Source organism: Haemaphysalis longicornis, unplaced genomic scaffold (assembly GCF_048455015.1).
Source record: "Haemaphysalis longicornis isolate Haplotype H1 unplaced genomic scaffold, Haemaphysalis longicornis Haplotype H1 scaffold_8, whole genome shotgun sequence".
In the NCBI taxonomy this organism is placed as follows: domain Eukaryota; kingdom Metazoa; phylum Arthropoda; class Arachnida; order Ixodida; family Ixodidae; genus Haemaphysalis; species Haemaphysalis longicornis.
The window spans coordinates 123,228,915-123,373,093 of record NW_027526445.1 but is presented as its reverse complement, the minus strand read 5'-3'; the positions used below and the strand labels follow the sequence as shown (position 1 = coordinate 123,373,093).

General features: G+C 48.1%; 2 protein-coding genes and 1 long non-coding RNA gene across 4 annotated transcripts; 2 read left to right on the top strand and 1 right to left on the bottom strand.

Annotated features, from left to right (window-relative positions):
• The first annotated feature begins 36,386 nt into the window (after positions 1 to 36,386).
• LOC144149843 (uncharacterized) lies at positions 36,387 to 39,395 on the top strand. The gene is made up of 2 exons (XR_013318371.1): positions 36,387 to 36,852; positions 38,039 to 39,395. It is a non-coding gene; the product is annotated as an uncharacterized LOC144149843 (long non-coding RNA).
• A 1,454-nt stretch (positions 39,396 to 40,849) lies between these two features.
• LOC144149842 (putative methylmalonate-semialdehyde/malonate-semialdehyde dehydrogenase [acylating], mitochondrial) lies at positions 40,850 to 52,946 on the top strand. Its single transcript, XM_077681537.1, has 13 exons — positions 40,850 to 41,034; positions 41,250 to 41,297; positions 41,393 to 41,467; positions 41,818 to 41,979; positions 42,053 to 42,131; positions 42,196 to 42,350; positions 42,878 to 43,025; positions 43,855 to 43,919; positions 45,018 to 45,074; positions 46,343 to 46,714; positions 51,833 to 52,012; positions 52,612 to 52,710; positions 52,774 to 52,946. The coding sequence occupies exons 1-13, from the start codon at positions 40,999 to 41,001 to the stop codon at positions 52,873 to 52,875; spliced, it is 1,578 nt and encodes a 525-aa protein (XP_077537663.1). The 5' UTR covers positions 40,850 to 40,998; the 3' UTR covers positions 52,876 to 52,946.
• Positions 52,947 to 56,265: 3,319 nt separating this feature from the next.
• On the bottom strand, positions 56,266 to 133,646 carry LOC144149806 (protein PALS1-like). 2 transcript variants are annotated; one of them, XM_077681453.1, is made up of 16 exons: positions 133,472 to 133,646; positions 132,849 to 133,010; positions 81,172 to 81,477; positions 79,703 to 79,869; positions 74,994 to 75,188; positions 74,213 to 74,444; positions 70,584 to 70,780; positions 69,160 to 69,426; positions 68,346 to 68,421; positions 65,711 to 65,895; positions 65,045 to 65,232; positions 63,207 to 63,271; positions 63,052 to 63,129; positions 61,410 to 61,577; positions 58,580 to 58,782; positions 56,266 to 57,554 (listed from the first exon to the last, which is right to left on the bottom strand). In XM_077681453.1, the coding sequence occupies exons 1-16, from the start codon at positions 133,536 to 133,538 to the stop codon at positions 57,234 to 57,236; spliced, it is 2,877 nt and encodes a 958-aa protein (XP_077537579.1). In that variant the 5' UTR covers positions 133,539 to 133,646; the 3' UTR covers positions 56,266 to 57,233. The 2 variants fall into 2 exon arrangements, with proteins under 2 accessions (XP_077537579.1, XP_077537580.1); XM_077681454.1 differs by lacking the exons at positions 132,849 to 133,010; positions 133,472 to 133,646 and adding an exon at positions 93,457 to 93,930 and having other exon boundaries at positions 56,272 to 57,554.
• Positions 133,647 to 144,179: the final 10,533 nt, after the last annotated feature.

Here is a 144,179-nt window from a genome sequence, read left to right as displayed (position 1 = left end):
TGTGTTTGGTCCATTGGCGTTTGAAAAAAAAACTCAACCGACGCGCGGCGCCCGTCACGACCTTCACACTGCCGCGGAGGTGGATCCAAGAGAATTTCTAGCTAAGATGTCATCGCGGGCCACGGAACCACTCCACCTTCGAGAACAAGCTGCCCAGTGTTCGTGGTGAGATCTTCACGTGCTCCTCTTTTCGCTAAGTCACGGGTGTTTTCACCTGAAAGGGAAGAACGCAAGACAAAACCGCCCGCGCTGCTAAGTTGAATTCTCGAGCCTGGTTACCGTTGGCTCTAGCGCGTGTTAACGCGGTTTGCTTTGGAATAGATCTATAAGCCTGCGGACGAAACAGTGTGGGCTACCAGTGATGGATAACTTTCAGCGGCAAGTTCGTAAATCCGTGTGAGGTGCAACAACCATGTCTCTGACAAACGAAGACGGGTTGCCACATTTGCTGTTTCTCCAGTCTTGCACCACTGGTGCAAGCTGCGCCATGTAACCACTGAGCTGTTCAGGCCGACAGAAGTCCGTCCAGATGATGCAGAAAGTCCCCAGTGCATGTCAGCGTGCCTCTCGCGTCTGCCGACTGGCGTCCTCGGCGCGGGGTGCCGAGAACAACCTTCGCTTAGCGGCTTAGCCGAAAAATAAAGAGCGGTCATGAGCGCGTGCCTCACGGCGACTGTCTGGCGTAGTCCAGGCTTGCGCGTGGGCTTACGCCACATGAGCCGCTCCCGCCCTCAACGTCGCCGCCGCGTGGCGGAAACCGCGCCATGGTTTCGCTTCGCCGAAGACAATGACGACAAAACTGTCAAGCCATCCCATTACTATCCACTCGTTGTGATGGCCACTGGACCAGCTGATATAGAAAGGGAAGTTTACCTACTGGGGCCAGTACGTGCTGCAAGAGTATTTTCCCTACTCGATTGTGCCGTTGAAAGACGACGGCAGAAAAGATCACGACGATTGCTACTGAATAAAACACTGTACCTACTTTAAAGGGCTTTAATTTACAGTGCCTTCCAAAAGGGCGTTGCACTCCAGGGGTCCGCTAGATGCCTCTCTTCTGGGATTCGCTGTCACTGTGAGAAGCTAGGTTGCCTCCTTGCGCTGCCCTTTCCCCAGCATTCTTTCGCGAGTGGAAGCTTCGCAAACTTTTAAATGCAGAGCATTTCAGTAACTCACGACGTCACCCGCGTTGGCGTCCGTAGTCCGCACCGCACCCCTCCCTACTATATAAAAAAAAGAAATACTATCCGGCGCCAGGTTTCGATCCCTCGACCCTGCGGGCGGAACGCAAGGTACATTGTGCTCTAACCGCTGCGCCACAAAGCCAACACAGAATTGGAGGCTACGGACGCGCCTTATATCCTTGACCATCGCCTCCTCTAAAAAGATGCCTGGCAGCTCGCCCGGTCGCCCATTGAAGAGAGACGGCCGTTATGGTGCGCTCTTCTGCCACGCGGCGGCGCTGGCGTCTGACACTACCTTCGGCTGTCCTCCCATGCGTGTAGCATGAATCGGCGCTGTACAGCCGGCTAAGGTTCGCACTTTCAATAGTTTTTCTTGGGCTAGGTGAACATGAAAAGTTTGATTTGCCCATCAACCACTCGAGCAGCCACTAACATTAATGCTGCGTCTGCAGATTAGTGCGCACCGAGTTTCCGATTTACGGCGTTTGGATTCCGATTTACAGCGTTTGGCTCGAGCCCGCTGGCTGCCAGGCCACTCGATCTCCCATTATCGAGTGGCCGTGGCCAGGCAAACTACTTTCTGGAGGTTCTGGCATCTCACGGGGCCCACGTAGAGAAAATCAACGACGATCTGGCATTCCTCATGAAATTAAGGGACGTGTCGCTACGCGAGAAAAACGAACTGCGGGCTCTCGCTCAACCACAGCAGCCAACCCGGAGAATAAATTGGAAAATTCAAGGCCCCTTCTGAACGGACGTGGGATAACCAGAAAATATAGAGAGGGCGCGGGCAGTGGAAGAGGGGGAAGGCAAGCAACTCTTCGATTTTAGTCTCAGACTCACTACGGATAGCCCGAAGATTTCACACGGCATAAAAATATGTTTGAAAAACGAATGCTGGATTACTTGCACGGGTTGTCCGCGGTGAATCCGAGAGCGTAAATCTACCAGCCCCCGTGAGAAAGAGTGGAGCAGAGGAGGATGAATTGCATCTTTTCGGTGAGCAAAAATAAAACAGATGCACGCAACATATTTGATTTTGTTGTCAATACAAGAGGGTGACAAGTTCCTTTGCTCAGGGAATTTTTTGTCCAACATCTTTGAGGCCCACTATAAGGACGTACACAAGTTTAAGCCATTCCAGTCTCTCATCATCTACTGTCGTCAACTGGCGAGCGTGAACATATTGTTTAGGTGGATGTGCTTTCGGTCACTGCTGACATCCATGAGAGGAAACCACTATCACCTGTAGTGTGTGTCAGTGTCAGCGGGAATCTCTTAAAAGAAGACACCTGGCCCCTTTAACAGCAGATCTGTTTATGCCGACACAAATCCGTCCGGCGGAGACCGAAAACCGCGAGCGCACGTGTGCGCGTGCGTCGCGGCGTCCGCCTGGCGTGCCATCCGAAACGGCTTTACACTGCTAAGTTCCCGCTGCTCCCTCTCCTACGGTCGTAGCAGTCGCTACGGCCACAAACTGAACACAACGTAAATAAGACAAACTAAAACAAAGCGAAAGCAGAACTTTAAAAGACCGACAACACCGCGGCCTCTATGGCCGGGCGTGAGCTGGATAGTGTCAGACGCCAGCGCCTCTGGCGGCAGTTTCCTCCAAAAAGAGAGAGAAACAGGAGAGGGTTTGGCAGGGCGGCAGCGGCCGTTGTGACAGGCATCTTTTTAGAGGAGGCGATGCCTTGACTCATTCAAAGTACTGCTGACGAGCGCTCTTTCGTCAGCAGTTGCCACAAGTGCAACAGCATTAACGTAACGCAAACTACTTAACGTCGTGCGCCCCCGGAAATGCTCTGCATTTGATCGTGCCCCTCGCGAGGGGGATGTTTCAATGCGTCTTCCTACTGGCCAGTACACTCGTCGCCATCTGTCGGATGTTGTGCGAACCCTTTGCGGCTGATGGCGCGCGATTTGAAACGACATTTGCATATGATCAAACTGAAAGGCTCTCCAAGAAAAGCGGATACACTTAATCATTTCTCTATGCAGGTTTACACGCCTTTATGGTAAGGCTGTGGCTAGCATTGCTAAAGTTCCGTCCAGACGGAATGGAGCATTGCGGGTTATCCTTCCGTCCAGACGGAGCCGGTGTGAAATTTGTACAGTTCCGTCTAGACGAAAGCAACCGGCTGATTAGACGCCATGTTGCGTCTTCAGATTTGGTGTAGAGGTTTTTGTGTGGTTGCGCCAGTGTTTTAAATGGCTGCTACGATAACTAGCTGATGCACAAAATGTGCTCATGTCATTTTGTTCTCTTTACGTCTAATTTGAGGCGTTGTGCCTGATGAGTAGGAACCTTCTGTGCATAAGCTTGAAATTGTCTTGCAGCATTACGTGACCTGCAACCATATTTCTCGTTGTTTCTCTTTTTCGTGTGGCTCCAAAATATGCGCGTGTACCCAGTGAGAAGAACCGAACACGCTTTACAACGGACCAAAAGCTATAACGACACGTTGGTGTCGTATTTTCACAAAAGGTCGAAGTCAGGTGGTACAGGCTTGGCCCAAAATCGTTTTAACTGGAGAGCACCTTCGCGGCTCGCCTTGTCGTTGTAGCACTCCCCCACGGCGTACCGTCCCCATGGCCGCCTAAATAAACTTCGAGAAACAAGTGATTTATATAGTCATAACCGCTGAAAACTCGTGAACCGCTGACGCTTGTCATACGTCTCCATTGTTTAGCGCAAAGAAAACTGCAGGGATAATTGAGGCAAAATACCCGCAATTAACTAGCAACACCCGCGTTCATTTATTAGGAACGCTCATTGGGTAGGTTTTTACCATAGCCACCGGAAATAGCCGCAGTGAAAAGAAAAAATAATGTGTTCTAAACTGCGTGGTAAGGCGCCGGAAAGCGAAATAAAAAGCGAGCACACACACCAAAAAAAAATAATAAAAATCCCGATCGCGTTGTTTCAGGAAGGGGGCGCGAAACCACTGCGAAAACGACAAATTTGAAATGCGTTGGGCAAACCTCTGTTCATTTTATCAGGAGTGGATTGAGACAGGACAGCGAAGAGCCCAATGGGTGGCAGCAGTGAGCGGAGTAGCGACCGAGACCGACAACAAAACTTCGGAGTCTTCATGTGCTGTTTCGCAAGTGTATTTCGCGCGGCTCGTGGAATCGTCCCCAAAGCGCCCAGCAACCATTTCCACCGGGTCGGAGAGCTCCCGGGAAGCCAAGCAAGCGTCTTTCCTCGAAGCACGGGTCGAACGCTGAGAAAACACCGAGAATACTGCAAAACAGTAAAACAACGAAAAGGAATGCGCCCTTCTGGAGAGCCTGGCAGCCAAGGTCGGCACCCCTCTCCTGCGTCCTTCGCCGTGACCGGAACGTGGGCCCACTTTTGCAGACCCCGGAGAACCCCGGACCGACAGCCTGGAGACACGGAGCCTGTGCTGTGATTGGTTCGTGTGTCCCCAGTGAAAGGCCCCGGAGGGCCCAATGACAGGGGCCCTGGTAACACGGTGCCCGTGCTGTGATTGGTTCGTGCGGTTAGAGCCAGAGACCCCGTACAAGGACCTGAAACTCTATTTAAGACCGTGCAGGCCCTTTGTTTGACACTCGACCCTGTATCTTTACCATGTAACCCAACTGTATATAAACCTTCTTGCTTCTCCTTGTCGCCCTGGCCCCTCAATCCTGGTCCGATGCGGTGAGCCCCCGAGACCCCGGACCCCGGCTACGACAGCGGATAAAGGCGCCACAGCCCATTGTTGCGAATGCCTGCTGTGTACTTCGAAACAGCCACCACGGTTGAGTGCCAAACCTTTATTTGTCCATGCTCCGCTGCCACAGGGTTTCTGAATTAATCATAAGCACGCAGGCCTCTACGCGTATTATTCCGATAAATAAACTCTGGCACATTATTATTTGAACATATGCAGCCGTGTTGAAACTAAAAATTAGAAAAGGATAGACAAATTTAAAGTTGAAAAATATAAAACTCGTTTACACGTTTTTTAACTGTTTTTTGCAATTTTCTATGCACTCTTCACGTACCTTTTTTTAACAAAAATACTAAAAATTTAAAAAAATCTATTTCTTGTTCTTGTAAATAACTACAAGATAAAAATGTATTTTATTTCCCACTGAACAAGTGATAATATTTTTTTCTTCCACCGCAGTAGAAAAATACAAGAGGTACATCGAACTTTTATGAGCGTTAACCGGAAAAGTGAGCCAAACTTCACGTTAGAGTGCTGCTGAATTTTAACTTAAACTTGGGCCGCACCCTTTGCTATTATGGAAACCCGTTGTGGTCCACATCGAAGCTCATGTCGCTCGCTTCCCATCGAATGAAGCCCCTTTAGGCCCCTTTTGTACATATGCCTCTAAACCTATTTCACCGGCAACGGCGGCCTACCCTTCCCGATGTTTTGTCTGTTCGCGCGGCGTCCGTTCTCAGAACATTGTTACAGCGCTCCTCTCTGACCTCCTGGCTGTCGAGCCCATTTTCTGGGCAACTCTCCGTTCTCAGAACATTGTTAGAGCGCTCCTCTCTGACCTCCTGGCTGTCGAGCCCATTTTCTGGGCAACTCTGTATTTCACAACCAGTTTTTGTAACTAACGAGTTCAATAAAACAAAGAGGACTTAGGCTCTTTCTTCAAAACGCTGTTGAAAACGGGGGCACAAAATACGTGTTTCGCATCCTGAAAACGTAGCTATACCACAAAGTCTTCTGTTTGAAACCGAAACTACCACTTTCAAGGGGTTTTGACGATGATTTGTAGTTGTTCGCTACATTGTTACGTCCTCGACCTTTTTGAAGCAAAAAAAAAAAAAAGCCAATTACGAGAGCGCTGTTTTCCCTTCGTTATTTATTTATTTATTTATTTATTTATTTATTTACAAGTACCCTCAGGGCCGAAGCATTATAGAGGGGAGTGTGAAGTACAAAGAATAATAACAATAATAATAAAAACGGTGAGCAGTGAAAAATACATCTACATTTCAAGTAGGCTCAAAAACAATAACATTCAATATCGAAGGGGATTTACACAGTGCTAGAAAAAATACAACACGAGTAATTGGCAAAAAAAAACGTTATACAAGGCTAGGGGTTTCAGTGTCACTGGTGATAGCAGACCTAAATTTATTAACGTTATCTATAGCAGCTGTGGGGGCGGGAAGGCGGTTCCAGTCAGTCGAAGTTCGTGGAAGAAATGAAGCAGCGTAAAAACGAGAGTGACACGAGGGGACAGCAACTTTGTGCGCATGGTCAAGTCGTTCAGACACGTAAGCGGGGGCATGAATGAATTCTGTTTTCAAGAGCGGGTGATGGTAAATTTTGTGGAAGAGACACAGACGAAAAAATTTTCTACGGAGCGCTAAGGTTTGTAAATGAAGAGTTGATTTCATAGAAGTTATGCTGGCAGCTCTAGTGTAGTTGCAAAGAATGAAACGGGTAGAATTGTTTTGAACCATTTCCAGTTTATGAATCAAAAAAGCGGGTTCAGGATCCCAGATTGAGGCGGCATATTCAAGCTTTGACCTTATTAGCGTTTTGTACAGAAGAAGTTTTATAAAAGATGGGACTTGGGAAAAGTGACGTCTTATAAAGCCCAAAGTACGGTTAGCATTCGCGGTAATGTAATCGATGTGCATATCCCACTTCAAATTATTAGTGATATGGACTCCTAGATATTTATATGATGCTACTGGTTCTAATGGTATCCCTTTAACAAAATACATAGGAGTTACCGTTGATGTACGAGTTATTCTCATTGCCTTGCATTTAGAAATGTTCAGTTCCATTCGCCAGTTATCACACCATGTAGCTATATTATCTAGGTCTGCCTGCAGGGTAGTTACATCGGCGCCGTTTTTTATTTCACGAAATACAACACAATCATCAGCAAACAGATGAATAGGGGATGAGACACAATTAGGAAGGTCGTTAATATATATCAAAAATAATAAGGGGCCTAAAACTGAACCCTGTGGGACACCAGATGCTACTATTGCAGGGGAAGAGTTGAAATCATTGGCTGAAACAAATTGGTGCCGGTTAATAACAAAACATTCTATTCATTTGAGTAAACTACTGTCTAGGTTCGCAATATTCGCATTCTCCCCCCGCAACGCTGTGAACAGTTATGCTCAGAGTGTGGTACGGCAATTTACCACCGTTAAAGTGTACCGAAGGTTCTATTTGACAAGCTTCTTACACAGAAACATCCCAGGGATTGCAGGTGCAAATACGGAGCTAGCCCCATTTATTGGGCTTCCAAATGCCAAAAACCTTTCTTTGGTTGTCTAGTAAACTGAATCTACAAATAACGTGTCCGTGCGTAAGCGGCACCTCACTACCAGTTGATACACGCTGGTGCTTGCCGTAGACATTTTATTTATTTATTTATTTGAAGTGCTCACCAACAGTGCGAGGGTCTTCTCGGGTGATGACTGGGCACATGAATATAAGGCATTCAGAAGATAACATATGGAAAGGAAATAGATCAAAACTGGGCAAAGATATATATATACCTAAAGAAGCAGATTGATCAAAGAAGCGAAAACATTTTATGAATAACAAGAGCTTGGAGATCGTGTGAATAGGATGCCCTAATCAGCACAAACAAGCATAAGCAAGGTGTTGCTTTTGGCGCAGAAACACAAGAACAAAGGGAGAAGTGCATGTGCGGCCTCTCTAGAACATGTGCATTCAAAAGTAATTTTTTTAAGGAGCGTTTTAAAAGAACCCCGTCATTGCAAAAAAATGTCCGTGAAAGATAAAAACAGACTGTTGTAGGCATGTTGGAACCTGCTCAGTGTGCTGTCAACTTAACAGACTGTTATAGGCATGTTGGCACCTGTTAGCTGGCGCCAGACTCAGTATTTTGTCAACATGGAAGCAATCATACGGCTGCAGTGGTCTGCTTCGCACTCGCAGGTGAACAGAGCTTACAAGGCAAGGGCACTCGACCTTGGAATGTATGCAAATGAAAACAAAAACCAGGTCACGCCTGGAATGCCTAATACAGAGCTCATCAAGATTCAGGAGTTTGAGAAGCCCACCATGCAGATAATGGCTCACTGGTGAGTACCGATAAAATACGGTTCTAGTGAATCGCTTCTTAATTTTTTCTAGGTTGAAGAGACGACGAAGGGCTTCAAACAGCTCCAAATACCACTGGCAAAATCGAGTTTCGCTATAATTTGTGCGGCTTAGAGGGAGACAAAGCATGATCGGTCGGTGAATTCACTGGAGGCCCAGGAAATCACGCTAAGCCTTCAAAGACAGGAATTGGTCAGGTGGTTCACGTGTGCGTTTAAAAGTAGTTTTACGTCCATCATTAAACCTAAATCACCCACTACAGTAACGCGTTTTACTGGTACATAAAGTATATTCTAGGCACTATAATAAAGCAGAGATTACGGGAAAATGAGCGGGGTTGCCTTACGAGTATATGTTATCATGATAGCTTTGGAGAGATTGAGCTTAAAATAGTTGATGTCGCACCATGCAAGAAACTGCGTTGATCTCATTTTGCAGCAGGACGTGATCATGCGGGGAAGAAACCGCGCGGTAGGACTTCATTTCATCGGTATACTGTGTGGGGACCAGGGTTCTTACCGCGGCCTAGCTGGATCCTCGAGATTCGGCCACAAGGCTAGCTCCGCTGAACACCGCCACGGACCGCCAACTTGGCGTAGCGGCAGCGAACAGCAAGGAACACACACAAGACACGGAAATCGCCCACTCCAACGTTTATTGCACTGCAATAATGACGTCGGGGGCGTCGCTCTACCACCGCCAAGACCACCTTGGCCATGACGGGAGAGACAGGCGCGAGGGCGGACAAATGAAAGCCAAACTGAGGAGCAACAGGTACTTACGGCCGCTCCCGATGATGGCTGGTAGCCAAAGAGGCCTCGTCCTCCCTTCGTCGTCGGCCCTGGACCAACTCGCCCGGAGCTTCCGGACAAACCGCGGCCACGTGACGGAGTCGGCAGCGCCCCTGCCGTCATCCTCTCGCGGCGGGGAAACGCGCGGGCCGCAGGGAGAAAGAGGGACATCCCGTGTATTGAAGTGCGGCTCGGGCGCACGCTCTCTTATAAGCCTTCCTTTATGTTCCCGTGAAGCGTAATCCGTGTATTGGAGTGCAACTCAAGTCTACTCGCCCGTTTTGGACCTCAATAAAAGGACAAGACCATTTTCTCAGGAACTCTTCTTCCTCCAAGAAGAGGAGCTCTGCTTCCAGGTTTTCTGTTATTTTCGTGTGCATGCGGATCAGCAAGCTCCACTGGTTTCGTCGGGGGCGCGATTGTTTGACAGCGGTATACCTGTTTATCCACAGTACATAAAAACCAATCGTTATGATAAGTATTGCCAGCGGGTTTCTTGGGCACCGTCTGCCCTCCAGGAAATCCCGGATGCGGAGTTGTTTGTATGCCCTGCTCACAATGAACCAGAATGTTTTGGCCACTGTGCATTGGATCATTGCATGTTCATTCTCTCCCTCTGATTACAGTGCACACACTTGTCGGTTGTTGTTGTACCCCACCTCCTTAAGACAGTTCTCGTCTGCAAGACTGACCACCCGTACTTCCATGTTACGTCCTGGGCTTAGCCCGGTACGTTTGCGTTGATCAGCGTGCGCCAGGGAAAGTTCTTTTGTTTCTCGTCTAGGTTTTCAGGGTTTGTCTCATCTAGTTTCTGAGCCAGTTCTACGTTCTTCATATCTTCTATTTCCCTTTCTGAATTATGTGTAGTTAGTTTCCTATATGCTGCTATTACTTTGGTGTAAAAAGGAGGGGCCTGAGTTGCTTTAGGCCCATCCGGAGTGTGCTGGAGGAATAACCTAGCTTGCGCTCCCAAGAAATATACACTGAGCTGTCTTGCTGGATGCCCAGTCTGTAGATGAAGGACCCTAAGAACATTTTTCAATGCATAGGTCACGGCGTAGTTGGTTACCGAGGGGATGCTCCACCCTCCGAATTGTCTGGGTGGGCAAGCCCAGTTTCCCGGTTTTGACCAAGGCTGTTTTATCCGACCAAAATAGGCGCAGTACTTCAGATGTGATTTTCACCGCTATGTGTCGAGGAAGGGCAGCTGTCCCTGCTATGTAACATATTTTCCCTGTAAACACGTTTAGTGCGAGATACCTTTTAACAGCGTATGGAAAGTCATAAGCTAAAGCTAAAGCACTTTTAAACGAGGAATAATTATCCTAATACCAAAAAATGCCGGGGCATGGAACGAACCCACAAGTTGGCACCCCATCACACTACTGGGGTCAGACTACAAATTACTTGCATCAGTATTAACAAGGCACCCACAGCTTACATTGCCGGAAGTAATAACATCATGGCAAGCCTGCTCAGTTATAGACAGAAACTGTCAAACCTTGAACATGTTGAACAGAGACATACAGTCAAACCCGTTTATAGCGAACTGGAATATGCACCGCGATTTGTTCGATATATCCAATAGTTCGATATAGCCGAACCCACCTATAACGATGATGATGATGATGTTTAGAGTTTAATGGCGCAAGGCCGACTAAGGGCAAAGAGCGCCAAACAAAAGTGATTACATGAAAGTGACATGGAAGTAAAAGAACAATTTAGTAAACATAAACAAAGTAAAACACAACGTAATGAAGATGACTGGTGTAAAGGGCCAGGTTGTCAACATGCATGATAAGAAATGAGATGTAAAAATTTTACGTCGGTGAGAAACTCGAAAACGCGTTGGATTGAAAACAGGGCTTCGTCTCCTAAGAAGTGTGGCGGGTGTGGTGGAATATGTCGTGTGTGTAGTTGAGGGAAGTGTTTGCGTCGTGTAGTGTCGAGTGCCTTACATTGTATGAGGATGTGCATCACGGATAGGGCCTCTCCGCACCTACTGCACAGAGGTCTTGGAGACCCAGTGAGAAGGTGCGAGTGTGTTGCATGAGTATGCCCTATCCGTAATCTGGCCAAGGCGACTTCAATGTATCTATTGCGTGTGTCGGTGGTGTATGGTCCCAAGTGTGGTTTTATTACGTGTAGCTTGTTGTCTGTCTGTTCACTCCAGTGTGTTTGCCATGTTTTGCGAAGTTGTTGTCTGATGTGTGGTTTCACGTCGGTGTAGGGTAATGTGGTTATGTCTACTGTATTCGTGAGTGTAGCAGCAGCAGCCATTCGGTCCGCTGCTTCATTCCCGGCTATACCACTGTGGCCAGGGACCCAGCAAACGACTAGTTCAAATTTGTGGACAAACACCGACATAATATCCTTGATGATCAGATTGACAACGTGGTTTTTCGAAGGCACTGTTGACGACAGTGCCCGAACAACACTGATGGAATCTGTATAGATAATGGATTGTGGGATGTGGCTTTGAAGTATATGATTGACAACAAGAAGTACACCGTAAGCCTCTGCCGTAAAGATACTAGTATGACTATTCAGAGTTTTGGTGACAGTAAGGCCGGGCCCATGCGCCGCGCAGGACACAGAGGTGGAAGTCTTAGAGGCATCCGTATAAAATTCAGAGCACTCATACTTCTGCTGCAAAAACAAGAAATGCTGCAGAATTGCACATGTGGGAGCTCGGTTTTTATCTACATGTGTGAAGGATGTGTCGCATGATACAGGGCGGAGATGCCATGGTGCTATAAAATCTGTTTGAGAACTTTGTATGGTGTCTAAAAAGGAGACAGAAAGCTCTGACGCTTCCTCTCTAACTCTGTAAGAGAAGGGCGCAGAGAACGATGGTCGGTTTAGGAGTAGTGCAGTCTGAGACGTATCATAAAAAGCCGATTTAAAAGGATGGTGTGGCATAGATGAAATTTTAAAAGCAAAAAGAAGATCTGTGTATGCTCGCTGACGTTGTAGGTTCCACTTATTACACTCCACATAGAGGCTTTCGACCGGGCTAGTCCGGAAGGCGCCACATGCCAACCGGAGCCCCAGATGAAGCACTGGGTCCAGCATTTTGAGGGATGTCTTACTTGCTGACCCATAAACAACGCTTCCATAGTCTAATCGTGAACCTATCAGGCTGGTAAAAACACGTAAAAGAAGTTGTTTGTCAGCCCCATATGAAGAGTGGGAGAGAACCTTGAGTATATTCATGGCCTTTAAGCATTTATGTTTAAGTTGTTTTATGTGTGGAATGAACGAGAGCTTTTCGTCAAGGACTACACCTAAAAACTTGTGTTCATTTCTGACTGGAATTGAGGCACCATTAAGTTTGATGTCTGGATCCGGCCGAATGCCGCGCCTTTTCGAAAACAGAACACAAGTACACTTCACTGGATTAAATTTAAAACCGTTGCTATCTGCCCAGCCAGCTAGCTTGTTAACACCAAGCTGGACTTGGCGCTCGCAGATAGACAGGTTACAAGACTTAAAGGATAATTGCACGTCGTCTACATAGATTGAGCAGGAAATGGTTGGTGGCAGAGCCTTTCGAAGAGAGTTCATTTTTACAATAAACAACGTGCAACTCAAAACTCCACCTTGCGGAACACCGTTTTCCTGCACATGAACTCTAGAGAGTGCAGTTCCAACTCGCACGCGAAACGTTCTTTCAGAGAGGTAACTGGCAAGCGTGTTCCACATGTTACCCGACATACCAAAGGACTTCAAATCGCTGAGGATGCCGTACCGCCAAGCAGTGTCGTACGCCTTTTCAAGATCAAAGAATACTGTCATACAGTACTGCTTATGGAGGTAAGCATCTTTAATATATGACTCTAACGCAACGAGTTGATCGTTCGTAGATCGCCCCGCCCTAAAGCCCGCCTGGCAGCTCTCGAGAAGACCGTTGTACTCTAAGAAGTACACGAGTCTCCTGTTTATCATCTTCTCGAGGAGCTTGCACAGGCAGCTTGTGAGGGCGATGGGCCAGTAGCTAGCGGGAGAGGAAGGGTCCTTTCCTTCCTTCAGGAAAGCCACTACTATGGCCTCCCTCCAAGAGCGAGGAATGTGCCCCGAAAACCATATGTTGTTGTATAGATGTAGGACTGTTTCAAGAGTGTCTGGGTGTAGGTGTTGTATCATGGTGTATGTGATTTTGTCTGCACCTGGAGCTGAAGGCTTACATGTGCTCAGAGCAACCTTCAGCTCATGAATTGAAAAAGGAGAATTGTAAGAAGTGTGCGACTTGTTGTTATCACGCAGGGACTTCTTTTCTACAGATGTTTTGTGTTTCATGAAAGTGTTTGTGTAGTGTGCTGAACTGGACACGTGTTCGAAGTGTTGTGCAAGTGTGTTAGCCTGTTCTTCCAGTGTGTCCCCTGTTGTACTAACCAGGGGCAGGCTGTGTGTCTGTTGTCCTTTTAGTTTTCGTATTCGTGTCCAGACTCTGTGTGTGTCAGTGTATGAGTTGATGGAAGTGAGGAAGGTTCGCCAACTCTCCCTTTTCGCCTCACGACGCACACGCTTTCCAAGAGCCTTTGCCCGTTTAAAAGAAATGAGGTTATCTGACGTGGGGTACCGCCGAAGGACACCCCACGCCTTGTTCTGGGCCTCTCGCGCCCGCCTGCAGTCCTCGTTCCACCAGGGCCTCCTTGGGGTGCGGGACCCACTGGAGGCCTGGGGAATGGACTTTTCGGCGGCGTCGAGGATGTGCGCCGTGACGAGTTGGGCGGCTTCCTCCACGTGTAGGTGTTTTATGGATGTGTGGTGTAGTTGAGATGTTTGTGTGAATGTGCTCCAGTTTGCTTTTGATTCATTAAACCTTTTATGGGAAGATGGACTGCTCGGGCCTATACCTATATACGTTAATGAAGTGGGGAAATGGTCACTACCATATGGGTCCGTGCCCACACCCCACTCAAGACATGGAAAGAGAACTGCGGAACCAATAGCCAAGTCAAGATGAGAGTATGTATTGTGTCCTAAATTATGGTATGTAGGCTGTTTTTTGTTGAAAAGGCATGCTCCAGAGGATGTAAGAAACTTCTCTAACAGGCGACCTCGGGCATCCGTTCTGGAGGAGCCCCAAAGAGAGTTGTGCGCATTAAGGTCGCCTGTTAGTATGTATGGTTCGGGCAGCTGGTCAACCAGTGCTTCGAAATCAGAGCTCAGAAGTGCAAAATCAGGAGAGATGTAAATAGAGCATCCCGTTATCAACCTATTAAATATTATGGTACGGATCGCTACAGCCTCGAGGACAGTGTTTAAAGTGACAGGGTGGCATGCTAATGATTTCCGGGCGATAATGGCCACACCTCCTGAAGAGTGGGTGCAGCCAACCCTGTCCTTTCTGAATACCATGTACCTATTTAAGAAATTTGTTTGTTTAGAGTTGAGGTGGGTTTCCTGGAGACACATAATACTTGGCTGACTGGCATGCAGAATCTCATACACATCGTCAAGATTTTTAAGGAGGCCTCTGCAGTTCCATTGGATAATATTTTCTGTTCCCATTATTTAAATTTAAGAATGACTGGAATGTGTGTGTTCGTGTGTGTTCATGTGTCGTCTTTCGGGGCTGTTACTCTTGGATTGGGCTTTTTGGGCCTTTCTGTAGGCTTGGAAGTCGGTGGCCGCTCCTTGCGCTGCGTTGCAGGCAGGAACGGCCCGACGTCCATCTCGTCGTCGGATGTCCGAGGGGTGCCCGACGGACCGGGCCCCCCGGACTTGGCCCCCCTTCGGGAGCCCTTCGTTTGAGCCGCCACCGTCGGGGGCGCCAGAGGTGGCACAAGCGGTGCGGTGGCGGTGGGAGCCGGTGCGGGGCCCGTGGTGTCCATCACCTCGGTACCCTCCAACGCACTGGAGGACGGGGAGACAGAGGCGGGAGCGGCACCGGTCCCGACAGGAGTGGTTTGCTCCACAACCGCTGCTGCCTCAGCAAGCGGCGTGGTGCCGGGTTGGGCTGCGTGAGGCAACCCAGCGGGGGGCGGGGGCGGGACCAGGTCAGACTCGCTGAACTGGGTCCCTGTGGACACCAGACGCCGCTCCGCCCCCCGGCGAGCCGCGTCAGCGTACCTCCCCAGAGGGAAAGAGGCGAACCTCTTTCTCGCCTCCGGGAAGGTGATGTTCTCGGTTACCTTGATGTTGATGATCTTTTTTTTCGAGTGTGAACTTTTCGCACTTGCGGGAGTACGCTGCATGCGGTCCCCCGCAGTTTACACAAGTGAGGGTATCGGATTGGCAGTTGTCACTAGGATGATCGTGCGCCGCGCATTTCGCACACGTCGTTCGGCCACGGCAAGAGTTCGTACCATGCCCGAACCGCTGGCACTTAAAACAGCGCCGCGGGTTCGGGATGTACGGACGTATTGAGCACCGGATAAAACCTGCATATATATGTTGTGGGAGAACTGCGCGGTCAAAGGTCAAGATGATGTGCTTGGTGGGAATCTCCTTGTCGTCTCTACGGATAGTGATGCGTCTCACGGCAGTAACGCCCTGATCCTTCAAGCCGGCAAGGAGATCCGCATCGGTTTCGTTCAGGAGGTCTGTCTCGGATATCACACCCTGCGAGCTGTTGAGGCTCCGATGCGGTGTGACCCGGATGTCAAGATCAGCCAGTCTAGTCTGAGGTAGAAGCTTTGCAGACTGCTGCTTGTCATTTATTTCAATTAAGAGTTCACCAGACCTTTGTTTTTTGCATTTATACGATTTTCCTACTATGGCTTCAAGATACTTAGCGATCAAGAAGACTGACTGAGATGCAAGAGGGTGGGTTGGATTGAGCGATTCCATCACAAGAAATCGAGAAAAATTATCTGGTTCAGGAAATGTCAAAGATGGCAATGGGGGAAACGATACTTCGGTGCGGCCCCTTTTAGGGGCCCGATCACGGTTGGAGGGGGTTTTAGACAATACCATAAAGCATAGTATAAAAGCAGGGAGACGGGGGTACTTTCTCCTTTGACCTTAACCTGGTAGTCAAAGAGGTCCCGGAGCTCCCTGCCTGGTAGACAGGCAGGGAGCCCATCGGCCGGAGCTTGACCAAGGCTCCGACGGCCACCGTTTACGGCTTCTACCCTTCACCTTTAAACACGTCGCCACGGTTGGACACGGCTTATGTTGGGAGCTCGGGGTCCGCGGTGTCGCTGCTCACCGTCACCATGAATACTCAAGGTGCCCCGTGCGGGGCACCTATAACGAGCTTATTGTTACGAGTTCGCATTGCGCGGTAGCCCACCCTCCTCAACTCCACCATGCCCGCATGCAGAAACGAACACAGTAAAGTAACCATTAACCATACCCAAAATAATCCATTTATTGTTTCCGCCTTAACTGCCTACTTTGCAAAAAAAAAAGCGGTGATTTTTGTTTTCTCTTTCGTTTTGGCGGCTACAACTAGCATAGCATTCTCTACACGAAACGTTGTTTGGAGCAGTACGAGTCTGCGTTCTCCAAAATTGAAGAAGCATTGGCGGAGAACATCGACTGCCGAAAGCGCTTCACTATAAACATCGGATCCGGCTTTCACTCGCGACATCATCGGCAACGTTGGCGAGCTCTTCCCACAGTTTACCGATGCTGCTGTCTTGGTCCGGACTCGCTGACTGGGTGCGTTCCGTCGTAAGACCCACGCGTCGGAAATAGTTAAGGAAAGTGTCGGCCGTCACGTCGTTCCGTGCAACGCGCAATGTCCCAGTCGCGGCGGCTCTCGCTCCGTGGTCGCGGCCAATCCACATCTCAATCGCCGCTCCGAGACCATGCATTTCGGTGGCCATTCTAGGCGCGCCGAGGTCGATATATCGGATGTGAACTTCGTTATAAGGAATATGTTTCCCATGTATTTCCGTAACTGAAATATTTTTGTTCGATATATAGCATAAGTCGCTCTACCCGGGTTTGTTATAGCCGGGTTTGACTGTAATAGAGTACACCAAAACGAGACAGGCTAGAGGCTGGCTCATTTCTTTGGATCAAGCGCAGGCGTTTTACAGAGTAGAACCCAACTACATTTTCTCAACATTAACGGCCTTTGGATACCCACAACAGTTTATTAACATACTGGAAATTCTTTATGAAAACATGCAGAGTGATCTAGTAATAAACAAACAGGTAGCAACTGTCTGAGCGTAACAAGAGGTGTCCGGCAGGGGTGCCCACTTTCCCCACTACTCTTCGTTTTAGCAATGGAGCCATTCTTAAAAAATGTCGAAAATAACCCGCATATCCTAGGCTTACAGCTACCAGGGAGCCGGACAGTTAAAGTAACGGTGTATGCCGACGATGTTACATTGTATCTAAGGGACGAAGACAGTTTAGTGCATGCACTTAATTGCTTTGAGGAGCATTCTGAGTTAGCTGGCGTAAAACTTAATTGTACGAAACGTAAATCCTTAGGCATCAGTCCAGTAGGAAAACAACACATATATTGAACAAGTGTGCGAAGCTGGGCGAGTCGGTAAGGATTCATGATTAGAAACAGCGCAAGAGACATAACGAGGAAACTGACAAGGACGGGCGCTGACTGACGACTGAATTTTATTGAAAGAAACAGCGAAATATATACGAAAAGCAAGAGCACAAGCAGAACAAGAAAGGCAAACAAAGGTTACAATACGATTATTAAACAGAGGTGTCCCCCTCCACAGCCACGCCGCCCAAATAACTTATCTCTTTTGCATGCAGCAAGATTGACGGCTCGCTTACACACGAGTCCTTCATTTAATCCTGTCCTGTTTCATTTAAACGAGTCCTGTTTAAAAATCTTATTGTAACCTTTGTTTGCCTTTCTTGCTCTGCTTATGCTCTTGCTTTTCGTATATATTTCGTTGTTTCTTTCAATAAAATTCAGTCGTCAGTCAGCGCCCATCCTTGTCAGTTTCCTCGTCCTGTCTCTTGCGCTGTTTCTAATCATGAACACATATATGGCATCCCAGTTGTCACACATGTATAAATACTTGGAGTTACTTACACGTCAAACGGGGTATCACTTAAGACATGGAACCAAGCGCTTAAACAACTCGGGGAGGATGTAAATGAAGCTTTAGCTTACGACTTTCCATACCCTGTTAAAAGGTATATCGCACTAAACGTGTTTACAGGGAAAATATGGTACATAGCAGGGATAGCTACCCTTCCTCGACACATAGCGGTGAAAATCACATCTGAAGTACTGCGCCTATTTTGGTCGGATAAAACAGCCTTGGTCAAAACCGGGAAGCTGGGCTTGCCCAGACAATTCGGAGGGTGTAGCATCCCCCCGATAACCAACTACGCCATGACCTATGCATTGAAAAATGTTCTTATGGTCCTTCATCTACAGACTGGGTATCCAGCAAGACAGCTCAGTGTATATTTCTTGGGAGCGCAAGCTAGGTTATTCCTCCAGCACACTCCAGATGGGCCTAAGGCAACTCAGGCCCCTCCTTTTTACACCAAACTAATAGCAGCATATAGGAAACTAACTACACATAATTCACAAAGGGAAATAGAAGATATGAAGAACGTAGAACGGGCTCAGAAACTAGATGAGACAAATCCTAAAAACCTAGACGAGAAACATAAGAACTTTCCCTGGCGCACTTTGATCAACGCAAACGTACCGGGCGAAGCCCAGGACGTAACATGGAAGTACGGGTGGTCAGTCAGACGAGAACTGTCTTAAGGAGGTTGGGTACAACAACGGACTGGGAAAGGAATTTTTATTTTCTCTTGTAACAAAAGGAAGTACAGAACACTCGTGGTTACGCTTTTCCACGTTTACATACTCGGTCCGTCCGTTACATTGCAGGACGACATCTCTCCTTGCTATTAACAAAGCAGATACGAAATGAGTGAAAAACTAACATTGCATGAACACGAATGCAAATGACATACACTTCTTGGTACATACATTGTGCACTGAGTGGACAGCCTGTGTCCCGGGAGGGGGGGGAACTACTCCCCCACCCCAAGCACCAGCTCCCTTTACACAAGACGTTTCATTTACTCGGGTCTTCCTTGCTACATACGCAACTTCAAAACATTCAAATGCAAAAACAAATACAAAAGAAACCGACCATTGGTTTGTTGACTGTACCGCATACATTTATTTGGCCCACCTTCCCATTTGGGGCCACAAAACTTATTGGATACTCTGAACATGACCTTTGTTTACATAATGCACTTGGAACTGCCTTTGGCAGTAGCAACACAATCACGCGGTTTACATCCGCACCACATGGCTTACACCCGTAAAAACGCAAGTAAGCGGCTTACGTTTGCGAGCCCGCTCACTTTGTAGTAGAGTGAGGCACCAAGTGCACAGGTGCAGGAGGAGAGTCTCCCCCGCCCGAGGCGCCTGCGCCTTTTAAAAGCCTCCCCTTATGTTCCCGTAAACTTGACCCGTACGTTAGTGGGGTGCAACTCAAGTGCACTCACCTTTATGATCCTCCCGTTATTTCCCTGAAATGTAGCCCATGTATTGGAGTGCGGCTCAGGCACACCCGCTTTTATAAGCCTCCTTTTATGTTCCCGTGAAGCGTAACCCGTGTATTGGAGTGCAGCTCAAGTGCACTCGCCCGTTTTGAACCTCAATGAAAGGACAAGACCATTTTCTCAAGAATTCTTCTTCCCCTAAGAAGAAGAGCTCTGCTTCCAGGTTTTCGGTTAGTTTTGTGTGCATGTGGATCAGTAAGTTCCACTGGTTACGTCGGGGGCGTGATTGCTTAACAGCAATATGCCTGTTTATCCACAGTACATAAAGACCAATCGTTATGATAAGCACAGCTAGAGGGTTTCTTGGGCACCGTCTGCCCTCCAGGAAGTCCCGAATGCGGAGTTGTCTATATGCCCTACTCACTATAAGCCAAAAAGTTTTGGCGACTGTACATTGGACCATTGCGTGTTCATTTGTCTCCCTCTGATTACAGTGCACACACTTGTCTGTTGTTGTTGTACCCCATCTCCTTAAGACCGTTCTCGTCTGCAAGACTGACCACCCATACTTCCATGTTACGTCTTGGGCTTCGCCCGGTACATTTGCATTGATTAGCGTGCGCCAAGGAAAGTTCTTTTGTTTCTCTTCTAGGTTTTCAGGACTTGTCTCATCTAATTTCTGAGCCAGTTCTATGTTCCTCATATCTTCTACTTCTCTTTGTGAGTTATGTGTGGTTAGCTTCTTATATGCTGCTATTACTTTGGCGTAAAAGGGGGGTGGCTGAGTTGCCTTGGGCCCATCCGGAGTATGCTGGGGAAATAACCTAGCTTGCGCTCCCAAGAAGTATACACAGAGCTGCCTTGCTGGATGCCCCGTCTGCAGATCAAGGACCCTAAGAACACTTTTCAAAGCATAGGTCGCGGCATAATTGGTTACAGAGGGGATGTTCCACCCCCCGAATTGTCTGGGCAGGCCCAGTTTCCCGGTTTTGACCAGGGCTGTTTTATCCGACCAGAACAGGCGCAATACTTCAGATGTAATTTTAACCGCTATGTATCGAGGAAGGGCAGCTGTCCCGGCTATATACCATACTTTCCCTGTAAAAACATTTAATGCCAGATACCTTTTAACCGCGTATGGAAAGTCGTAAGCTAAGGCTTCGTTTACATCCTCCCTGAGTTGTTTAAGTGTCTGGTGCCATGTCTTAAGTGATACCCCGCTTGACGTGTAAGTAACTCCGAGGATTTCTACATGTGTGACTACTGGGATGCCATATATGTGTTGTTTTTCTAATGGACTTAGGCTTAAGGCTTTACTTTTTGTGCAATTTAGTCTTGCACCAGCTAACTCGGAATACTCCTCAAAACAATTAAGTGCATGCACTAAACTATCTTCGTCCCTTAGATACAAAGTAACATCATCGGCATATGCCGTTACTTTAACTGTCTGACTCCCTGGAAGCTGTAAGCCTAGGATATGCGGGTTATTTTCAACATTTTTTAGGAACGGTTCTATTGCTAGAACAAAAAAGTAATGGGGAAAGTGGGCACCCTTGTCGTACCCCTCTTGTTACGCTCAGACTAGTTGCTACCTGCTTGTTTACTACTAGATCACTCTGCATGTTTTCATAAAGGATTACTAATATATTAATAAACTGTTGTGGATATCCGAAGGCTGTTAAAGTTGCAAAGATGTAGTTGTGTTCTACTCTGTCAAACGCCTGTGCTTGATCTAAAGAGATGAGCCAGCCTCTAGCCTGTCTTGTTTTGGTGTACTCTATTATGTCTCCGTTTAACATGTTTCAATCTCATAGCTTTCGTTTGAGTTTCGCACACACCGGAATAAAGGTTGCATGGTTTATATTTATTGGTGAAACATATGTTGCCATGTGCAAACAAAAAATTAGAAAACGCTAGACATTTTTAAAGTTGAAAAAAATGAACCGTGTTTTTATGTTTGTTCACTTCTTTTACAACTTTTTACTTGAATTTCATTTGTTTCTCTTACTGGCACAAGTACTAAAAAATTACAAAATTTTTATTTCTGTCTTTGTAAAAGCTATAAGCTGATAATGAATTTTATTTCACACTGAGCAGGTGATATTTTTTCTGCCAGTGCAGAAGAAAAGTACAAGAGTTACACGAACTTTTATGAGCATTAACCTGAAAGCTACGCCAAACCATACGTTGAGGTGCTGCAGAATTTTAACTCAAGTCTGGGCCGCACCCTTCGCTATCATGGCAACCAGTTGCGGTGCGCTTCGGAGCTCACGTCGCTCTCTTCCCATAGCAAGAAGCCCCTTCAGGCCCCTTTTGTACATTTGCCTCTAAACCTGTTCCACCGGCGACGGTGGCCTACTTTTCCCGATGCATTGTCTATTCGCGCTGCCTCCATTCTCAGAACATTGTTACAGTGCTCCTCTTTGGCCTTCTGGCTGTCGATCAAATTTTCTGGGCAATTCTCTGTATCTAGCAACCAGTTTTCGTAACTAACGAGTTCGATTAAACATAGAGGACTTAGGCTTCTTCTTCAAAACAGTGTTGAAAACGGGGGCACAAAACACGTGTTTCGCATCTTGAAAACGTAGGTATACCGCATAGACTTGTCTATGAAACCGAAACTGCCTTTAAAGGCATTTTGACGATCTTTTGTAGCTGTTGGCTACATTGTTACGTCCTGGACCCTTTTGAAGTAAAAAAAAAGCCAATTACGAGAGCGCTGTTTTCTCTTCGTTATATTCGCACTCTCCCGCCGCAACGCCGTAAACAGTTATCCTGAGAGTGTGGTACGGCAATTTGCCACCGTTAAAGTGTACCTAACGGTCTATTTGACAAGCTTCTTATACAGAAACATCTCAGGGATTGCAGGTACAAATACGGAGCTAACCCAATTTATTGGGCTTCCAAATGCCAAAAACCTTTCTTTGGTTGTCTAGTAAACTGAATGTACAAATAATGTGCCTGTGCGCAAGCGGCGCCTCACTACCAGTTGATACACGCTGGAGCTTGCCGTAGCCAGATTATTTATTTATTTATTTATTTATTTATTTATTTATTTATTTATTTATTTATTTATTTATTTATTTATTTATTTATTTATTTATTTATTTATTTATTTATTTATTTATTTGAAGTACTCACCAACAGCGCGAGGGCCTTTTCGGGTGATGACTGGGTACATGAATATGAGGCATTCAGAAGATAACATATAGGAAGGGAAATAGATGAAACGTGGGTAAAAATAAATGTGTAGATATACATAAATAAGGAGAGTGATCAAAGAAGCGAACACATTTTTTGAATAACAAGAACAGCGAGGTCATGTGAAGAGGATGCCCTAATCAACACAAACAAGCATAAGAAAGGTAGTGCTTTTGGCGCAGAAACACAACAACAGAGGGAGAAGTGCATGTGTGACCTCTCTACAACATGTGCCTTCAAAATGTAATTTTTTTAGATGCGACTGCATCTGATTCACTCGCCTTGTCCCTCCATGCGGCATTGTTGTCCGACCACACCCCTCCCCCATTCTCCTCGCCGCGCGAGCTGCGCTTTCCGCCGCTCACCCCCTCTCCTCTCCGATAGCGAACACTCTCTCGCGAGGGGCATTGGATTGGATTCGATTGGATTGGCTTGGCTTGGCTTGGATTGGATTGGATTGGATTAAAGTGGATTGTGTTGGATTGTGTTGCGTCATAGCCGCGCCACGTTGCGTCAGTCGCGGCAGGGGGTTCACAGCACGTTTCACGCGATGGGAGAATCAACCTAACGGAAACAACAACGGAACCCCCTATGCGTCGCATCTACACAGGGGTTCCCGCGAGGGGAGGTGGGAGAAATTTTTTTAAGGAGCGTTTAAAAAGAATCCCGTCATTGCAAAAAATGTCAGTGGAATATAAAAACAGACTGTTATAGGCATGTTGGCACTTGTTAGCTGGGGCCAGGCTCAGTGTTCTGTCAACATGGAAGCAATCATGCTACCGCAGTGGTCTGCTTGGCACTCGCCAGTGAACAGAGCTTACAAGGAGAGGGCAGTCGACCTTGGAATCAATCCGAATGAAACAAAAACCAGGTCACCCCTGGAATGCCTAATACAAGGCTCATCAAGATTCACAATAGAGAAGCCCACACAGCAGATAATGGCTCACTGGTGTGTAACGATAAAATACGGTTCTAGTGAACCGCTTCTTAATTTTTTCTAGACGAAGCGATGACGAAGGGCTTAAACAGTTCCAAGTACCACTGGCAAAGTCGAGCTTCGCTAACATTTGTGCGCGATAAAGGGAAGCAAAGCATGATCGGTCGGTGAATTCACTGGAGGCCCGGGAAATCACGCTAAGCGTTAGGAGTTGGTCAGGTGGTTCACGTGTGAGTTGAAAAGTAGCTTTAGGTCCATCATTAAACCCAAATCACGCACTACAGTAACGCGTTTTACGGGTACCCCAAGCAGAGAGTATTGGAAAATGGTTGGGGCTGCCTTACTAGTGTATGTTACCATGCTAGTTTTGTAGAAATTGTGCTTAAAATAGGTACTGTCGCACTATGACGAAACTGCGTTGATGTCATTTTCGAGCAGGGCGTGATCATGCGGTGAACAAACCGCGCGGTAGAACTTCATATCATCGATATACTGAGAGAGGGGACAGAGCGTAATAACAGCGCGAATGTCGTTAAGAAAAATGTTAAAGAGAAGAGGACCCAGTGTCGAGCCTTGAGATACCCCTGATACCATCGCGAAAGGCCGGGAGATGACGCCTTTATAACAGACGAAATTGGACCTGTCTTTAAATAACTGCTGAACCAATGACAGAACTCACTAGACAGACCGTATTTGGACGATTTGCGAATCAGGAAGTCAGGAAGCGCCGAAGGCCTTGCTACAGTCGAAATAGACGCTATCTACATGTTGACGAGAGAACACTGGATGGCCGATACAGTTTAGAAGACATGCGAGATTTTATTCTACTGACTTTGCGGGCACGAAGCTGTGTTGGTTGGAATAGATTAATTGGCGCATGGCTGCCAAATGGTAACGACTCGTGACTTTCTCGAAGACTTTGGAAAATGAAGACAACAGGGAGATTGGCGTTTAGTTTCCGGGCTAGCGGCTTTTCCAGACCTATGCAAAGGGAGGATAGCGCCTAATTTCCAGTTTGCTGGAAAATGTTGCTGAACAAGTGACATGCGTATGATGTGACCGAACATAGGTGCAAAAACAGCACAACAGCCTTTCACTATTAGCAGGGAATGCTGTCGCAGCCAGCTCACTTTGCATGGGGACTTTGCGAATAGCGTACACGACATCATTGTCGGTAATATTCGGGATCGGCAATACTGGCCCATGAGACTGGAAGCACAGTTCGCTGCCACTGTCAGAAGACGTCGAGTACGCCGAAGAAATATGACGTGCGAAACGTTCGCATACGCCTTGCGGGTCAGACACAAACTAGTCACCATCCTGAATAGTTATGCTATCCTGTGCATGACGTGTGCCGAACTTAATGTACCGCCAGAACTCCCTATGGGACTGGGTAAGAGGTGATTCGGTGTAGTAGGTAAACGTCTTTTTGTCCCGGGCAAGAAGCATTTTCGCTAAGGAACGCCATTCCTTGAAGCTTGCGAGAGAAGACGGGTTAATGTGAGCAATAAACAAGCAGTGTAAATGGCGCTTTTGTGAAGTTTTGCGTGCGTGCTTGACACCTTCTTACCGTGAATCCCAAACGTGCGTTCGCTCTGCATGCCCTATGTGGCGCCATCATTCCAAGATTAGCTTGCGCTGGCTCGTATGTTCAAATCGGCCGCCATTCTCCCATGGGCGAAAATTCTATTTATTTATTTTCAGAATAAACAGGTAAGTACCGTCGTTGTTCCCGGTGTGAAACAAAATAGACCACAAAATTCCACCTTCGTGTGAAGTTTGAGCGTGAACAGAGCGGCGGTTGCTTCGGGAAAAAATTTTCAAGTGTTCCAATTATCGTCGCACCACCCTGTATGTCTTGACGCACTGTAGAGCCGTTTATACGAGCAAATGTTGATTTTATGTGTTGAGAGCGACAAACGTACGAAGCAGGGTATCTTATCCGGCTGCACAGCAAAAAAATATTCGTACTTCATTTATGGTAACCTTCCAGAATACGGCCTCTTCTTGCTAAGAGCGGCAGACAGACAGGTCGTCAAAACTGTAGGAGTTGGGCTGCATTTTACGGGAGTTCTTATTTCTGGGAAAATTCCCGTGTAGAACGTTTTTATTGGATGACCAGTAACGCGCACTGATATATCTAAGCACCGTAGGTGTGCATTGTACGCCCACGACACTGCTCTCCCGCGATAAGTGATCATCACCTGCTTAAAGGAGCCATGAAAACAAAATACAAGTTGGGTTTATTAAAAAACTGCTGAGTCCCGATAACAATAATACCAATATCATCGCAATCTTCGAACAAATAACGGAGATATTAAAGAAAACGTGTGAAGCAGTCGCGACCCCCTAGCCAATTTCCCGCAACTTTTCTGTGACGTCACGGAACCTTGTTTGTGCGATTGGCGGCCGCCTAACTGACCTGTCGCGACGACACATGACTGGACGTCTGTAATGGGGCCTCTAGTTCCATTTCACCGCATCACTTGAATGCTAACGTGCAGTTAACGCACTGAAAATTATGTTTTATTGTTGGCCCGTATGACGTCATTCTTGCTCATAACACGTCACTGTGGCGCAAAATTTGAAAGTTTTTAAATACTTCTTGCTTTTTTTTCGTTAAAAAACATCTTTTGGAGCTGTAATGGAGCTGAGTGAGATACTGAATCCTAGTTCATTCAAATTACATGAAGTTGTATTTTCTCTTCATGGCTCCTTTAAAGACAGTTCCAACGAGGTCTCATGCCCAGATGTAGCCAAGTACGCGTGTGAAATTCAAGGCCCACTATTTTTTCCATTGCCACCCGTACAAGCTTTCCCAAGCGAAGGAACAGTTTGAAATTACGTGCAAAGGTGTAAAACAGTGTCAGGCGGAGCTTGCCTTACTAGCAACTAAACAGTACCCTCTACGTTGCCGGTTCCATGATACACAAGCTGCCTTCACGCATTCGTTGTTCCGAAGCTGTTCCGCAATACAGACAGACATACAATGAACTTTATTGAAGGTCCTGAGGAGCACCGCCGCCTTTCAGGGCGGCAGCGCGGCGGGCCGCTCCCACGTGGGAACGGAGAGGCCGAGCCTCACCGCCGCGTCGTGGGCCCTCTGGAAGGCCCTTAGGGTGTAGTAGATCGGGGCTCTTCAAGTCGGAGCACCACTCTTCCTCGGTTATGCGTTGAGGGCCCCGAAGTGAGGGACACCGCCAGAGCATGTGATCTAAGTTGCTACGTTCGCCACAATCCGGGCAGTCCGGTTCAAAAGTGTCCGTGAAGGAGCTGAGAGTGGATAGGCAAGGATAAGACCTAGTCTGCAACATTCGGAGCGTGGCTGCCTGCGGCCTGGAGAGTTTCTCGTGCGGAAGAGGAAACGTTCGCCTGCCCAGATTATAGTGCTGAATGACCTCGTTGAACGTGAATAAAGTGTATATGAAGACCTCCAAACCATTCCCCGAGGAGCCGCCTCCGTCCGACCCGGCGTGGTGGGTGATCTCGCGCACGCGGGTGTGGGCGATCTCGTTGAGGTTTGTTACACAGGATAAGTGCGACCCTAGGTTAGCGGGAAACCAGGTGATGGTGTGTGAGGAAATGACCTTATTTCCTAGGATGCGAGCGACCTCGGCCGAAATGGAACATGATGCAAAGGACGGACGCGCGGGAATCAGTGTATATTCGATCCCGGCTGTCGTCAAGTAAAGCAAGAAGCACCGCAGCCTGCTCGGCTCTAGCCGGGGTGGTGTTCCTGAAAGACGCAGAATTGAGAACTGTGTCACTGTGATCCACCACGTCTGCCGAGAAGTTTGCCGACCGGCCGCACTGCGCGGCGTCCGCAAAGCACGCGAAGTGCGGGTCGTCGCGAACTTGTTTTAGTAAGGCCTCGCCTCTGGCCCTTCGCCTGCCCGCATTGTGCTGCGGGTGCACGTTGCGGGGAAACGGGATGATAGTTATAACGGCTCTCTGCTCCTTAGTAAGGCCAACCTTGCGCTCGTCCTCTAGGGGTGGATTACAGCCCAGAACCGCCAGAATCTCCCTGCCAGCGGGCGAAGACGACAACCTGGCAGTCTGAGCTGTGTGCTGCGCTTCGATGATTTCCTCTAAAGTGTTGCGAACCCCGAGCTGCATGAGCCTCTCTGTGCTGGCATTCATCGGGATACCCAGCACGCGCTTGATGCTTTTACAAATTTGTTCCGCAATAAGTTCGAAACATTTACCCTTTTTGTGTGGTGCTTATTGTTCTGTCTTGAATAATCTAACTGCTAAAGTCATGTCTTGTTAAAGCACGACCTTTGAAAACGTTGTTGGGTTCCTGTGAGGTCAGTGTATGCGTCTTCACTTTTATTTAAATAAAAACTTCAACGTCAACACGGTAGCAAGCAGCTGATCGTAACTGTGTGGTTTTACGAAAAAGCCAGAGCCATTGAATGATGTTACTGGAGCCCTTTGTGTAGGTAAGCATGTTAGTGTGCCGGATTTTGAGAGATCATTGCGCTCTAAACTCTGTGCTCTGAGTGGGCATAGGAGAACAGCTATGGAGAGGTCACTAAAATCTTTCATGGTTTTCACACAGTTGCTGGCTGTGACTTGCCCATGGGCCATTCCCGCTTTGCAATCACCTGCTGGGCCATTATCGGAACGGCGTGGTTCGTCTTTCCTGGGGTTATCAGCAGCAAGCCGTGACTGCTCGTCTCCCGGCATACCGCACGTGCGCCTGGGAGCTTCGCCGGAACTCCGACACTCGGCATCTGCCACGTCGTCAGAGCCACCATCATGGGCCCCCTACTTTAGTAGATGGCCTGGCAACTGGCCTTCCAGTGGGCATGGGACAGCAGCTATGAAGAGGTCACTAAAACCTTTCTTGCTTTTCACGCAGGTTAGTTCATTTTCGCTTCACACAAAGCGCTGTAGCAATAGAATCCTTTTTCTTGTCCCATGCTGTTAATGTTGATTGCTGACTGTGTCCATGTAACAAATTTGCTATTGTTGTCAGGTGATGTGGAACTTAATCCTGGACCTACTATACTACCACAACCTAAATCGATGTCGCTGAAGAAATAGCCATTGCCCTGGCCGCCACTTCCCGCCCTAAACAGTTACTATCCTCACCGATTCGCAGACAGCCTGCCGAAGCTACCAGATTCGCCGCTTTTCATTATCAGCCCTACTCATCTTCAAAAACTGCTCTACAACCCCTGATATCCGCCTCGTCTAGGCTTCTGGACAAGCCGCCATCCCCGACAATGAAGCGACTCATGCCGCGGCTCGCGATTTGATACACCGAGCCATTGCCGACGGTGGCCAATGCCTACCCCCTCAATATCAACCCCACCCACTGAGTGGCTACACAGGATTCTCTCCCATTACAGGCAAACTCGCCGCAGCCTCCCACTGCCACACTGGCGCCTCTCCAGAGAGGAATTAAGCTACAACTTGGCAGCGGCTCCAGACAAATACCTACCCACATCCCACCCGCTCCACCTCATCCCCCCCCCCCCCCCCCCCCCACCCAACAGCCTTCCCCGGCGCTTACTGTCCCCAGCCTGGCATCCTCTACCACACCATATGGGAGTGTCAACGTACTCCATACTTGCCCCCATTTCCCAACCCCACCTTCGAGCAGTGGAGGACATCGCTGGCCAGCCCAGACCAGGCTATCCAGCTCATGCAAACTGGTGACCCGAGTACGGATTGCCAGCCGTAGTCAATGCTTCCCGGACTAGGAATTCCTTCCACGGGGCGAGGCCCACACATGAGCATCAGCCCGATAAATAAAAATACCGTAATTCCTCTTTATAACGAACTCGCTTTACTCAAAATATCGCTTTATTCAAAAATCTTTAGGTCCCAATTAAACCCAAACACATGCATTTTAGGCCGCATTACTCGAAGCGCATGAAGAGCTTAACCCGCTTAGAACGACGACAACGACGACGACGACGACGACGATGACGACGATGATGATCATGATGATGATGATGATTATTATTATTATTATTAGTGGCTTTCCCTTTAAATCGGGGCGTCGGTTGTCAGCAACCGACTTGCCTGTTTTATTACGTTTACTTGCCCTACACCCAGCTAACCTATAGATTTGCTTCCTCCCTCCCTTCTCTCCCTCGCTAGGCTTCGCCTAGCAGCGGCGACGCAGAGGCGAGTCAGGCTGTCAACCTGGCGGGTCGACGCAAGGTGGTGTTTCCCCAGCGATTTTCTCGATCCGGTCATGCTCGATTCACCCGATCCGACTTTAGACAAACGTCCAAATGCGTGGTAGGGCCATTGAATTTTTCCCTAGGCATTGGTCATTGGCGTGGACGAGATGGTGCGCGAACAACGACACTTGTTCCACAAAATCAGCAGTGTCGTCGACAACAGGGCGCCAAAGAACTCTTGTGTCGCAAACTTAACGGCTGCACAGGTCGGGAAAAAAATACCCAGTGATCATGCAAAGAACTAGTGCAAAATTTGCCACTTTTCATGATTGCGCTGTGACCAACAATAAGCGGTTAATCGTTTTTTTTTTTTTTCATCTCAACAAACAGAACCTCAAACTCGAGCAACTGTGTTTGCGACGCTTTCCAGCGCGAAACTGTCGTAGCGTTCCGTGACACGCGCGCAGGCCCGTATAAAAGTGTCCACCGTTACTTTTATGTGCGGCTACCGTAGCGCCATGCAAGGCGTGGCCACACTGGAGCAGGGGTTGATCGCGCCCAGCAAGAACTTGAAACCGCCAAAGCTCACTGCCTCCTTTGCACCTGAATGAAGTTTTGCTTCACTGAATACATTGTGCTTTGATTCCCTAAGGCTATGGCGCAATTAAAGCTCAAATGCTTTAGCTTTTCTCGAGTTTTCGCTTATATCGAAACACTGCTTATAACAAAATTTTTGGCCGTCCCGCTGACTTCGTTATAACGAGGTATTGCTGTATTTATTCTATCTCTCTCTCTCTCTCTCTCTCTCTCTATCTCTCTCTCTCCACAACAACAGGCATGTCATGGGTGAGCGCGTGAAGGCGCCTGTCCTGTAATACCGTCCAAAACGTGGTCTTTCTCCTATTGTCCCAACGATGGCATGAATCTATAATTCTACCCCAATGCTAATATTTAATTTCGTGGCCGCTTCCTCCCTTCAATCCTACAGACTGATTTTAAAGGGGTAAGAGATGGGCGTTTTAGCTCGAAAAGGATACCCCGTTTCTTAGCCAATGCCCCACGTGCGCACACTTTTTTGGGAGGGAAAATACGCGCGCGGAGACGGGTTGCTCTCCGCACGTGTGCGCGGCTCTTTATACGCTGCTTTCACAGTGTTCTCTCTTATAGCCTCAACTTTTTTTGAGGCGGAAATAGCGAAATGTTAGGAGTATAGCCAACTTCGAGTTAAAACTTCGTTCTGCCTTATGACGAGCTGCCGACCAAACCACACAGGAAACTACAACTCTTAAAAGCGCCCATTTGACGGTGTTTAATATTATCTAAAAATTTTGTTTTAAACGGAGGAGGCACGTGTACTCGCTCAGTCGCCGAGGGGCAACGACCCGTAGGAGTGAGTACCTTCACAGCTCAGCGCGTGACCGTGGCCGCGCTTATTATTGGCTTCAGGCGGGACATCTGCGTTTAAGTTCTGCCTCGTTAAAGCAGCTGGCGGCGTTGTATGCTCTACATTGATATCGTTCACGAAACCGTCCAATCCTGCGCGTTTGCAGCGAACGGAGGCCCGCAGCCAGGGCTATCATAGCGTCCGCTTGGGAACCTATTTAGTGGTCCGTGTACTGAAGGCTTCGCGCCAGTACTCGTCCACGTCTGTCACCCGAAATTAGACGCATTCCAACAGCATGAGTGGAAGTAGGGCCGCTGGGCAACAACTCGCACACGCGCTCATGCATATGCCAGTGCAGGAACAGTTCCGTGTATGCGAGCGTATATAACGGATGTACCTCACAGGCATGCGAGATCGGAGGAATGCCCTGACTGGGGTAAAGAGAAATGGAATTAGGCTGGGGGAAAGGCGATGTAAAGCATTAAAAAAAGTGCTCGCTATTCAAAAAATCATGACTCATTCCACTCTGTGAAGGCGAATGCCAGCGCCGCTTTGTAGCACATCACATAAAGACGACACATAATTTCAGGGAAAGGTAAGAGAGAATTTTATTCACCTTGAGCGTAGACTGCGGTCATCCCTACGAAAGGTGCACACGCACACGCCTTTGTTTTGACTCTACGATATTTAAAATGGTACCCACTGAGCACTACTCTACTCAAAATGCGTGCCCAAGTGGTCAGACAAATACGCTTGAGGTCAAAGTCTCGTTTTGATCTGATAAGAATTTGCCTATTCCTAACTAACCTGCTCAAGATGCATATCCACGACGTATTGGGTAACTCGGGTTTTAATCATAACGAACTTTTATTTCACGGCCTTCTTTTACCGGAAACTTTTTTTTTAGGTTTAACGCGGCGACACTGCACAGGCGATGAGGCGCGCCGTATACAGTGGACGGCTCTGGATTAATTTTTGCCACCTGGGGATATCTTTAACGTGGAAAATAAATTGACCTTTTAAACTCCACTCAACGTACAATCAGTAATGTAGCTGTGGCCAATCCCCCTCGTGGGCACGAGTCAGAAACTTCGCGTGCATCATCATCATCATTATCATCATCATCATCAACAACAACAACAACAACAACAGCAACAAATAGAGACCGTTTATGTGTATCGGTGCTGTTTGTACTGCGATGGACTGTGAAGCGTCTACCGCGGCGCAGCGGCCGCTGTTGTGAGACGTGGTCGTCCACGGAAGTAGCCCCCCCCCCCCCACCCAGAAGATTGCATGGGAGCACAAAAAAGACCGCATGGCGAGCAAAGAGCCAAGCGCGCGCTGCGACTGAAACTACCAGCGGAGTAGACGATATGCCCCCGCAACGGTCGTGACGACGCGAAGATTACACGCCAGACGTATACACATATCGCTCAGACGACGGAGATTTTGTCGCAACAGATGACATAATCGCCACAGACCTACTACTGGACTTAGTGGATCGTGTAGCTTGAACAAAATGTGCCTTCGCATTACACGCAACAGTCGAAATTTTTGTTTTACTCTTACTTTTTAACTTGTTCTTGGTTGAAGTTTTTTAGTTTTTTCGGTCAATTTATGTTCTCTTTTTCCTTCTCTCGCGGTGCCTTCCTCCTCCGCGCTTGAATTAGATCCCGCGTATACGGCTCTGGGAATATGTCTCATTCTGGTACAGAAGTTTGCGAATTATTGGTTTTAACATGGCTAGGGTTCCATGTATTCTTGATGTGCTAGAACAAAACTCCCGAGGCTACGTGTCTTTGAAGCGTGAGGCATTGGAGGAGGAGGAAGAATAACTGCTATTTCATTAAAGCAAAAAAAGTCTGCGCCCTTAGTCCAATACACCAGCGTCTTGCGAGGGGACCCGAACCGTAATGATCAGAATAGGCTGGTCGCTCAGGTACGAGCTTGTCAGCATGTCGTTCCATTGCTAAAGGGATCGGTTGGGAATTTGGGAATTAGGGGGACGGACTCGGTGTTTCGAAAACGAACGTCCCGTGTGCACGCGGTTGCCACTAAAGTACAGCACGCCGTACGGAATGTGATTTGGACCTTAGGCTCACCCGTCTCATCAAATGGATATCCATCTTGAGTAGATTAGTTATTAATAGGCACAATTTTCAAGGTCATAGGAGTTAAAATTAAAGCGTGTGTGTGTGCGTATGTGTCTTTCTTGGGGATGACCACCGTCGACGCTCTAGAGAAATAAAGGTTGCGCATCCTTCCACCCAAACCCGGTACCCTCTGACGTGTGTCTCTGTCGTGAGCAGAAAAGCTTCGCCGGTCATCCCCTTTCACGAAATGAAATGTCTCTTGATTTTTTTTTTTTTTTTGCATTGACTGTATATTCAATGCTGCCACTGCTGTGGCATCTGCGGCCAATGAAATACATTTAGTATACCTTATTGGGTAACGCGCAACAAAAAGACTGTACCATCCCACCCTAAAGAAAGCTGAGAGTTCACATCAAAATTGCATCCAAAGTGCGTCAAAACCTTTGCTCAAAGTGCTGAAAGTGCGTTTAATCCAGCGTCAAACCATCAAAGACCCACATGGCAAACGAAGAACAACCCAATTCGACGATTTTTTGCGCACTAAGTGAACGCATCTACGAATGATCTAAATGTATATCGATACGTGGTTTATGAGAGGAAGGTATGCTATGGCACTCCCGTTTCACGAGCGATGCGTGTAAGTGTCTTATCTAGAACTTCAAGTACCCGCTTTGACACAATGGAAGCCCGGTTTCACTCACGCGCCGTGTGTCCAGAGATATCGTATCACAGCTTTTCGGTCGGGCGAACAATCTATGGGGAAATGCATAATTTTTTTGACAGGACACCATCAGCCCCACTAAGCAACCTTTCGCCTTCGTAATCTTAAACGTTGGGGTGCGTTTAATACGCGAGATTTGGTCTGAAGTGAAGCTTTGCCGCTGTCTAGATGATTGAGTATTGAGTGAACAGCTCAGTGGTGCAATCACCACAACGTTTGGGCAAAAAGTTACTACTATACTACTACTACTTGCCGCAATACGTGTCGCACCGTGAGGCCTGCGCCTTCACAACCTAACTTCCTTCCTTGCTCGGTTATTGTAGAAACCATGAACGGATGTGGAGTTTTACTGTGCCGCCCCGTACGGAGCGCTATCCTATCTCTGTCGCAATCGTGCTGTTATTGTTCCAAGGTCACACGCCGCAGTGAAGAAATGAGATCGTCGAGGACCGATCAGATAACAGGCGCCCTGCGGGGCAGGAACAAGACGAAGGGGCTTTTCACGGCCTCGCAGCTGCTCACAAGTAATCTACACTCAGCCATGGCTTCTGGCTCATTTTATCTGGCTTAAAATGGGGTATTTTATTGCGGGGAGGGGCCAGAAAATGTAAAAGTTTCATGGCCACTTGGGAATTCATAAAACGGGTGAATAAGCGATGCATTCCGGCACTGCTGCTTTCATCAAGGCTCTCGTATTGCTTCCCTCGGTCAAATTTCGGAGTAATGCGGTGCTAATTCGGCGCGCGTTTGTGTGTTCTGTTGTAGGTTGTACGCTCGAAAACGCGCTAACTATAATCCCAAGTAGATAAAACTCACCACGTTTATACGTTCTCTTTGTGAACTAACCGTTGACCAATTAGTTTCTGAAGTACGTGTACTACGCAGCGAGTCAAGGCAATTTTTCGAAAAAAGCACATGCATATAGTGTACTGATATTCCAGTACAAAGAGATGGGGAGCGAATGACAATACCCAAACGCTTCTACAACTCCTCTGTTACTAACCAATAAATAGCAATACGTGACGTAAAACACGGTCGGTGTACAGTGTTTATCTTACGGAAAATGTGTTAAAACGCAAATTACCGCTAATTTTCCTGGACCACATCAGAGTGTTCGCATTAATCTCATGAAAACAGTTGCGGCGGCTTCGCGAATACGATTTCACCACTAATCTCGTCTCTTGTATACTGTTAAACCACACAGTTTCCCATCTTCACGAAATGCTCTTTACCCTCTGCTCTGCTCTCCCGCATTGCTCAAATTTTCGAAATTCCTCGTGTGTATATACCTTCAGTGAGGTATTAGTTAACCTTCTGCCACGATGCCTTTCGGTTCATTGTGCACCTCGTGGAATGGTCCGGGATGATCATTTCCCTCTCTCTACCCGGAATACGCAACAGTCCGTTAACTCAAAGCTATGGTTTGATTTCCGGCGGGAACAGCTTCGCCACAATGCCAAAGCTGTCGGTCCCAAGTGTTTTTTTTTTTTTTTTTTAAAGAATAATGGCCTGTGTTCTGCTACGTAAACGCATTTTTTTTTGTCTGCCTATCTAGCGTGCAAGAAAGTGGCGTGTCTGTTATACAGGATGTAGATATACCAGTCACTCCGTGGGGGGTAGAAAAATTAATAAAGCTAATCTAAATAAGGCATGTCCGCAAGAAATGATGAGTATTATAGTGTTGATGACATTCTTTTTTTTTAAAAAAGAAGCGTCGTGCTTCCGTGCTTACTTCAATATTCGGTTCACCAGATGACTTTTTGAACTTATAGAGAAATCTAATGCTCAGCGTTAATAGGAGCCTCACCGGCTGAACCGCGTACGTTTGTGGTTAATGCATGCCGAGGGCACTTCAGATAGCAAAGAGTGGGAGAGAGAGAAAACGTTTAGTGAGCTGTGAAAGTACGAGTGGACACTTATTTAGAAACTAGCCCGTACAGGTGCATTGTTAACACTTATTCCAGGAAGCCCTGTGTCAACCGCGGCCTCGCAGCCAAGCGTTACTCGGAGTGCTCGGCCCTCCTGGCGACCGCTGGTCAACAGTATGTCCCGCTGCTCAGGGGAATGGAGATTTGGGAGGGGTGGTAATCCGGGGTTTTCCTTGCAGTCCACGAATAAGCTACACCCCGCCGTCTTTCTCTACCCCCTCCTTTTGTTCTTTTCTTTTCTTGAGCCCAACGACAATTTTTGAAGTTCCCGCCACTTCGTATTTAGTGAAGATTTACAGGCGCTGGGTAAAAACTAGATATCTCCTCATTAATTTCTGTGAAACGCATGCAGAAACAAATATCAAATATCAGTCGTTCTTATCACAGCTAATACTGATTTGTTGCTGCGCACCGCTAGAGGGGCGGACGACAAAAAATTGCCGCAAGCCGCGGCCGGCCGACACGGGCAAGCTGCAGCCAATGCGATCTCCAAGGCCGCGTAGCTCATAGAGTTTCATACTAATATACACTAGAGGGGACACTGGCGCTAGTGTCTATGCGAGCCGTTGATCGTCTGCTTCAACCCCCATGAGGGCGGCCATGCCAGATAGACGTGTGATTTTCGAACTTGGCTTAACTATGCCAACATCTTGACTTGACTCGAAATATCTTTTTTTAAATTAAAAAGCTACAAGTAATGTTTATTACAGTATAAATTATTAGTCGCATAAACAACTTGTACGATACGTTAAGTTTTAATTAAGGTTTAGAAGTACTGTTTTATAAGAGGGGAAGTGATTTGTGAACGGCATACGCGGCTGAGTTTAGCGGGGCCGGTGATTCGGCAGCGAAGCGTATTTTTTTTCGTTTTTTTTTTTGCTTGCGAGTCGGCGGTGGCAGGTATCTGCCGAAGGGCCGCTGTACAGCGTTAAATTTCGTTCTGGAAGACTACGAGTAGCGGAGCGACGTGTCATATAACCCCAAGTAAGTATACACGGTTGTTGTTCATTTCCACTCATAAGTAACTGTTGTCGCCTTACCCGACGTGCGGTCGGCATGCTGACAAAATCGTGAAAGGACGCTGATTAACAGCTGATCGTTTGCTTTGGTGCCTTAAACAAGCCATAACGGCCAACTCGACCACGGAACTCGACCATATCACCTTTGTTCGTCGCTAACACGCAGACGATGTTTTATTGACCGGATGGTTAATCGGGTTCTTTCTTTGTTGCACTATTCGTGTATTCTTGATGTCTTGACGCACTGTAGAGCTGTTTCTGTGAGCAAATGTTAATTTTATATGTTGAGAGCGACAAGCGTAGGAAACAGGGTATCTTATCAGGCCACACAGCGAAAAAATTCTCGTACTTCATTCGTGTTAACCTTCCAGAAGACGGCCTCGTCTTGCTAAGAGCGGCAGGCATGCAGGGTGTTCTGGAGCAGTGGGCTGCATTTTACGGGAGTTCCTAATTTTGTGAAAATTCCCGTGTAGAATGTTTCTATTAGATGACCAATAACGCGCACTGATATATCTAAGCACCGTGTGTGTACATTACACGCCCACAAGTACCAATCATCACCTGTCTAACCGAGGTCTCACGCCCAGATATAACCAGGTACGCGTGTTAAATTGAAGGCTCTGTATTTTTTCCAGTGCCTCTATACAAGCGTGCCGAAGCGCAGGAACAGTTGGAAATTACGTGCGAAGGTGTCAAACAGCGTAAATGTTGCTGATCAGACGGTGCTTGCCTAAATAGCAACTAAATAGGGCCTCTGGAGTGCCATTTCCATAATACACAAGCTGCCTTCATGCATTCGTTGTTCCGTAGCTGTTCCACAATAAGTTCAAAACATTTACTCATTTTGTGTGGTTGTTCAGTCTTGAATAATCCAACTGCTAAAGTCATGTCTTGTTAAAGCACGACCTCTGGAAACATTGTTGGCGTCTTGTGAGTTCATTGTATGTGCCTTCTCTTTGGTTTAAGTAATGACTTCAGTGTCAACACGGCAGCGCGCAGCTGATCGTAACTGTGTGTTTTTATATGTTGCTGGAACCATTTTTGTAAATAAGCATGCTAGTGTGCTGGATTTTAAGAGTACATACTTGTGCTCTAAATATCTGTAAAAAAGCCTTGCAAAACCTTCAATGATGCCATCCATTTCGATACAGGTCCCAGCTGTGTCAGCAGTGCAAGGAGCAGACCAGCAGGCAACACAAGAAGCTGCACCAGGCATGCAACCAGTTTCCAAGTCAGGATCATTGGATGGATCATCAGCAGCGCAAGACAAGGCAGGCATGCCGCCAAGCTGCCAAAAACACAAAAATTCTAGCAAGGGCCACCGTTGAAAAAGCAAAAGGGCTTGGGGAGAGGTTGATTGCAGCCTACGATATGTAAATAGTAAAAACAATCCTGTACATTCAGCTGCACAATAAAGAGAAAAACAAGTGGTGAGGAAAGTGCCTTGTAGTGCATGGAAGATGTTCTTTGAATCTTGCTTGTTAGGCACTCAAGATTCAAACTATTTTTCTCGGGTGCAAGAAAATTAGTTATTCGAAACCATCCATTGTATGCATAAATGTGACTTATAGCAGTGGCTTCATTTGCGATAGCCTTGGCACAGCATGAAACCAACTTCATTTAACTACTATGAGCAGCCGTTTGAAGACTTGTGTACGTGCTTATTGAACTGAAAGAATGAAGTGGAAGTATTCTGTGTGGTATTTTAGCCCACTGTGTTCCAAAGTGGTATTCACTTGAGGGACTCTGCTGAGGAGGACTGTGTGTGGTGCCAATGACTGTGAGAGAGCTGGCACGTCCTCACTGCCCATGTAAATCTCTATTGAAGCCAGGTTCTATTGTGCACCTTTCACAAACTTTTTGTGGCGCCGCCACCTCCTCCAGCAGCATATTCATGAAGGTGTGACGTAGGGGATCGGCTTTCACCACGTGAATGTCAGTTAAAACTTACATTATACGTTGTGGCTGCAGTGTTTTGTTTATGCACCATTGATGTCTGCCCAAACAACGGATTGAAAAATGTTAAGCTGCCCTTTCCCATCTTGCACTGTCAGTATGGCTCAAAAGGTTCTGATCAGTGGGGTCGAAGGCTGCCTCACCTACTTCTGGCTGTTATCAAGTTGCAGATTGTATCCACCCACTGCTGTTCACTGTGGCTGTATATTCTCATGCCGAGTGTACGCTGTTTTAAGACCTTTGTTTGTTTGTTGATCAGATATTGTTGCCCTGCTTCTACTGTGCTGGCAGATGCTGATCGAAACACTTCTGCTCTGCAGCTATAAGCTTTTCTAGGGTTGCTTTCATGCAATCTTTTTACCGTAACCTAACGTCGCATTTGTTCGCCACTTACAGTAACCATTTTGTTGATTCCTGCATAAAGCAGCCTGCGTACATCAGTATGCTGGTTGCGAAAATGGCAATGCTGGTAGGTAGCTACAAACTAAATCCTGGTACCAATATGTTCACAGTGGCTCTTGGATGGGACAATAAATACATTGATGCGACATGCTTATGCCTTCACTCATTTTCATTTTCACTGCATAGTTTGCATGTTTGCTGTCCACCAGCCTTCAAAATTTTAAAACAACTTCCTCAAGGTAAGCTTGCACTCTTGATTTTGTTGTATTAAGCAATGCTGGCTCTTGGATGGGACAATAAATACATTGATGCGACATGCTTATGCCTTCACTCATTTTCACTGCATAGTTTGCATGTTTGCTGTTTACCAGCCTTCAAAAGTTCAAAACAACTTCCTCAAGGTAAGCTTGCACTCTTGCTTTTGATGTATTAAGCAATGCTGTGCTTTTTTTATTAGTGTTACAGAGTATGACTGTGGTGAGGGCTTTTTTATAAATGAGTGAAACGGAATTCTGCACTTTGCTGTTGGCACAATAAATTCACACGGTACTCGCCTAGTGCAGTCGCCAACTTTTTCTCTGTGCTCAATATGCCTGTCTCCAGGCGCTGAGCCAGGGTTCCACTAACGCAAACAGTTGCTACAGCAACACCTGCCACTGGATGGGGAACACTATTACCAACGTAGACTCACAGCGACTTCATTGAATAGCAAGCATGCATGCCGGTGATCGCCTCATATGGCTTCACCAGTAGCTATGTAAGCCATGGCCCAAAAGTACTGTAGGCCCCAGGCAATCATTTGGCCACGTTCTGTTGCAATAGGTAAAGCCATTCTACCGTTGCAGAGGTACATTTTCTTCCCCTGTCTGATACTGCACTGCATATACAGAGTATTCATTTCATTACATTGTTTTTACCTTCAGCTTCAAACACCCCATATGCGTCCGTGGTTGCGGGCGGTCACAGCGATTGCGCGTGAGCCTTGGTTAAACCGGTGAATACACGCAGCTGATTAGCAACGGAAAGGGACTGTGTCGGCTGTGTTGTGCTTGCGGGAACAGCCTAGCAGACGACGGTTGCACTGGCGGAATCGTCCTATGCAAGCGGCCTACCCTCACTTGTTTCGCCGCTTTCTCCCACGATAAGGTGCCGACCCACCCGCTGGTGGACGCTCCCGCAACATTAAAAAAAAAAAATCACCGGCTGTGCACACATACTTACTGCTGATAAAAGATTTTTATTTGTCTTCGGCGCTACCGTGCTCGTGTTATAATCGCAAGCGTAGTCATGAACGTGGCTAGGATGGAACGCACTACCCGGCGCGGAGTGCTTCCCGTATCCATTCATTCCAGCCGTGCAGTATTTGCGCACTGCAGCCGCTGGAATCGAACGCCAACAGCAATTCTGCCCCGGAATGACCCACCGACGCTTTCGACGCCGAAACCGAAACTGACGGAGCGGAAAAGTACGAAGCCTAGTACATATAACAATCGTCAAGCCTCAAGTTAAGCCAAGTTCGAAAATCACGAGTCTACGTCACACAATCAGCTCCATGGGGGTTGAACGATTGCAGCGCCAGTGTCCCCTCTAGTTTCATTAGTATGAAACTCTATGGCGTAGCTGACAGCAGACAGTCGAGTTGGCCAAGTCGCAGCGCCTCGACTGTACCACTCCAAGGCCGAGTATTTAATTCACTCCCGCAAAGCACACTTGCGCCTGCAACTTCGGTTCGGTACCTACGTGCGGCAGTGAGATGGCAGCACGACTTTGTTTCGCCTACCGAGCAACGGTACGTAACGTGGTTTTGCTCGCACCTCAACTTTGCGATCGCCTGCTAGCGGCCGATTTTGAGCCAAATGCTTCCGGCGGTCGGCTCAGCTGCGATGAGACGTGTAACATGTGGTTGGCGGTACCCATGCCGGCTGGCGCGGTATCCGTTGCAGTGGCTGAAATCGCGCCACACTAAAATCACGCCACCGCTCAGGCACGTTTTTCGTTTTTCAGCTCCTGCGGAGTCTTCAGCCTGTCCGTGGATATGCGTCGTCGAGCGTGGTATGAAAAAACAGTATTTTTGGTAGCACGCAGCACGGAAGAAAACCGGCGACTCACTCTTTTTTCCCTCTATTCGTTGCTTTATTTCTTATTAGCCCACAACCAAGATGTTCATCAACGGCCAGTTCGTCGAGTCCAAGACGACCGAATGGGTGGACCTTATGAATCCGGTAAGCACCGCTGTGCATCACGTTTTTGCACTGGTTGCGGTCTGATCAACTGTGAACTGCGACTGCAGAGAGTCTGTACTAACTTTCCAATTCTTGAAGTTCTACGCGGCTTGGAGGCGGGCTGTGGTGTATGGCTCCGGATTATTTTTCGACCACCTTGGGATCGTTAACGTCATCGCCTCAGGCGTCGTGCGCCGAACTTTCGACACGCTAGCATTTTCGATTTTCGCCTCCGTCAGAAAAACAGCCGCCGCAGCTGGGGGGGGGGGGGGGGGGGGTCGAACCCGCGTCTTTGGTGTTAAGCAGCATATTTTAGCCTGCACTTAACTGATGCATCTGTTTCACTGCAGGCAACCAACGAAGTGGTAACCCGCGTGCCCAAATGCACCAACGCGGAAATGGAAGCGGCCGTCAGTGCTGCAAAAGAGGCGTTCACGTCGTGGTCTCAGACGTCAATCTTGACGAGGCAGCAGAGTATGTTCAAGCTGCAACACCTCATCAAGGAAAACATGGTAAAAAAAAAAAAAAGCAATTGCGGAATTGAAATTCAAGAATAGGCACCCACATCCATCATTTCCTTTGCAGAAACGAATCGCCGCCAACATCACTGAAGAACAGGGCAAGACGTTGGCCGACGCAGAGGGAGATGTGCTGCGTGGATTGCGTAAGCATGCAAGTTGCAGTGCACGTTTGAGTGGCTTCTCAAAACAGTGTTTGTTGCTTCGCAGAGGTTGTCGAACACGCCTGCGGAGTCACTTCACTGCAACTGGGCGAAACCCTGCCGTCCATCACCAAGGACATGGACACGCATTCCTACCGCATTCCACTCGGAGTTTGCGCCGGCATCACGCCGTTCAACTTTCCCGCCATGATCCCCTTGTGGGTAGGTATTGTACTTGTGGTCGAGGGTTCAGCGAAAGTTCGCCTGGTCAGCCATTGTATGAAGAAACAGTAGTGCGGCCACTGACCAAGTGAAAGAAGGACGTGCAAAGACTTTTCGGAGCCTGTGCGAGTTCCGAAACGTCTTCGGAAAAGTCTTTTGTACTTTTTTTTTTTGGTCAGTGACTGCATTACTGTTCCTCAGGTATTGTACTTGTGCTGTGTGGACAGTTTTCCATCTGTTGAACTCGAATTAGAGGCGGCACATTCCGAGGCCTGTCAAAACGTCTGAATTTTGCATGTGATCTCTTACCATTTCCAGGCGCTTTTGCACCAACAAGCAGCAAATGGCGCGACTAAAGTGTTACTACTATTATACAGAGTATGAAGTGTTGCATTTTATGGGACAAGTGGCCGCTGAAGGTTTAGTGACAGGTGGCTAAATGACCTCCGAGATTGCTTATGTAGCCGGGATGTTCGAAGAGTGGTGAAACCTTCGTTGTTTGATCTGTACTATTCACTTTTTTGCAGATGTTTCCCCTAGCCCTGGTCTGTGGCAACACTGTTGTAATCAAGCCGTCCGAGCGCGACCCTGGTGCCACCATGATTCTGATGGAGCTGCTCCAGCAGTGTGGAGTTCCAGATGGCGTGGTAAACGTCTTTCACGGAACGCAAGACGGTTAGTGCTGCAGACACTTCTTAAATCGGGAACGAGTTATGAACGGCAATAGCTTATGTACGGTATCACTCCACCTAAGCGACAGACCTGGATGTCAACAGGTGCATGCATTTTGAAAGGAGATTGCTGTGAATGCGTGATATCGTGTGCCTTTTCTCACGTAGTTTGTCATCGCTGCAGTAGTTTACAAGCATATTAAGTCCATAAAATCATGGAAACGGCTCATGCCATGTTCGAAATATTCCCAGTAACGCACTACTTGTGCCGTGCGTCGTGACATCCGGCTGCGGTGATGAGGCACAGCGGCAACTTCCGTTGCCGTTCTTAAGTTGTACTCGAGTGTAGTGAGATCGATGGCGTCCTGTCAGAAAACTAATGCCTCTCCCCATAGACCGCATGGTCGAATAAAAAGCTCCGATAAGATCTCTGCACTCATGGTGCGTGCGTGAAACTGGGCTTCCATTGCGTCAAAGCGGCTACTGGAAAATGGCGAATAAGCGATGGTTCTAGACGAGACAATAGGCGCATCAATCATGGAGGAAGAGTACAATAGTATACAACTATCTCATAAACCGCATACGGGTGTACATTTAGATCGGCGCATTTACATAGTGCTGGAAAGATTGTTGCCTAGGTTTGTTCTTTATTTGTAATTTGGGTCTTCGATGGTACGACACGATTGGACACACCTTCAGTGAAGGTTTTGATGCACTTTTGATGTGAGGAAGCTTTCGTGCTTCTCTCAACTTTCTTTAGAAAGGGGTGGTGAAGTTTTTATCCCATTTTTTTTTTTTTTCCTGTCGTTTACCGAATGATCGTCGTGTTGCAGCGGTGAGGTTCATCTGCGACCACCCCGACATCAGGGCAATCTCATTCGTGGGATCCGACACAGCTGTGAGTCTCCCCAAATGATTCCAGCTTGCATGCCCGGAGCAGTCTCTTATACCTGTGCCACACATACGTGAAAAATGACATTGAGTGCTTAATGGCTTTAATGCCATTAATTCGCCGCTACAAGCAAAAATGTAATGCCATTTGCTCTAACGTCATTTTTGGTTTGAGGGGTTTTTCATAATTCGCCTTAACAAACGCCTTAAGTCTGACTACTCTCGAACGCGATGAGCACCAAATGAAACCAACGAAACTCTCGGCTCCAGAGTCTTGACACAGAAACGTAGCTGAACTTTGAATTGAGACGATTTTTGTGCACTCCTGGCAGCAAAGTTCTGAAGAAGACAAAGTTCACTAACAGCGGCAAAAGGCAAAACATCGTGTTGTTACTCGTCGCTTTGAATTTTTTGGCTTTGGCTACCGCAGGCAGGCAACGGCAGCTGCTGAAGCCACTTTTAGAAACGGCTCACACGATTTTTTTTCTTTTCATTTTCTTTCACAAAAAAACATTTTAACCCCTGTGAGACATTTTTCTCTATGTTAAAAACTTCTAACATACGAGTGCATTTCTTTTTTTTTGGTCATTATCACCATCATGCCTAACACATTTAATGCGACTTAGTAAGACTTGATTGCTGGATAGTTGGTTCATGACGTACGAAGGAATAAGTTTGCGCAAAAGGCGAGGACGAAGAGATGAGAGAACAAGACGAGCGCATCGTGCGCTTGTCTTGTGCGCTCGTCTTGTCCTGTCTTCTCTTCCTCCTCGCCTTTTGCACAAACTTATTCCTTCATACATTCCATGCCTTTGCATTTTCGCGTGTAGCACAGCCTGCCCAAATAATGTCATTCGGTATCTTAAGGACATAAACACTTAATGTCATTTTTCGTGTACATGTGGCACAGGTGTTAGAGCTCTCCAACTTTACTGTCTCTGTGAGCTGTCAAAGGATCCCGTCAAACTGGAGTTTCTTCAGCAATGCCCAGGAAAAAGCACTCCATTATGGGTTCTGGGTGGCTTGGTGGTGGCACTAGGAGGAATGATTGGAGATGGTTCGCCATTATCCTTCAACTCACCGCACTGCTCGCACTTGCACGCAGGGCAAGTTCATCTACGAGCGAGGCTCCAAGAACGGCAAGAGGGTGCAGTGCAACATGGTGAGCTTCGTGGCGTGCTTATTTCTCATTTTTGGTATGATGCCGGTGCTACTGTGACAGCAAAACTAAGCTTCCCGATCGAAAGTGTGTGGCAGTAAGCTGGGCTGTTTCTTCGGGGGGGGGGGAGGGAGGGAGCAGGACTTGAACCCTTTAGGATTACACTGTTGAAGGGGGACCCATCTAAATAAGGCTCACGTGAAGCTCTGACGTTTCATATCGGGGTTCGCACAGGTCCTTGAAAACCGTGAAAACCCTTGATTTAGAAGTGTCAATTTCAAGGCCTGGAAAGTCTTGGAATTTTTAAATGGTCCTTGAAAACCCTTGATTTTTGTGGAGAGAACCAATGACCCTGTCTTTTCACAAGAGTTTAAAGTGTTTGTCGTGGAGTTTAGGTGTTAAAAATGTAAAGAAACAGTGTAACAATCAAGTTTCAGTGTATTGCATGAAATTACGAGTTTGGTGGATTGTCATTCTTACGAGGCAACATTAGGAGCAGCATTCCTCAATAGAACCCATGTCACGATACAATCCAGTGAAAGCCGGCTTCTCTTCTCTATCTTGCATGTTCCATTTAGTCTGCGGACGGCAGCTCATTGCATGTTTGCTGTGCCTCATACGCTCCATCTGCGTTTGCTTTTATGGGCAAATGGTAGACGTGTACATAGTTCATCCTGCCTTGCAGCAACACTTGCTGATTTAATTTCAGCTCCTACTCTTGCTGACAAAGCAGGAGATGCAGGCAACATTATGAAGTTTTGAAATCAAACAGCCTCAGCAAAACACCAAGAAAAAAAAAGACCTCTAAATGCCAACTGTGAAATAAAAAATAAAGCTGGGGGAGCATTCACAAACCCGTTAGCGCCTATCTAAATGTGCACTAATGCGCTTAGGAATTCGGCAATAACGAAATTTTGCATTGTGTTGAAAAAGTTATAAATAATCCCAGATAAAACATTAGATGGGGGGCCTTGAAAATGTGTTTTCTGGTCCTTGAAAGTCCTTAAATCCTTGAATTTTTGCTTTTAAAGCCTGTACGAACCCTGCATATCCACCTTGGAGTGCACCCGCATTACACTAGTGTAGGCTCGTGAACGACATTTTAGGTCAAACTACAATAAAGCTGACATTGTTCATGGTTATTAACATTTACGGTGATTATGTGGGCCACAACAGTGATGATGGGTGTTCAGAGACCCGGAAGCAAAAACATGTCAGCTTAGGCACACGGGGCAATCACCGGCAGGTGACAACCGCGCCATGCTTTTCAGGGTGCCAAGAACCACGGGGTGGTGATGCCAGACGCCAACAAGGAGTACACGCTGAACCAGCTGACTGGAGCGGCGTTCGGCGCAGCAGGCCAGCGGTGCATGGCGCTGTCGACGGCGGTCTTTGTCGGAGACGCCAAGAACTGGATCCCCGAGCTGGTGGAGCGAGCCAAGAAGCTCAACGTGAACGCCGGACACGTCCCCGGCGCGGACTTGGGCCCCGTCATTTCGCCGGAGGCCAAGAAGCGCATCTGTGACCTTGTCGAGAGCGGAGTGCAGGAGGGAGCCAAGCTCATCCTTGACGGCCGCAACATCAAGGTGCCCGGATTCGAGAAGGGCAATTTCGTGGGGCCCACCATCCTCACAGACGTGTCGGTAAGTGTCTTTGCAGTGAGGTTCACACCTCCAGCTTCGACAACTAAAGTCTTAGTTTGAATTGTGTTGCAACCGAGAGGGCCTATCAGTTTCACCTACAGCAACAAAAAACAATGTTAATACTGTGCCTAAGCGTGCTGCATCGTTATTTATTGCGAAGCACTTTCTACTAACCCTTATGTGACAGAAGGGGTGCAAAACTCATCAGGCCTTCAGCACAGTATTGGTTCCTATGTAGGTGGGGAAGGGGGGGGGGGGGTTGCATATTACACTACCATAGTATAGGGCTGCAGATTAATTTAGACCATGTGGGGCTCTTTAATGTGCAGCGGAACTGAGACACTCTGGCATTTTTGTTTTAGGGGCAAAGGGCTGTCAGCGTCTCATGTCATCATCGTCGTAACTGTCACCTCATGTAGTCACAGTATTAAAACGTTGGGGCACTCGTTTATGCCTTGCGATAGAGTGCTTCGTGCTTCAAAGACACGAGACTTTTACAGCAAGGTTGTATACCTGTACCCCCCAACGGTTTCATCTGTGTGGGCAAAAACGCCAAGGTGCCAGGAATGCACTTATCCACTGCATGCTTCACCCCTCCCCAGGTTTCACGTTAGTGGAGATGGCCCGAGGTTTTTTTTTCGCATTTACCAGAAAAACTGCCCCTATGACTGGGATCGAACTCGCATCCTTGGGCTCAGCAGCACAGTACCCGAACCATGGAGCCACCAAGAGTTCTTTCATTCATAACTTGACTGATTTTTAAGCCTTAGTCATTGCGCTGCTACAATTCCCTTTGCATTGTGCAACTTAAAAATTTCTTGCATCTGCATCCCTGTTTTTTATGGCTCATTAAAAAAAGTGTTACCTGACATGCTTGCCGCCTCTCTTAGAACCAGCATAACTCTCAGTGGAAGGTTTCACCTCAGCTTACAGCTTTTTCCCTACTTGAGGATGCAGTCATTGTGCCATAGGTATCCCCTCAAGCAAGCTGGAGAGGAATTTGTGACCTTCCCTTACCATGGCAGCGTCATTCCTAGAAGTCTGTGCATCTCCAGGTACAGTCAACAAACGAACTGGTTATGACAGCTCATTCGCAGACTACTGTTGGCACAAATATGGAGAGTACAGCTTTGTTCCAGTGGCTAGTACTTATTGGCGGTGAGATGTTTGAGTGGCGCCCCCTGGCTCTGACGTCGGCTTAGGGACTCGCGCCGCTGTCGTCTGCTACACTCCGCTTGTGAGGGGCAGCAGTGTCTGTGCTAGAAATCGCCCGCTTTGTTGCTGTAGTGCATTAAAAAGCGTATGTATAGTGGTTCAGTTATTTTGCCAGCTTCTGACGCATCTGAATAATTTGAAGCTGTATCCCCCACAAGTTTGCAACACACGAGGAGATAGAGAACAACTTTCTTCAGAGCATCGGTCAGAAGATCGCCTGTAACTCGTCCTTTCTAGCTTATTCGCGAGGATCAGCGCTCATAGCTCCTCGATAAGTATTCAAAATGCGAAGGCTTCCCTGCAGTATTTTTGAGATGCTCTTATGAAGACTCAACAGTGTAATTCTACGTACCAAGCAGCGCGGGCCCCTGCACGCGCATCGCACGTACAGCAGGAAATAAAATGGCTGTCTTCTATTTCTTTTGTTGTTGTTGTCTTGCATCAGATGAATGTTTCTTGTTCTTTTTTTGTGCCCGACGCATTAATTTTTCTGCACCATCCTAAACGTCTTATAAGAAGGCTTGGGGATGTTTGGGAGTCTCACAAAGATAGTGTGGATATTTTGTTCAAGTTGTATGGCATACATTCCCTTCTTCACAAATTGGCTTTCACTACAGCTGCGTGCAAAAATGTGCATATCCGCAGCGTGCTTTGTTTATTCACATGGAAATACAATGAGGAGGTTTGTGCTGCGCCACCGTGATCGCGCCCCAACCAACGTTGTCCACAGTACTCGAAGGCGGCTTTTGTGCCCCGAATTTATATCGTAATCATTGTTATCATAACGAACTAACTCTCAACCGGAACAATTATGACATGATTACTGTGTTGAAAGCATTATATACACGCTAAGTAACGCAATAAATAGTATACCTGCAAATAACACAAGAATCGAAACCGATGAATATTTCTAGGCAGGTCTTTATTGTTTTCCAACCATTCCAGGCGCAAAGAACAAATCCTATTCTACTCGGGATGGTGTTCTATGAATTAAATAAAATTTCTTTTACTCTCTTGTCCTGGACTGAGGACCCGGCCCACTAACCAGCTCGATTTCATTGTTAAAGTTTTCTCCTCCTCCCCGTCCCCCTCCTCCTCTTGAGTGCAGTTTTCCTATAACGCATATCCGAATATCGGGAGGATATGGCTGTGGAAAATGTACCGAAATATCCCTCCAGGTCTGAACAAACAGAGTGTTATTGTATCTTTAACGTAGACGTGACTCGTTTTGCTCAATAAACCTCCTACTGGTTAGAAGCCTCGTACAAAACGAGCACGCGCCTATACACACAGTGGGTTATTTGGAACTCAACCTATAGTTTTTGCAACCTATAGTGCATGTCTGCAAACTTTCATGCCATGACAAAGTAAAGTGATGTGATACAATGTGATGTGATTTCGAGCGTTCGGCAAGGTCGCGAAAACTGTTTTACCTTACATATGATTACCGGGAATCATAATGCCTTCTGCCAAAGCCGATAGCCCTGAAGGACTAGAATATGTTTTGATCTTTCATTTTCGCTGTTGTCGGTTATTATTATTGCGGCTGACTGTTCCCTTTTTGAAAAATTGCCTAATACAGAAGCTGACGCCTAGCTGCGACTCGTCGTGCTCCGCACAGGACCGGCTCCGCAAGGAAGGCGGCGACGCCGGCAATGTTTCTTCCGTAGCGGTATCTAAAACTATACTCTAACTCACACTTTAAGCCCACACGCCAATTCTGGTGCGGACAAGCATCGGACGTTGACCGAGCGCAAAGAAACAGTAGGGAGAGCAAGCATGAGAGGAGCAGACGACAAATGCGAGAATCCCTAAGCTGACTTCACGGAGGCGCGCTCCGCAGCGCCGCCCGTGTTCGCGCTCACCGCCAATAGGGGCCATGCAGACAAATACAAGCTTGTTTTATTCGAAAGATTTCGTGTTTTATAGTGCCCCCAGCACTTGACCGGCAGCAAATGGCATATTCACTGAGAAATTAATCCATTTAGGTTAAAGTTTCCGAACTCCCGCCCAATCGTGTGTTTCCGTGACGTCTGCCATTAAGTCACAAGGGCGGGTATTCAAATGAACTTCCAGTGCATCATTAGGCTTTTGCAGCCTTGCTTATCGTCAGTCCTCCCAGATGGCGCTGCCATACGAAGCCACGGATTGTTATCTGCCGTTGCTTTGTTTTTGACCGTAATTGCACCTGACTTGTTTTTGTTATGGTAGGAAGCAATTGTTTCATGAAACATGGAGTGTGCTTGACAAGCAGGGTCACGCAAGGCAACTTTGCTTACGCCAGTCGGCCAGTGTCGCGCGAGACAACTCCGAAGTGGCGGACCGCTGTGCAGCTAAAACGACCATAGTGCACCTAGTACCAATAGCAGTCGCATCGGTGCTTCTATGTTTACGTGTATTTTTGTAACTTTCGTTGTTTACCCCACCATTCTTACTGCTGTAAAATGAATATGCATTACATTTAAGCACAAACAGCTCGTTCGGCAAGCTTATAAGCCCTGCCTAAGTTGGGGTTGCCTTTGTCGGCCTCAGCCAATCGCACAGCTGGGCATATGACATCATAGGTTCTGTTGCGAGAAATGAGCTAGTGGGTCGCATGGCCTTTCCCTTTTTTCCTAACTGTATAGCTTATTTGAGCGAAGTGTGCATTAAAAGTGATATCAGTATGATGCTAACGAGGCAATGTTTCGAATGAACTAAACTTGTGTTTTGTCTGCATGGCCCCTTTAAGGCAACAGCAAGTTGGTTTCGAACGGAAGTCTGACCTTTCCTTAGCCAATTTAGCGTTAGTTCTGTGCCGAAAGATGCCTTAATTGCTGAGAAATCGATAGTCAAACACTGATCAAATGCGACGCAAACAGCAGCTGCTGTTTGCATCACGGTAAACAGGAAGTAAGTGTGGCAGTGGTGATGCATAATGGTTTACAAGCAACCGAATACAACGCTACCATGTACCGGGCGGTTTGGTCAGTTTCAGTTGTGCTCTCCTGAACTCCCATTTCCTTTGCAGGTCCGGATCCACTAAGCAAAGTGTTCCTTCATGAGATCCGGGATTAATATATTGTCGCTTTGTTGAAGAAAAACGTTGCCCTTTTGAGGCCCTATGAATGTTGGCGTCAAACCAACCGCTTGTACCTAGCTCGCACCCCTCCTTGAACAGCGGTACCACTGTCCCAAGTATGTGCGAGTAGCACCATCCATCGGCAACCAGGGAAGACGTTGCACATGCCAGACATTTTAACCACTTCCGGCGCAAGTTGCGCGGCATAGCCAGTGGCGGTAGCACCTGTCTTCACGTTTTCACTGTTTCTTACCTTATTTGAAAAAGCTACGCGTAAGAGTGGTATATTCATATTTTTGATTGATTTTAGGGTTTAATGCGCCGACGCAATGCAGGCGATGAGGTGCGCCGTAGTGGAGGGCTCCGGGTTAATTTTGTCTACCTGGGGATCTTTGTAACGTGCGCCGAAATCTTGTACACATGGGTGTTTTTGCTTTTCACCTCCATCAGAAAAGTTGCCGCTGCGGCCGGGTCAGTTTTTCTATATTCATGTTTATTTGGTAAGCTATTCTATCGATCTAGGGCAACTTGTATTTTGACTTCAATGTCCCTTTAATTAGCCAGTGTGTGAGGGAGGCGTAGCTGCGCATTCATCTGAATTATGACGTTTTAACTCATCCCTTGCTGTGGTTAGGTTCCGAGTAAATCATCGCATCAATCGACTTGTACTGCATTGCTAGGGTAGCATAAGAAACACAATGGCCTCAAGAAAAAAAAAAGACACCTTGCTGTCAAGGGATCATTTATCTCAGATAGCATGCATGGTGCCCAACAAGGGCCGCACTGTGCATGCGTCCATTTTGTCCACGATGAACAACTCGATGCCCGATGCTCGTCCACAGCCCCAGATGAGGTGCTACCGGGAGGAGATCTTCGGCCCTGTGCTGCTGACGCTCAACGTGGACACCATGGACGAGGCCATCTCGCTCATCAACTCCAACCCGTATGGCAACGGCACAGCCATCTTCACCACAAACGGGGCCACTGCCCGCCGGTACACCCAGGAGATCGACGTCGGCCAGGTACGTCGGAATCTCCACCAGAGCAAATACGCTCGTCGCATCTTTTGCATAGCTGTCGGTTCTCTTTTACCCCAAAATCAAGCATAGTTGAACCCCTATTTCGTGGATTGTCAGAAATTCAAATTCTGAAAATGGCTATTCCATTGAGTGAGCTAAGTGTGGTGGAAACTCGACTTTGCCAATATCCAGATTTTGAAAAATCCAATTCTGCAAAAGTTGCCTTTTGGGCTGAACGAATTTGTGAACTTGGATATTACCGGTGAAATTGACCATAAAATTTTACAAAGCTTCTTTTGAAGAAAATCATGATGATGATCATCAACAGCCTAACTAGGTCCACTGCAAAAGCCTCTCCTATCAACCTCCAGTGTCCTGTGCTGTTAGAGTGAATTCTTTACCTCCGAACTTCTTTATTCCGTCTTTTCACTGAGTTGTATATAGTATATAACCTGTTAAATTGTACGATTTAAGTGTTGCGATCCTAGACAACACCCGTTGCAAATTGGGTATATTGGAGTAAATGAAAGGCAAACATGCCGTCATTGAGGAGCTGTTTGCTCGACGGGTGAAGCGACACTTGGTTTTTTCTCTTTCCACAGGTCGGCGTCAATGTACCCATTCCCGTGCCGCTGCCCATGTTCTCGTTCACGGGGTCGAGGGGTTCCTTCTTGGGCGACACCAACTTCTACGGCAAGGCTGTAAGTTGACAGGCCTCCATTGTGCTGGCGTGTGAATGATGCGTCTTCCTTTTTCCCTCTCAGGGCGTCAACTTCTACACCCAGCTGAAGACCGTGACGCAGCTGTGGCGGGCTCAGGACTCGACGCACGCCAAACCAGCCACCGCCATGCCAGTCATGCGTTGAAGATTCGTAACGACCAATTGGGCCACCAACCTTGTACAGAGATTCCCAGTAAAGTGCTTCCATGTTTGCAAGGCTGCCTCGTTTTAGTGCTTGAGGGTGTGTCTCTTGTCACCTTAGCGGCATTACTTGGCGTCTTGCAAGATGCCCCGACTCCTAATTAAAAAAGTGCAATTGAACTTGGTGCACAATGCAACCACTGCCAATGTCTTCATGAAGGGACGATACAATATCAGATTTAACGATGATAACATTGCTTTTCAAAATGAGAAGATGCAAAGGAGCCGGAATACCCTGCATAGACTGAAAGTGATAAGAAGGTGCGTAGCTTTCTGGAGTGAAGCCTGTACACGAGGTTCTTCTACTGAGAAATATTCGTCTGCTGCCACCCTTTTCCCAGTTTTAAAGCCTCTTATTGGTCACAAAATTTCATGCAAGTGAAAACAACACGTAAGTTATCACCCAAGACACCGAGCACATGCATTGGGCGAATCAGGCATCGGTATTCGTGTAAAAACAAAACAAGCGTCAGAACTGCTAAATGGATAAAGCGCTTGCGGGCAGTGGGGCCCCCCATGTGTTCTTGGTAAAGATTAGGTTTGCAGCTGCTCTCGACACGGGGGGTTGACGTCATTCGAGGGCGAGCGCATGCATCGGGCCTTGGTTGCAGAGAAGCTGAGCGCAAGCGACAAGCCCATCGATACGGGGAGGAACAGTTCATACCCTCCCCTACCAGCATGTGCAGTGGTTTAGGACAGTTTCGCTGGGCATCCACTTTCGCAGGGCGGGATTCCGGCTATTTTTTAACCCCGTAATCCCTTCGTGAGCACTCCAGATTCCGCTGCATACCAAATCCATCGCAAACTTTCTCAAAATGAGGCAGGGCACTGCTCCTTTGCGGCACCTGCCCGTTTGCCCTTGTTCAAGTGGAACTTGCACAGCAGATCAGAGCGTGGCAGATTTGCAACAATTCAACAGGTTGCCAGCAGACAGCCTGGAGAAGCAGGCCAATGCTTCGGCTACTATTGCTGCAACTGCCTCCCCCAGGGCATGGCATGGAAAATCGCAGACAACACCTAAGCATTTCTCGCCAGTCATGAATGCGAAAGCATTAATGTCCAATTGCCAAACAAACCAGCATTGGGTACTGCCCTGAGCCCCTGGTAACTGCTGCATCACTGGGCGAGGCAGCAGCGAATTCATGATAAAAAACAGCGCAAGAACACGGACAAAAGAAGAGGGGACGACGGCACAGTGCTGCACTCGCAACTGCCGTCGTCCCTTCTTATTCCCCTGTGTTTCTCGTGCTGTTTTTCCATTCATCATGAATTTGAAACCAATTAGCTCAACTTTTCATCCTACTTGACGCAGCAGCAGTGGTGCGAGGCTTGGTGCGGCGCATACCCATAATGCCGATTGCCAAACTGAATGAAGTGTTGCCCAATGCACTTCTGCACGTATGTTCTATCATGTCGAAGCTGACGGGAGGTTTATGAGCTGTTCGCTGCTACAAATGGCGGGTTTCTTGCTCAGGGGGCAATTTAGTGTTTCTGCACAGTAATATTTCAGAATACCAGGGGGGTTATTTTCAAGTGATGAAATTGGGTACCAGTCCGTCCCGTTGTTCGTTTTGGGCCTTGAAACATGCCGGCAGCACTCTCCAACTTTTACAAGCATCGCCCCTTGGCCCAGAACCAAAAGACCACCGAGGGAAGAAAAAAAAAGCACCACTGCCAGACTTCATGGCTTTCATTGTTCCACAACAGGTTGTATACCCAGCCTACCTAGCTGCACATATGCAACATTTGTGGGACAGCTTTGCCGAGAGGCTGGACGTCGAAAAGCAGCAATGTGGAGCTAATTTTCTCTGGAGTGTAAACCAGGCCTGATAGTGTGCAGCACACCTGGCTCACTTAGGTTTAACTCCTTTCTCCCCATAACGATCCTGCTTCGTAATTCCCTTGTAACGCTGCCTGTAATGCTTGTAGCAGTCCACAGCTGCACTACTGAGTTCAGAAAGAAAGGCCCATTGCCTGGTGTCTTCATCATGAGCCCCTGTATCACGTACAAATGAAACTTGGAACTCAAAAGTCCATTTTACACATTATTCTTACTTCTCAGAAAAGTGTAGTTTCTCTCACAGCAGCTTGATTATTTACAATGTAAGGTGGAATATAGGTCGAGGTTTTTTACCGAAAAATTTGCCGAAAAGTCACCCCACGACCTACATAGCGGTCACTGGCATAATTCTGGTTGTCATCTGGCAACCGAGCAGCCCATCAAGCCCATCCAAACCGCAAAGGCACCGTTGCTACCACCATCAATCAGACGTGCCGCTATCTTTGTTTTGTTGCTTTTCTCATCAGGAATGTGTGCATGTTTGTTTCTTCTTGCTCAAAATGAGTTTAGGTGCTCGTTGCCAGTTCAGAGCAGCGTTTAAAAGAAAAGTTGGGCGTTTTCCAAAGCCAATGTGTCTGTCTGCCTTGCACCAGTTCGGTGCCACCAAAAGAAGTGCATGCTACTGGCGTTAGCTGAAGGGACAGCTTTCAGTATGCAACGCTTGGAAGACCTAGTTTCATGAGCGCTGCTCTGTGCACCTGTGCTGCTGTACAAAGTGGCGACTTTTGTCTGCGAGCGTCGTGCAACGTCTCTACGAATGGATACCCCAAGATGCTTGCTGGCACTCTCGCTACAGTCTGCACACGGGTGTCCAATGCTTTGCGCTTGTTTTACGATGACATGGTCTTGTGAGTGTTTAGGAAGTGCTACAGAAGCAATTCTCTGCACTGCACCGGCGATGACTTGATGTGTGGCCGACAGCCAGCAAGAAGCAGTCGTCGGACAACATTTCAGACCACCCTGACGAGTAATCTGAGCCGAAACAAGTTACAGCCTCAATAAAACGATGTTGTCTACCGAATTATTTTCTTGCATTGTTGGCTACAAGGTAGGGGGGTCAACCTATATTCCGACTGAACCTATATTCCGCATTATACGGTAGTTTTAGTGGAATAATGTGTGGCCCACAGGGCAATACATTTAGGAAGAGAAACACCCATTGCGGCAGGCATGAGCAAGTGACCGGATAATGTCACGATGAACAGCAACATGGACTACAAAGCTTCACAGCTGCGACGGGGAAGGAGATGATAGTGGCACTTGATGGACAAAATGATGGAAGCTCCAAGGCCGCGCCCTGTTGTTTCGGCTGCACAGCGGAATGCCGATCTCAACGTCCACGCAGTTCCTTCCCCAGCAGCAGATACCGCTAGCTTAACCTGCGCCAAGTCTTTGTGACATTATCTAGCCACCCCAGGAAGCGAAGTTTCTCCCCCTGTCTTGTTTTTTATTTCGTGTGTACAGCTAACCTCGGCTTCATTAGAGAGTGTGTTTGAACTGTATGTAGCATGACAGTTGCAAACGTCAAGAACTGACTATAAGCTGCGTGGGTGTGTAAGAAAAGGGTATTTTTAGGCCTATGCACAGGACACAAATCTGCACAACCACTTCACACATTACAGCACACGTTCACAGTCCAATTTTCTCACACTGCCTCTCTCACAAGGGGTTGGGGGGGTGGGGGGGGTGCTAATATTAAGAACACACTTCTTAGAGGAGCAACACTTTGAAAAGACAGTACACACAGTGTGCGGTTACTTTTTCTTTTTTTCTCCTAGAAAACAAACACTTTCACAAACTCTGATTTGTACTGACTGCCCAGCCTAGCTCGCGCACGCTTTCCACCACTGTTATAGCACGAGACGTGGGACGCGGCACGCCCGCAAAGAAGCCGCCGCTTCCCACCTGAGGATAGGACTGGAGCCGCGCTGTTTGGCAGTAGTAAACTTCTTCTAGCTTGCTCCTATATATATCGTACATAAAAAATGGCCTCGCGTCTAAATTCTCCACAATATACAAGCTGCACCACGTCTGATCCGAAAGTTCCGCCTCGCACACACTAGGCTTCTCCGTGCGGCCGGCACGCCGTCGTCGTCGTCGTGCGAGTGATACCGGCGGCAACGTCCACGGGGCCTTAGTGGAGCCACTTGGCAATCGTTCCCGAGCACTGCAGTGAGTTCACAACTCGTCAGAAAATGTCCATCAAGAAGCTATTAAAGCCAAGATTAATTAACGCCGGACCACGGTATGAATACAAGAAAACACCCGAATTTCTCTTGCACGGCAGGCTGCGCGTTGAACGGAAACTCTGCCGCACTGAACTAAGAGTCCTCTACAAGCCTCGGGTGGTTCGCAAACTGACTGCGGTGCTCAGGAGAAGCCGTTGCGTTCTTCCCGGTGACTCCGGCAGGCACTCGGATCGTGAGCGTCCCCTTCCTTTTCGAGCCGTGCGGGTGCCGTGGCTAGGATCCCGTGGCTGCCGCCATGTTGTCCTGTCCCGTGAGCCACGCGCTGGGCACCCACTGGGGCTCGCGCTCGAGAATGGCGACCTCCTTGAGCAGCTCGTCGTAGGCCCGGTCCAGGTCCGAGTTGACGATGACCATGTCGAAGTAGTGGCCGTAGGTCTCCTCCATCTGGCGGGCCCGCTCGATGGTCTCCCGCAGCTCCTCCTCCCGCACGGGCACTCCCTGGCGCGAACGGTGCTGCCGGAGCTTCTCCAGGGACGGGGGAGCCACAAACACTACGTACGGCTTCAGGTCCGAGTGCTTCAGCATCTTCAGGGACTGCGAAAGGAAGTCGATGGCAAAGGAGTATTTCTTTGGTGCATCACAGTTGGACCCAACAGATGCATTTAACACTTTCGTGCCTGTGCCTATTCTTATCAATAGTATGTTATTGATGAATACAAATTCAAACTTTGGTGCTCGCTGAGCACTACTAAACAGCCAACTCAAGGGTAAAAGAAAAAGTATTTCATCAGTTTCGCTTTCGAGTTTCTTTTCTCCACCGCGGGGGATTTGTAAAGCTCCTTCGCTGTCGGGCGCACGTGGTTTTGGTTTCAGTGTTGATGCCACTTGTCAATGCTCCACGGGAATGGCGATTTTTGACTGGCTCCAATGAATCTGAGCTGTGATCTCTGGGTGATGGCAGCAGCACAGACACGTGAGGCGACTTCGATTCGTCAGACTAAAGTAAGGGCGGCGAAAGTGCCTCAAACCGCCCCAGAACGTCAGCAGGTATCCCCTGGTAAGTTTCAATTTCTCCCCAGGCCGTTCTATCACTGCCGCACATTGATGTAAACATATACGGCCTGTTCTAAAGCCACAGCTTTTATCCTCAGGGTGTCAACTTTGTTAGGGCGGGACCACTTAGCGCCGGCTGCACACAGTGGAGCCAACCTTTGTTTCACCGCCTCTATAAACTGCTTTGTTGTCACTGTTTTTTTTTTTTTTTTTTTCAGAAAAAAAAATATACAGCCATTTTTTGAAAAACGATTTTTCAACTGTTTTTCGGCCCCAAAGACCCATCTGCCCCCTTCACCCATAACAGACGCTTCTGAACCTTGGAGTGGCCTAACTGTGTTCCTGTGTGTCACGTCATGAATATCGCCACGCCTTTTATGAAGACATACACAATGACCTCTTAGCCTATGGCTGAAGGTGAATTTTCAATGCTTAACTGAGCCACCGAATGCCTGTTCGAGCAGCCTTGCTCTGCTCGAATTTCATCTTGTCCGTGATAGACTCGAGCACGTCTCCCAGGCGTGCAACGGGAGGGAGTAGTGCCCCCTCTCTTCCTTCCTCCTCACCTGTGGGTGGAGGTTGAGGACGCAGACCTTGCTCGAGTTGACGACAGAGCGGATGGCGTCGAGGCTGGTGCCGTAGTAGTTGCGCTCGTACTCGCCGTGCTCCACAAACTTGCCCGCCAGGATGTCCGCCTCAAACTGCGGCCGGCTGATGAAGTGGTAGTCCACCCCGTCCAGCTCGGAATCCTTGCGCGGACGGCTCGTGTCTGTCGTAGGGGGGGGGGGGGGGGGGGGGGGAATGACGTCAGACGCATTCTCTCAAACGTCCTGGCACTCTTGCCTGAGATAAAGTGATTCCTTATAGAGGCCACTCAGACAAAACACAAGTTCGTTGTATTCGAAAGACGTCGTGTTTTACAGTGCCCCCAGCGCTTGTCCGGAAGCAAACGATGCTTTATTCACTGCGAAATTATTCCATTTAAGTTAAAGTTTTGATTCTCCCACCAAATCGTGTGTTTTAGCGACCTCAGCAATGACATTACAAGAACAGGTCTTCCAGCTAAATGTAGTGAGCTACGGGGCCTTGTTTACCATTAGTCAACCAAGGTGGTTCCACCATACCGTGGCGGGCTGTTTCCTGCCTTTGCGTTGTTTTTGACTGTATTTGTATCTGGCTTGTTCTTGTTCAGGGAGAAAATAATCGTTTCGTGAAACATGGTGCTCGCTCAATGAATATGGTCCTGTAAGATGCCGTCGCTTACGCCAATCGGCCAATCATCTGAGACAACCCCAAACAGCCGCAGTGCTGTGCAGCTAAAACAAGCATAACGCGCGCAGTACCAACAGCAGTACACATCGGTACTTCTTTGTTTCAAAACTTCCACTGCTTGCCCCACCATTCTTACTGCTTTAAAAAGAATGTGCCCTAAATTTAAGCGCAAATAGCTCGTTCAGGAAGCTTATAAGCTCTGCCTGATTTGCATTTGCTTTTGCCGGCCTCTGCCAAGCGCAGAGCTGGCTGGTATGACATCATAGGTTCTGTTGCGGGAAATGAGCGAGTGGGTCGCATGGCCTTGCCCTTTTTTCCTGATTATGTAGCTTATTTGAGTGAAGTTCATGTTCAGAATGGCGGCAGTATGACTCTAACGAGGCAATATTTCGGATGAACCAAACTCGTGTTTTGCCTGCATGGCCCTTTTAAACTTTTGTCGAGTCACAAGCTTTCCAGAAGATGCCGCTCCCTAATGCACTGAGCCTTGACAGGAAGTTTCAGTATGAATAGCTATAAATTGGATGTTCTGTTATACGCTGAACCACATTGAAACCCTTCCAGGCACTTCCCGTTTACAATGCAAAAGCAAAGCAGTGAAATTTACTTCACGTTATTAACAATGCAGCTGCAAGCAGAGCTATACCACCACTAACGCGCCGTTGACACACTGCTGACTGTTGAAAAAAAAAATGGTGTTGGAACCCGAAAAACTTCACGGCTCTAGCCGATAATTTATTTATTTATTTATTTATTCAGAACATACTGCCAGCCTTTTAGTGGGAGCTTAACAGTAGACTAAATATCTTAATATCGGAATATCTTTGGGGTGTATGGCGCGAATCGGTACGAACAGTTTTTTGAGTGGGTGCCGGTTTGAGGTGCTAAACCCCAAGATGTGATGTTAGGCCTAATGTCCGAAACCTCAAAATCAATATCTTAACAAGAGGATAGTTGCACTATTATCTTCTGTGTCGCCATCTTTCCAGCCACGCTTTTATCTACTAGCACCACTACGTTTGCAAAGCTCCATTAGCAGAGTCAATTCAGGAGTATGTGACACTTTTTACAGATCTTCAGAATAGTCGAACTGTGCTAGCAAGCTAGTGAGGGGTTCAATAGTACTCCACAAGTGTCCACAACACCCTTCAGTCAAGGCACCAGCTTGTTATCTCCGAGTGTAAGTTTGGCACTTGATCATGGCATTGGTAGCTTTACTTTAGAGCGTGCAAATGGGAATGCCAACCCTGCTTCAGACTCAGAGGCAACCGTAGTCTGGGGAATGTAGCACTATTGCAGTTTTAAGAATGTCCCCCTAAAAATTTGCACACTTTTTTGGCACTGCTTTTAAATCGAAGCTTTTGTATCCTCACTGATGCCGTTGTACGCCAATACGCCCTGCAGGAAAGCCAACTTTCTCCCACGATGATGATGAATGATCGTGGGTGAGGTGAAAGAATGAATCCAGCGTCTATTCGATTGCTCCATTTTGACATGGTCGCAGCAGTTTGGAAAACTCAAATGACAACCAAAGAATCCGTCACACAAAGAATGGCGTTGCTCTGCATGCTGTTAGCCACAAGACGTTAGGCCTAACTTTGCGTTTTAAGATTAAGGACGTTAGGCAAACATGACATCTTGGGGTTTGACACCTCAAACTGGCACCCACTCAAAAAATTGTTCACTGAACAGCAAGCATCAGGTACTGATTCATGCCGCATACCCCAAACCCAAACGTTAGGGCCTACGGAGTGCACTCCAGAGAGTTGCTGTGGTTATTCTAGAAAAGTGGTGCGTACCTCCGGAGCAGCACATACTCGCAGAGTGGGATTGGCGAACCAAAAAATTCGTCACGAGAAAGCTTTGCATTCAGCCATCGTCATCGTTACCCGGACGGGTGCATGATTTTTTGGTTTGCGCAATGTATTAACAATGAGCTACCATAAGGCATAAAAAAGAAATGCAAGCATTTTCTTAACAGTTGCACACAGGAAGAAAAAGAGAGGTAAAGCCCTCGAATGGCAACTAGGAGATGCCCAAACAGTGCTCTCGCCCCAATGCAAGCTTATCCACTCCTGAGGACACTCGTCAAGCAGGCCCACTAGAACGAGGGGAAGGGCTCACGGGGCACAGCGGCGGCGAAGCGCTCCGTGTCCTCCATGAGCTTCTGTCGGAGCTCGTGCCTGCCGATGTTGGACGGCCCCACGAGCACCACGGGACGCTTGCAGTTGGGCCGGGGGTAGAAGAGCGACACCTCCTCGTACGTCGGAGCGGGCTCGTTGGCCTCCGTGTCTGTGCGACGACAAGGAACGAATTCATTGTATCGAAATATGGAAGGAAAGACCACCAGCAGGTGCAATTTGTCACACCTAGGGGTGGACACCGGAACACCTGCTGCCGTGGGGGTTTGGGGATGAGAGGCAAATGGAGAGGAGAGATAAAGGACAAAGAGAGGGAACAAAAATAGGATAAAAAAGGAGAAAGAAGTGAAAACAGACACACACACGAGACTGGTTGTTCGGGGCTAATCAGTCAGCACGCCCCAACAATGGCGGTCTCTGTTGTTACACGGCTCTGTAATGTGGTGCTGTGACCTCAAGTCTTGTGACTTAGCACATTCTTGGGTCAGCTTTTTAACGAAGCACCTCCACACCTTTCCTCACATCCACTGCTCAGTGGTTACAGCGTCCTTCCCAACGCCCAGCATAGAGACTCAAGTTTGATTTTCCCCGACTTGAGGAACGAAACGACCACAATGGAAGTGAAATACAAGAAAAAAAGGGAAAGAAAGCCAATCTACAAGTGTGTAGTGCACGTTGATAACTTTACCGTGCCTTCCTAAAGAAAGTTGGGAGAAGTGCAAAAGCATTCCAACATCAAAACTGTGTCAAAAGTGCGTGAAAACCTTTGCTGAAAATGTGTCCAATCGATTGTCATACCCAAATTGCAAACAAAGAACGAACCCATGCATTGATTTTTTTGTGCACTAAGTAGATGCACTTACGAACACCCAAATGTATACCGAACCGTGGTTTATGAGATAAAAATATTCTACTGTAATGCTTCTTCATGACCGATGCGCATATTGTCTTACCCAGAACCATTCCTTTTTCCCGATATTTAAGTAACCTCATTGAAAAAACTGAGGCTCAGTTTCACGCACACGCCGTGTGTTTAAGAGATCTTGTCAGAGCTTTTCGGATGACCAACCAGTCTATGGGGAAATGCATTAGTTTTTTAACAGAACGCTACCTGTCCCACTGAGACAACTTTCACTTTAAAAAAGAAACTGATCTGAAGCATCATGCTCCGAAGCACAAAACTGGCCAACCTGCGGCCAACCTCAGATTTGATGTTTCAAAAAGTGCTCATCTTAGTGTCGATAGAACTTGGCTGCCTCCTTCACACTTATCATCGGGGGCACAAGCACTAACACAGCACCCACAACCAAAGAAAAGGTTTGCCTATTGTCGGTCACTATGGTTGACCCGGAGGACAGTGATGGAGCATCACCAGCTTGAAGTGAGGTGTAAGAAAAGAGCTTTGTCTGCCTTCCTTTTCACTGCTGCATGTGTAACAGGCAGCAAAAATAGACCAATACCAGCTAATCAACTCAGTACAACTTCAATTACTTCGACACAGATGACTAATGGGGTTCATAGTAAAGTGCAAAGTACGCACACGTCAGAAAACGCCTTACGGTATTCGTATACACTATACTGTTCATATACGAGGACGCAATGGGAACACAAAAGGCAGAGCTCACCTTCGGCGGCCGTACCAGACGACCCCATGCTCTTCTTCTTCTTCTTCTTGTGGTGTTTCTTGGCACAAAGGAATTTCCCTGCACGGTAAAGAGGCCTCCTCAGTGCCTGCACGCCTCTTTCGCAAACTGAAGACCACAGGCACACAACAACGCACCTCGCTTGGATTTCTCCTTGGACTCGGCATCGCCACCAGCCAAAGCTTGCTTCATGGCTTCACGTCTGGAAGGCACACAAAAAAAGACAGTTGAAGGACATTTGCGAAGCCTGAAAGACTTGTCAAGAATCTGTAGGACACAGAGCCGTCTCTGCCCATCTCCTTGTGTGTTGTCACAAGCAGCCCCCATGGACGCTTGCAAATTCACAAATCTGCTGTAGTTCAATTGTGCAAAAAAGGGGACGAACACTAAAGCGAGACGACACGGCACAGAGCGCACTGTGTTGCTCTGTGTGCTCTCTGTGTCGTGTCATCTCGCTTCAGTCCCCTTTTTTGCACAATTGAAGTACAGCACGGATTGCCAACTCACCCAAACCCATAGCCTATTAAGTCACAAAGCTGGTGCTGAGCCAAGTGGCCAGTGAAGGCAACACGGTCTTACTGGTTGAAGTGTTTTCGAGTTGGAATTTTGTGCAAGTTTAAAAGTGCTTTCTCCCATTCCCTCTCATGTTCTCTGCACTATCTTGCAATCCAGCAAGGCATAGACATTTTTAGTGCTACAGTAATGCTACCATGCACACTGCCCAGAACTGAAGACAAAATCCGCTTATTTTTTGTGTAAAAAAATGTCGGGCGAACTAACACAAGCTAGGCAACACAAGACAAAACCTCTTATATTTTGCGCTGGGTAGGGAATGCATCACTTTGCTAAACACGTTTCGCCTGACCAAATCTGAAGCCAACTCGAGCGTCCGCTAGTTAGCAGGTCAGAGAAAAAGGACTAAGCGTGTAATTAATGAGGTAGGGCCAATTGAAATGTGGTTCTTCCCTGAGAAAGATGAATACAATGCTCATCATCTGTAACCATCACTCCTATTTTCCCTGCTCCTTTTCCCACATCAATGAGACACCTGGCCCTCCTTTGCCTCCTAGAGTGAGACCTTGATCATCACTTTGCATTGGTTATCAGATGGTCACAACAGTCATTATCATGATGATGCATCATGACATAAGCAGGCATACATCATGTCACACAACAAACAGCTCCTCTTCCAGAACCTGTGCGCACTTCTGGCACAAGCGATATTTATACATCACACAGGAGCTCAACACCTGAACAGCCCTACACAATGCCTTGTGGCCTCAGCTGGGACGCTACCATACAGCGCATATGGAGCAGCGCATGTGACGAAGACACTCTGCCTACTGTATTTGAAGACACTCTGCCCCTGAATATAATACGCACCCCCACTTTCACCCCGCCAGAAAAGAAAAAGAAAACCCTCGCGTATTGCCCGCACATTTGATACAGGAAAGGTTGCACCAAAGCTACTGCTCAAGCAACACATCACATACCATGTAGACAGAAAAAGCGTATATTTAGCGCGTAGAATACACTGACCGCAAGGCGAAAGTCACAATTCACTCAGTGTCACTGCTCTAGCTAGAGCTATCACTTAAGCCGCAGTCCTCACCATTGTACACAAGATCACTTTCGGTTCCGTCCATGTTTTTTGTGATGCATCATTTTTTTAAGCTTTTTTTCCACCTTCTAACCTGGAATCACCCTCCATGGAAGGCTTAGTCAGTGTTGATGTGTAGGAGCTTCACAGAACAACGCGCATTGCCGTGAAGCTGCACTAAAGGAAAAACCTCGCATATTATCCGCACCCCTACTTTGCCACTGAAATTTTCAGATTTTTGGTGCAGGTTACACGCGCAAAAATACGGTATCTACACTCATAGTTTGGCACACACAGGTGTTCCAAATCGACCCCTAGCCCTTCACTACGGCATTTGCCCCGTAGCTTCCGAACGGTGCGGCCAATCCCACTCACTGCTGCTGGAAGGCCTTGGAGGGGATGAGGCCCGCGAGGGTCTGGTCCTCCTCTCCCTGGCGGTAGGCCTGCCACCAGTTGGGGTCGTCCCGGTTGATGACGTGCAGCACGTCCCCCTTCTGGAAAGGGATGCCCAGCTCCCGGCACGGGATGTACAGGTCCTCCTCCGGCTCGTAGTCGAAGTGCGCCTAGGCAGACGTGCAGGCAAGGGGAGAAGGTGGAGAGACAATCCTTTATGGCAGCAGCGACCAATTAATGCCATGTTGTTGCCAACAGTGGAGCAATGGAGCGTAAAATGATACGTGTAACATTAAGGGACAAGAAGAAAGCGGAGTGGGTCAGGGAACAAACACGTGTTAAGGACATATTAGTAGAGATTAAGAAGAAGAAATGGACGTGGGCAGGGCATGTAATGCGAAGGCAAGATAAAAGCTGGTCATTAAGGGTAACAGAGTGGATCCCTAGAGAAGGCAAGCGTTGCAGGGGGCAGCAGAAAGTTAGATGGGCAGATGAGATTAAGAAGTTTGTGGGGATAAATTGGTCAGAGTTGGCAGAGGACCGAGGTAGGTAATTGGAGAATAATGTGAGAGGCCTTTGCCCTGCAGTGGGCGTAGATAGGCTGATGATGATGATGATGATGATGATGCCAAAAACAGTGCTACCCACCTTGACGTGGATCATGCCCCCTGAGTCAGAGGCCCGCGGCGCGACGCTCTCGTGGCTACATGGCACAATCAGGAACGTGAGGGTGCCAGTCATGGTGGCCAGCAGGTCGCACACTTCGTTCACCGACTTGCCCCGCATGCCGATGCCGTTCACTTCGAGGATCTCGTCACCCTCGTGCAGCAGGCCTGCGTCCACGAGGGGGAATCTTACGCTCACCTCTGTTGTGCACCTACAAGCACAATAGGTGGACAGAGCTTCACCAGACAAGGGGAACCAGGGGCAACTCATCTAGTCCTCCACCTACAGGAATCACAGACAAAAACGTGGAGCTGATTCCTGGTGGTTTACCTCCAGCTGGCCTCTTGCCTTTGATTGATTGTCGGGTTTTTGATGCACCAAAGCTACACCTGAGCAGACACACATGGCACACTGTAGTGGAGGGCTCCAGAATAATTTTGACCACCTGGGAATCTCTCACGTGCGCTGAAATCTCTACATGGCCTCTAGCCTTATCTGAAATGAACACAAGGTGGCAGCGAAATAGTGAAAGCAACTTTTGTAACATCCGCCCCTCTCCCCCTTCCATGCCCCAGTGTCAACTATACCTCAGTATTCACTGCATGCCCCTATCACAGCTTCCATCATGGTTTGGGGTTACACTTGAAGACAACTGCCAATTCTAGAAGGCGAATGAACGCCGGTAAATCCAAGCTTCACGCTAATAACTCCAAACAGCTGGGATGCCTTAGTACAACACCCATTCTATGTAATACATGAATTCTTACACTTAAAGGAGTACTGACACGAAATTTCTCGCTTTCAGGTTTTATGCTGTGAAGAATACCTATTGGCCCAGTAATTACGAAAATCGAACCGAAAGCCGTCAGCTGCCAACACAGAAATAATTATAGCACGTTTATTGCAACCAGTTTCAAATTTGGTCACCGCGCGGGAAAATGGCCGTTCGAAGGCCAGCCTGCAAGCGGGCCAGCCTTACGTCACGATCTCCCCCGTGATGTCAGGGACATTCGCCGCATCGTCTGCTACGATTGCACATGGTCTGCACTCGCCCGCGGAGTCAACATGTCGTCTGAATCGTCAGACTCGGATGAGTCGCTGCCACCTGACAGACTGAACAACTTTATTTGGCCAGGCGATTAGGTTGGCGATGTCTTCGCCGTCGTCCGTTTTTTAATATCACTGCGGCTCGAACCGGCGCAGACCGTGACAGCAACAGCTTGTCGCCACTCTTATAATCAATCTGATCGCAAAAAAGAAGTCCCACATGCGAGAAAGTAGATGTTAGTGTCTTGAAAAATTGTGCTAGGGGTTGTTATCAGCGCTGAATTTAAAAGCGGCGTTCAGATATTTGCCGCGATGGTAAGCCTACGCCGACCGGCAGCGGAGGTTCGGCGCTCTGACCCAGCACTGCCGGCACCGCGGTACAACAAGCGGCCGAAAGATGCCGCCACCTGCGCGCTGGAATCAAAATAGGCCATGGCAGTTGTCTTGATCACCGATCGCTGAAACGGGAATTATCGCCAAAATAAAGCTCAGTATGCAAAAAAGGGGATGATAGTGGATTGAAAAGTTGTGTAAGGGATGGCCATTCGCAGTTGTACAGATACCGGCGATGAAATATTCGCCACGATACTAAGGCTAAAGTTCCCAACACCCAAGCTGAACCGAGCAACACCGAGCCCGCTGGCTTGGGCGACAGTTCTTGCGGCCGCCGACGCGCACGAACTCAGTCCACGTTTGCGCTGCATGTCGTCGAGCGGAAAATAATGCATCTTGGCGTCGTCGTTGATTTGCTCGGAGAGGCTTCCACGAGCAGTACTTCGCATTCCCCGAGCTTGCCATAGCACAACTTGGGCAAGCTCGGTGATGCGCACCGCAGCGTGGTGCTCGTCAACATTGCACACCGCGCGGTGCAGGCACTGTGCAGTTTTTGGCACCAGTGCAAGGCAACACCATGTGCGCTGGCCACGAACTGAAGAGCAAAGACGTTGAACACGCAAAGTGTGCAAAGTTTACAAGCATTGCTCACACAGCTACACCCACGTCTCCTGCCCAAACGAATACCACCGACAACAGCAGTGCAGGATATCGTTTCCGGTTCCGAAAACGACCATATGACGTCACCCTGAACCGGCCAGACACGTCGGCCGATGTTTCGTCACGCCGAAAGCGATTTCGCTAGTGCTGCCGATTTGTGGAAGCTCGCGGCCGGGACAATCAAACTCGATTTTAGATGTGATTGCGGCCTCGAATCGCTGCAAAAATTTCTGTGAGGCATCTGTACAAACTACTGAAGCCAATTATATCATTTTTTAGCCGTCAAAATTTGGTGTCAGTACTCCTTTAATGAATGCCCAGGGGGGAAGATACGCAGCGAAATCGCAACCAAAGTCCTGACTAATCATAAATTCCAGCTGTTACGAAGTCTTTCCTATATGCTTTTGAAAAGACAGGACATCTGATTCAGCTACACGTTGCTACAAATTCCAAGGAGCTGCACACGAAGCTACCAGAGTAATTCCTTCGTTACCGAGATGTGTGTCACCACCCCCTCCCCTTGCGTAAAGCTCCAAGTTTGATGCGAGAAATCTCAAAGTGACGTCTTCCCACTCACCGCTCTTTTCGGCTGCACCACCTTTGACGATCCGTCCAATGATGACACTCTCGCCTTCATTACGCACAGTAGCACCCTGCAGGGACAAGAGCGTTTACTGCAGTCACTGGCCGCAATGCACTTGGCAAGCACTTACGAGTGCTGCGGAGACACTGGCTCACCACAAGAAAATTTTCACTGCAATGGTAGAACTTCTCACTCCCTGTCAGGGATCAACAGCAGTTTTATATAAAATGTCCCAAAGAAATTTTTGTTTATCACAACATTTGAACTCCAACGAAGTTTCCACCAACAAAATAAAATCTGAAATGCCCTTTCACTGAACTTTTTCGGGCATAAGTTGAAGCCAAATCCAATGCTACAGTCATCATGCAGTCCCATAACCCTTGCGATGTCACTATAGTCTTTTCGACTAGTCCGTAACAAATGTTCTGATCTGTGTTTCCATTAGTGAGACAGCGCCCAGCATCGAGTCAGTGTCCCTAACTGTTTAGCGAGTTGATTATTGCGTTTCTGCCTTCATTGGTCCTGAGCATCCTGCCGTACAAAGTCGTCAACATGAATGCTCACGCATGGACGTTCATTTGAGAAGGTGAGTAGAAAACCAAATAATAAAAGGTGTTCAAAACAATGACAATTATTTGGCCAGCTAAGAAGGCCACATCAAAACTGACGGATGCTTTTTTAATTTAATACGGATGCTTTTGATGCATGGCCCCATTTGACATAAATTAGCCAATTCTAGCTTTATCTAGGAAGCATGACCAATGCCCTGCATCACAATGAAGCTGTTTCCCCCTTTCGCCGCCCTCACCAGGGGTTCGTTGGTCTTGTCGATGTGGACGATCTTGATGCTGTCCTCGGAGTAGTGGGAGGCCCGGTCGAGGGCCTCGTGGGCCCCTCCCCCTCCGCCCCCTCCGGCCACCCCTCCGAGCGGGGAGTGGGCGAGGCGTGGGGAAGCCCCGCACCGGGCCGCAATGCGGTCGTGGCTCAGCAGCAGGCCCTCCACCTCCAGCCGGCTCAGCAGGTCCTGCAGCTGCATGGCCTCTGGCAGCGGGCAGCCCTCCACCAGGGACAGCACCTGCATGGCCGGGCGCGGTTACCAAAGTTTGCACAGCACGATGTGATAAGGCCCTCCTGCCCACAACATGCTCTGGGTATCCAGTTTCCTCAGGTAAAATCCAAGACCCCTCTTTCCGCACACACGAGGGGCGGAATTCTCAGTTTTGGCCATTTTATGTGCCTTTCAAAGTGTTTATCACATTGAAGTGGGTAGGTGTGCTGTTTGACACGAAGGTGTAAGACGGACAGGAAGCTCGAGAACGTAAAGAGTGATGCAACAAAGTGTTGCACTTCACTTCCGTTCTCAGTCTTCCTGTCCCGTCTTACACATTCATGTCAAACAGCACACCTAGCCACTTAGACGTGATCCATAACCGACTAGCCCACTGCTGAGCTTTGCTGAATCGAAGTGTTCATCTTGAGGCAGCCTTGATTGCGTGAACGCAGGTGACCCGAATGTGATGCAGCAGAAGCAAGGCAGGGATGGGCGTTGGCTTTTGTGCATGGCAGAGGCCCCCGCAACCAGAACTACGTCACATTTGAAACGGGTGCAAAAGTGACGTTTTTGAAACAGACAGAACTTGTACTTCCGCCCCAGATTCCCTCGCGGTCTAAATCAACCTTCACCTTCACACAACACCTGTCACCTCACAAACTCTGCGCTTATTCGGCGTTTTAAACCTGAAGCAAGACTTAAATGCAATCGTTTCAACACTGCGCTCAAACAAAGAAAATTAGGGCAAACAGTCGTGAAATGCAGCTGGAAATACTGTTTGCTCTTATAACACAGAACAGGAAGTCAATGTAGCGGTATTAACAGGTAACACGGATGCCAACAAACATTTCAGCTCAAGCTGACAGCCACAAGAGCTCTAGGAAAGACAGCGAAAGCATCAGTGGATGCCCAATGGCAAAACCATGCAATTAAAAGCTGGCAAGCTCCCGATGCAGTGACTGCTAAAATGTGCAGAAGAACTGTGAGTGCAAATATAGGCCGGCGACTACCAACAGGATGATGATGCCAAAGCTTGCAGGAGTTTGCCACAGTTGCCTGTCAGCTAAATAGCAGTCCCAATTGTTCCTGAAAGGCGACTTTGAACAGTCTAGGCCAGAACGGGTAAAACATATCTGGCCTCCGCCAGCATTGAAAAGCCACGCGGAGGAACGTGCCCCTACCTCCTGTGCCAGGTCCTGAGCGTTGGAGCAGACGGGCGTCGGGGGTCGCTGGTAGCACCAGGCCTGCTGGACGTTGTTGCTGACGGCCAGCGCCCCCTGGAAGCCCGGCTCCTTGAGCAGGCTGGCCACGCTCGACAGCGCGCCTGGCTCCGCCAGGGGCTCCAACCTCTTGAGGCACTGCTCCAGCTCCGGAGCTTCTGCATGGGGAAGAGCACGTTGTTACGATTCTCTGCACCACTACCACGCTCACGCGTCCTGCAAGGTTTAACGGAGTCCCCCGGTGTGTAAGCAAGCTGCCTCGGACAAGCCGCAACGTGACACAGAATGGCCAGATCGCAGGCACCTCGCTGTCGGCAATTCAAACTTTGGCAGCTGCAAACACGGCGTGTTGAGACCTGACCCGGCGAGGCAGACGCTGCAACCAAGATCTCCCCTCCCCCCTCTTTCAGGCTAAATGAGCGCAGCTACTACCGCCCACTCACGAACTCTGAAAAGGGCGTTGTGTGTGTCTGTACTATGTTCGCACGGTATGCAAAAGCACTAGGAGTACTATTTTGACCGTTAGCGCTTTGGGTATAAATACGCGTGGCCCCGAGCGCAGAAGCCCATTCGTTATGGAGCAGCGAATCCTTGCTGTCACTCTGCTGAAGTTCTGTACTGTAACCTTGCCCGTAAGGGCATTGTTCCTGTCTTGCTTCGGCTCATCTCTCGCCATGCAGTAAACCAGTTAAAGGGACACTGAAGTGAATTTGTCAAGCTCCCGTTTTTGCTTGCACTGCGTAGACTGGCGCAAATTAGCACACTTTTCATCGTTTATTCGGTTGACAAATCGGTAATTATTTTACAAAGCGCGAAAGAAGAAAAACTACCATGCGCGGTTTGCGGCGGCCGCACCAACTAAAGCTGTGACGTTAGGAGGAGCGGGCACCGTGATTGGACGATGCCCAAGGTGAGCAACCAAACAAGTTTCGGTTTCGGTTTCGGTTCTGTAAAACACAACCGTTGGCGTTGTTGGATGGGCATTCTCAATAACTCAGTAATCATCGTACCGCGCTTCTGCCATGTTGTCAGCTGTAAAAATGCACAAAGATAAGCCTCCTAGGACGGATTGGAATCGTAGCATTCACTAGCCGAAACCTACGCAGTGCATGAACGCCCTCCGCGTACCCGCAGACGCCCAAATGTCATGCGCTTTTCCCCTATATTTGGAGCTTGCCTCCCTCATGCCTGTGTCGTAAAAAGCGTGTTCGCACCAGGCCAAGGGTCTGTTCATTCTGGCCTGTGCCCACTGCCTGCAAGCAGTCGGTGCTTATGGCAACAGCACGCCAACGAGAACTGGCTAGCGCGCCAGTGCCAGCCTGCGCGCGTTTTGTGAACTAGTTCGCGGAGCCATGAACGTTGCGGCCCAAAAAAAGGTGAACTCAATGTAGAAAACATCGGCAGAAAATGAAAAAGTTAAATTACAAAAAAAAAAAAAAAAAAAAAAAGCACGTACCCGCGGGGATTCGAACTCGTGACTTGCAAAATACTTGCGGTGGCATACCTAGCAACCCAGACCGCTTGGCCACGGAGCGGGCTCCACTGGCATTGGTAATATAGGGTATATATTGTACAACCAGTTTACACTTTTCTTTAGTTTTGGCATTTCAAGCAGCTTAGGTGACTATTTGTTGTATTGCGCTCGTGCAGTAAGCGTCGCCCGAGTTTCCACAATAGCTTACGTCTAGCAATTGCATTTCGTAGACGGAAAAGCGTTCGCAGATGCGTAGTCGTGCTGCTGACCGCTGTGCTTGTTCGCCCAGCGCAAAAAAGTGCTTCCCGCACCCTAGTTTTACACTGTACGGTAAAAATATCAGTTGATTTTATTTCCTTAGTACCTATATTGACTTCGCTGACTCTTCTCCCGCCTTCAAGAGGCCTTATATTTTCCTACTGGCATACCAGTCAGCGAAGCGTCACATGTGCGCTTGTGCAGCGCTTGTGTGAAGCGACCTTGACTTGGAGCTAGATACAGTGTACAAACTAACCAAGTAAAGAAAGGCAAATTCTACCATTCACAAACGTGTCCTGGCTTCGTTTCAACTGAGCAAACGAATTGCGACGACCCGTCGGCGGCCGGCGGACGAAACGGTGGGCCGACTGACTCTGTCTGAAGGCCGGGGAGCCGTGCAGTAGCGCAGCCAATTGCCAGCTTATCCCCTCCTGACGTCACACGAAAACGCCGCAGAAAATGGGCGAGCGTAAAGAGAGGAGGACAGCATTTTCGAATTAATTTTTCTACTAAATAAAATCGCGTAAACGCGCCCAGGGTGGTCGAAACATGGCCTGGGGACTCCGGACTACAATTTGCGCAAGTAATCCCGCAATGTTACATATCACTTCAGTGTCCCTTTAAGTTTGCCTTCAGCTTCTTGTCGTCGTCACCAAGGCAGCAAGCTTTTGCTGGCCACTGACCACCACGCTACCCCACATGATGGAGGCGACAGAGCCCAGCTCGGGGACACCTTCCCGAATGTAACAACGTGAAATGCTCATAGGTGGCCCAACCTGCTCACATTTGTCTGACACTGTGTCTACAAGGCAGGAAACTGACGTCAGTACTAAAATATCTGTGCCTGACTTCACTGGGGTCATCACACAGACCTTGGTCATGTTATGAACGAAGGGGCGATTGTTCCTTTGCCACCGTTTGCCCCGTCTCCAAAGCCTCCAAGAGTGGTCACCAGTTTTTTAACAATCCTAGAATCAGACCTACATCTGATCACTGGCATCATCATGCACACGGGAGATTCTGCAGTTGCACATGAATTACCAGGTATGACATTGTACAGCTGGCCTGTGAAAACCTGCAGCACTGCTTGCACTCCACCAATCAGAGCACCTTGTAGACAGAAAGGAAGGACACCTTGGGCAACCTTCTCATCTCCCTTCGCCACCTCAAAAGTGGGAAAAAAAAAACTGACTCAGCTTGCATTGATGGTGCAAAGCTGGAGAAACAGCAGCACTGGGGGTCAACCTAGCTTCCAGTTTTACAAAGCTTTGCCAGGTTTTGCTGGGCTTCGCTAAGTTTTGTTAGGTTTTGTAATGTTCTTGCTAGGCTAGGGAAAGAATCGAGGGCTGAGGCCAAGGTCAACAGGATTTTACAAGGCCGTTCCAGAAGGTCCCCCACGCTTACAGTGGATGCCAAGGGGAAAAAGCTAGGTTGAACCCCCAGCTTCGCTGTTTCTCAATCCTTGCATCATCAGTGCAAGCTACGCCAATTTTCGTTTTGCACTTTAAGCCCAAGAAAGACTATCACCTTTAAAATGGTATAGCAAGGGGTGAACATACGCATATGTGCCTTGTGCTCACACTCAAGCAGACGCGAAAGTCAGCTTCACTGTTATACTACCCTATCTGCAGTGGTGCACCCCTTACAGGCGACACAATTTTTTTTCTAGGTATTCTTTTTGCTAACGCCACCAAACCAAGCTTTAACAGCTCCGCTGTTAAAATGTGCGACCCTCTACGTCCTCCTGACTCGCCCCCAAACTGTCGCTGTCGTTAGGTGACTTAGCATGTCCGAGGCAGTTTCCGCCGTACTACGTCTCATGCCTGCAGGAGGGAGGGAGCACGTGTTCTGGTCTCACCATAAATGCGGCTGGGAGGCTTGTGGGGGCTGACGGGCAGCAGGCGGGCGTCCGAGGGCAGGGTGGCCCCAAAGGAGCCGCTGTCCTCCGTCTCAAAGGCGGCATTGAGGATGCCTTGCGGAGCGTTCTGCTCCAGGGCGCGGAGCTTCTTGGAGCCCCGCAGCGACGACCGCAGGAACTCCTGCTCCTGGGCCAGGCGCTCCTCTTCTTCCTTGCGCAGCCGCAGCTCTTCCTGCGGGAGACAAGACAGAGGAGACGGCTATCGATTTCATCTTCACTGTGCAACGTTCTTTATACCCTCGTATTTCCCTGGAAATATCTCATCTTGAAGGGACGGTTGGCCTGAACCAGGTGTTTTGACACCTTTTAACTTCCCTTTCCTCTGTTCTGCCTTCTCATGTAAATCTGGAAATAAACGTGATGGTGGCGATGCACGAAACGGGTATATTACAATTTCCTAAATACTCCTAAATTTCATTTCGTAACAGCGCTTGTAAACAAGATTCTGCAGACATGCAGCTAAACGTTTGGTGTCATTAAAGCATGCACGAGTCAAAAACAGCAACACAACAAATGTCGTCACTCTACCTGTGCTGAAGCAAAAGATTTAATTAACCAGTTGAATTTTGAACTTGGAGAGAGGAGACAAGGAAGAGCTGTTCTGCCTCTCGAGCCCAAACTTCAAACAGTTTTACATCCGCTCAAAAGCCTGAAAGCCAACTAGAAAAGGGCCTTTTTCATTAGTTTTCCACAAAAGGAAGGTTGGGGAGAGAAGACCCACCTGGTACTTGCGTATGCGCTCCAGCTGGTCCCCCGTGGGGGCCGAGCCATTTAGGCGCGGCGAGCCCTGAGGCCTTGGAGGCGGAGGGTAGCGCGGCGCCGTCTTGGCCACCGCCACAAAAGACTCGGGCACGTCCACCGCCATCTCCCGGTGCTGCTGCTGTGACTGCGCCGCCGTCTCCGCCTCCGACGATCCCTGAGCATGCAGCAGCACCAACAACACGGCCACATTGCCTCTGCATCCTCCTCAACCATCTCTAAATGTCAAACATGCTCTCAACGACTAAGTCACTCGAGTTTGAAGCAGTTTACACGCTCAAAAGGTCCCCGCATTTGTAGAAGTGCTCAATTTTAGAAATCAGGCTTAAATAAAACCTGTCAAATTAAAGACAGTTTTAATTAGTGGTTTAATGTCCACTTGGCTTGTGAAGCAGCACGTGAAGAGGGGTTGCAAATTAATCTAGGCTAAATATGAGTGTTTTGGTTAAATACATTACCGGTACACCAAAACGTGCCTTTCATATGCTTTTCAGGTGTCTGATAGAATGCAGTTTGAGCTTCACAGCACGAAAACAGACCAGGGACAACAGGAAGAGGGACTACAAACGAGCGCCGACTCCCAGCTAATTTTACTAAAAAGGAAACACACACTTAAATATACATTCTATCGCAACGTCATGACACATACCATAGCTGCAAAACAGCCACGTGTACAAAGCAGATTAAAACCCACTGTTGGCACACGCAGAAACAAGGAAAATAACGACACAGCGATCAGCCATGGCAAAATTCACAATTGGGTGCCTAAATGACTAATCTCATTTTTTGAGAATGGAATGGACGGGGCACTTGTGTGCTTATCTCCTTCGCTTCCTATTACCAATAATGTCTCGGCTAACTGCATGGCTGTGCCGGCTGACAACAAGACACTCCTCCAGCAATGGTTTACATCTAGCCTGGTCACACGAACGCAATGCCGGCTAAGATGCCCCTTCAAACCACGCCGCACACTGTTATCATGCCTCCTTCAGACAGCGGCCCGTCTGCCCTATGTAATTCTTACCGCATGAAAGGGGGACCTTGTAGATAACCCCTTCCACGCAGTCAACATATCTTGTGCGGTGATTTACGGGGCAAGCACCATCCACTTTCCAATTGGGCCTATTTATTTTACACAGCCTGGACAACTTTTGCAGTGCAGATTACAGGGCCTAAAAATTCACACACTTGGCAACTTTCTTTAACTTGTGGGACATACCATGGAAGCACAGCATAACACCTATATTCTTTTTTGTGGTTGTCTTGTCACCGTTTTCTTTGTTGGTGTTCTTAATAGAATTTAGCATTCTTTCAGCAACAGGACTGTTCGAAAGCGAAGGGTAGCGTGCAGACAGAAGATGGGAGGCTTGGACAGTGAAGCTGTCTGACATTGCATGAGGGCATGATTTTTTGATAAAATTTGACAAACACGTATGAACAATTCCCCGCTTAACAAGCTTTGAATGACACGACTTGTATGGAAAGCAACGGTGACAGTGTAGATCACGCTACAAAATGTATTCTTAGAATTTTTCAAGATTGCCTTAGTCCGCTGATTCTGACACACGACGAGACTCCAGTTGAACGTTCCATTCATTTCCTTGATCTACGTCTTTTGTCCAAGGATTCCCCCACGTGTTCGTGGTATGAACCGCATGGTAATAAGCCGCTGCTTCCATACGAGTCGTGTCTTTCAAAGCTTGTTAAGTGGGGAATTGTTCATATGTGTTTGTCAAATTTTATCAAAAAATCATGCCCTCATGCAATGTCAGGCAGCTTTACAGTTCAAGCCCCCCCATCTTCTGTCTGCAGGCTACCCTTCGCTTTTGGTCAGTGCTGTTGCTAAAAGAATGCTAAAGTCTATTAAGAACACCAATAAAGCAAACAGTGACAAGACAACCACAAAAAGAAAATAGTTGTTATGCCGTACATCCATGGTGTGTCCCACAAATTAAAGAAAGTTGCCGAGCGTGTGAATGTACAGGTCCTGTTATCTGCACCGGAAAAGCTGTCCAGGCTGTGTAAAATAAAGAGGCCCAATTTGAAAGTGGATGGTCCTCGCCCCGTAAATCACCGCACAAGATATGTTGACTGCGTGGAAGGGGTTATCTACAAAGTTCCTCTTTCATGCAGTAAGAATTACATAGGGCAGACGGGCCGCTGTCTGAAGGACAGGTTGTGGGGGCATGATAACGATGTGCGGCGTGGTTTGGAGGGGCGTCTTAGCCAGCATTGCGTTCGTGTGACCAGGCAGGATGTAAACAGTTGTTGGACGAGTGCCTTGTCAGCCGACACGGCCATGCAGTTAGCCGAGAGATTATCGAGGCAGCTGTAATAGGAAGCAAAGGAGATAAGTGCCCCGTCCATTCTGTTGTCGAAAAATGAGATTAGTCATTTAGGCACCCAATTGTGAATTTTGCCATGACTGATCGCTGTGTCGTTATTTTCCTTGTTTCTGCGTCGGCCAACTGCGGGTTTTAATCTGTTTTTGTACACGTGGCTGTTTTGCAGATATGGTATGTGTCACGACGCTGCGATAGAATGTATATTTAGTTAAGTGTGTGCTTCCTTTTCATTAAAATTAGTTGGGAGCCTCCGCTCATTTGCAGTCCCTCTTCCTGTTGTCTCTGGTATGTTTTCGCGCTGTGATGGTCATGAATTCCCAACTAGCCAGAAACCTCGCACTTTTAGAATGCAGTTAATTATAAAAATATTACTGAAAACAAAATGGACATCAACACTCAACAAATTCAAAAATGACGAGTAACATCAGCTCCCTTTCCTGTAGGCTCCTTTCCTGCAGGTTTTGGATCACTGGCCAACTGAATATTCTCCATCACACAGGCAAAGTCACCGATGCAAGAAAATGTATTCGAAACTAAACGTGCGTGCTAACAAGGCATGCGGGCCAAGAGTGTCCCCACAACTTAATGCCACAAGGCCCCTACAAGTTCTGACCGTGCAGGCTTTGGCTTGGCCTCGACAACCTTGCACAAATCGTTACTAAACAAGCAACTGATGAAGAATCATCAACCATAACTACAGGATCCCTACTATGGCACCTCAAACAGGTTAGATGACTCGTGCATCATAATAGAAGAGGAACTTCCAACTTTGTTGCAAGTTGAGGCAACCTAAAGAGACAAAAACGGAACCCCATGTTCTTGGCAAGAAAATATAGTTCGCAGTCACCCACGTAACATATCCAAGCAAGAGTCAACGTCCTGATCGATTGCGCCAAACATTCCCTCCCAGTTGCAAAAACAAACAAAGGCCAGCCTTCATCAAACTACGTGCGACTGATAAGGATGCAGAGTTCCTTTGATGCAATAAAAAGCTTAGCGTAAGTGGACAAAACCACCAAGGGGCAACTCAGTTTAGTGTGACTTATCTGGAATCCTTGACCTATCCACTTGGAAACTTATCAGTCCCCTCCTGTGTCCACGTTGTTGCAAAGCAAACAGTGCCCCACAGTCTAGAAGATGTGCCCCGATAACAGCAAGGAAGGCGCAAAGATAATACTAAGTGCACGATAAGCCTGGAATGCACACAGAACGCCAATAACGTGACTCGATGCTGGAGCAGCTGGCCTAGCTAGTCTAGCTGCAATGCCAACAGCGTTTGGAACTTCGTAGGCAGAACAAGAGAGGAGTCAGCTTCGACCAATGCAATGCCTTCAGTCAAGCAAACTTATGTCCGAGAAAAGGGCACTTGTAAACGGAGCAGAGTGCAAGCAATGAAATTGTTTACCTAACACCCAGCACATTGCAAATGGGCACGCCATTCCGAATTATATTATAGATTCAGAACGAAATAGACATAGATGCTTAGCACAGTCTATTTCACCTGCCTGCTTTGCTTATAAATCCCACCCTGTCAGTGTAAACGCAGGTTTGTGAAAATAAAGTTCCCCTAAGTATGGTGATGTTCCACATATTGCTTTGCTTGACAGAGGCAAGCTTACTGTTGAGCATTTTTCGCAACCAGGTCCTCGCAAATTCTTTTACTCATTTGGAGCAATCCACATATATAACAGAACCAGGTTTTCTTCTGGTGCTTGGACTTTTTAAAACAATGATCACAGCGATTACACCCTTCTTAGGAAAAAGAAAATATCACAATAAAAGTATACATATTCACACTTTTCAAAACAAAACCACTTGTGTGTTCACCCAACTGAACTTGAGCACATATGAACAAGAATGAAAAGGCACACCCCTGCTGGATGGCACCGACCCCAAGAGAGTAAAATTAACTGACAGGGAGTTACTGGCAAGAGCTTGCCCAATGGAAATATTAAACGATTCTTAGTCTTGGGAATCTGAAAAATGCGACACAGCTGCAATTGGCACGAATGCCCCAAGGTGGCGCACTGGTCCCCACCTTATTCCTGGGGGCGAGTGGACAGGGCCACTTGCAATACACTGCAATACTAGCATGCATGCACAGCCAAACACAGATGTATATCCTATTTGAATGGGACCGTTAAATATACTCGACAATTTGGCATACGATAAATATCTTCAAAGGGGCGTTCAGACTGTTTGGTACAAACGATAATTAAAAAAACCAGAGTCTGACATGAACCGGTTCAACCGTACGCAGCACTACAGCAAAATGGCTGCTTAGAGAAGGTGGAACCACCACGGTGGCCCCTTCCCGACCACCCACCTTCATGCTGGGCGGCGGGGAGAGCGACTTGCGGGGCGTGGGCACGGGCGGGTTGGGCGAGGTGAGCATGGGTTCGGGCAGCTGCTGGGTCAGCTCTAGCTCCTGCTCCGCTGCCACTGGGACTGCGTGCCCGTTGGCCGATGAGCTTTCGGGGAAGCCCGACTCCCCTGCAAGGACAGAGACACACACCGGCTGTCTATACGGGGGGAATTCTACTAGGTGTGAACCTACCACATGGATGGAGCATGTCGTCTCTGATTAATTTAAGCGGCAGAAGTTCTAAAAATGGCACTAGGACGGGACGCAGAAGGTGAAAAAAGACTGGGCGCTGTGCCCAGACAATGAAACAAGGTGGACGACCATGACGCACCAAGATGACACAAGAGAGCACCCAGTCTCGACTCACCTTCTGTGCACTATGCTAGCACTGTTTTCAGAACTTTCTGTATGTACTGACAAGCCCACATTGACGCACATTTTCAGTTGGTTGAGCACCTGCCCTGGTCCTAGGCTTGAACACCAGACCAGGATTAAATTTTTCACCCGGTGCAATGTTTCCGAAAAATCTGCGTAGCTTTTCTCTGAAGCCTACAAGCTGCAACTAAGTCAATAGTAATTCCTTTTTTTCTTCCTGTCACACCAACGAATAGTGCATGCACAGGCAGAGGTAGAACCATTATGTGCTTGTTTCAGATCCAGAAGTTGTCCCATACACTCCTCCTTTGTCCCCATTACGTTTCAGACTGACTTCATCTACTCAGCACTGTCCAGCTTGCGTCCTCAAGGCCACATAACCGTGGTTGAGAGAGCAGCACTAGCCAGAACCACTATTAGATTCCCGAACCGGAGAACAATTTTCACCCCTCGTAGTATATGACGCTGTAAGCGTTTCTTTTCCCTCTCATCATTGTACTCTTCATGTCTGCGAGCATCAGGTTGTTCCTTGATTAGCGAGTAGCAAATCATGGTGATACATAAAAAACCACACGTAAATGAAGAATTTGTTGCTCGGCGTAAGGCACAGATTTAATTTTACGACAAAAACAAAGATGCCTGTGCACTGCTTAGGAGTGGTAAGGTGAAAGCCATAACATCCAACTGAACGTTGACAAGAGCACCTTCCAGTTTTACGCAGCTAGTAATCTTGGCTGTTGCGTCGCTAAGTCAGATCAACAGGGTGTGTGCTTAATATTCCGCTGAGACAGCACTCTCACATCTACAGCTGCTCTCTTGGCTTTCCGTGTGGTGTTGCCTAGAAGTGCGGTCCCTTGCTTGTGTTTTTATTACTGAGAATGAGGCTTAGGCTACGGAACGCTTCACAGGTGCATGGGCGCTCGTAACAGAATGCCAATGCCCGACGTTGCTTTTTTTGCCCAATGGGCATTTAAAAAAAAGAACCGAGTTGCATACAATCCAATCCGAGACAAGACAAGACAAGGAGAAAAAGACAAGGAAAAGGCAAAGCCCACCCCTGGAGCCGTGCCGCTGCAGCCTCTGCAGCTGAGGCACGGAGGCCACGTAGACGGGGCTGGCCTCGGAGGCGAGCAGGAGGAGTCCGTTGGATCCCCCCGCGCTCCCGGGCAGCTGCGAGGAGGAGGAGGAGGAGGGCAGAGGGAGGTCCTCCGCGTTGAGCTCCTGCGACAGCTTGGTCATGTCGACCGGCCGGATGCGCTGCAGCGCCGACAGACGCTCCAGCCGCTCCCGGGCCTGCTGCTCCACCGCAATGACAAACGCCTCCTGCACATGGCTGCTGCTCTCCGAGGACAGGTCCAACACTGCCAGAGGGAACACAGGGACCACAAAAGGGATGAGGAGGATGCCAACCGAGGTGCATGGGTGGATTGTAAGCAGACACGATTGAAAATGGGATTTTTGACATCCGAAGATTAGCACAATGACGCACGTACACACAATATGAAGTGAGCCACAAACACTTGATTCCAAGGCTAGCCTCATTTTTATATGACCTACTCATGGTGTTCATACTGGGATGTCCTGCACCGGGGGTGAAGGGTATGTAATGTGTAAGTAGGGTTGTCTGTTTTCGGGTTTTGTATTTTTTTAAAATCCGGAAGTAAAAATCAGGTGCTTTTTTTCAAACAGGTAATCGGGGAGAAAGTGGGTTTTCTTGTAAAACCATTCCGAAATTCGGGTTTTTTCGGAATAAATCTAAATACGTACTAAGTGACAATCAGTTTCTTTGATTTTTATTTGATCAAAAGGTATCATAAGCTTCTTAACTTTACCACATCAAAATTGGTGTTTGTTTCAAGCTGGTAATCAAGGGGAGGGAGGGGGGGCACCAGGATTTTCTAGGAAATACTCTCCAAAATTTAGCGTTTCTTTGAAATAAATCAGTTTGATGACCGTGAAGAGCATTGATTACCCCCAAGAAATGAAACATTTTATTCACAAAAAGCTGGGAATCGCCTTTTTTCACAACCCTATGCATAAGGCGTACTCCACTCTGCTTTTAAAGAGACCCTGCAACACTTGCCATCGACTACTAGTAATATATTTTGGGATAAAGTCTATTGTCCTAGAAATCTCCTCCCGCAAGAATTATGAAAATCTGTTCACAATTAACGAAACTACGCGCGATGAGAAATCGCGCATAATCGTTCCCTCTCAACTCGACCGTGGATAACGCGACGAAAGCTGCACGCTCTCTCCCGGAGAGGGGGGCGGCTCGCGGCGTTCTCTTAGGTGGCCACATGCCGGGTAGTTTTCTCCTTTTCTCCGCAACGCGGAGGGGCCTATTTCTGGTCTGGTGCCACAAAAAAGCAGGCATGGGTGCCTGCTCGCAAGTGCGCGCTCGGGCTGGTAGGGCGTTTTTGAAGCAATAAACGTTTGTAGTCGAGTGGTCCCATTGAAAGGGAAGTATTGAATGGCAAAACTGTGCCTACAGGTTCAGGAATAGAAGAGGTTCGTACACAGCGATGACGACGACGGAAATGGGAGAATCTAGCCGTGAAGTTGACCAGTGACAGCCGATCGGGCAGCCATGGCCTATGTGACGTCCCTTAGGCCGTGCCAGGGGTTGCATAATGAGGACAACTGAAGAGAGAGCGGTTGGTTTTTCCGCGTCTTTCACATCGATTTGCGCGCTCACCGCTTCACGTGCACGTGTAATATTTGGCTCAGGTATTCCTGGCAGTGTAATTTAAACGTCGCGCAGGTTTACTTGCACTGCTCAAAGAGTGTTGCAGGGTCCCTTTAAAGGAGCCATGAAGACAAAATACAAGCTGGGTTTATTAGAAAGACTGCTTAGTCCCGATAACAATGATACCAATATCATTGCAATCTTCGAACAAATAACGGAGATATTAAAGAAAATGCGTGAAGCAGTCGCGACCCCCTAGCCAATTTCCCGCAACTTTTCTATGATGTCACGGAGCCTTGTTTGTGCGATTGGCGGCCGCCTAACTGACCTGTCGTGACGACACATGACTGGACGTCTGTAATGGGGCCTCTAGTTCCATTTGACCGCATCACTTGAGTGCTAACGTGCAGTTAACGCACTGAAAATTGTTTTATTGTTGGTCCGTATGACGTCATTCTTGCTCATAACACGTCACTGTGGCGCAAAATTTGAAAGTTTTTAAATACTTCTTGCCTTTTTTTCGTTAAAAAAACATCTTTTGTGGCTGTAATGGAGCTGAGTGAGATACTGAATCCTAGTTCTTTCAAATTAAACGAAGTTGTATTTTCCCTTCATGGCTCCTTTAACAACTGCACTGGTGCCAGTGTTGTCCCTTGCAATATTTGGCCTTAATTTGACGTTTAAAGGTAGCACCAGAATCATGCTGACATGAATGGGTGCTTAAGACGTCTTCCAAGAATTGGCAACGGAACACCTTGCGCCTGCCGATCGGTTGCTTACTGCGCAATAAAAAAACCTGAGCCTAACCCACTTATGGGGTCGTGCTAACAGGGGCACGCCTTTCTCTTTTTCGTGTCATTGAGGGGGCAAAAATACCCTCGGAGCGCTCCATACGCACCACATAAGGCAGTAAGAGCAAATGGAAAACTTTTCACCGTTACAACCCCATGTCACAAGTTCTCACAGGTAAAGGACCAGTATGCTTACACGGTCTCAAAGCCACTTTTCAGTGCCTTGTGCATGACGTCATGAAATAGCCCTTGATGCCTGCGCCCAGAGTAAATTGAAACTGAAAGCAAGATTCTCCATGACTGAACGTTAAACCATTAAAAGTTCGCTGAAGTGCTTCACGAGCTGTTCCAAAATCCAAACAGCAATAGAGGTCGTTCATTCCGGAGTTGCCCTGGGCATGTAATGTGAGTAAGTTAACCGACAACTGCTGAACTGCCAGGGTTACGACACGGCTACCATGGGGGAAGACAAATAAGTTGACAAAGAGATGCACGATAAAGCAATTCAGGGGAAATGGATTCGGACAGCGTGGGACGGATGCAGTCGAAAGTTTATAAGAGAGGCCTGCATCATGCAGTAGGCGCAAAGAGGCCGCTGCTGCTGACAATGACGATCCTGTGAAATCGATTTCGGTGCCAGTACTAGTCCTGAACAGGAGTTGTGCAAACAAGACCGAGTTTTTGACGCTACAGGTGCAACACACTGTCATCACTGTAACTGCAACCAAAATGGGGACTAGGCGTCTCACTGCAGACTGAGCCACACGTATGGTACTCATTCTTACCTATTAAAAAGTGCACAACCACCAGTATGCAACCGATGTGGAGGATAGCTCTCAGTTCTCCATATCTTAATTGAAAGTTCAGGATTAGAGGACACTAGACGCCGTCACTTTCCCGAGATTTGTAGATATGCCATACCCCTGCACCCTTCGCTATTTTTAGCAGATGAACCTGTTTCCCACGAATCGCCTTTTAACTTACATTCAAGATATCGGGGCTTTCAAACTTATTACCTACCGCGCGTAATTTCAAGACGGTATACGGCAGGATCTTAACATTTTTTTAAATTTTATACTGAGGGCCTTTTACACCCCATACCAATGATTTATTTCTTAGCCTACTCACGTCTTTCCCAATTGTATTTTACTGACTGAAAGACCACTCACTCTGACATGGCGCCCCTTGGCCTCTATGCCCTCGTGCCATAAACACATACATACATACATACATACCTACATACATACATACATACATACATACATACATACATCACGTGCAAGCAGCAGCCAGCTTTTGGACTGCATTTCACGAAAGCTTTCCACTGCACCGAAAACAGCCAGAGTCAACCAATCCCATATTCCCCATTATAAAGCTTAGGTTAGGAACTTATTGCTTAGTCCACAACTGTTCTGGTTATAAAAGAACGCTTACGGGCACAGGAACAAGGCTTTAAAGGCCATGTTTGCACTTATACGGCCCTAGCTAGAAAAAACGAAAGGGGCATCAGAGATTTAGGAGAAAAAAGGGTCAGAAAGTAACCTGACAATTCGAAGAGCCACCGGCTACTGCACTCGTCACTATAAATGTCTCGTGGTAACAAAACAATGTCGTTAGACCTAAAAATAGTGTCTCTTTGAACGATGCCTTATGAATAACCCCCGTGCTTTTTGCACACAACCATTCATGGCTCTCTAAAGCTTCCCTGGAAGGGTTTTTGCTGTTCTCATAAAATCTCATGCAATCCCAGCTACGTACTGCTGCACCAAGAAAATGATACGAAGCATGCAGGTCAGAGGCAGGAGGATGTGCGTTTTGTCAGCTCAGTAAGCTAGTGCCCATGGAATTATCTACGTGGCACCATCTTCAACTGCTCCCTGGGGTGATGCCATGATGAAGAGAAACAAGAAAACGGTATCTACACATGTTGAAAATTTATAAAAAAGAAAAAGTTCGAATATCGCCAGTACACCATCAAATATTGGTAGAACGAAGCTCCTCTTGAACTGCATTAAAACCATCAGTGAAAGTGTGGCTGGAACAACCATTAAGACTGAACAGTACACCACCTCTGTAGCGACAGCAGGCAGTTGCAAGACGTGATTCTTGAAGGAGCCACACCTGGTGATAATCCCTGTTTCTAGTTTTTGTCAGACAATGCTTCTTTTCATTACTAGTAAGGCTCATAACTATAAAAACAAAAATACACTTGATTCGGCACAGTCACCAGTTTTATTATAACCCTTGAAAATTAGCCACATCAAGTAATTTTTGCAGTATGCCCTCGCATAATAAAAAAAAGAACAAGTTAAATCTAAATATGATATCAGATATACTAAGTATCAATATGAAAGAAAAACATCAAGATATTAGATTTTCTGTGACCTAGAGAATGCTGTGGATTTTATCAAGCTCGTTTGCAAAAATCATAACCGTTACACGATAACCTTTACCGTATACTGTAAGTCACTCAACCGTACACGGCTGTTTCCCATTCCATGGAAGCCATTCATATGACTGCCCTTTCATTCTCGTTTCAAGCCCAGTGCAAGAATTTGAACTAGCCTCACGGACGGAGCTTGCAAGTCCTCAAGCACCAGATACCCTCTGTACCATTTGCTTCAGAGGTGGCTAGCCACTGCTCCTCTCAATTATATGTTGCACTGCACATTTGGTTTGTCTGTTAACTTACCTCTGCTGCCTATGCCTTGGTATACTATCTTTATGGGCATGTTTGTCAAGAGCACAGCAGTAGAACACCCTCCAGTCCACAAAATAAAAGGCCATCCTCTCTCTCTCTCTTATCAGCTCGTCTCACAAACAGAAGCTCCGCAATGTGCTGTTACGTACAATAAAATACGTTGCCACGTTCTAAAGACTGAACACCACCCACAGGAACAGTGGTTCAGTGAGTAAAGGATATGCTGCCAAGGGCGTCATTACTGCAACCGCTTTTTCGTTCGAGGTAGAACACAAAAATGAACCCGGTGCTTGGCTTCAACACATGCTAAAGAAGACTCCCCCCCGGTAGTTTAAAGTAATTCGCAGCCACTATAACTTTGGCAAGCCTGGTTGCTCCCCACTTTTTTTTTTTTTTCCATTCTTGAACAGCGGTTCTCTTCTCCTACTACGTCGCATGCGACTAAACCCTCCCGTGCAATGGCCCCGGATTTGAATGGCATTTCCCGAGCCTCTGTGACAGCAGCTATTGTGCACTCGTAGCGCGAACAAACAGGGTGGCCTTGTGCCTTCCACCCAGCTTGCTCATACCAGAACCCTTTCAGAGTACGCGGTTGTCGCCGCTTCATGGCGATGCCATCGCCACAGGGATCATTATTTTATTACGCCCTTAAATGATACAATGATGCTGTAGTTTGCCATTAAAGATACATTAACGGCACTGAACGGCCACAACTACATAGTTTTGGCGCTCTTGCCCCGCATACACCCTTGCTCCATAAACAGCCACAGCGCCTGTTATTTTATTTCACAGTTACAACTAGTATTTCTTTCCCCCCCTTTTCTTTTCAAGTTTTTTGCATTGTGTTTTATTGAAGTTCTTATTTCTTGTATCAATTCTCTTGCCGCGGTTAATGCAATGATGTTTTTCTTGTGCTCCGCTCATCTTGCTTGACTTGTTGATGTACACATATCATACAACTAGTTATTGGTTTACTTTGTTATAATTTCCTCTACAAGCCTCCCTCACCCGATGCCCTGCTGGGCCTGTAAGGTACTTTGAATAAATGAATGAATGAATGAATAAACAAACAAATAAATAAATAAATAAATAAATAAATGCCACTACTACCAAAGGCACCGAACAACTTTGTTTAAATTGAATGATCAAGACCTATCATAGCACTTCGGCTTTACGATATGACAAACAATCCTTTCTTTGTTTAGAAATAAATCATAAAAACTAATGTTTCTTTACTACCCTGCCTCTTTTCTCCCACTTTCTAAACTTTTGTGACGGAAAAAAAAAACGACGCCACAAGTTGTGCCCGAGACAGCCCAGGAGAAGGCATGGGAAGCTACAGTGCAATTGCTTATTATTATTAATTTGGTGAATTTTAAAGGCGAGGGCCACTTTGGTCAGTCGCAAACAATGATAATCTTGCTCTTTCGCCGCTGGTTAGAAAGCAAAGGTAGCTTGCACACTGATACTAGCTCTACTGGATGCAGTCGTATATCAAGGCAAAACATTGAACCAAAATTGGGAGTGAAACCACGGTGACTGTGGGTCAGATAAAGGGACCATGAATACGACATGAGCTTTCCTTCATTCACAGGTAACCATGCCAGAGTAACAAAATGTCAACTTTACTGCTAACTGCACTCGATTCAGAAAGATAAAAATGGGGCAGCAGTTCCTCAAGGTATTTTCCACACTTGCTGGTTCATATCGCTTTATAATGTCAACAACCACCTTGTGCGATTGGTTGATTCGGTTAAAAATGAATGCAGGTTTGAAAGGTCAAATCAAGGATGAGATGCCTTCTATACGTGGCACTCTTAACAAAGCAGTATGAGAGTGCTGTTCACTTTAGCCGAGCCGTATGCTCCCAAAACCAGAAGAAATGGAAGAACTACCACTAACTCTTAGTGCCATTTTCCCATAGGAACTTAGAGAGTTTCTCCGAGCTTCAGTAATGCAATTCTAGCCAAAACATAACCTTGAGCTTAAGGTTCATTGTCTGAAGCACACGAAGCTTATGGTCATGCCATCACACAGATGAAACATACCACTATGTTCAGTAGGTGAAGCGATGATAGCTGTCAGCCGTAATATATGTCTGCTATAAATCTAGTCTCGTCTGCTAATGAAGAGGCCCGTACAATCGAACCTCATTAATTTGAAGCACCATAGTTTGTCCTGACAGTTGATCCAAACTGCTTCGCTAGTCCCAGCAACATGATGTGTATTTGAATTGGGGAAGCTTTCGTTAATCTTAACAACAAAGATGCTCAACGGTTAGCTTGAACAAGGTTTTCCACCCACACAGACCGCCCTTTGCGCAAAAAAGCAGTAAAAGGCACCCCAAATACAAAACACAAGTTGGTCTATCTTGGTAGGTTAGTGCAGTGGGAACATGAATATATGTACCACCTTTAGGTGCAGCTTTCCTCACATAATGCAGACGACAGAGAAAATGTGAAGACAAATAGCATCACCACTGGCCATTGCACACAACTGCCCCAGAAGTGGTAAAAAATAAGGTAATAACTGTCACAGCAATACAGTTTACACAAGCTAAGTGGAAGTTTTATACCATTATACTTGAGCATTGAAAAATACGAAAGAATCCTACAAACAATATGATGCCAGTTGAGCAGATACCTAGGTTGTGCAGCAGCACCAAAGGTCACTGGTGGTCTTGTTGCAATGCCTGATTGCTTCTTTAGATCATGCTTCTTTAGGCCCTGTGTGCATGGATCCTTTTAAAATAGCCCCTCTGCAGGCACCTCCCATAAATTCCCAATTTCAGTTAATTTCAGCGGGCTTGAAGTGACCCAGCAACAAAACATGAAACCAGTGGATCGGCGGGCAGCAAAAAATTAGACGTGCATTATTTGCCTTTTTCCTCGAATGAATGCTTCTTTACCTCCAAGATAGGAAATGTCAGCAGCAAAAATATACACGTTTGTGGTGCGCAAGGCACTTAGATGTGGAGGCTACGTGTGGTAAAGCCTGCATGCGTGATTGGTCAGTTTGACGTATGTGCAGTCTGTCAAAATTTTCTAGGCCAAGCCAAACATGTGCTGGCCGCAAAAAAATTCAGTGTACAAGCTTACGTCCCGAGCGAGGCTGAAACATTTTATGCCGGAAGGCTAGAGAAAACATCTTTCTTTTTCACTGTCATAAAATAATTGTGTCACATTTAAACGTAAAGCTTATTCTCTGAATTCTTTGTGGTCCAGTAGGCTTAGGTATGGCCTAGAAAATTCTGAAAAAGGACGTACCTGGCACGCAAACACTCACACTATCTAAAAATGAATCTTTGGCTTTCTTGCGAAAGTATGAAGCCTTACAGAAGGGTTAAGCACAAAAAATATTCCGAGGAAGGACGCCACACACCTGTCTGAAAATTTTTAGCACTTAACGGTGGCTGGTCATGAAATACCAACAAGCTCGAATGCATACTTTTTTAAGATATAGCAGGCCCTGCAGGGGAAGCTTTTGTTTAGTGGACCGGAGGATCAACCGAGATGGGAGATTTTCAAACCACAACAAATTCCATCCAAATTGATTGAACCGCTTGGTGCGTGGTGTTCTTGTAATCTAGTGGCATGGTCGCCACTATACTACCATATTGTACCCCTACCATGCTCACTCCCAGTATATAGTGACGTAAACAGCAGCAAGTTGTTTGCAACATCGGATCGCCGCGAAAAAAAATGAGGACGGGAGATGGATTGTTTCATTAGCGATCCCTCAGCAATTACTGCATCTTCTGCTGCAGAACGAACACTAATGGTGCTATGAGAAGAGTGGACCTATTTCGAAACAACCTGCTAGTTGTCTCCAGCGTTACTTCATACAGTTTGCGAAGCCAGCAAAAAGGAGTTGGAGAAAACACTCGTGCACAGATTACGGAGTATTTTAATACAAATTTCACACAGGTAAGCTCAACTTAAGCACACGAAATATGGCAGGGAAGATACAGTGGAACAACTGCCATTAGAAGACACTATTTCGCAGCTCATGTTGTCTATAAACGAAGAATGCCTTTAAACTTTGTGCTTGTGGCAAGGCCTGCTTTTCTTCTTGCTGCTTCTAGCAGGCCTATGAATATGTGACGTTATCGTGCCTTCCTTTGCAAATAGCAAATACGACACCGCAAGTCACAGTTCCTCACCTTTTGCTGTCGCCCACCTCCACCTAAATAAAACATAGACATTCACACTTTCCCTATTTGTGAGGTGCCAGAACGCCTAGCGTGATTCCATGTGCTACAATCTTCTCGGGGGAAAAAAAAAAGTCATAATCGGGCTCACAATGCTGAGCAAATGCACAGGGCTTTCTGTACCTGCCAGCTGCCACCTCGCCATGGGCGTCCCATGCACACCTTGTGACGTTTCCTGCCACCACTGTCACTATATCCAGTTATGTTGTTTAAAGTTTTATGCAATTATGTCCACAGTATTCTGTTTAGCAGAGCATGTCGATAATAAAGCGTTGATAATGAAGCATTTGTGAAGGCTTTGTGAAAATGTGTACGCGCATGTTTTAGTGTAAATTGTACATTGTTACTCTGTTTGTTTTCGCTTGCATTGTAATTTTCAGGTGTGTACCCCAACACTGTAATGCCACTCATGGTGATGTGGATAAACAAACAAACACCCTTATGTGTGTAACAGCACATGGTAATTATCATCGTGACAATGATAAAGGGAGGGAAGGGTCAGGATACTTGGTGCTTCTACTGCAAAGCTGTAAAAGACAGTAAGGGCCGGTTTTCTGATGTAGGCGAAACGAAAACCGAAAACACCCGTGTGTCCGAGAATTCGGCACACGTTAAAGATTCCCCGTTGGTCGCAATTAATCCGGAGCCCTCCACTACAGAGCACCTCATCACCTGTGAAGCGTTGGCACATTAAACCTCATAATCAAACAATCAGCATTCTGCTTTAGAAGTGTCCATACAGGTATGCGAAAAATTAAACCACTGTAAAATCCCAAGTAGGCAGGCGATCTCTGCCAAAAGAAACGCCCCTCCCCCCAACTTTTATTTAATTCAAAAGACTGTCCCAATACATCTCCCATTTTTTCCAGACGCGTGGAATCAGTATCAGTGTGGACAAATCGAAAGATGCCAAACTACACAACCACCTGGGATTCAACAATGATGCAGCCTCAGTGATGAGGCGATTGAACTAAGGTTGGGTAGTGACAGTGACATCCCATTCGTCTATTTAGTGTTGATGATTGCTAGACATCTTGAAAGCAACAGTGATGATGATAAGTAAATAAACTTGCTTTGAGATGTATGCTTCTGATGTATTTTTTTGTTTTTGTTTTTCCGCAGTTTTTAAAGAGAACAGTCAATCGATAAGCCATCCCACAGTTTCTCTAATTCTGCATGTCAGAAAGGTCCAAACCAACTAAAGGTGTTGGCAACAACGAATTCTGCTGGGATCGAAAATCTCGCCTTTTTACCCATTCCCTGAACACCTTGCTGCATTTACAAGCACCAACGATTGTCAGCTCTTTTCCGTGATAATTGCCTTCTTGCGAGTTTCGCACAATAAAATTTCTGATAGTGTCCCAAAATCAAGAGTCGTGTTTCCGTGTGCTTTGTATCAACACAGGCCAGCACACTATTTTTTTCCAAAACCTGACGACAAAAATTGAAAGAACGGATGCTGACAACAATATAGTTTCGCTAAAACACTTCATAGCAAGAAACAATAAAACTTCCAGCACCAAAACCTGCCAAACCTTTTGTAAATGCAACAACCTGGGTAAAGAGTGATTTGTTGAACACGGAGCGTCGCAGAATACGTCTCACACATGCGTGCGCTGTGAAAATATCACAAGCTGCCGACAAGCAAGAATGAAGACTTTGAAGCACCACGCACATGTCTGCTGTTTTCTGTGTGAACGACCAACACACTCGTCACTGTCAGCTATCTGTTCAACTGAGCCTGCACAATGCACGCAAGCAGCGTAGCCTTTGTCGTGGCAACATTTGCCAAGCGTGCAAATGCCAAATGGCAGTTGCAGAGACGACGACGCCATACATATTTTGCTGCTGGAGTATGCAGATCACGTGAGGCTATGGTTACCCCGTCGTCCATATTATTCGCAGGACTGCCTCGCTCGCCTGCAAACCACACCCCCACATAGTAGTAAAAAAGTTGGGGGGAAGGGGGCATGGAATCGCCTTGCAACTGGATGGGCATAGTTTAAGGCACGGCTTCTGCTCCTATCAACGCCTGTGCGCCGTCAGGATATCAGGAGTCGATGAAAGGAATGTCGTATTCCCACCTTCGGGCCGCAGAGCGCGCATATATGCGCTTCGCGTCAGCGGTGACGCGTTTTTTTTTTTTTCTTTTCTTTTTCGCGACTGCTTCGACCGCATCAAAAATACGCGACGGAACCACGGATCGCGCTGATTTGCGATGCGCCTGCCCCGGACGACGCTTTTTTTTGCGGCGCTTTTGGCTATCGGCGCGGTGGGTCCCCACCGCCTCCAATTCGCGCGCGCCACGCTTGGACGCCCACAACAGCGCGCGCGATCCAGCGCACGCCCACTACAAAATACCGGTGCGATGGGGGCCCACGGCGAAAGCAGCCCGGCCGCTGGTGGCGACGGCTGCAGCGAGACTAGTTTCACGCCCCAGAAGTATGCCGACGCCGCGAGAACGACGCAACACCGGCTCTGCGGGGATTGCGCCGCGCAGTCCCCGCACGGTGCAAAGGCGTGACACACATCGGCCGCCAAACAGGGACGCGACCACGTTTGAAAGAATACTACTCATCCTTTTGTGCGCGTGCTTTCCGCGTCGCTCGATCGACGCATTAAAGCGGACCGTGCGGTCGCGGCGGAGGCAATTTGCGGCTCCAAAATCCACGCCGTGTCCCCGCGGCCGAGCGGCATACGTGGCTCCTCGCCGAAACGGGCCTTTTGCCCGGAGGCGATCGTACACGCGCCCGGACAGGTCCACGGGCCGCTCGCCGGCACAAAAACGGGGTCCCGCCGTGCATCCGCCGTTCGTCGGCACAAATTCGCTCGACGCTTCACCGCGGTGGCGGCAATTAGCTGCGTTCCCGTAAACCGCCCGCGGAAGTTGCCGCCGCCGCCGCGATCGCAAGCGTGGCCGAGCAGAAACGCCCGCGATCCGGATCTTACCTCTGGCGAAGTTGCCCCGAGGAAAGACCTGTCACCTAGGCCTCCGCACGGGGCGAGAATGCAGCCGCGATCTCGCTGACGACGATCGTAGCCGCACGAATCACATACGGGGTGTAGCCGCCCAACTCGGGCCACGGGCACAAGTTCGCATACCAACGCAAGGCCGCCGGCGACACGGGCTGGGCGCGCACACCACCACCACGACCACTTGTTGCACGGCACAACGAATGTTGACCAAGGCGCCACAACTATCCCTGCACTGGCGGAAATGCACACTCGGGGGACGAAATATGCCTCGGCTGCGACGGGTTTTCCGCGGCGCGATGGCTTCGGTAGTCACAACATTCTTCACAGCGCACGCATTGTGCACGGGCGCGTTAAACGACAACAAAAACAATAATCGGCCCCCGCCACCGCCGCGACTTGTGCTGCGCTTCAACGGGGCGGCACACCTCACTTTCGCGCACCTGTCGGCAGGTGTCTCTCAGGTGAGCGACCGGCTTTTCCGCTTGCGTTAGTGGCACTCTTTTTTTTACGTTGAAATGCATGTGCCTTGTAGCAAGGCAGTCGGAGATGTATTTTTGCGGCAAGTACAAATTATTATATTGCAGCGACAATTAGGGCGACCACGGGGCGATGAACGTGCGATAAGCGTTCAGAAAGTAAAGCGCTCAACGCTCGTTTCCGCATGGCATGTGGCGCCACCTGGTTCAAGAAGTAGCCGAACCACCGAACGTGACCGAACCAACGTTACTATAAATTCATGCCACACTTAGGCTATGAATTCGCTGCTTCCCTCGCACATACATTGTAGTTTCTGGTCATACGTTGCACCGAACGGCCACGAGACAAATCATCAATGTCCGACGGTTTGTTTGTGCTTCGAACAAACTTTGCAAACCTCACAAGCTTCGCGTATATTACGTGTGAGTGCTTGACGAGGAGCTGAGCGACTTGGCAGCATGGTGTGCGCGGTGTGCTGGTTTAGCTGGTGTTCGTGATGTTGTGCGCAGTTGGAGAAACCGGAGGCAGCAAGTACATACGTACGAGCATGCGTACGAGTTTGCGCTTGGACGAGACGGCGAGTTCTGTGATGCGGCGTTGCTATCGGCATTGCATGCGTGCTCCAGATCTTGCTTACCGTTTGGTAAACATGCTTGCTAGGGAACCTTGTAATGCTTGAATGCTTATGAGGCTGCATACTTTTGTTTCAAGGGATAGTGGTCAATTTTCCAAACACTCATTTGTTGCTACACTATGCCGTCCATCTGTCATAAAAAATCACAATCATTCATTGCACACTTTTGCAGAAAGAGCCTCGGTTTACTTGTATATAAATTGATTGATTGAATAAACTTTATTCAAGACAGCAAACCCTATGTTCGGGCGCCCGCAGGGTGAGAGGCGTCCTCAGTCCAGGGTCCCTAGGGTGCCTGGATGTTCCTCCTCGCCCGCCGGCGAGGAGGAACATCCAGGCACCCTAAGGGTCCCCCTCCCCCCCCGAGGTGCACTCTTCAAAAAAAAAGGTTGTGGCTTTTTTTACTAACGGAACACTAACAAGTTACTTGTCCCAGTATACATAGTACTTCAGGTAGCAAATGCAGCACCAGTCAGGGTTACTAACTGAAGAAGGCACCACTACCTCCACTAGTAAAGTCCTAGCGATAACACCCTTTTGAGCTACATGCGTTTACTAACTGGCCATGCATAACCTAGTCATAAGCACGACCCTAATCTAGTGTACAGTACTTCCAGTTAATTTCCTAACCATGCAGTTGCTAGTGGCAGAGCCTACGTACCGTACCGCGGGGTAGTAAGGTTCTTAAGGAGTTAGTAAATACGGTCGTTACTACCCTTTTACGACATTTTTTATTAAGAGTACAATCTCAGCCACCACCCTTTCCCCCAGCAAATTTTCTGGTTACGCCCCTGTCCAGGATTGCTTGGAGGTGACCCGCTCGCGCTGCCGTCTCTACCAAGACGCGCTGGTATAGAGGGGTCGGAGCTGGCCACAACTCCACCCACTGCTGTGTGGTAATGTTGGCGAGTGGCGGTTGGGTAGGGGTGTTAGATCATTTTACGGTAAAGTGGTACAGATTCCGCTTGTTTGGACAAACTGACATGTGGCTGGATGTTGGATAGGGAACATGGCATGGTAGTATTGTGGGGGATGGTGTTTGACTGTAGCCTGCGTAGTGTACGTAACTGCGTCGGTCCTGGAGAGAATATGGTGGGTATGTGGGTATTTCCGTCGTTGTAGCCCATGGTGGGTGAGGATACCGGCGCATGTGAGGCGAGGAGTGGACGGGGCGAACGGTAGGGGGCCACAGCCCTCTAGGGCTCATACGGTAACCGCCCAGAGTACGTACATACATGTTCGCGGGCCGCGGAATGAGCCGCTTCGTTGCCTTCTAATTCCATGTAGCCTGGAGTCCATTAGGTGTGTGCGAGGGGCAGATGGAAATTCTGGCGTAAAATTCCTACGGTTTGATGAGAGATACTGCCGGTGATGTAGCTGCGGCAGACTGATTGGAAATCTGTGAGGATCGTGATGTATTCTTCTGTGGATTAATTGTAAAGCGAAGTCGATAGCAACTTCTTCCCACGTGGTTGGTTGTATTGTGCAAATCGTATATGTAGCCCGAAAAATGATTCGCCCTGGCCTAAACGAACTGGCGTCGGCGTCACAATCTACAAAATTTACATTTACACTGAAGAAAAAACTACTTGCGCTGAAGTCACTGCAGCTGCCTGCCATGTTGGTGTACGTGTGCACGATCTGAGGCTGTTAACGTGCCTCCTGCTCTCATCGCGAACAGCGCCGAGAAAGTTGTAGCTGTTGTTGCATGTAGCTTGCGAAATGAACTACATAAATGTAACAAACACATAATCTATAGACTATATATAGTCTATAGATTATGTGTTTGTTTACGCCACTTGAGGACCGAAAACTTCCGACCGCCGAAATTGGCAATTGACCAACCGAATGCCTGAAAGATGTGAGCTCCTCATTCATTTTTTTCTTATTGTGGGGTTTACCGCGCCGACGCTACAGAGGCGATGAGGCGCGCCGTAGTGAAGGGCTCCGGATTAATTTCGGCCACCCGCAGGACACACGGGCGTTCTCGCTTTTCGCCTCCATGTGTAAGGCGGCCGCCACTGAGCCACTTGAGCGAATGAAATTGGTACACAATGCGCTAATTAACATCGTTTCAGTGTCCCTTTCAGATCGACCTGCTGTTACGGGTGCTCTGCTTTCGACGCTCTGGCTCGCTTCTGCCAACCTAACGTGAGAATCAAGCTTGTTGCTGTTACGTTTAGAAAAGAGAAAGCAATGCGGGACGCCGCGTACAAGACGTTTCGTCCGTGCGTCGCTGCACGACGCGGGTCAATGCCACAACTCTTTCAAAACGGCCCTTCTCCGCTTTCAACGTGTTTTCCTTCGCGTGTCTGCCTCCCTGTGTGCGTAAACCAGCACCCAAGGTCGGAACAACAGCTAGTTTGGCACGTACGCTACCGTAATAAAGAACAAACAGCGAAAAGGAAAGAAAGCGTGTAAACAGTTTCTTGCATCAGCAAGTGCGGTCGACTCTGAGCGCACGGCATGTACTGAGGGCAAAGCAGGTGGCCAATCAATCAAGACGTCATCAATTTGTACTCCTACGGGGGAAAAAATGAAGGAAGCTCACATTAACGCGTAAGACTTGAAGGTACGCAATCCTTCACAACCATCGTGACCGTTCACCGATTTGCTTCTTCGCTGCCGTTTACTCCATCATTGTTGCTATAAGTGTGAGCTTCTTTAATTTTGTTAAAGTGATAATCATTGGACATCACCTTGGAGGGGCGTGTGCTATGACGATGTTGCCACGATTACGGCGAACGATGGAGTATTTTTTTTACAATCTTGGTCAATCTTCCTAAGTGGGTATGCTTGACTTTACAAGCCTGCTTAGGGGACGCTGGGCAGCCGCAGCAAGGCACGCACACACCAGCGCTAGGCATTTTATTGGTTTTGTTAGCTGCCGAACGGTCGCCGCGAAGCCCGCGCTCACGTGGGCGCGCTCGGAAATTTCTTGCTATTTTTAACTGCGGACACAAAAAATTACGATCTCCTAAACAGCTTCGCTGTTTAAAAAAAAAAAAAAAAAAGTCGGTGCCTTTCCACACTGTGAAGAAGGGTAACCAGCGAAGCTAAGCGCAGTCCAAGGAGTGCACCAAGCAAAACCACGTGCGGCCGCTTGTGTTAGCCATCGCCTGCCGTTGTCGCTCGAGCTGTGCATGTTTCACGCAGCTGCGCGCGCCCGTTCTGCTGCGAGAGACATTTACCTTAGGGGCTCGGGCTGTTGGCGTCTCCTGTCGTCGTCTTATGTTGTCAGGATAAATCAAGTTGCCAAACGATGTCAAGAAACAAGTGTATACAGTTAAACCTGGACGTAACGAATTAACCTTTCTGTAACGAATTCCTGAATTTCACGAATTTCCCATTGCCACCCCGGCCACCCCCTTTGAAGCCTATGTGTTTGCGCCCTCTATACAACGAAGGCAATACGGCGGTTAAGCCAGATGTAATGAGTCGCTAAGCTGACCAGTCATGCCGGAGAAATGCCCTAATTAAGCGAATATACTATAACCTTGCTCTAAGGATCGAGGCAGCGGCTACGAAAACGCCTGGAATTGCCCAAATAGGAAATTCGTCATGATGGCCATCCTGTGGCTAGCGCAGCTATGCACTGGATGGTTTCGCTGTGTAGCGCGACACCATTCACCAGGTGGGGGTGGTGGTGGTACCAGTGAAATGTCTCGTACCCACTCAGTGGGATTGGCCAGGAAGTGGGCTCCTTACCGAAAGAAATTATGTAATTTTTGAAGGGAAAGAAAAATATTTAAATGTTAGAATGGATTAGCAGTATATGACTAGAGAAATAAACGTAAGAAGATTAGAGGAAGAAATAAAGAACGAACACCATTGAAGGAAAACTGGAAGTAAGAAACACGAAGAAAGAATGTGGTACAGACGAAGCAGTGAGCTAGGCGTGCATATAGGTACTTGCAGGGGAATTTAGCAGGGCCAAATGATGTCTAACACGGCAGACGGCCTGATTCCAGGATGAATGAGTGCAACGCACAGCAAATATCCCCGTGGCAGAATCCCAGTTCCTTCGCCCCGAATGACAAAATAAGTGTAGCAGACAGCGGGAGGTTTAGCCGGCTGCATGGGTTGGTTGTAGGGTTTAACGCGGCGACGCAACGCAGGCGATGAGGCGCGCCGTAGTGGAGAGCTCCGGATTAATTTGGACCACCTGGGGATCTTTAACGTGCGCCGAAATCTCTCTCGTACACACGGTCGTTTTTGATTTTAGCCTCCACGAGAAAAGCGGCCGCCGCGGCCGGGAATCGAACCCGCGACCTCGTGCTCAGCAGCGCAACGCCTTAGCCACTGAGCCACCGCGGCGGGTGGCTGCATGTGCTTTCTGAGTACCTTCGTCTTATAGAGGAGAACCGTCGGCAGTAGAAGCAGAAATGGTCGATCGTTTCTGGTTCTCTACAGAAAGCGCGTAGCTGCGACGGGGCCAGATTAGAGCGGTGCAAATAATAATTTAAATTTGGCACGCGACAGTGAAAGCCAGTGAGGGTGACTTCGCAAGCCCGCGACTGGCTTATGCTGCACTTCCATGAGTACCGGAGGTGCTCGAGCTCCGAGTCTTCGTATACTGAATCAGGCATAATTTGAAGTAAGCACAGCGAGCCGAAGTTATCAGGGAAATGGGCGGCAGAACCTCCAATACTGGACCGCCCAATGCCATTCCCGCCAGATCCGCCGATTCTTGAAGCCAGATACCTGCATGTCCAGGTACCCAGACCAAACGAAGTTCATGAAGGGAGGAAGGCGATAAAGAAGCAAGGGCTCGACGTAGGGGGGGGGGGGGGGGGGGATGAAGTTGAGGAAGTAAGGGCAGAGCAAACAGCTAGAAAATGAATCCGTGAGAATTATTGCCTGTCGTTTCGAGGAACCAAGCTTGCGAAGGGCCAAGGCTATTGCGATAAATTCTGCGTGGAAAGATAGCAAGAGTAACTCCGCTTAGTTTTGGGGTGCCTGCCTGTCAGCGTATAGTCGCGCGTCTCCGCTGCTATCTGTAGTGTGGGTTAGTCGGTGATTAGTTGCCAGTGGATGATTGGAGGCCACTGGGGGAGGCCTTCGTTGTACAGTGGACCTGAGCAGGCTGATTATGATGATGATGATGATGCTGGCAGACACATATACTGTATGTGCCCTTCCCAAGCAACCACCGGACGTCCGTCGGCCGGCCACCGTACGTCCATTCTGGGTCTAGCGGACGTCCGTATGACGTCTGTTTTAGTGCCGGTGGACGTACCATGTACAGGGCCGTCCACTTTAGGTGCGAACACGGTGCAGCGTGGCCGCCATGGAGGAAAGAAAAGGTTCCATCATGGAGGAAGAAAAAGTTAGGAGACGGCGCTACCGGAGAAACGTGAAGCCTATACATAAAAAGTAAAATCGAAGTCGGCCTAGGCGTCACTGCACCACGTGACCCCATCGCGCCGCCGCCGCGAGCTCTTCAATTTCGTCTGCTCGAAACTACTCTGCTGCCCGTTGTCGCGAAGCCTGATATATGTTGGTGTTTTTCCCACGGCTTTTGTCTCTCACACATACGCGGCACTCCTGCCCGCACGCGGGCATGAGATCACCGAGCAGACAAATGCAGCAAGGACGGGGAAAAGCTACCGCCAACCAAACACGAGAGAAGCGCCGGAGTCAGAGACCGCCGCCGCCGCCGCCGGCCCACCCGACCATGGAGGTCACGTGCTGGGCCGACTTCGGCGGCTTGAGAAACGGCGGAGGGAGCGGCTTCAACGGAGCTGGGCTGCGAAGGCTAGCTGCGTGACGTCATGCCGTCTCCTAACTTTTGCTTCCTCCATGGGTTTCATGGTGGCCGTGCTCCGCGGAGCGCCAACGCACAAGCCGCGGCCGCGCATCGAAACTAGGCGGCGCAGGCGCATAGGACCTTGGAGGCGGGGCTTCGTGTCGTCTGCTAGTGCGGGAGCGCGCCGTGCTTGCTTTGATGCCAAGCACGCCTGGCATGCTTGTAGCCTCTTAGCGAGCCGCCACCGCGTTGCGGGAAAGCGCACTTCTCTCACTGCGCCGCGTTGTGTATTTTCTGCGTACGACAAGTGAGCGCTTCCTCTTTTAAGGTCCGCAGTCCCAGTTAAATGCATGTATTGTTGAAGGAATTTCAGGAATGGTTTGTACATGTGGTTAGAGGGTTTAGCGCCGCAAGGCGACTCTTGCTACGAAGACGCTGTAGAGAGGGCTCCGGATAACCACCTGGCTCTTACCGTGCACTAATACCGTGCAGAAAACGCGCGTTCTTCCATTTCGCCTCTTTTGACAAGCGGCACCTACTACTGGGATCGAACATGAATCTCCGGGCTCAGTATAGCCAAGCACCATAATCACTGAGTCACCGTGGCGGGCCAGGTCAATTCCTGGCGAGTTTCTCAGGACTTTACCGCACAATAAAAGAGGGTGAACAAAGGTGCTGTCTAAAGCAGATGGCCATATGACCTGATATGCCTTACGGCCCACTTTTCTAACAGCGGAGCTGTTGTTACTGGCCGTAAGATCGCCGTTGCAGAAAAAAAAAACCAATAAAATTCCGAGCGCTCGTGGGCGCGCGCCTCGCGGTTACCTCCGAGTGTCCCCTTCACGCGCAGTGGATTTAGTAAAAATAAAAGAACCTCTCAAAAACCGCGAGGAACAAAAAAAAAAAAAATGCCGAGCGCTAGTGAGCGCGTGCCTTGAGTAGACCGCCGAGGCCCCGTATCGTGCAGCGGATTGAGCAAGAAAAAAAAAAAAAAAAAGCGCCAGCGGTGTAGTAAATCGGTACCGCGCATCTAAAAAAAAAAGAAAAAAAAAAACTCCAGCGCTAATGCTAAAGATGACAAGACACCCTGCTTGGGAGAGGTCATCGCGACCACCACATTCTCTGAAAGCCAATATGTGGTGGAAGGATAAAATGCTTACGATGACTTCGCATCCACCACTCGCCGCGAAGACGACGACGACCTCTTTGATATATATAACGACGATTACTAGCGCCGCAACTATGCAGATAAGCAATGATATTAAAACTTAACGGTGTCCGGCAAAGCTTACCTACAACAGCTTCGCCATTCGTCGTGTCCGTGAGAGCAAGCTTCCTTAAATGTTTTTTGATCGGAGTGTCATATGCCAAGTCTAGCTTGAAGACGCTCGCAGATTGCTCGATGCGACTTCGAATGTGATCAACGAGCTCATGGAAATCGACCACAATATCGTTAATAGGAAAAGAAATCAGAATACGTTCAGCCCACAATGCAAGTGTTTGTTTATATGTGAGGCATTGCTTGCATTATTAAGCACATTGAAAACGTATACAACATATTGGTGATTTTTCAGTTCGTGGCGTTTGGCTAGGCAGTGTGTGTGAGGATGGTAAAGAAAAGAATGCAGACGTTGTGGATCTCAAGATCGGAGAAGCTGTTCCACAATTGTGTAGCATGGAACTGGTGACCACAGCTTCATTACTTAGTAGGCCCATTGCGAGGAAGGGCGGGTCGTACCAGAAAGGAGGATATGTAGCAGGTGGCAACAAATGAAACAGCCGGTGTCTCCCAATAATACGCCAGGTAGGAAGCGCAAGCAATGGCATATCCACTATAATGTAGCAGACCAGAGTGGAACCAGTCCAGGACTCGATCGGAGAGTAGGACGATTGTGCTGGGTGCGTGACCCACTGGCTGGGAGACTGCTTGAACCATCTCGACGATGCGCGATATTCATATATATGAAAAAGGCCAACACACATCGATACCAAAGCTGCGAGATCCAAACCCAGTCGCTGTGACGAAAATTTCTCGGAGGCAAAATGCACAGGTACCAATGTGCTGCGTAATACCAGTGCATGTGAAATAAATCCTGGTGGCCGAAATTATATTTAGCACTCCTCTACAGCGTCTCTAATTAAACCAAAGCAAGTCAGTTCTGTAATGTTTGCAACAATACATGTATTTATCTAAGACCGCGGATCTGAAAAGAGGAAGCACTCAGTTGTACGCAGAAACTACACGACGCGGCGCAGTGAGAGAAGTGCGCTTTCCCGCAGCGCGCTAAAAGGCTACAAGCATGCCAGGCGTGCCTCACAGCAAAGCAAGCACGGCGCGCTCCCACGCTAGCAGACGACACGAAGCCCCGTTTCCGAGGTCCTATGCGCCTGCGCCGCTTAGCTTCGATGCGCGGCCGCGGCTTGTGCGCTGGCGCTCCGCTGAGCGCGGCCACGCTGCGCCTTGTTCGCACCTAGAGTGAACGGCCCTGTACGCCCGTGGGACATCCGGATTTAACACCTCCGTACGTCCAGTCGGCAGTCCGAAATCGGGTGTATTTTGGATGTTCAGTAAAAATTTCCAGAATCGCATAACGAGAAGTTCCTACAATGAAATACTGCAGTGCACGAGGCCAATACACTACCGGGCAGACAGGCATACATGAACACAGTGAACTTGCTTCACATGATTCGTTAGCAGTTCTCCATTCTTATATATCCTTCTCCAAACAGACAACCGTTGGAAAGAATGAGCTGCTTCAAAAAAGTAAAAAAAAAAAAAGAGTCTTAATTTTAGAAATATGCAGATGAAACTTGCAATATACAAGTCAGGGTGTTGACGTATAAAATCTTTTTAATTTAAAAGCAAAGTAGCCTTTTCGTTTTTGCTTTTATATTCAATTTAAGGCGGTATTTGATGCCCCGTAGTAACTTTGTACGTCCATTGGAGGATGTCATTCGGACTTGTACATTCGTGTCTGGATGTCCGCTGTACGTCCGAAACTATACATCCAAACATGTACGTACGGTGGCCGCCCAAGCTGGGAATCGGATGTTCGGCTGTATTTCGGACGTCTGACGGACGTCCGTGGTTGCTTGGGTTGTCAGGGCAAGGGGCAAGTTTTTATAGGCTGGTGGTACATAATATTTCTCACGAAGTATCTTCATCGTCGTCTTTTATCGCGCCCATTCTCACGTCTTAGATAAGGAAGAGGTTTCCTTGCACGTGGCCGCACCCCGCTACAGTGATCCTGGCTACTCAGCGAGCGGTGGCGTTGGCCCCCAGTGGGATGTTAAAGCAGCGAGTTTTGATTGTTACACAACCGCCGTAAGCGCTCATTGACCATCCAGGATCACTGTAGCGGGGTGCGACCAAGTGCACAATGCTTCTCCCCGAATAATAGCAATTTTAACTCCATCAAACCCACTGCACGAATATTTTACTGAGCAATCTTGGAATGCGCAGATCACAAAAAAAAAACAAGAAATTTTGTGCTTCTTTCTTTGCCTTAGCTGCCTTTGCACCATAAAAAATGCACATTCTTCGTCTACTACTACTACTACTACTACTACTACTACTATTACTACAATTACTACTACTACTGCTACTACTACTACTACAATTACTACTACTACTGCTACTACTACTACTACTACTACTACTACTACTAGTACTACTACTACTACTATACATATATGGTAAAAGTCCGCTTCAATGCCGCAGCATGTCCACTGAGGATTATATATATTGCGGACAGCCTTTTGTACTTGAGTACGTGTTCGTCTGTAGTCCTCTGAGTGTTGTTTCTTAACTGAAGGTCGTTCCGTTGTCATGGGAGCATTACGCATTGCGAAAGACCGAAGGCAATCCTGCTGAAGTTTCGAACACAGAGCCACCTGGGGCACGGCTTTCTCCGTGACCTGGGGCACGTGCGGAGTCTGAGGGTGTTCCACCAAAGGGAAGCCATATGCGATGAACCTGCTGCCCTTCCGCATCGCGCTAATCGGGCGCTAATAGGCAGACCTCCGCCACCCCGGCTAAAAGTGTTCACCCTCGGCTCCTGTGGAATCGACCGGAAGCAACAGCCCTCTGGCACCGAATGGGCGGACGGTACGGTGCGCAGGCGAAGTAAGAGCCACACGTGCGCAACATACATCGGCATCTTTCCTGTGGAAGGTTCGCGCGCCGCTCGAGAGACCACGTAGCGCCTGGTCCCGCTTTCCTTCGGGTGGTTCATTGAAATCGAAGGAAAGAAAATTGAGTAGTCACTGGACTCCTTGAGGGTGCGTGGCCAGCGAGGCTTCGCGGAAACACCGCATACCCTCGACTCCTAATTAATTTAGAGAGGAGAGAACAATGCCGTCAGCTCTGCGGATGCATTTTTTGTACAGACAGTGGACGGGATCTTACGGGCACAGGGTAAGCCCTATACTTCCCATGCATTTTCGGCCACTTTGAGGTGCATTTTTCTCGGCATCTAATAAAGGTATCTACATTTGTGCTATTTTGTGCTATTTTAATTGTAGTAGAATTAGGAACATCCATCAAAAATTCATTTTTTATGATTTATCCGTTAGTAGCTAACTTTTGGCAATATCTTAGTAGTTAAAGTTGTGTATTAAAAAAAAACGATTGCGTGCATTTTTTTGAGTTCTAGTACAATAGCTGTGACAAGTTATGTAGATGACAGAGAAAAAAACTCAGCTCGTTGTCCTGGAAGATATAGGAAATAATGGTACCTATGCATACCTATGCAATAAAAAAAAACATTGTTTTGGGATAATTGTGTTTAAAGTTAAAAAAGTGGTGAAAAACAATACTTTTTTTTAGCCAGAAAAACCACTGGGGCCATTTATTTAAAAAGAACCAGGTTCGTAATCACCGTCAAAGTTTTTTTTTTTTTTTTGCTTTTCAGTCGGTCGTCTGTCCTTCCTTGCCCATTTTGTGCACCATCGTATACAGCTCTGTTCGTAAAGCATTTTCGCTCGTGGTCAACCTCTTTCAGCCTCTTGATGGTGCTGTTGCGCCCAGGTTTTGATCCGAATGATTTCAAATTGCTGCCCCATGCGTTGCTCTCATCATTGAATGGAAGAACAGCATCCACTGTTGCCATCTTGAGAGTGTGAAGCCCAAAAAAGACGTTTCTTTCGTGCGCGGCTCCGAAGGACAAATGTGTAAAAAACGTGCAACAGCAACACTTGAATTGCCCTCTCTGCAAAATCAGCTTTGCAATGGTTGCTAAGCAATTTCTTAATGCAGCTGCATGGTTCAAAAAAGCGTTTTCATCTGAAACTGCAAGGTTCTCGATGAAAAAATGCCAATAAACACGGAGAACATTCTTAAAAAGGGTGTGGTCACTTACTACTTGCTTACGGAAAAACTGTTTTTGAGCGAGAAATACGGCTTTCCTAGAAGAAGTGTGAATATGAAAAATGTTCACAAAGAACTGAACCTCCCCAATTGCGGAGAAAAACAAGTATTTTCTTTTTTAAAGTTTGCCTTACCCTGTGCCCTTAATCTGCACGTCATCCAGAGCCAACTTTTCCGCAAATAATAATAATAATAATAATAATAATAATAATAATAATAATAATAATAATAATAATAATAATAATAAACCGTCATCAATTGCTAACGTGCCCAGGAACAGCCGGAGGGCCTTTATGCTGGCGCACAAAAAAAATACAGGCAATGTACGATGCACACATCTCACAAGTAATGGAATTAAGGGACAGCGTTGCTAACACTGAGAAAAAAAATAACTCTGTCGTACCCCTAAATATACATGCACCCACAAAAATCACACGCACGCAAACATGGGCGTCGGCAGGGGGGTGAAAAAGGGACACTTGCCCCCCTCAAGCCGCGGCTGCAGATTTGCCCCTCTTCCTAACCTCCTCTACTCCACCCGTGCTTGCTTAACTTCTCGCTGTCATCGATGGCCAGAAACTTTCCAGAATGTTTATTGCGACACCAACGCGTAAAAAAGCGGGGAGGGTACGTTTTTGTCGCTCTTTCTTCAGAGAGCACGCACGTAGACGTTACCAACACATACCAGTCACCACTGGAAGCCTTTACCGTGCAAATTCTGTTCCTGTCATTTTTCTCGAAAAACAACAACGGAGTTGTCACTTCAGATGAGTTCGAGAGCTACCGTGCGCTACCATTTCAAGATTAGCTACGCCTGGGTTCTTTCTTAGCCGCGCACTCGCCAAACGGCAAGGGGCTGAACCACTCAAGGGCCCTGCCAAATGTGTTTGAAATTGGCTGGCTTGTGTGCGCGTTGCACCTACGAAACCGTCTTGCCAGAAGCTGCTGTTTGACGTCCAAACATATACAATCAAACCCGGTTATAACGAACAGCGTAATTGAACGAGATTTGTTCGCTATACAAAGTAATTCGATATAACAGAAGCCGCTTATAACGAACTTCAGTGTCCAATTCTTTATAAAAATGTGAACCGTTTATGCAAAACGTGACAATGAACGAAAGACCATGCTTCGCACCATGAATAGCAATTTACTCCAAAAGAAATGTATAGCAGAGAAATCCACATAAATCCACACCTATTTGCAGTTGGCAGTGGTTTTTGCCCGAACACTGCGTTTAGCACCATCAACGAGAATCGCACTCTCTACACGCGACATCATTTAGACGAACTCTAGTCCACTTCCCTTTATTTCGGAGCAGTATCGACTGATTGTAGGGGTTTAACGCGCCGACGCAGCGCAGGCGATGAGGCGCGCCGTAGTGGAGGGCTCCGGATTAATTTTGGTAACCTGGGGATTTCTAACGTGCGCCGAAATCTCGCACACACGGGCGTTTTTGCTTTTCGCCTTCATCTGCAGAAAAGCGGCCGCCGCGGCCGGGAATCGAACCCGCGACCTCGTGCTCATCAGCGCAACGCCTTAGCCACTGAGCCACCGCGGCGGGATTTCGGAGCAGTATCACCGCAGCACATCGGTAGCAGAGAGGACTTCTTGCAACGTCGGGAGAGGGGAATCGTCTTCGGGCAGCGGCTCGTTGGTGGCACCGGCACCAGACGCCATCACTTCAGTCATTTCAGAATCCAATGGGCTCACTGTTCAGAGCAACGCCGTCGTCGGCTGGCAAATGGCGCGGATTGCTCCCGCTAAGGGGTTCCATGGAAGCGCAGCCGCGCTAGGCGGCAGCCCAGAGGCTAGGCGTAACCAGTGTAGTAGAAGCGCGCTGGCGGGCGTTTGGTGACCGATCGCGCGGGCTCAAAGTTCAATATACCCAATTTTTAGTTTGTTATAAAAATATATTGACCCGAAAGTGTTTTATTCCCGGATACACAAGGATTTCGCTGGCGTCATATCCATCACGGAAGTGACGCCAGTACAACGAAGCAAGCGGCCTGTAAAGGGTGCACCCCTGCACACACGGTCTTCTCGCGGGGAAGCAACCTTTGGTACTAAAAAGTACGTTATACATAGGGTTGTTCGTTTTTGGGTTTTATATTTTAACACGAAAGTGTTTTATGCCGGGATAGACCAAGAATTCCCTGACGCCATATCCGTCACGAAAATGGCGCCAGTACACCTTTGCCGAAGCGACCCGCAAGCAGGACGTCGCTCGCCAAGCACACCCACAAGACAGCCGCCGACCCGCAAGTCATGCTGAGCTGCAGATTTCGCTGCACATTTCACTTTCGTGTTTTGTCGATTCCTATGTCGATTCGCTGACGTCATATCCATCACGGAAGTGACGCTAGTACAACAAAGCAAGCGGCCTGTAAAGGGTGCACCCCTGCACACAGGGTCTTCTCGCGTTGAGTGTTCGCTATCCGAGTTCGTTATATACAGCGACTGTATCTCCTTTTTTCCGCACAGCTTTGCAACGCCCCAATAGCAAGGAACCAGATTCCGGCGAATATGATAATCCGTTCCGACAGCGCGGACCCTTAACCGTGTTCAGCACAAATGGCCAGAGAGGCCATCATCATCAACAAAATGAATGCATGCCCAGCTTAGGAAAAAGCCTAATCGGCTAACCTCTTCTTGGGCAAAACACTAACCAAACTCGATCCATTACCAATGTCTTGCTTTCTTGTCTCTTTCTCGTCATTCTCGGAGGACAACGCCCTTATCCCGCGCGGGCTGGGCATCACCCGCGAAGTTGGCCCGTTAGGCTGCGATACACATGCCCAGAGGTCGGCGAACTCACTCATGAGTCCACTCACTCAGACTCATTTGGACTCAAACTTACGCGTGAGTTTGAGTTTGAGTGAGCGCGAGGCTAGTGTGGCATGGTGAGTTTGAACTTGAGTGAGTTTGAGCCGAGTGATCGCGACTGAGTTTGAGTCCGATTGAGTTTGAGTACGCCTGAGACCTAGTGAATTCTGAGTCCATTTTGAGTTCTGAGTACATTTTGAGTTTGAGTCCATTTTGAGTTCTGAGTACATTTTGAGTTTGAGTCCATTTTGAGTTCTGAGTACACTTTGAGTTTGAGTCCATTTTGAGTTCTGAGTACACTTTGAGTTTGAGTCCATTTGGAGTTCTGAGTACATTTTGAGTTTGAGTCCATTTTGAGTTCTGAGTACATTTTGAGTTTGAGTACATATTGAGTTTTGAGTACATTTTGAGTTCTGAGTACATATGAGTTTTGAGTCCATTTTGAGTTTGAGTACATATGAGTAGCCTAGCAGGCAGCTATGGTTGGCTGTGAAGTTTCATGCATTACTGACTGTGGGCTCAGAATTCAGGTTACCTGCGGGTACGGTACCAATCGCGATCTGCGTTGGGAGGGAGGGGGTGTCTGAGTTTTTTTAGTTTCTTGTTGAATTTTCATGGCCATAAGCACTTGCTGTATACCTAATTTTCGCGGCTGGGCGCGTGAGTGGTAATTGACTGGTGAGGTCATAAAAAAGGGTTGTCTTAACTTTTCCTCCTGACGGATCCACTAAGAGCGTGGGAAAGGGTGGTGGGAAATCACACGGCGGCGCTGGTGTGCTGGTTGTTCGCCTGCTACTGTTAACGGCTTGATATACTAGGGGTCACAAAGGAAAAGGTGAAAGCCGGGGGGCTGTTTCAAATGAATTAGCTGAACTGACTGGGCAGCGCCCTTAAGACAGAATAATGACCACATTAGATTGGGTGAAAAGTGAAACTGATGAGGCTAAGGCGTGTACGGTATCAAATGAAAGGTCCGGATTGCAAGGTTCATATAATCATCATACTCCCGACAGAAAGTGTATCTTCCATGAAAAAATCCCTTGCCCTTCCACCCCTTGCCACGCGCAGAAAATTTTCCAGGCTGTCATACTTCCACTCTCTGTATCACAGCGCCCACCCGTTTGCACGCACTCACATTCGTCCAGCCCCGCACGTTTCATCTCGCCTTGATCATGCGCATAAAGTCAACCCTATATTCGCCAGAACAAACGCTTATCAAAATTCCCCGCTTCTACTCAGCATCGCCGAATGGAATTCATTGCCATCCCACATAGCCATCTTGACGCAGACTTCATCGTTTCAATCTGCACTCTTAGCCTTCCTTGAAAATGAATGTTTATGATGTTTTTTTTTACGGCTTCACATCTGTATTTCCGCTGTACGGCGCTTCTTGTGCCTAAAATGTTTTTAGTGTAGTAGTTCCTATTGTTCATGTGGTTGATTTATTGAACTGTGTTGCCAAGAACTGATTTTATCTGTGTATAATTTAGTCCCCCCCCTATGTAATGCCCACGGGCCCTTAGGGTATGTATATGTATGTATGTATGTATGTATGTATGTATGTATGTATGTATGTATGTATGTATGTATGTATGTATGTATGTATGTATGTATGTATGTATGTATGTATGTATGTATGTATGTATGTATGTATGTATGTATGTATTAACGGAATCACGCGGGGTAAATAAAAAAATGCTTCCTGATTGTAGTCATCAGGCAGTCATAATGAGTCATAGATTGGGTTAAAATTTAAAATGACGCTGCGAGGGCATGTGGGCAATCAAATTCAAGGTCTCGATGTGGGCAATCATTCGGGACGAAAATGTGTTATGGATATGTTATGGGTTCGGTGTGCTGGGCCTTTCGGTATGGGCCTTTGGCCTTTCCAGCACACCCCAGCCCTCCTGGGTTGAAATAAAGTATTGTTATTGTTATTGTTATTGTTATATATCATGACGTAGTCATGGTAAGTCATAGATTGGGTTAAAATTCAAGTTCATGGCGCTAGGGCGTGTGGCGTATCAAATGAAAGGTCTCGATGAGGGTAATCTCGTGCTTCCTGATTATTACCATGGCATAGTCAAAATGGGTCATAAATTAGGTTAAAATTCACAATGACGCCACTGGGTGTCCGGGGCATCAAATTGAAGGTTCCGATAAGGGAAATCACGTGGGACGAAAATGTGGTAGGGCTATATCATGAGATAGTCATAGTTAGTCATTGATTGGTTTAACATTCAAATTGATTCCACTAGGATGTGATGGGTATCAAATTAATGGTCTTGATGAGCGGAATCACGTGGGAGAAATACAAAAATGCTTCCTGGTTATAACCATGAGATTGTCATGGCGAGTCTTATATTGGGGTAAAATTCGAAGTGACCCCGCTAGGGCGTGTAGGGTATCAAATTTACGGTCTTGAGGAGGGGAATCACGTGGTACAAATAAAAAAAGGCTTTGTAGTTCGAATCATGAGATAGTCATTATGAGTCATAGATTGGGTTAAATTCAAGGTGAGGCCGCTGAAGCATGTGGGGCGTCAAATTGAAGGTTCCAGTTAGAAGAATCACGTCGCACACTTAAATAACGCGTCCTGGTTACAGTCATGAAGTCATGGATAGTTTGACTGGTATGAATTCCGTATGACCCTGCTAGGGTGTGTGGGGTATCAAATTAAAGGTCTCGTCGAGAGGGATCACGTGGGACAAATATAAAAATGCTTTCTGGTTATAATTATGAGGATATAGCAAAAGGTATATAGCAAAAGGTACACACTCACACTCACACGCTCACTCACTCACTCACTCACTTTCACTCACTCACTCTCACTCACACTCTTACTCACTCACTCACACTCACTCTCACACTCTCACTCTCTCACTCACACTCTCGCACTCACACTCTCTCACTCACTCTCACACTCACACTCTCACTCACTCATACTCATACACTCACACACTCTCACTCACACTAACTCTCACACTCTCACTCACACTCTCACTCTGACTCTCACTCACTCACACTCTCACTCACACTCACACGCTCACTCACTCACTCACTTTCACTCACTCACTCTCACTCACACTCACACTCTTACTCACTCACTCTCACTCACACTCTCACTCACTCTGTTGGTACAAAAACCTACACTCGCCAAAGTGCCTCTCACTCACTCTCACTCACACTTTCACTCACACTCACACTCTCACACTCACTCTCACTCTCTCACTCACTCTCTCACACAATCTCTCTCACACTCTCTCACTCACTCTCACTCTCTATCGCTCACTCTCTCTCACACACTCTCTCACTCTCTCACTCACACACTCTCAAACACACACTCACACGCGTGCATGCTGGAAGTTAACAGCTGGGTACGGTGGCGGTCATTGCTTACAACGACAGCGTGGTGTTTTTCCGAGCTACGAGAGCTCATCCCACCTAGAAAATGCTAATAAAAACTAATACAAGTGCCTCAGCAAACAACGAGGCACTTTTTTGTTTGTCCCACGTGAGTTCCCTTCTCGAGACCCTCAATTTGATACCCCACATTCTTTAGCGCCACACCTCTCTGCATTTTCACCCAATCTGAGACGATCTATGACTCCCGTGTTACACGGTTCGCCATTTTCGATATTGTTCTTATTTTTTTTAGATTTTTAAAATTTAGTTTTATCAATTCTCTACATTTACGCTTTTATAATGATTACAGGTTGAACTTCCGTGATATCTGCATTTTTGTGTATATGCAGGTCGTTACAAGATCATGGCGGGGATAGGGGAGGGGTGTACTCGGCAAAGAATGCTACGCAATAAAACAGCAAAGGTATATCCATGAACGCCTCACGCTTCAGAGATTCGCGGGGACAGTTCGCTTTGACACAAGGCGTTTTTTTCAGGATGCAGAGCAAGAATGCATGGAACCGTAACCCTAAACAGCTTCGACATAAATGAACGGAGCAGTGAGCGCACGTCCCCTCACCCAATCTTGCTTGTTTTGACCTGGGGACCCAGCACACCATCGAGCCTGGACCGCCTCTGTCGTGAACACAAACACGGAGCCTACATCAAGAGTTTGGTATCCAATATATACGTACAATTGCTTCCAACCAGCGCTACTCTTCATGGGCAGCAGATATAGCTGTATTAAATCTGCAATGAAAATTGTTTCCGACTTCACAGGAGCTACGGTGTCATGTCGTGGCGAATGCAAGAGTTTGAGCTCACGAATTTTCACCCGTAATATTTTTACCACGCGTGAATTTGAAAACACTCCGGACATCTGACCCCGAGTAAATTCCTAGCATGAGAAAGTTGTGAGGCCATTTGAGTTCTGAATTCATTTTGAGTTCTGAGTTCATTTTGAGTTTTGATACATTTTGAGTTTTGAGTCCATTTTGAGTTTGAGCACATTTTGAGTTTTGAGTACATTTTGAGTTTTGAGTACATTTTGAGTTTTGAGTCCATTTTGAGTTTTGAGTTCACTTTGATTTGAGTACATTTTGAGTTTTGAGTACATTTGGAGTTTTGAGTACATATTGAGTTTGAGTACATTTTTAGTTTTGAGTCCATTTTGAGTTTGAGTGCACTTTGAGTTCGAGTACATTTTGAGTTTTGAGTCCATATTGAGTTTGAGTACATTTTGAGTTTGAGTATATTTTGAGTTTTGATTACATTTTGAGTTTGAGTACATTTTGAGTTCTGAGTACATTTTGAGTTTTGAGTCCGAGTGAGTCCTGAGTTTTGCGCTCAATGTGAGTTTAAGTTTGAGTGAGCGCAGATGTGCTGCTCAGCATTGAGTCTGAGTTTGAGTGAGTGGTGATTCGAAAAAAAAATTGTGAGTGAGTTTGAGTGAGCCGCGCCAACTTTGCCGAGGTATGCACATGCCTAGAATGAAGCGTTTATGTGCTTGTTGTGACCCTTAACTTGCCAAAGCGTAGGATTGCTTAATGAAAAGTTGCCTTTTTTCTTCTAATCTTGTGTAATTTACGGTCCCGTCGGATTCACAACTGAGGAAGCTGGGTGTTCTATAAATGAATAGAAAAATGCTGTTTAGCGTGATTTGTTAAAAAATAGCTATTTTAAATTTTAAATCGACAAATGGAGGTTTTGAAAGTGTACCAGCACATGCTTCTTACGGTGGGAAAAAATTAGTGAGCATACAGGATAAAAGCGCAACTAGTCTTTACGGGCTATATGTGCCGCAAATCAGTGCACGTCACATGCACCGCCCAAACACTCTGGAACTCTCCTGCCATCACCAAAGGAAGCTTGACTTTAGGTTAGGTTAGGTATAACTTTATTGGTGCCTGCAAAACTACGGGTTTTACGTGCCGCGATGCGGGCCTGGCATCGACCTAGGAGTTGCTGTTACTCTGCACAGCGCCAACGCATCCCTTTGCCGGGTCGCACCCCGGGCCTCCTGGACGGCCCGAAGTTGGCTTTACTTTTGTAGCAGTGCGAGGCGATTAAGAAATACTGCCATTTCGATAACTTCGACTGTGAAGCTCAACTTTGGCGTCGATCGCGGATGAGCACGGACTTCAATGGATACCCGACGGATCTTCTGGTTCTCACTATAATATCAGTCGCGATCTCCAAAGGCTATCATACTCTCCGCAGAGACGTGCTGTCCTCGCCGAGCGTTTCTGAGCGCTATTTGGCGTGTGAAAATGTGGCTTCGTTCGACAATGTTGACAACCGTTTGTCTGGACGCCCCTTGCGAAAATGCCATATATGGCCCATATATAAATTATATGTGGCCATATATAGTTATATATGTGTTCATATATAGCTACCACTTGCCATATATGGCGGCAAATAGGGCCATATATGGCGTGCTCAGCCCATATATGGCGTCAAATATGGCCTTATATGGCCCCACGTAGAGCCATATATGGCTTAAATTACAGTCATATATGGCCCAGCCAACCCATATATGGCGAAAAAGTACAGCCGTATATGGCCCGACCAACCCCTATATGGCGCCTTGTCCCACCATATATGGCGATATGGCGCTAGATGCTTCTTTATATGGCATGAACAACACCTATATGACACCATCAGATTTATGTATTACACGAAATGCAGCCAGATATGCTTCCAGTTACTGATATATACAATCGATTCATGCAGTTCCAAGGCAATATACAGGGTGTCCCAGCTATCATGCACCAAGATTTAAAAAAGGAGCAATGGTGTTACTCGAAGAAAAACCTAGTGCGTAATATTTGCAGTAGCCTACTGTGGACAAGCGGACAGTATTTTTTCGTTAATGATGCTTAACAAATTAATTGTAATTATATTCTAGCTCGAGAATCACTGTTCTAATCCCTGAAGTGCCAATGAGGCAATTGTAGGTTTCCACGAGGGGCGTCTAACTGCGGTATTTTCAGCGACGAACTAATTGCGTGCTCATTTATTCTGACTGATAAAGAAAACCCGCGAAATATAAAAAATACCCCGTGACGGCGCTTCCACGCGCATTGTAAAGCAGCGTCCCCAAATAAGCTGATTGAAAGCAAATTCTTCGCCTGTCACCCGCCCGAAGAGACAGCGCATCACCTTGATAATGACATGCATGAAAGGAGCAGCAACAGGGAGATTCGCGAGGCACGTGTGCAGATAAGGCACAAACTCGGTCGCGATTTCTTTTTTCTTTCTTGTGTTTATTTCATTCTGGCAAACTTAGAGGCAGCCTGTTTGAGGGCATTGCTTTACGATGCGCGCTAATGCGAGCGGAGGCGCTGTCACGTGGTATTTGTCCTATTTCGCGGGTTTTCTTTATCAGTCAGAATAAATGTGCACGCAATTAGTTTGTCACTGGAAATGCCCCATTTAGATGCCCCCCGTGGGTACTTACAACTGCCTCATTGAAACTTCAGTGATAAGAACAGTACTTCTCGAGTTAGATAATTAATTACAATTAATTAGTTAAGTCTCATTAAATAAAAAATGCTGCCCGCTTCTTCACAGTACTGCAGACATTATGCACTAGGTTTTCTTCGAGTTACACCCTTACTCTTTTTATAAATCTTGGTGCATGATAGCTGGGGCACCCTGTATATGCAAATACTATATTTAATTAACAATCGCAGGAATATGAATTCCCTTTCATTATAAATTCCCCCAAAACACTTTCTCTTTAATTGTTAAGTTAGGGTGCTGATAGTTTTTTTTTTTACTATACAGAGATCTTTCCTTGCGTTCTTCAAAACTGCAATTATATTTAATGCAGCTGCCTTAGTTCTTTATTTGTCATATCCAACAGCACAAGAAACAGTTTTTAATCTTTTTTTTCAACACAGTATTTATGTACAGCATCGTCCAATAGCTCGTTATGCTTGCTGTGAAAAACATTTCGCAGTTAACAGCATTAATTAGTTACGAGAAAAAATATATTTGCAGTATAAAAAATAACTAGAGGTGGCATTTGAAAGTTTGAAACCTGTTTATTAATCGGAGCGCTCTGGCGAGTACGTTTAAAATTGCGTTCAGTAGACAAAGAGAATGTTCACAAATCACACTCTGGCAGAACTCTTCTGCTATCGTGATTATTTTTCCAGTTTGAGAAAGATATGGTTTTTTTGTACATAAAATCATTGCCTCTCAATAAATATCTCTTTTTAGTAGCGCTATGTCATATTACGCTACTTTTTTTTCCATTGTCAAAGCATATATTAATTGCTTTCATAGCTAATGAGACGGCATTTGGGTAGAACCGCTCAGTTTGTCCTCCATTAATGGTCCGTGCCGGTACCGGCACCATGCCATGCGGTATGCCTTCGCTGTATGGCACGGTATGCCTTCGCTGCGTCACAGAAAGAATGCAAAAGGACTGGCGAAAATCCATCTCACAGACAACGACATCGCGATTCACGCGCTATAGTATACAGCGCAAAATGCTTTTAAGAATGAGCGCTGTCCCGAAGCGTGAATATTTTTTGCAATCTTGATTCGCAACATCATGCAAATTTACGTCGCTATTGGGTCGGCGCAGGACAGTCGTTTCAAAAACCTGAACCTTCGATCGTTCTGTTCGATAAATTTGTTGCCGTAAAGTTACGGAGTAGTTTCTGAGTGTGACGTATGAGCGTTAATGAACATTGAAACTTGTAGCCGTTAAGAACAAATAAGAGCTTCCTTCCTTTTTCAACGTGATATCTGGATGCCATGAAACTTTGCTTACAATATTAACCCTTCCCCTTTTTTTCCGCGGTCCAACGGGTCCCCCCTCAAGACAAAATCCTGCCGACGCCCATGCACACAAACACGCTCATACAAACAGAGGTACAGCGCCTTGCACAAAGGTATATGACGCCACGCCAGTGATCGTCACACACAGATACTGTTTCAAAAATATATGTAAATGAAAACAATGTTTAGTTGTGTGTAAACGAAGTGACTCAAGATAGCGTATATGTGAGAAATGGAGTATACAGTGGAATATCGATAAACGGAAATCGCTTAAACGGAATTGCCGCTTCAACGGAATAGCCTGTAAGTTGGTTGTTTTTGTATTCAGATAACGTAACGTAAAAAAAAACCTCTCGGTAATCAGAACTAAAATTTCCGCGTCACCGTGTAAACGGAACCACAAATGGAACTTCTTGTAAAACCCATTGACATGAGAATCAGCTTTTTACGGTTCCGGCTGTTTCGTTTTTTTTTTCCTCCGTGTTTTTTTTTGTAGCCTCGTTGCCCTCGTAGCCTCGTCTCGTTAGTGGTCCGCCGTGTTAGCGCAACGAATGCAACATCGCAGTTCTTGTTACAGTCGCAGTCGTTCGGTTTCGATTCAAGGCGCCGAGGTTACAGGGCTCAGCCTCTGCCGCCTCGTTCGGGAGCTGCTGGACGCATATGGGTCCCGTGACTAGGCCCACCGCATCTGGTGCCTGCGCGCACACGGCTCAGTAAAAGTTGATTCGTGGCGCTATTCGTGCTTCATTACAGCGTTGCCGTCCTATAAATTCGGTGGCTCGCAAGCAGTCGCGAAGTTGAGGACTCTAGCCTCCGTAAAGATACAGTTGCAAGGACTCAAAAAAATAAATAATTGAGCCATTTTGTAGTGCACAGCGACTCATTGTTGTCAAATCAACTTTGTGAATGCTGTGCCTAAACATCTTGTAGTTTTCTTGCTTTCTGGAAAACTATCAGGTATCATGACATTCACCTTCTAGCTGCTTAGAGTTTTGTGAAATGGTTTTAAGAGTGCGTACGCGCATAAGTTTGCACTTTTACACATGTATCTCAGTAAACAGAACTCCTGTTAATCGGAACTAATTTTTTCGGTCCTTTGAAGTTCCGTTTATCGAGAGTATAAGGAATATGCATGTAGAGAATACCAGAAATTCAATAAAGTGAATTCAAAAAAGATATAAAGGATTGTTTTGTTAGCATTTTATCCTCAAATGACCGCTCGTAAAGAACAGATACAAAAATGTGAAAATGTCACTTACATGGCAAGCTCACAGATATGTTTGCGGAACTGTGTCGAGGAATTATTAAATATGTCTAAATATTCGGAGTACTGATTGTACGTACACTGGGGGCGAAACGTGGGGCACAAGTCACGCAGACATGTGGGATTAAAAAATGTAAAATGTGTCGCGTCTTCTGGTGGATTTTCGCGGCACATGGAGTGAAACATGTTGCAGCATTTCACCACAAGACACTGTGCCGTGAATGAATTTGAACAGGAAAAGAACATCCGGCGAACATACGCCTGGAGGTTAAGCAATTAAGGTAGCATCGGTGCAAAGGATGACCCACAAATAAAATTGTTAGAAGTAGAAAAGCGATCGTTGAAGATAGCTATAACCTTTTTTCTGGACACTTTCAATAAGCATACAGTTTGTTTTGCGTGTACTGTTCCATACTACAGAAGCATACTGGAGCTGCGGACGTCAAATAGTCGTGTACAGCTTGAGAAGACAGCCCGGCTCATTGAACTCCTTTGATAGGCGACATGCAACGCCAAGAGATCGGAGGGCCCGCCTAGTGATCTCCCGGATGCGCGGGGACAAGCTAAACTTACTGTCGAAATTAACACCAAGATCCTTAACCCCCACGGCACGTAGTAGTGCTTCACCGTTAATGTTATAGGAGGACAATATGACGTCAGTTTTTCTAGTGTATGTCATCACTTTAGTTTTAGATGTATTGACGAGGAGTTTGTTGCGTGACCACCAATACGAAAAAAGGCGTGATCGCTCCCTGGAGAGCGGGGGAGCCGGCAGTGTTTGAAACAGCCTTAGTTTGACATCATCAGCTATAAGAGAAAGTGACAATCATGAATTACTGAGAAAACATCACTTATAATAATTAAAAACATAACTGGCCCCAGAACAGAGCTCTGGGGGACACCGCTTGTGGCCTCGTAGGGGAGGGAAGACTTCCCGTTTGCATACACGAAGAATGATCTATCCAATAAATAATTACATAAATGAGATGCGAGGGATGGTTGCAAATCGCGATGAAGCAGCTTCTTAAATAATATATCGTGGCGTACGACATCAAAAGCCTTGCTCAAATCGAAGTAAATGACATCGATTTGAACAAGGTTTTTAGGACAATCAATCAATCAATCAATCAATCAATCAATCAATCAATCAATCAATCAATCAATCAATCAATCAATCAATATTTATTTATTTTCGGTGCCAAGGAACAACCCTAGGGTCTTGGCGCTGGTACACCACACAACACAATAAAAACACTGAAATTAACACGAGAAAACACACAAAAAACCATATGTATGACAGAAACAACAAAGTAAAAATAGTTACAGAAATCTCAGAAAGAAAAAAAAGAAAAAAAAAACAAACAAAAGGTTGCAAGCCATGACACTCGGTTAGTGAAACGCTAAGCAAATGTTTAAGGAACATGACATAGAGTAATATAATAATTTTAATAATAATAATAATAATAATAATAATAATAATAATAATAATAATAATGTTAGTATTATTACGGGCCCAATATCCCATGCGTACATATACGGATATAACGCGACGTGTAAGGCATTATGGAGCGACAGATTAAGTCGTCAAAGAATGCTTACGTATTCAGGAATGTGCACGCCTTCCCCATTGTCCCGGCTAAGCCACGCATATGCTGCGCGGTGACCAAGACATCCTTTTGTAGTCTCTGTCGCGCTGTATGTAATAAGCATAAATTTATGCGTCGCCATCTTTTAGGTAGCTCTACACTTCATCTTTTCATCTAATCAAATTAGGCCTCTCCCGAAATGACCGAAAGGAAAATATTGATGTCCTGCTGGAGCGCCGAGAGAACCTCGGCACGGCATCGCCACTGACGTCAAAAAAATGCACGACGTGTCTCAAGCGAGTCGGGAACGACAAGAGCTCTTTTCCGATATTGCCTTCCTTCGAGGACATCACCTAAACCTTCGAGCTCTTTGGAATGATGGCAAACTCCACTGACTACAACTAGCAGACTTCTATTAAAATTAATCGCACCTACAGACATATATACAACTAAGCGCAGTTAAGGTTGCTATTTGAGCACCACTCCTTAGAGTTTCTACAACTATATTGCAGAGTCTAAGACTTTATAAGCCGGAAGCTACTGAAGAGTACTGCTGATTACATCCTGAACGCGTACCAAGTTTTATTTCACGTTTTAACCCGCCAAAGCCTGTGCCGTGCATTGGAAGCGAGCTACGGTTTGGGGCCCCGGGACAATTCAGCCTGCTTCGGGGACTCGAACGCGCGCGGAATTCTTGGCGCAAGGCCGTTTGTGCATTCCACATCCACTAGGGAAACAGCCACCGCAGCGCTGGAATGGAAGCGGCATCTTTAGCCATGGCATCTTTAGCATCTTTAGCGCTCACCCTGTAAATGATGTGACATGACGCGGCTGCCACGTGATTGGCCCGCGCGTTACGTCATCGCGCTGCGGGCCAATCGCGTGAGACCCGGACACTGCTCGCTGACTGAACGGCAATGGCGCTTTAGAGAATGCGCCCCCAGACGAATTCGCAGCCACCGCTGCGGTTACTATAAATACGCTTCGCTTAATCGACCCGAAGATGCGTTTCATTGTTTACATACCGCGTTGGGGGAATAAAAAGGAGAGCGATAATAACAGGGTAGATATACGCGTTGCTTGTTTTGCTGCCTTTGGTGACAAAGCACGCAGTGTGTTTATGCTATTAATATAAGTACAAACACTTCCCAAGGCCCTCTTCTTATTAAAAATGAAACGACTGGCCGTGGCACAATAAAAAAAAAATGTGCGGGGCAAAGCTGGTTTGGTCTGCTAGCTTTAAAATTGAACCAGCTGCTCTAAGGGAAAAAGGCAGGCGGAATGCTTACCGCCACGGCAAACAAACTTTAAATAGAGCAAGGCGCTTTGTGAATGCAAATGGGAGCATAGCGCCATTGTCAGGATATATATTCCAGGAAATGAAATTCACGCGCGATGTTATGCCCCAAGGAGCGCATAATATGCCTTTGAAGTATAAATTTCACGCGTATTCGGGCACAGGCCAGCAAGAAAATAAGACTCTAGAATACAAGCAGGGGCAGATAACGCAGTTTAGGTCGTTCGTTCAGCATTTGTTTTTTCGCCGACAGCCGCTCAGCGCCAGTTAGATGTGACGCAAAGCTTCCCACAAAAAAAGAAATTGAGCAATTCCACTCTGTGAAGGTGCATCACCAGCGAAGCTTTTTAGCAAACGACGTGTATATGGGTGACAGGCGATTCGCCGCTTGGAGCTGATACAGTCGCAGGCGTCTCGTTTCGGCTCCCGCTTCATGACAAAAAATCAGCAGATATACCTCAAAAAGCGCCAAATCTGTACCACCGCAAGGCTCCTAACTTCACGCGGCACCACCCGACACCCAGGTGAGCCAATAGGACCCAGAGAACTCCGAAACACTGGCCTGTAAAGATCTCGCCCCGCCGCGCCGACGCTAGGCCTACTGTGTAGGCCTAGCAGATGCAGAACACCCGCCACTTCGGAAATGATCGCCGCCATGACGAGCGAGCCAGCCAGACTGCCCATGCTGACGCCTACTAACACAATGGAATTCGACCCCCAAAGTAAGCGCACCATTCCTGTCGAGAATCCCTGGGTCACAATCACCCGATCTCGCCCCAAGACCCCTGCGCTGGCGCCGCAAAAGCAAGCCGCCGGCAGTACTCCTCTACGAACTCCGACTAAGCAATCCCTTGAAATAAAACAAGAATCTCCCGTAGCCCCTCGCCGCGTCTACCAATTAAGCAACCTCCCACGCTCCGGTCTCAACCTAGCCAACTGGTCGCCAAGAGTTCTGGCCGAAAGCATCGCAACAGCCAGTCACACACCTCAACAAGATTTCCATGATCACGTCGTCGTCCAAGTACAAACTGCCCAGAATCCGGTCGTTGCCAGCACCGCAAAAGCGGAATATGCAATAACGCTGAGCATGATGCAAGCCATCCGCCTAGGCAACACATAACAAGAAAATGACGCCGCACATGAAGCCACCGCCGGACGCCAGCCGAGGAGTCAGTCATGGACTTGACTCGGAAACAGCCTCCAAAACACTGCAAGCATCACTGCACGCTGACAATCCTCAACTTGTACACCCTGTGTCAAAATTTTATAGGCCAATCCTAAGCCTCCTCGAACACAAAGAATTGAAAGAAACAGCTGTACCTTTAAATATGACACATATTTTGTGACAGTAAGAAAAAAAAGGTGTTTTTTTTTTCTAGCTTTCCGGCATAAAAAGTTTCAGCTTCGCTCGAGACATAAGCTTGTACAGGTGCAGTCAAAATATAATTGGAGCACGGGAACTAGCTGCGGCCGAACCTAATAGGAGCGCCGTGTAGCTGCACCGGCGGTAAACGAAAGGAGCAGAACACGCATGCGCGCCTGCCGACGGTGATAGCCCATCTATACTTCTCAACCCACTTCTTTTCACGCGGCTTCGAGCAAATTATTCGCAGCACACTGGTCTCAGCGATGGCGCCGATAGCATACCCACCTAAACATATTAGAAAAGAAAGATTGTCATTTCAGACCCTTGCGATTACGACGCTTCTCCAGCAACTCGCGGGCGCTGAAAGTGTGTGAGCGACGCTGCCAAATACCACCTCTGATATCAGCGCCATCGCCGAGACCAGTATGCTGCGAATAATCCACTCGAAGCCGCGTTAAAAGAAATGGGTTGAGAAGTATAGATGGGCTACCACCGTCGACAGGCGCGCATGCGTGTTCTGCTCCTTTCGTTTATTGCCGGTGCAGCTACACGGCGCTCCGATGCGGTTCGGCCACAGCTCCCGTGCTCCAATTACTTCTGACGGCACCTGTACATTGATTTTATTGCGGCCTGCGCGTTTCCAGCTCGGCCTAGAAAATGTTGAGAAAGACTGCACATGCGCGCATGATGGGTCGTACCACGCCGGCCCTGCTTACCTTTCAAGGACCCCACGTGCCGTTTTATGTAAAGGTAAGAAGCCTACTCTACCGATGCCGCCCAGTGAACGTGTGCCACATGTGCGGGGAAGTCGGACACCGCCAAGACGTGTGCCACAACCCCGATCCCCCAAATGCCTCGACTGCGGACTGAAAGACCTTCCTCAGGACAACAAGTGCGCTCCCACGAGCAAACTGTGCGCTCTTCCTCATGCCACTGCAGGAAAGGACTGCATCACAACACTAACACCAACAATGCCGAAAACCCAAACGGGACCATTTCCAGGAAAACGCGGGCCACCGTCTACAAGCTTCAACTAACCATCACAGGTAAGATGGCCAGCAATAGCCAAGCGCGCTCCTACTGTTCCAACACTCCTCCTCTTCCCTGCATACGACTCCCACTTCCCGACCATTACAGAAACTCCCTTTCCAACCACCGCATTAGAACAACTTCTTGCAGAAATCAAGAAACAAAACGATACCATGCTCGCCAGAATAGAAGCCTTCGAGAAAGCCAACAGAGCTCCCTCGCAACCTCTCACTGAGCCCCTGCCCGTTGCATCAACCACAGCATCTACGACTTCTTTAACCGCCGAACAAGAGGAATTCGTTATCAACAACCCAATGACGACCAAAATCCACCCCCACCATCGACAATCAAATTAAGACCGCCACAGAGGTGCTCCAAAACATCAACTCAGCCACCACCGAAAAGCTGCTACGACTCAACGACGCACTCACCTGCCGCATCCCCGCTATCGAACAAACAAACAGCACGACGTATCCCCACGAGCCCCCCGCCCCACAAAAAAAAAAAAAAAAAACACACACACACAAGGAATCACCGACCGATGACCACATACCCATCGGTGACTGTTGACCCCTCCCCCACCACTATCTACCAGTGGAACTGCCGGTTTTTTAAAAGCAAAAAAGCCCAACTAAGGCACTACATCTCCACCTCACCTCTCGATATTATCACCTTGCAAGAAACCGATACACCGAAGCCCGAACTACGAGGATACGACACCTACACCCAAGACTCTACACACCGGACTGCAATTCTAACGGCCTGAACGATCATCGCCCAACAGCATAGCAACTCATTTCCCATCGCTCATACCCTCGTCGAAGAGATCCCACGAAAGCCTGGACAGCCCAGCGTGTTCATACTGAACGTATCCAGCCCTCCACAGTACACTCTCCGTGAAATTGACCCCCCTTCTGTGTAAATCCACCAAGATCGCCGGCGCCAATCCGCTGATTCTGCTAACGGACTTCAACGCACCACACCATTCACGGGAATATCCCACCGCCTCCAAAAAAGCACAGCACTGCTTCACGCTACCCAGCATCATCTTTTTATCTTTTTACTCTGTGCAATGACGTGGCTATGCCGACAATTCAGAGTGCAAGCGTTACAAGAGACACCATTCTTAACCTCACGTTCGCACGACAAGCACCGCACTTACAATGGGCACACCTACCAGACACACTTGGAAGTGACCACTACATCCCTGCCATTACTCTACCTCAACTCCCTCTATGCCGCCATATTGGACAAGCAACGCTCATCGACTGGCCTTCCTTTTGCAAAGACCCTACCTCCCTACCTCCAGCTGACTCAGACCTCGACCAATGGACCACGGAGCTCATAGCCCTGGTACAAAAACAAAGCAAGACCATACCTCTTACGCCGGAAAACCCATTCGTTGACTCTCACCTACACCACCTGTGTACTGCAAGATGCGGACTAGTCAACAAACAGAAAACACGTAAACATAATCGTTCTCTCAGACGCCGAATGGCCGAAATCACCCAACCAGGAGCCAATTACGCCAGAACACTCCAAACCCAAAACTTGCACTCATTCTGCGACTAACTAGGAGGCACGCTAACCACTAAGCGCAGCTGGCACATCCTTCGCAATCTTCTGGTCTCCAAAGCGACCAAAACAGCTACGCAGCAACACCTTCGACGCCTTATCCACAACCACAAGCATTCACCGCAACACCTCCTAGAGCAAGTCCACGAAAAACTTTTTGGTGGACCTGGGGCTCCCAAATCCGAACCTAGATGCCCCCTTCACAACTCAGGAACTGGAATAAGCACCCACCGGCCTGACGAGAAACACAACGCCTGGCAAAGACAAGATTACGAACAAGATCCTGCTCAACCTCTACAGTCAGGCCCTCACCTCTCCCCTTGCACTCTACAACAAGCAATGGGAAGCAGGAACCCTTTCGCCCCAGTGGAAGCATTCAGAAATACCTTTTATACCTAAACCGCACAAACCGACAACTCCTGACAACCTCCGCCCTATTTCGCTGACGTCGTGCATCGGGGAGCTCCTACAGCACATGGTACACTACCACCTGACTGCTTAACGACCTGTATCGACACACCATATTTGGATTCCGCAACCACCTATCTACCCAAGGTGTCCTCCTCCAAACAAAAGAGCAAGTAATTGACAGCATCAGCAAAACACAGCTCAGCTGCATACCTACCCTCGATGTGCAAGGCGCCTTCGGCAAGGTTACACATGGAGCCATTTCTCAATGACTTCAAGCAACCAACTGTGCACAGGCAATCTACAATTATGTTCGCGCTTTTTTAACAAATCGGAGAGCTACCTTCCGCCCGGAACAAATTCATTCTGACACTGTCCCCACTCCCGCGAAAGGTATACACCCCCAAGGATCCGTAATCTCCCCTCTACTTTTTAATAACGTCCTCCTTGAACTGCCAGCCAAACTCTCCAACATTACTGACCTCCATTACGCCTTTTACGCCGATGACTTAACGTTATGGACAACCGGCTCATCTGGACAACAGCAAGACAACCTGCAACAAGCCGTCAGGGACACGCTGGAATACTTAGATCAACGAGGACTCACTTGTGCCACTAACAAACGGCGCCCTTCCCGTACTCCGGGCTAGAATCCGCGGTCCACCCCCAAAACCTGAGCCGGACCCATCCGTAACAATCCCCACTGCTACCGTTCCGCAAGTCCTTACCCTCCGAATTACCTACCGATCCGAACCCACCGATGGATCGGGAGCGGTGCTGTTACCACAATTACACCAAACGAATATGCAACTGACTCATCTGATTCGACGCATCTGCACCCAGCGCCATGGCCTAAACTTTTAAAGGAACAAGACACAGGCTGTACCGTCTAAGCACTGCTGACCAGCCGCATAGCATACGGGACACCTTATGTTCAGTTGAAACCTAAAGAGCAATCCAAACTTGAGGCCCTGATCCGTAAGACATAACATAGCCCTAGGACTTCCGGCCTTCACGCCGACTGGGCTCCTCCTCCCGCCTAACACGTACTGTCAGTGATTCTGGAAGCCCAAGCCAACCAATTCACGCGACTGTATCTAACACGTACAGACCACACTGTTCTCATGAGACTCGGCCGCAACGTCATAACTCCAACAGAAGCCCCCACTCGTATTCCTGCCGACATCCGTGCCAACGTTAAAGTAGCCCCCACTCTACGCCATATGCGCCCCGTTTACAACAAAGGCCGACGAGCAGCGCGAATCCGCTATCTCCAGAGACAATATATTCGAAGATCTCCGACACCAGATACACCGACGCAGCTGAATACCATAATCGCCAAGCTCACGTCCTTGTCGCCCTCAACCAGTGGCGGTCCCAGGGGGGGAGGAGGGGGGGGGGGGGCGAAGGGGCGATCGCCCCCTACCTCCAAAGAGGTCCTCAGCTTAGTTTTTTTGTTTTTTAAGCATCCCACGTGTGCGAGGTGGCAAACGTGTTGCGACCGTCAGAAATGCGGGCTCCAGCCAGCCGTTGTATGCCGCCTAAGGGGGAACAAAAACCACTGTCCCGCTCAGTGATTTGTGCGCAAGCGGGTTACTCCGCCGCATACGCGCACACGCCAGCATGGTTATCACTTCCTCCGCAGAGCTGGTGCAAGGAGGGGTGCGGTTCTTTATTCGACCCCCCCCCCCTCAAAAAAAAAAAAAAATCGCCTCCGCCAAAACCACTCTTTGGGACCACTACTGCCCTCAACACCCAAGAAACCCTCCCTGGCATCCGCCTCGCTACCCACAACCACCTCAACGACAGCGAAGAAAGTGTTATAGCACTAGCTGCAACCATAGCCACGATAGATTACATTGTCATCATCGCGGACTAACAGGAAGCATGCCGTAACCAGCAAAAAGGACGTATCTCGCCTCAAGCCCTCACCATACTACGACGCATACAGAGCTGGCCTCCACCTACCCCGTATGGACACCAGGCCTCGCCAACCTTCCAGGGAATGAGGCGCCACACGCCGCTGCCCGCGAATTAAGTAAGCCAGAGAAGTCCCGCCAGAATCATCCAATCACCCTCTAGTCCCGAGTCGTTACACTGACATCTCATATCACTATTGTCGAAATCGTCTCCTCTACCCTTGTTCTCATCCATCTCTCAACACCAACGACGCACGCCTTTGACGACGACTATAAACCCAGACACATACCACAATACTACACAACATAACACCAAATATTTGCCCCTACGAATGGCCACCCTGCAAAACCCCCAACTTTACATACCACCCAGGGTGGGCTTGCCCCTGCCACCCAAGGCCCATCCCCCATTCCCCCTCCATGGAGCAGTGGGAATGCGAGCTGACCAGCTGCCTGCTAGAGACGCAGGTTAACCGCGTGTCTCGGGCAAGAGCGGCTGCCGCGACTCGCGGATATCCGGACTATAGGAAGGCCACCCACAACAGCATTTCCCGATCCAATAAACGTTTCTCTCCTCCTACTCCTCGGCCCCTGACGGAAGTCACACATACGAAAGCCACTGTTATAAGACCGCTGTTATAAGGATGACATAAGGTCATCCGTGTTAGCCACAGTAAATATATACTCGTGAAAATTTTAGGCTTGTAGGACGTACAGCTCTTCTCATGGAAATATTTAATTTGTCAGGTACATTTAGCTTTCACTTCCTCTCTCTCTCTTTCTCTCTGCTCCGCTGCTGTCTGCGTGATTCCTGCGTGATTTGCGCCTGCTGCTTTCCCACGAATTTAGTCTCTACACGGCACACTGCAAAGAAGCAAGGTCACTTACGCCCGTATTCACAAACGTAAATTGAGTATCACTTTTGCCTTTTGACATTTTTCGGTGCCTTAACCCATTCTGAGGACCAGACATGCTGAAAGGGCGCCTTTTCGCGAACCTCATGCTCTTTGCCGCGCTCAGAATTGTTGAGAAGGTGCTAGCTGGGATACTGTACCGGACGTCGACGTTCTTCTTTCTCCCCGGCAGAGACGGAATTTAAATATGAGAGCTTCTCTTGAAAAGAAGACTTTTCGTCTTCCGGCGGCAGAAATCATCACCAACGAAGCAACACCACAGATAGCATTGGGGACTCGTGACCACACGACGACAAGCAGGCCTAGCACCTAACCGACATCGTATACTCACACTTCAAACACATGTTAGTTAGCGGTGCGGGCAAAAGACCGATAAATGAATGCATTTCTCCAGAAAATTTTTCGAAAAAAAAAAAAACAATGGCGAGGAACAATGGCTCATTACCGTAGCGAATTCGTTATTCAAAGTTAACCGTCGCAACGCCTTCGGTTCACAGAGGTCGCAAACACGTGGGTTTCACCGGGGCTGGCAATGGGGAATTTGAAAACTTCGTTAAATCCAGGAATTCGTTACACAGAGGTTCATTACTTCCAGGTTTAACTGTACTTTTTTAAAAGCGAAGCTTTAAAACTGACGGCGTCTGTAACGCGAAAACGCCCTGCAGGAAAGCCAACTTTCTGTGACGATGATGATGGATGATCGTGGGTGAAGTGAAAGACAAAAGCACTTCCCGTGGCCAGAATCGAACCTGGGTCCCTCTCGCGTTATGAAGCCGAAGGCGACTATCCGATTGCTCCATTTTCAACATGGCCGAAACTCAGTCCAAACTCGGACCAAAGAATCCGTCACGAGAAAGCTTCGCGTTCAACCATCGTCATCGTTAAGGCCCGTTCACACTTGCGACGAAAGCGACGAAAGTGACGAAAATTTCTGTCGCTTTCGTCGCCTGGCATCGCTTTCGTCGCGCGACGAGAGCGATCGGTCTCGACCAATTTTTTTTTCGCCTCCGTCGCGCCGTCGCTTTTGAAGCGGAAGCAGGAAGCGAGGCTTCCTGACGTCATATCCTGCCAAAGCACCCGGATGCTGTGTCCCCACAAGCACATAGAGTTCACAAGCACAAGCGGCGAAACTCCCGCGAAGTCTCATTCCTAGCGCGAGACAATAACAAGAAAAGCAAAAAATCGTCGTCGCCGTCGCTCGGTGTCGCATGCAAGTGTGAACAGCAAGGGTGGCGATCGCTTTCGTTTTCGTCGCAAGTGTGAACGGGCCTTTAGACGAATTGGGGTGCATGATTTTTTTTAATACCCGCGAATTTTTTACTGTAAAATGTTCCCTTGGTTCAATTCTAGGCATTCTTTTAGTAAATAAAAGTGGTTCGGTATCTTTTAGGGTCGGTTTACAGGTGGGGCGCGACATACCAACAAGTTCAATCAAAAGCGTCGCACCTGCAGTGCCGGGCTTGTATACATATCTCGGAACGGAATATCGCGTCGGTGTCTTCTTTTTCGTGTCTTTTGTGCGCTGAACATTAAATGATGATCATTAGGCCAAGTTGTGACCCCGGATCCCAACCATGAGGCAGAGATAACTAGAAGGATAAGAATGGGGTGGAGTGCATACGGCAAGCATTCTCAGATAATGAATGGCAGCCTACCATTGTCCCTGAAGAAGAAAGTGTACGACAGCTGCATCTTACCGGTACTCACCTACGGGGCAGAAACTTGGAGGCTCACTAAGAGGGTTCAACTTAAATTGAGGATGACTCAGCGCGCAATGGAGCGGAAGATGATAGGTGTAACATTAAGGGACAAGAAGAGAGCGGAGTGGGTCAGGGAACAAACGCGTGTTAAGGACATATTAGTAGAAATTAAGACGAAGAAATGGACGTGCACTGACAGGGCATGTAATGCGAAGGCAAGATAACCGTTGGTCATTAAGGGCAACAGAGTGGATCCCTAGAGAAGGCAAGCGTGGTAGGGGGCGGAAGAAAGTTAGATGGGCAGATGAGATCAAAAAGTTTGCGGGGAAAAATTGGTCGCAGTTAGCACGGGACCGGGATAGTTGGAGATCTATGGGAGAGGCCTTTGCCCTGCAGTGGGCGTAGATAGGCTGGTGATGATGATGATGATCACCATTTAGCTCACTCCTCTGCGCCGGCCATGGGGGCGCTCATGAGCAAAGAAGGGGACGAAGCGGGCTCCATCGTACAGCGGTCATGGCCACGGGGCCCGGCTGCGGCTCCGGGATTCCACGGACTTCGTCCGCGTCCCGGCTGCGCAACGCGTGTTCGGACTCCGGGTTCGACGACGGCACCAGGAGCTTACCGGACCTTGGGGGACGCACGGGGACGTTGTGCCACAGCGGTGTGGCTAAGAGCGCCGCGGACCGTTCCAGTCACTCCTGGAGCCGCACCAAGGTCAAGAAGAACCCAGAAACGGCCCCGATAATCGCGGGAGCCTTAGAGGAACCCCAGTGCGAGAAAACCTACAGTTTGAACAGGAGCTGCGACGTCGCGGAAAAAACGTACACATTGACCCAGGAGCGCGGATTGTCGACGTACACGCTGAGCAAAATGTCCACCTTGCAGCCGCCCGGAGGGCAGACCTTCTCGCTGACGAGCGATTCGAGCTCGTACGTAACCGAAGAGGCCACAGACACCTACAGTGTACCAAGTGCGCCGAGGCAGAAGCGGGTGGTAAGGCGTCGCGGCGACTCGCCGGCGCGCAGGTCGACGGTGGTCACCAGAGGGCCAGTCAGACATCCACTACTGCTAACTCGTCGCCAGCTGCTGTGGTACCCCCTGGCCGTGTCAGCGGCGCTCGGAACGCTCGCAACTTTGCTCGCAGTCGCCCCATTTCAAAAGATGCTGGCCCGTCGCGAGTTCTACCACGCTCACCAGCAGCTGCCACACGGAGGAGGCCTTCTCGCCGAAGCGAACCCGTTCGCGGGCCGCCGCTGCGCGTCCGCGCCGTGTCGCCGGGACGGCGCCTACCTGAGACGGCACCTGGCCCCGCAAGACGCCTCGCCCTGCGACGACTTCGAACGCTACGTCTGCCTCCGCTGGCGACCGCGCAACGCGGCCGCACACTCGGCCGACAAAGACGAAGTCTTGAAGCTCGAGCAGCAGGTCTTCCGCTGGCTCCACAACACCAAGCCGCTGAGCCCGCTGCTCGGAAAGTGCATGCGGGAAAAGCAGGACGGCGACCGGGCGCTCAGGGACTTCCTCCTTCCGGCAGCCTCCCTGGGAGACTTTCCGTACTCAGGCTCCCGCGCGGGCTCCGTCGCCCTATGGCGAGCGGCCGGTCGCGTGCTGCTCTACTCCGGGACGTCGGCGCTGCTCTCAGTACACGCCAAGGCGGACGGGTCGCCAGCCCTCGGACTTCCCGACACGTTGGGCGAGGGAGACCTGGACAGGGCCGAGATCACGTACCGCGCCCTCGCCAGGGCGGCGCCAGAGCTAAGCAGCGCCAAGGCCGAAGGCGCCGTGCGCTTCGCCCTCCAAGTGGAGCGAGCCGCGTACTACGGCGCTGGCGCGGCGCCCGTCAAGGCGGTGGCGTCGCAACTAGGTGAGCTCTGGGCCTTCCTCAGCCAGGTGCGCAAGGGACTCCCGAGCGCCGCCACGGTGACCGTCATCGCTCCGAGCTACGTGCGACGCCTGAGGGACGTTGTGCGCCGAACGTCTCCGGACGCTGTCCTGAACTTCCTGGCACTGAGGGTGCACTTCCAGGCTGCGCCCCTGACACCGCCGGGACCTCTGCTCGAGGCCTACAGCCGCATCACCGGGCGTCACGAACGGTGGCGACAGTGCCTCGGCGTTGCCCTGTCCTTCGCGCCCACCCTGGTGCTCGAGGCAGCGCGAAGCGTCACGGGCGCCCACTTTCTGACGGAGCAAGCAGCCGAGCTAGCGGACGCAGTGCGCCGCCAGGTGCTCGACTTGATGGACAAAACGCCGCCGCTGAGCGAGGACAGGGAGCACAAGCAGGCGCTTCGCAAGGCGCGACTCCAGGTGTACGGACCTCCGTGGACGCAGAACCCCGAGGCAGCGACGCACTTCGTCGAGTCCGTTCCCCAGGTCAAAGTGGGACAGACGGCGCTGCGCTCCTGGGCAGCAATCGCCGAGTACGAACTCGAGTCCCGGGTCTCGAGAGAGTCTTGGCCCGCACAGTGGGTGCTCGAGAGGACGTGCGTCCTGGACGCCGCCTCCGGAAGGTTGGCCCTTCCACCACTTTTGCTTAACGAGTCTACACCGGGCGGAGTAGTCGGAGCACTCCAGTTCGCGAGGGCGGGAGCTCGACTCGCTACCTGCCTCTTGCGATCACTGTTGTCGCTAGAACCGACAGCACTACCGGCGCTTTCACCAGCGGCGGCGAACCACATCCGATCGGCACGATCCTGCCTGGACGGACAGAAGCTCAGCGACGCTCGGGAAACGCTGCCGCTCTGGGCAGGCCTACGGCCGGCGCTGCAGCTCTTCAAGCGACACGGCGGCGACGGCCTCACGCTGGAGGGCCTCCCGCACCTGGGCGGCGCTCAGCTGTTCTTCGTCTACTGGGCACTGGAACTGTGCAGCGGCGTGCCCAGAGGCGCGACCAAGTTCACGATCAACGCGGCCGTGGCCAACGAACCGGCCTTCCACGAGGCCTTCCTCTGCACCCCCACCAGCCCGATGAACCCGCTGCCCCACTGCGACCTGTGGGGCGGCGGCCACCTCCTGTGACCACCACGGCCCTCCCCGCCCCTGTTTCCTTCTCACCTAGTCGTGGCCTCCTGCGCACCCGAAGGCACACCGTCCGGGAGCGGATGCATTGGTGGATGTGCGAGATGACCTCGTTGTGGCTGCAGTCGTCCAGAGAGCGTCCGTTCACCTCGAGGATCTCGTCGCCCACCTCCAAGTCTGCGCGGTCGGCCGGCGAGCCTGCCACGAGGGGAGAGCGCCGTACACGCACGTCAACAGCCGGTCGTAACCTGGCCGCCGCGTGTTTTGCGGCGCCAACGAGGAAAACCCCGGGACGCGCCGCTCCCCCACGTGTCCCCCCGTCCCATCGATCCCGAGCGGCAGCCAAACGACCGACACGTGACCCGCCGGCGGCGGCGTCCATAGTGAGCGCGCGCGAACCCGCCGCGCGTGCCGAGTCGGGAAGCTGAGCGGAGAACCGCGGGACGCGTTGCGAGACGCGGCTCGCCGGAACTCCGTCCCCGTCGCGCCGAGCTTCTTCCCTCAGCTTCCCGTTGTTGCGCGGGCAGGGCAATTTCGCGGGCCTCGTCGTTGGCGCTGTTGCACAGAGACTGGCGTCACGGTCGAATGCGCGCTCGCGCGCGCCGTGCCGGGCAAGCGCCGATTGTGCGTGCAAGGTTGGCGTCGCCGAGCGGGCTTACCGTAGAGCCGTATGCGGCGGTCGGTGGTCTCCACGAGCACTATGACGTATCCGCCGAGGTCCACCATGGCTTCGCGCCGCTAGGAGAGCGCTAGCGGGCCTGGACGGGGCGACGCCGCCGCGGCGAGCAGCATCGCCCGCGTGTTAGGCTTAGCGGGCTCCTTCTCCTTGGCGACCGGTGGCCACCGCGCCCCCTCGACTGACTGCGCAAGCGCGCGCATCGCGCGCCGTCCAGCGACGGTGTGCCGGTTGGGACTCGGGGTTTGGACAATGGGTTCGCTGGCAGCAGCAGACGCGTTCTCCTCGCTCGCGTCGTGCGTCGATTATTGCTCTCCGGCCGCGTCCAGGCGCGGGCAACCGACAAATAAATTTGTGTAGCCTCGCGGCTGTGACTCGGGGTACCACCGTGGTCTTTTCAAAGTATGCGATTCGGGGATCAATACACTGCCAGACATATTAGTAGGGATATTAGTAGATATTCGTAGTAGCAGATATTAGTAGATTAGTAGTCTACCAATATTAGAATATATTAGCAGAAATTAAATGACGTGCGCAGGACATGTAATGCGAAGGCAAGATAACCGTTGGTCATTAAGGGTAACAGAGTGGATCCCCAGAGAAGGCAAGCGTGGCAGGGGGCGGCAGAAAGTTAAGTGGGCATATGATATCAAGAAGTTTGCGGGGGTAAATTGGTCGCAGTCCGCACAGGACCGGGATAATTGGAGATCCATGGGAGATGCTTTTGCCCTGCATTGGGGGTAGAGAGACTGATGATGATGACACAGCCAGACACTACCTGATTCAGTGGTGACAGTCGATCTATCAGAGATTAAATGTTTACAGCTCATTTCATATCAGGCATGATCACAACATGGCTTTACATGTCAGCCATCTCAATTTTCCTTTGATGCAGTTTGCTTTTATTCTTACCAACAGACCTTGTATACACCTCTGCACCACTTTTATTTAGCCATGTTTTGGCGCTTGCGCCATTAAATCCCGTAATCACCATTATCATGCTAAAACATCATGGTTGGGTCTGCCCAGAGCGGAATCGCTCGGCAAGACAGTAAGAGAAAGGGCACGGTAAAAGGCACGAAAACTCGTTTATTTGCTCTCTGTACACTCTCTCACCGCTCGAAAAGCACCGGAAGCAGCAGGGGAATAACACAGCTTATAACACCACCGACCATACGTAAACAAACTCAACTGCCCGCCGCGCACGGATGGCGCGAATAGTATGCGTAACACAAGCAGAAACCCCACGTGGGCGGGATTGGGGCGCACGAGCGTAGCCCGTATGCCGACGATCGTCAAGCAGGGTACAACCACTTTTTGTACAGTGGAAAACCGTTTACACTGTTACCGAACAATACACATCCTGGACGTATAAGTACGTAATCCTATATATAGTTCACTACAGACTCAGTAGCCGCCCGTAATGTACTACAAACATCTCTTGTCTGCTGAACAGCAGCTATAAAGGATACAAAAAAGGGTCTCACGATTTCAGCAAACCATTCATCATCCTAACAAAAAATCCGGTCGCTGAAGAAATGGCGAAAATGTAGCCGCTGGCAAAGCGATTCGCACAACTCCTAAGCGAAGCTGCCTCTATAAACTGTTAAGCCGCTTAGAACGAGTAAAAATTGCAGAACAAAATGGCTACCACAGCGCAACGTAATCTAATCGGTGCCAGTATACAACTCGCGTACTACTTATAAGATAACACAACAAGCACCGAAGACACAATGCACACCACCGGACGATACACTACATGCGCGAAAAGGCACCAGCTACCGCAGCGCTATCACATTAGGCCGCTAAGATAATGTTTTTAGTAATGTCGTATCACAGCGTATCAAAAAAAGGGGCGCGCGCGCGCGCAACGGCGAGTGATAAGAACTTAAGCCGCCGATAATGCAGCTGCGCGGTCAGGGAAATGAAGTTCATTATCGGGATTGAACTTTACGCACGGGTGCGCGGTGCGCGAAAGAAAAGATGGCCGCCGACGCCTCTTAGGCCTATATTACGAGGGAGTTAATGTCTCAATATGGCATTTGAATTCCGCCTCAAGTCCTGTCTAGCGCAATGGGGCGTGATATCAATCGTTTCAAGAAAAAAAGAAGAATCAGGCGCCGTTGTAGCGGTTGTTCGTACTTGAGTGTTTGATTTTGCTTTTCAGCTCCAACAACAAAACAACATGCCCCAAAAACGTTCCAGTTGCAGATTATCCTTAGCTGCACATTTGATCCGAAATTCCATGGCTTCCGCAACATTTCTTATTTTCAGTCACTCAGGGCGCTGCACAATAAGCCCCCTCCCGTCTTTCCTAAAACACGTAATCTAGATTCAGCGTAGTGGAGATCACGCAGTTCTTGGAACAGTAACGTGGTGTCACGCAGTAGCGCACGTGACCGCTTCACCTTATTAAACGACACTCATTCACAGCAGGCGTCTTTTCCTTGGCACACACCGCGCACGTGCGGGTCACAGTGGTCATTTAAAAAGTCTCGGCCCCAGTGTGGCGCCTTGCGGGCTACCACATTCGGGATGGCGGATGCTCTTCATCATCTTCTCATCAGACGGGCGGCGGTCCCTGCGGGTATCGCAGCATGGGGTCCAGGGAGCGCGCGAAGTTGTTGGTCAGCACGCAGCTGAAGTCTTGCTCGGACATGGGCAGCAGGCTGGCCGCGCCCAGCAGCACGAGCAGCAGCAGCTGGATGGGAAGCGCGGTGCGCGCCACGCGGCCCCAGAAGAGCGACGACCAGGGACGCGCCTCTTCCAGCATCAGGGGTGACGCCAGGGGCGCGGCGCCTCTGCAAAAGAGGAGACAGACGAGAGGATGGAAGGGGGACTTTATTAACATCTCCATTAAGATGCCTTAGATGTCTCATGTATCTTCAAAAGCCAAAAGTGACCGCAGTTGCTGCTGGGCACAACACGAATGTCACCAAAACGGCCGCCGTAGAAGTAGTGATAAACATTTGTAAGTTTGACGGTAGGGATGTGTGTTTAGCCACCGTGAAAACAAACAGACAGACAAACAAACAAACAAACAAACAAACAAACAAACAAACAAACAATACTCGCAGACATATTTTTTTCTTCTGAAAAAATTTCGCTTCACTCTGGTCATTTATTAATGTTCGCTTTTACACTTCCCTCGTCGCTAAATAGTGGCTGCAGAGAGGCACTGCCGAGCCGTTTCAGTCAGCTATAGGGACCAGCAATGCAACAAGCATTAGTATTTTTTCGACGCACTTTCTCTGCCCGGACGTCATGAGCTCAATAAAGTAAAAATATGGGGATTGAACGCGCCCACGATACACAGGCAGACAGCCCACGCGCACTTCGACATTGCGCGTACGGGGATTCAACAAATGAGGCGCACCGTAGCAAACAGCTACCAAAAAATACGGACCAAAACGGAACGACATCTGTTTTCCGGAACAGACCGTTTTCAGTTAGGGCCGTTTTTACAGCCCAAATCCAGTGCGCACACATTTCTTTTTTCTTTTTCATATTAACCAAAAGAAGCTATAAGTACGCCCAGTTTTTTTTATATATATATATAACCAACGCGCCGCTGCAGAGCTGTCCCTTTCCCCTTCGCTGTTCCTTAATTGTTCCTTTGTAATTCTTCCGCGCTGTTTTTTTTTTTTTTCGAAGTGCCGCCAACCAGAACCCTCGTTTCGGGCGTCGCTTTAAACACAATGTTTCACAAAAACGCGCAGTCATGCCTATATGCCTGGTACGTTTTTGCTGCTGTTAATGCATTCCGGCGGGCGCCGCCGGTCATAGAGTTTCTTCAGGCGGCATACGCTTGCATTTGAGGATCGCGCGCTTTCACCTGTCCGAATGCGCGTTCACTAGAGGCCGAGGCCGACGGCGGCGACTGAGCTATTACGCCAGCGAACGTGACATCAAAGCGCTCGCGTCGAGCAGTCAAGGCAGCGTTATTAGCGTAGCGTCACGCGCTGCGTCCTCGGTAGTACAGACGCCCAGTGCGCGCCGACGTACTTCAGCGAACGGGACTGCCGCTAGCCGACGCAGCGCCGTCGCATCCGCATTCTTGCGACGTCAACAACAACAAGAAACAAAGAAGAGAGAAGGCTCCCTCCGGACACGCGCCGTCGGTTTCGCTCTACGCGCCAAAGCATCCCCGAACCCTCCTCTTGTTTCTGTCTGCGTTTTTGTCTTAGCGCAACACCACGTATACTAAAGGCCTGGGCACCGGCGGCGGTGACGTCATCACGAGGAGGCCGGCAACCAGAGCTGATGCGTGATGGCGGTGTGCAGACGATACGGCACTGTGCGCAGACGATAAACACGGTGTCGCAACAAAAATAAAGTGTGCAGACACGATCATTGTCGCGATCGACGAAGACGCAACGAGATCATTCGGAAATCCGGTTTTAATCAACAGCAACGTTATTGATTGCATATATTGCGCCTCCGCGTACGTTCGACGAAGCGTTCGCTCTAACTTCCGCCGACTGCGTAAGATCTGTCTTGACGGTATACAACAAATTTGTTTTTAGGAGTTAGTTTGCCATATTTCCCATTAACTCAGTTTAAATTTTCCCGCCGTATTCTTCACGGCACACCGTTATTCGTGACAGTTCGTCGGAATCCAGGTGTATTCGCGTACTTTCGAGCAGGGCATTGGTGCAGCGCCAGGTACGGATTGGATTTTTCGGTGTTTACCCGCTAATGTCAAAAGTGTTTGCAGATTTCGGCAATATAGATTTAGGTTTATAAATCGCCACGAAACTTGCGGTATTTAGGGATTCATTACGGCGGGTCTCGGGCGATGCAAAACAGGTTTGACGTATCGCGGCTACTAAACGACGACGACCGCCAAACACCGGTGGATGGCGAAGGGAATTTCCCGCTAAAAGAAAAACCCAGAAAAATCCAATACCCAAGAGACAAAAACCCCGACGGCAGCGGTACGGAACCTGCCACGTCCCGATGTTCCCCGTGCCTTATCAGGAAGATAGCGCGCCCGCGCTGTGAAGCCTGGCGGGCCGGTACTTTCAGAGGTTTACATGGGCTCTCTCTCTCTCTCTCTCTCTCTCTCTCTCTCTCTCTCTCTCTCTCTCTCTCTCTCTCTCTCATCTTCTCTCCATTCTCTTTTCCCTCCGCAGTTACACATTACAGCCTGTTGAATTTCGAAAGCCCGCTACAGCTGCGTTGGCGCGCCGCAGGAAAGCGAAGAGATAACGAGAACGGGCACTCCGCGCGCGCTTATTTGCAGACATTTCGGTGCTGGCTGTTGCGCTTTAAACGACGCGCGCAAGTTCAGCAATTACGGCCACACATGACGGAACAAGCAGCCAGAAACCGAAAACCGAAACTATGTGTTTTTTTCTTCTTGGAGACGAAAGCTGGTCGCGTCCTAAAATGTCGGGTAGCCCGAAACGTCATACGTGGTTCACGTACCGTGCTTTGCTGATGTCGCAATCAATATGCGCATGCTCCATGGCTGGCCTCTCTCTCTCGCTTCTGATATTTGGCCAAAGAAATCGCAACACCGTGATGGCGTACGCAAACATTCTGTGGTTGGGTTGTCCATGCACCTCCAATGGCTGGAAACCTTGAGTACTGAATGTTTCCAAGCATGTTCTTGTAGCAACTTACTTGCAGTCACTTCCTCTTTTTTTCCCTGCCTTCGCTCACGAGTGTGCCCTTTTACGAAGTGTGCCAATTCATAGAGTTTCTTACGGTAATTTTGTTACGGAGAGGAAGACATGAAGCGAAGATGTATGTATACAAGTTGTATTTACAGAACGGGAGGCACTGTGCAGGCTATGTTTGCAAGATCTTCATCAACCCCATTCTTAACCTTCACTGCACAGTCTGAGCGTGCCCAGTGTCATCCTGTTTTGGCTGCGATACAACACGTGTCCACATGGCTTTAAGCAGGCTACGCAATGGCGTCCTGTTCTTGTTCCTCTGCAGCTGATGCACCATAACAATGAAATAGAGAGGAAACTGACGCTCCAATCGAGTGTCACCGGGGGAATTATGTGAGGAGTACACATTTTAGTTTGCTTTGTAATTGGTTTGGCTTTTAACATTCTGGCGAATGTAAAAACATGTTGAGTGCATCCAAATCAATGATAAGAGGGCTCATTTACATAACTAGGAAACAAGGAGGAAGTGAAATAAGGAGTAATTTATTCTGTTTTCTTCCATTTTTCTTTTTAGCGGGTTTAGCAGGTCTGCGGGAACCGTCATATGGGTCTGTGGCTCTGAAAGGCCAAACCAGCTGTTGCAAAATACTTTTAACTTTTGCAAAACCCCACCAAGGCCGATTTTAATCATTTTTAGGCCCGGTTAAAATTACTAAATTATCAGCACAATTTGTAAATGTTGTATACATATAACTAAAAATTCGCACCATGGTCGACCCATAGCTAACTGACGTGTACTTTGTAATGTCAGATGAACTGCATCGGTGCGATTGACCATGGTGTAAATGTTTTGTCATATGCATCCAATATTTACAAATTGTGCTGATAATTTACTAATTTTGACCGGCCCTAAAAAATGATTAAAACTGGCCCTGGTGGGGTTTTAAAAATTTAAAAGTATTTTGCAACAGCTGGCTTGGCCTTTCAGAGTCACAAACCATAAAAGCTCCGGCAGACCTGCTAAAAAGAAAAATGGAAAACCGAATAAATTGCTCCTTATTTCACCTCTTCCTCACTGTGGCGTGGCTTTGTTTCCTACCCAAATATCCACACTCTTCCCATAATTCCCATAACTGCCTTGCAGTCACATTTATCGGTGACCTCGCTTGGCTTCAAGCTGGACCCAATGGCCTATGTGTCCTGTTAACACACTGAACCCCCAGAGGTGCAAGCTGTTATGTTCTTATAACCTTGTCACACGTACACGAAAAATGACATTAAACGTTTAAGGCCTTAAAAAGATACCAAATGAAATTATTTTGACGAGCTGTGCTACATGCAAAAAAACAAAAAACAAAAAAAAAACACAGAGGCATTAAATGTATTATGCATGATGGTGATAATGACCGAAAAGAGAAATGCACTCGTATTTTAGAAGTTTTACGAACATCTTAAAGGGTTAAATATGTTTTTTTGTGAAAGAAAACACCATGAGAAATGGTGTTTTCTAAAAAATGGCGTGAGCCGTTTCTAAAAGCGGCTTCAGCCGCTGCCGTTGCCTGCCGGTAGTAGCAAAATCCGAAAAATTCAAAACAACAAGTAGCACAATGTTTTGCGGTTTGCTGCTGTTTTGTGAAGTTTGTCTTCTTTGGAACTTCTCCACCTAGAGTGCACAAAAAATCGCCTTATTTCGAAGTTCGGCTACGTTTCTGAGTCAACATTCTGGTGCCGAGAGTTTCGTTGGTTTCATTTGGTGCTGATCACATCCGAGAATAGGCGGGACACTGAAGTGATTTGTAAACATTGTGGGATTACCAGCACAAATTATAGTCCGGAGTCGGGCCATGTTTCGACAACTCTGAGCGCGTTTGCGCGAATTTATTGAGTAGAAAAATCAATTCGAAAATGCTGTCCTCCTCTCTGCACCCTCGCCCATTTTCTGTGGCGTTTTCGTGTGACGTCAGGAGGAGATGAGCTGGCTACTCATCTGCGCTACTGCACGGCTTGCCGACCTTCCGATGCTTCCGACAGAGACAGTCGCCCCAGCGTTTAGTCCGCCGGCCGCCGACGGGTCGTCACAATTCATTCACTCAATTGAAATGAAGCCACGACGCGTTTGTGAATGGAAGATTGTGCCTTTCTTTACTTTATTAGTTTGTACACTGTATCAAGCTCCAAGTCAAGGTCACTCCACACAAGCGCTGCACAAGCGCACATGCGACGCTTCGCTGACTGGTACGCTAGTCGGAAAATCTAAGGACACTTGAAGGCGGGAGAAGAGTCAGCGAAGTCAACATAGGTACTAAGGAAATAAAATCAACTGATACTTTTACCGTACAGCGTAAAACTAGGGAGCAGAAAGCACTTTTTTGCACTGGGTGAACAGGCACAGCAGTCAGCAGCACGACCACACATCTGCGAACGCTTTTACGTCTAAGAAATGCGATTGCTAGACGCAAGATATTGTGGAAGTTTGGGGGACGCTTACTGCACGAGCGCTATACATACAACAAATAGTCACCTAAGCTACTGAAAATGCTAAAACTAAATAAAAGTGTAAACTGATTGTGCATTATATATCTTGTATATCCAACCTCGCCAGTGCCGATTCGTGGCCGAGTGGTCTGAAGCGCTAGGATCATTGTTTTGCAAGTCGCAAGTTTGAATCCCCACGGGTACATGGTTTTTTTTTTCTTTGTAAGTTGACTTTCTCGTTTTCGGCCGATGTTTTCTATACTGAGTTCACCATTTTTGGGCCGTAACGTCCACTGCTTCACGAACTAGTTCACAGAACGCGCGCAGGCTGACACTGATGCGCTAGCGACTTCTCATTGGCGTGCTGTTGCCATAAGCACCGACTGCTTGCGGGCAGTGGGCACAGGCAGGCATCAACAGACTCTTGGCCTGGTGCCAACACGCTTTTTACGATACAGGCATGAGTGAGGCAAGCTCCAAATATGGGGGAAAAGCGCATGGCATCTGAGCGTCTGCGGTGACGCGAAGGGCGTTCATCCACTGCGTAGGCCCCGGCTAGTGATTGCTACGATTCCAAGCCGTCCTGGGAGGCTTATCTTAGGCATTTTACAGCCGACAACGTGGCAGAAGCGCGGTACGACGATTACTGAGATATCGAGAGTGCCCATCCAACGATGCCGTCGGATGTCAAGCATGTTGTTTTACAGAACCAAAACCGAGACTTGTTTGAATGCTAACTTTGGACATCAACCAATCAAGGTGCATCTCCTCCTGTCTCCACAGCCTTTAGTTGGTGCGGCCGTCACAGACCGTGCATGGTAGTTTTTCTTCTTTCCCACTTTATAAAATAATTACCGACTTATCAACCGGATAAACGATGAAAAGTGTGGTAATTTGAGCCAGTCTACGCAGTGCAAGCAAAACCGGTAGTCTGACAAATTCACGTCAGTGTCCCTTCAAGGCATTAGTGAAGGCGAATGAGTTGTGTGGAAGCTAAAATGACATTAGAGCGAATGGCATTAGATTTTTGTGTGTAGTAGCAGCGAAAATGGCATTAAAACTTAAGGCATCAAGCACTTAATGTAATTTTTTGTGTACGTGTGGCACGGGTATTAGTGTTGTCATGAACTTTGTGGCAACACGCGAATTGCGCCATATCCTACACCATCCCTGCTTTTAAAATCCCAGATGCTATAACTCAAGTACAATTGCCGGAAGCACACAATATGTGAAAAAATTGATCTAATATGTTTGGTAACATCTACCACATTTGCACGATTCTAACGCGCACCTTTTTTCAGTAAAAGTAGGTAGTGGTCAAATTTGTGGGCGCATTACAATCGGGCACAAAACTGAAATCGGCTTCAAAGCATCCAGCAGCATCTCCATGGACACTAACAGCTCCCAAAATTCAACTTAATCCAATCCAAGTAAATCTGTCAACATCATGCGAGTAAATTTTGGCATACGCATTCCTCAATGGGCACAACTTAGTCGGCTGTTGCAAATATTTAGTTTTAAGATATTTTCAGAGTAAATAATTTTTAGGTTTTAATGAGTAAAATTATCTGCGTGTTACAATCGGGGGCGCGTTACAATTGTGCAAATATATTAATTAGTAATGCTTAAAAATCCAATTTTAGATTTCTTTGTATTGAGAGGCAGCCCTAGATCTGCTTCCTGTTTTCACAGTTTCAGAGCGCTGCGTCCTCTGCCAGGGCACCTTTTTTTTTGAGAAAAGCATTTAGTTTGTGTTTGAGAACACCTTGGCTGGAAAACAGACGGTTAAGTTCCCGTGCCCCACCTAATTAATGAAGACCTTCGGCAGCTCACTTATAGTTGTTGTTAAGCTAGTTTTGTGTTGCTGGGTTTCAGTTTTTGTGATAGCCGGCAGCTATAATGTATGATAGGTGCAAAGTGTAGCTGTGGGAAATTTAACACGAAAGTGCTTTATGCCAGGGTACACAAACCTCACCAATGTCATATCTGTCACGGAAATGACATCACTAGAAAAAGTTGAATTGGCGTGGCGGCGCTAGGTTTCGAGCCCATGGTCACTCTGGTAGCGACGGGAGGTGTGAAATGCTCTACCCACTGAGCCATGAAGTCACGCCTGGGTAGCTGTACGAACGCGCCTTATGTCCTTTCCTCTAACTTGTCGATTAAGATGATGCTGCCGTCTAGGAGAGGAGAAGCGAAGTAGTACGTCATGACGCTAATGAGTGCCAATAGTTGGCGCCTCGATAGGGTAGCGTGTAACAGCGGAAGCTGCTGTGTTTACCCGTCCACTGCTTGTGGAATGTCACTCAGCTTGCGGAACGCCGCCGCCGTGGTCTACAAGCTGAGCTCGTCGCAACGCAAGCATCTGGCGTACACGCCATGGAGCAAGACCAATGTGGTCGCACGTTTTCCTAAGCAACCTGCCAGCAGGACGTCGCTTGCCAAGCACACCCACAAGACTGCTGCCGACCCGCAAATCATGCTCCTTTCGCTGTTGCGTACTGGGACTTCACCAAACGATTCGCTGACAACCCGTTCGGTTTTGTTTGCACTATTTGCGAGCGCCTGGGGTTTCAATCGGATTTACGCAAT

What these genes read in the sequence shown, in the direction of transcription:
- LOC144149806 (XM_077681453.1), bottom strand. Translation starts at nt 133,538, where the DNA reads ATGGTGGACCTCGGCGGATACGTCATAGTGCTCGTGGAGACCACCGAC. An exon ending in GCCTCCCAGCCGCATTTATG is followed by an intron (nt 70,781 to 74,212) that starts GTGAGACCAGAA and finishes TTCCCCATGCAG; the next exon opens with AAGCTCCGGAGCTGGAGCAG. An exon ending in CTTCGCCGCCGCTGTGCCCC is followed by an intron (nt 58,783 to 61,409) that starts GTGAGCCCTTCC and finishes CCCCTACGACAG; the next exon opens with ACACGAGCCGTCCGCGCAAG.
- LOC144149842 (XM_077681537.1), top strand. Translation starts at nt 40,999, where the DNA reads ATGGCAGCACGACTTTGTTTCGCCTACCGAGCAACG. An exon ending in ACCTCATCAAGGAAAACATG is followed by an intron (nt 41,980 to 42,052) that starts GTAAAAAAAAAA and finishes TTTCCTTTGCAG; the next exon opens with AAACGAATCGCCGCCAACAT. An exon ending in CCGCCATGATCCCCTTGTGG is followed by an intron (nt 42,351 to 42,877) that starts GTAGGTATTGTA and finishes ACTTTTTTGCAG; the next exon opens with ATGTTTCCCCTAGCCCTGGT.